Source organism: Sarcophilus harrisii, chromosome 6 (genome assembly GCF_902635505.1).
Source record: "Sarcophilus harrisii chromosome 6, mSarHar1.11, whole genome shotgun sequence".
Lineage (NCBI taxonomy): Eukaryota > Metazoa > Chordata > Mammalia > Dasyuromorphia > Dasyuridae > Sarcophilus > Sarcophilus harrisii.
In genome coordinates this window covers 201,898,115-202,042,293 of record NC_045431.1, presented here as the reverse complement: position 1 = coordinate 202,042,293, position 144,179 = coordinate 201,898,115, and the positions used below count along the sequence as shown (strand labels likewise).

The following is a 144,179-nucleotide window of genomic DNA, read 5'->3' as shown; positions in this document are numbered from 1 at the left end:
ATGGAAATTAAATAAATAAATAAGGAATGTCCATTGGAAAAAAAATAAGTCACTTACCCTCTTTCAGACTCAGTTTCCCTTTTCTTATTATTTATTTTTTGTTACATTTTGAGTTCCAAACCGTCTCCCTGCCTACCTCCCAAATCTTCAGTAGAAAACATCAATATTTGACACATATATATGTGAAACTATAAGATATCAGTTCTGTTTCTGGAGGGGGATAGGATAGCATCTTCTTTCTTAGGTCTTTCCTGATTGATTTGAATATTCGTATTATTTAGAATAGCTTAGTCATTCACAATTACTCTTAGAATAATATTGGGGCTACCAAATGGGAGGTTCTCTTGGTTTTTTTTTCATTTCATTTTTTATTGTTTCAAACAAGTCTTTCCACGGTTTTCTTGTGTTTTTTTTTCCATTTCATTCTTTATTATTTCAAGCAAGTTTTCCATGGTTTTCTTGTTTGTTTGTTTTCCATTTCATTCTTTATTGTTTCAAGCAGGTGTTTCCATGGTTTCCTAGAATCAACTTGCTCATCATTTCTTACAGCATGAGTAGTATTCCATCACAACCATATACCACAATTTAGTCATGTTCAGCCTCAGTTTCCTCATCTGTAAAATGAGGAATAATAATAGTACCTACCTCCCAGGATTATTGTGAGAATCACAAGATAATATTTGCAAAATCCATACCTTACAAACCTCAAAGCACAATGGAAATGCTCACCATTATTATTATGTCTTATTAATATTATTTTGTCAGTCTTTTGAAGGATGACTGCAGGTAGAGATGCTGGTTCCGAGGCTATTTCAGTAGTCCAGAGAAATAGGCCTGAATTAGGGTCAATATCAAGAAGGGAATGGATCGATCAGATGCCACTGTGAAGATCTGACAATGATCCATTGGATATGAAGGAAAAGGAAGAGCCAAAAGTAACTCCCAAGTTCTGCATCTGGGTAATAGCTGGATGTCATTAACAGAAATAGGAAGGTTGGGAGAGCATCAGGCAAAATGATAAATCTAGATTTGGGTATGTTGAGTTTGAAGGACTGGCAGGCTACTCAAACTAAGTTGCACTGTAGGCATTTGAAGATCCATGATTGGAGTCCTGATAGGAGTTCAGATTGGCTAGCTAGATTTGGAAATCATCTGCATTGAGTTGAAAGCTGAACCTCACTGCAAACAAATGAGATCATCAAAGCACAGAGCCTTAGGAGAAATCTAGACTTTAGAGGCAAGAGGAAGATAGTTGAATTAGTAAGGAATTCTAAGAAACAGGCAGCTAGAAGAACAATGTCTTGTAAGCCAGAGGTTCATAAAATGTATTTATTTATTTTAAACTGTTGATAATAGCTTTTTATTTTCACAATACATGGAAAGATAGTTTTCAACATTCACCCTTGCAAAACCTTGTGTTCCAAGTTTTTCTCCCTTCCTTCCTCCCTGCCCCCTCCCTAGACAGCAAGTCATCCAATATAGATTAAACATGTGCAATTCTTCTATACATAATTCCACATTTATCATCCTGCACAAGAAAAATCAGATCAAAAAGGGAAAAAATTAGAAAAAAAAAGCAAAACAACAAAAAAAGGTGAAAATCTATGTTGTGAGAATCACAAAATTTAAAGCAGAAAGAAAGGAAGCTTTAAGATCATCTCTTCCAAACCCCTTGTTTTATGTAGATTAACGGTAGACTAGAAAGTTTAAGTACTTTGCTCAAAGTCACACTGGTAGCGAGTCCCAGAGCTAAGATTATGAACTGGCTCCTTTTTGAATCTGCCTGAACTGGCTCCTTAGAACACTATACTACCTTAGGATCTGATTCAGTGACAGAGTTCAGTTTTGCTGGGGTGGGGAAAGTCCAGAGCACTGGACAATAGCAGAAGCAAACTTGAGAATTATAAAAAATGAAGTACTAGGAGGGTTTCTGCAAATCAACATTCATTTCTGTCATTTTAAAAATAATCAGCCATGCATATGAAATTATTTGGAGAACCTGGGGAATTTCCTTCTTAAAACCCAACAGTGTAATAAGCAGTTGTCTATTTAAATCAGGTTTGTTCAGTTTATCTTAGTACAAAAAGTCCTGATGACTCCTCTTCAATGAGTCAAAATGCTGTAAAGGCCCCAGGAGAGGAGAGGGGGAAGGGAAAGGGGTTAATCAGTCATCCATCTCAAGCTGGCCTTTTGTGTTTCAGCCAGGCTAAGTTTTGATGACTCAGGCTAAGCCAGTTTAAAAGTACTGTAAACAGCAGACTTGTTGTTTAGGGGTGATCTCATCCTGGGACAGGCTGGGGGAGGGGAGAAAGCCTGGTGTCTGGGATGTAGAACAGGGCTGTCTGTCTCTACCCTTGGAAAGAGTGAGAAACAGACCGAAGTAGCAGAGATAGAGGCAGATAGAAACAGACAGAAACAGAGACTGAGAGACAGGCAAAAAACAGAGATAAAGACAGACAAATAGGAACAGAAAGACTGAGAAAGGAAGATGCAGAGATAAACAGAAACAGACAAAAACAGAGTGACAGACAGACAGACAGACAGAGAGAAAGAGACAGAGAAAGAGAGAGAGACAGAGAGAGAGAAAGAGAGAGAGAGAGAGAGAGAGAGAGAGACAGACTGAGACAGAGGTAGAAGCAGAGATCGAGAAACAGACATAAACTTCAAGACTGAGAGAGACAGACAGAGAGACTTGAAAAAGATAAACAGAAGCAGGGATAAAGACAGACAAACAGGAACAGAGAGACAGAACGACAGGAAGATGCAGAGATAGACAGAGAACAGACAAAAACAGAGAGACAGAGACAGACAGACAGAGAGAAAGAGAAAGAGAGAAAAGAGAAAGGAGAGAGGAGAAAGAGAGAGAAAGAGAGAGAGAGAGAGAGAGAGAGAGAGAGAGAGAAGCAGAGAGAGAGAGAGAAACAGACATAAACTTAAAGACTGAGAGAGACAGACAGAAAAACTTGAAAAAGATAAACAGAAGCAGGGATAAAGACAGACAAATAGAAACAGAAAGAGACAGAAAGAAAGACAAAAACAGAGACTGAGAAAGAGGCAGAAGCAGAAATAGAGACAGGGAGACAGACTGAGCTAGCTTGCAAATTCAGTAGCAAACTCAGATTTGTGTGAGTGAAGAGGGAAGGGGGTTGGGACAGCCACAGGCACCAACTGGAAGGGCAGAGCAGCCTGTTGGGGATTCAAAGCACAATTCTATTAAATCTTTTTTTGTTTTGTTTTAAGAAAGAAGGGGAGGGGTGGGAAAAGAGCTGCTACCAGCTCTGCCACTTATAGGGTAACATTAGAAAGATCTCTTTCTTGCCTAAGGTATTTATTTTTTCATTGCTAACATCTTAATCCTAGGGAGAAGGCTCTTTGGACAGGGAAGGTGTAAAGGAAATATTTGGAAAAAAGATCATGTAAAACAAAAGAAACTAAGTTTTTCAAACAGAAGAGTAATAACTCAAAGCTGCACAATCCCAAGAACTCAGCATGAGGAGGAAGATTTCCCCAGCGCAGAATTTATTACTTGCCCCTCCCTAACTCTTTCTTAAGAAAGCCTGAAGCTTCAAGGAAATAATAACGCCCCTCAGGTGGGTGCTCTCCTTTGAGAAAGTGCTTTCTCATCATTATCTCTTTAGATGCTCTCTCTAGCCCGGGAGGAGAGACGAGGCAAGATTGCTGACCCTTACTTTACAGGTGAGGAAACTTACCTGCGAGGGGAAGCAAAAGCAAACCCAGGAATGTGTTGTCAGCAGTCCCGGGAGGATTACCAGTCACTCCCGGAGGCAGCCCTACAGTGGGGTGGGGTGGGGTGTGGGGGGTGAAGGGAGCCATTTAATCCGGCCAGTCTATACCTGAGTTAGGATGTATTACCAAGGAGTGGGCATCCAGCTTACAGCTGAATCAGCAGCTCGAATCCCCAAAGCTCTGGCGCTCTGGAAGCCTAAAACTGCCCCCTCCTTGCTAGTTCCTCTGGAGCTGGGCAGCTCACCAGCAATCTCCCTCTCATAGGAGACAGTTCTTCACATTCTCCAAGAGAACTTCTGTGTCCAAGGGGGGAATTTCACAGAATCACAACATTCGAGAGTTGGACGGGGCTTATAGCAGCCGTGAAATTTCAGTCCAGATACAAAAGAAATCCCCACTGCAAAATAGCAAACAAATTTGCAGCATCTCATCTTCCCGCTGGGCATCCCTCCTTCCAGTGGCTCCCATTTTGTCATGATCTCATGTCCCTTCAGCATTCTGTGTCCCCTTCCTCTGCTCACTCTCTAGTTTGTCAAGGGACTGTTTTAAAATGTGGCTTAGCAAATGCCCATCAAGTTCTGCTTTTAAAGTCCACCCCCCACGATGATCAACTATGACAGACTTTACTCTTCTTAGCAATTCAGCGATCCAAAACAATTCCAATAAACTTTGAACAGAAAACACCATCCGCATCCAGGGGGAGAACTATGGAGACTGAATGGGGGTTGAAATATACCATTTTCACTTCTCTCTCTCTCTCTCTCTCTCTCTCTCTCTCTCTCTCTCTCTCTCTCTCTCTTTCTCTGTCTCTTTCTCTCTGTCTGTCTGTCACTCTGTTTTTGTCTGTTTCTCAACTACCTCTGTCTCACTCTCTCTCTCTCTCTCTTTCTCTGTCTCTTTCTCTCTGTCTGTCTGTCTGTCACTCTGTTTTTGTCTGTTTCTCAACTACCTCTGTCTCTCTGTCTCTGTCTCTGTCTCTGTCTCTGTCTCTGTCTCTGTCTCTCTCTCTCTCTCTGTGTGTGTGTGTGTCTCTTTCTCTGTCTCTTTCTCTCTGTCTGTCTGTCACTCTGTTTTTGTCTGTTTCTCAACTACCTCTGTCTCTCTGTCTCTGTCTCTGTCTCTGTCTCTCTCTCTCTCTGTGTGTGTGTGTGTGTGTGTCTCTTTCTCTGTCTCTTTCTCTCTGTCTGTCTGTCACTCTGTTTTTGTCTGTTTCTCAACTACCTCTCTCTCTCTCTCTCTCTCTCTCTCTCTCTCTCTCTCTCTCTCTCTCCCAAATGGAAATATGGGGGGGGGGGAGAAGAGAAAGTATATGTGTAACCTAATTTTTTTTTAAATAATAAAAAAATGAAGACCATTCCTGACCTTCTGCTGTTCCAATTTCCAGACCCAACACCAGGAATTAGGTTATGATAGATGATCTTTTATAAATGGAATGTTCACTACCATGCATCCTCTCCTAGTAAGGTTAGACCATCTCTCCTCTCATTCCAAACTTCATCAGAAAGAAGTAGAAAGAGTCCAGGAAGGGAACTGGAGAGAAAGTTTAGGGTTAATAGGAAAAAGCTATGTTCAAGGTCTTGCAGGACTCTTATTAAGAGCTAACTGGCCAAGAATACAAAAGACCGCAAGGCCAGACCTAGCCATGGACAGTTCAAAGATCAGCCTCCTTAAATTTGGAAAGGTTCACTTACAGATCGGCTCTGAATATTTCAGCCCCAGAAACTACTTTATCATAGAAAAGTTGTAATCTGTATGTATGTATGAAGGGATCAGCAGTCCTTAAAGCCTGGGGGAGGGAGGGTAGGAGGAGAGTTTGGGGAGCACAAATGTAGAAACGCTTCAGTTCTCCAATGACTCTAAACTTGAGTCAAGAAGTTCGGATAACAGTAAGAAAAATGATCTCTCTGGAATTTTCGTATCTATCAACTGCTGGATTCTGACAAAAGCCCTGTGAGGGAGGCAGAGCAGGAATGATTGTGCTCATTTTATAGAGGAGGAAATTGGGCCCCATCCAGATGAAATGACTTCCTTAATTAATCACACAGCTAGAAAGCAAGAGGAGCTACAGTTGGTCTCTTGATTTCTAGACAAGTAAGCTTTCCATCACAGCAGAATTGTTTGGCCAAAGTTAAACTCAACTGGTAAATTTCTATCTTCCAATATCAGTGGCAAATATAATGTTAATTATCAGTCAGCTCTTAGTAAATAGCAATTAAATAATTCTGGATTGAGCTGTGATGATAACCTTGGACATGTCCCTTCACTATGGAACTGTTTTCTGTGAAACAGAGTAGAATGAGACTGGACGGTTTCTGAGAGTTTCCAGCTCCATAATTCAACAGGTCTACAATTTGGACTTGATTGTAATTCATCCAACTGAGTTAATACCATCTCAGATAAGTTATTTTCTGCTGAAATTGTACTAATGTCTCCCATAAACATAATGGTTTACAAATTACAAACTTCTATTACAACGATTATTGTCTCTGTTTCGAAGCTCAGGAAACTGGACTTTGGGTAGCCTTCCTATGCTCCCCATTTTTACAGTGTTGTCTGGATAGTTGGGTTGTGAACAAAGATGGGGTATAAGAATATTAGTGCTGAGTGAGATGCTTACTCCTGTTTGTCTTTGTTTCTTTTAAATTAAATTTTCTTACCATCCCAATCCGGAGAGAGAGCTGTGGAGGCTGAAAGTGGATCAAAGCTTTTTTTCCTTTTTGTTTGTTTATTTTTTCTTATGGTTTTTTTTTTTCCTCTATTGATCTGATTTTTCTTGCACAATATGACAAATATGAAAATACATTTAAAGGAATTTCACATATATAACCTATATCACATTGCTTGCTGTTTAGGGGAGGGGAGAGGTAAGGAAAAAAGGGAGGGAGAAAAATCTGAAACACAAAGTCTTACAAAAATGAATGTTGAAAACTATCTTTACATGTATTTGGAAAAATACTATTGGAAAAAAATAAAATTTTCTTGTTTTTCTTTTAATTCTTATAAACACTTATGTTCTGTTACTCGCACCCTAAAAATAATAAAGAGAAATAAAAAACACTCATAAGAAATATGCACAGTTTAGCCAAAAAGATAGACATCTTGGCCATGTCCAGAAGTGTGTTTCATTCTAATTCTTGAGCCTGTTATCTCTCTAGCAGGATGCTTCATCTTTGGTTCTCTGAAATAAATTATCGTTGGTCATTGAATTGATCCCAGTTCTTAAGTCTTTCGAAGTTGTTTGTTTCACAATGTTGTTTGCATATATTAATAATTTTAATAAAATTTTCTCCTGGTTCTGTTTCTGTTACTTTATTTCTGGGCTTCTAGTTGTGTCTGGAACCCCACAGGCAGTCTGGTGCAGCATTATGGACCCCTTCTCAGAATAATGTTCTTTAAAAAAAATAGAATATAGGATTATAGGAAACCAATTATATTGGAATATAACTGACAAGATTTTTTTCAAAACAAGTTCCCGACCCTAGAGTAAGAACTTCCTGCTCTGTATTACTTCTTACACATCTGGAATGCCAGAGTATTGAAAAGATCTATAGCTATGACCTTTGTATAATTGTGCAGAAGAAAGTTGCCCAGAGTAAATATCTCAAATGTGGGGCAAATGTCCCTAATCTCTAAAGAAGGAAAAGGAAAATTTGCATATTGTAGACCAATGGCTTTGAGCCCCTTTTGCTAGGAAAGCTCTAAAACAGATTTGGTTAGTAAGCATTTAAAATAGAAAGCTAAAGATGACAGGAAAAGATAATGATAAATGTTGGAGGGGATGTGGGAAAACTGGGACACTGATGCATTGTTGGTGGAATTGGAAACTGATTCAAACATTCTGAAGAGCAATTTGAAATTATGCCCAAAGGGTTATCAAAATGTGCATACCCGTGGCAGTTAGTTGGTGCAGTAGATAGAGCACCAGCCCAGAAGTCAGGAGGATCTAAGTTCAAATATGGTCTCAGACACTTAACACTTCCTGCTGTGTGACCCTGGGCAAGTCATTTAACCCTAATTGCCTCAGGGGAAAAAAGTGCACACTCTTTGATCTAACAGCTCTATGGGGTCTGTATCCCAAAGAGATCATAAAAGGAGGAAAAGGGACCCACATGTACAAAAGTGTTTGTGGCAGCCCTCTTTGTAGTGGCAAGAAACTGGAAAGTGAGTGGATGCCCATCAGCTGGGAAATGGTTGAATAATTAGTTATGGTATATGAATAATAATAATAACTGAATAAATTATGGTATATGAATGTTATGGAATATTATTGTTCTATAAGAAATGACCAGGAGGATGATTCAGAGAGTCCTGAAGAGACTTACAGGAACTGATGTTGAATGAAATGAGCAGAACCAGATTATTGGACACAGCAAGATTATGTGATGATCAATTCTGATGGACGTGATTCTTTTTAACAATGAGATGATTCAGGCAGTTCCAATGGTCTTGTGATGAAGAGAGCCGTCTGCACCCAGAGAAAGGACTAAATGTGGATCATTTTTTAAAGTAGCTTTTTATTTACAAATTATGTGCTTGGGTAATTTTACAGCATTGACAATTGCCAAACCTTTTGTTCCAATTTTCCCCCTCCTTCCCCCCCTCCCCTCCCCTAGATGGCAGGATGACCAATACATGTTAAATATATTAAAGTATAAATTAAATACAAAATAAGTATACATGTCCAAACCATTATTTTGCTGTACAAAAAGAATCAGACTTTGAAATATTGTACAATTAGCCTGTGAAGGAAATCAAAAATGCAGGTGGGCAAAAATATAGGGATTGGGAATTCTATGTAATGGTTCTTGGTCATCTCCCAGAGTTCTTTCGCTGGGTGTAGATGGTTCAGTTCATTCCTGCTCCATTGTGACTGATTTGGTTCATCTCGTTGCTGGAGATGGCCACGTCCATCAGAATTGATCCTCATATAGTATTGTTGTTGAAGTGTATAACGATCTCCTGGTCCTGCTCATTTCACTCAGCATCAGTTCATGTAAGTCTCTCCAGGCCTTTCTGAAATCATCCTGTTGGTCATTTCTTACAGAACAATAATATTCCATAATATTCATATATCACAGTTTATTCAACCATTCTCCAGTTGATGGGCATCCACGCAGTTTCCAGTTTCTGGCCACTACAAAGAGGGCTGAGTGTGGATCATTTTTACTGTTATTTGCTTGCATTTTGTTTTCTTTCTCATTGTTTCCCTTTTTGACCTGATTTTTCTTGTGCAGCATAATTATGGAAATATGTACAGAAGAATTACACATGTTTAACATAGATTACTTGCTGTCTAAGAGAGGAGGTGAGGGAAAGGAGGGAGAAAAAAATTGAAACACAAGGTTTTGCAAAGGTGAATGTTGAAAACTATGCATATGCATATATTTTGAAAATAAAAAGCTAAAAAATTTTAAATATAAAAGTAACTTATATGTAAAAAAAATTAAAATAAAATAAAATGGGAAATCATAATCATAAAGATCCAGTATGGATTCAGTGAGGAGTCATACCTGAGTATGAGCTCTTAACACTTTGTTCAGCCATCTCTGACTCTTTGGGACCCCATTTGGAGTTTTCTTGGCAAAGATAATGGAATAGTTAGCCATTTCCACTCATTTTGAATATAAAGAAACTGAGGCAAGCTGGGTTGAATGACTTGCTTGTCCAGGGCCACACAGTAAGTTTTTGAGGCTGGATTTGAACTTATGAAGATGAGTCTTCCTGATTTCAAAACCAGTGCTTTAACCACTGTACAACTTAGTTGCTCCACCTTGTACATAGGAAGTCTTTAATAAACATTTGTTGAATTGAACTAAGCAACCTCATTTTTTTGTTCCAGATAAGGATCCCAGAGTGTTAATTTTTCCACACCGGACCAAGTGAAAAAAAGCCTGTCAGGGAGCTTTGGGGAGAGAGTAAGGGTGGAAGTCTATCTCACTCCAATAAACATAGCCTGGTGTTTTCTTGAAATCAGTCCCACAGAGGTGTGAAAAACACTCAGGCCTCTATCCCAGCATCAAAGGTGTAAACCAAGTGTGAACAAAGGAAATGCATTGGGATTGTTTGAAGAAAGTCAATCATGCCCTGTAGGCTTTAGATAAAAAAAAAAAAAAAAAAAAAAAAAAAGCTGCTGAGCGAAATGAGCAGGACCAGGAGATCACTATATACTTCAACAACAATACTATATGATGATCAATTCTGATGGACGTGGCCCTCTTCAACAATGAGATGAACCAAATCATTTTCAATGGAGCAGTAATGAACTGAACCAGCTACGCCCAGAGAAAGAACTCTGGGAGATGACTAAGAACCATTACATAGAATTCCCAATCCCTCTATTTTTCCCCTCCTGCATTTTGGATTTCCTTCACAGGCTAATAGTACAATATTTCAGAGTCCGATTCTTTTTGAACAGCAAAATAACGGTTAGGACATGTATACTTATGTTGTATTTAATTTCTGCTTTAACATATTTAACGTGTATTGGTCAACCTATCTGGGGGAAGGGGTTGGGGGAAGGAAGGGAAAAACTGGACAAAAGGTTTGGCAATTGTCAATGCTGTAAAATTACCCATACATATAACTTGTAAATAAAAAGCTATTAGAAAAAAAAAAAAAAAAGCCCCTGGTTCAGAATACAGCTTTCTAGTGGGGGGTCAACATAGAGTTGGAGTTGGTTCATCTTCCATTAGGTCCCTGAAAGGAAATCACTATTGAGAGAGGTGGGTAGAGGAAAAAGAGCCTCATTGATCAGAGCAATGGTTCTCAAAATTGTTCATCTTAGAATCCTTTTATACTCTTGAAAATTATTAAGGACACCAAAGTCTTCTGCACATGTGGGTTGGATCTATCTGTTAATATTCACCATATTAAAAATTAATGCATATTTTGGAAAATAGTTTCAACTTCATGTATCCCCTGAAAGAATCTTTGGGATCCTCAGGAGTTTCCAGATCACACTTTGAGAAAACTTAAATCAGAAGAAGATTTGGGACTTCCCACTTTGACAGAGAGAGCCACCTTTTGGGGAAAGGTGGTACAAAAGAGAATGCAATTGCTTTCTATTCAGTTCAAATCGATTCCATTAAAGGTAGGATTTAGCTTTTATTCAGATATTCCAATGGATCTATATCTCATCAATGTAGGGTATATCCTCCAATGCTTCAGGTCACACCCTGAAGTTGCACAACAACTCTTGTTCAAACATCCTTCCATAAATTTTCCAGAGCAATGGCAACACTGATGAGACTGCACTGCCTAAGTAAAAGTCAGGCTCTACACTCAGGTGAATATTTCTATTTTAATATTGTCTTTTTGTAGTGGCAAGGATTTGGAAATTGAATAGATGGCCACCAACTGGGGGAATGGCTAAATAAGTAAATATGAAGCATTTTGGAAAGATTTAAATGAACTGACTGAAGTGACTGACTGACTGAAGCTGACTGAAGTGAGCAGAACCAAAAGTATCAGCAATACTGTGTGATGGCCATCTGTGATGGACTTAGTATTTCTCAGCAATGCTGTGAGCTAAGGCAATTCCAATACTTGGGATGGAAAATCTCATTCACATCCAGAGAGAGAACTATGGAGACTGAATGTAGATCAAAGCATAGTATTTTCAGCTTTTTGTTTGTTTTTTCCTTCCTTTTGTTTTTTCCCTTTTCATCTGATTTTTCTTGCACAGCAAAACAAATATGGAAATAGGTTTAAAAGGATTGCACATGTTTAACCTATATGAAATTGCTTGCTGTCTTGGTGAGGGGAAAGGTAAGAAAAGAAAGGAGAAAAAAATTGGAACACAAGCTCTTACAGAAATGAATGTTGAAAACTCTACATGTATTTGAAAAGATTTATATGTATTTGGAAAGATAGAATACTATCGAGAAAACAAACAAACAAATAAATAAATAGTAATATATCATGAAAGAAGCAATAAAAAAATTTAAGGTTGTATTTCTAAAACTAATTGTAGATAGATAAAATTGTTATCTAGATTCTTTATGTGGCCTTGCCTCTTTTCTTTTCTTTTTTTTTTTTTTTTTTTTTTTTAATTTAATAGCCTTTTATTTACAGGTTATATGCATGAGTAACTTTACATCATTAACACTTGCCAAACCTCTTGTTCCAATTTTTCACCTCTTACTCCCCACCCCCTCCCCCAGATGGCAGGATGACCAGTAGATGTTAAGTACATTAAAATATAAATTAGATACACAATAAGTATACATGACCAAAACGTTATTTTGTTGTACAAAAAGAATCAGACTCTGAAATATTGTACAATAGGCTTGTGAAGGAAATCAAAAATGCAGGTGGGCATAAATATAGGGATTGGGAATTCAATGTAATGGTTTTTAGTCATCTCCCAGAGTTCTTTCTCTGGTTTGCCTCTTTTCCAAGAAGAGACTCCTCACTTGTTCTTAGCTTAGTGTCTTCAGTGTTCATTGCTGACCTAAAAAAATCATAGGGAAGACTTCTCAACTTTCCTTGTGATATGGACCTCTTTGGCTGACTGTTAAAGTCCTGTTGTTAAGTGAGATGATTGGGCCATTTCCAATAGACTTATGATGGAGAGAGCCAGCTGCATCCAGAAAGAGACTATGGGGACTGAATGTGGATCACAACATAGTATTTTCACTTTTTTGTTGTTGTTGTTGCTTGTTTTTCTTTTGCTTTTTTTCCCTTTTTGATCTGATTTTTCTTGTGCAGCATGCTAAATGTGGAAATATGTTAAGAAGAATTGCATATGTCTAACATATATTGGATTATTTGCCGTCTAGGGGAGAGGGTGGGAGAAAGGGAGGGAGAAAAATTTGGAATACAAGGTTTCACAAGAGTGAATGTTGAAAGCTATCTATGTGTGTGTTTTGAAAATAAAAAACTATTGTCAAAATTTTAAAAAGTCTTGCTGTTGCTGTTTTTGCTGCTGTTGTTAATCCTTTGTTCTTGAAGAAGACCAATGGACCCCTTCTCAGAATTTGTTGTAAATAAAATACAGGTTATCTCAAAAGTCCTAGTGCAGTTTTAAGTCTTAAATAACTTAAAACACTATAGAGCTACTATAATTATCTATCTATCTATCTATATCTATTTATCTAGCTCCTTTTCCTATTTCTGTGATCGCTTGGGGATAATAGACTTAGTAATAGTATCACTGGGTCAAAAATACGAACAATTTAGTGACTTTGGGGGCATAGTTCCAAACAGCTTTCCAGACTGATAGGACCCAATTCTATGTGTGAATGCATGGAGATAAGTTTCTCCCTCTCTCCTTGTTTCTGTCAAGTCGTCTGAGACATTTTCTTCCTCCCTTTCTCTCTCTGCTTCTTTCCCCCTCCCTCCCTCCCCCCTCTCCCCTTTTCTCTCTTTCCCCTCTCTCTCCTTCTCTTTCTTTCTCTCTCTGTCTCTCCTCTCTCCCCCCCCTCCCCCATCTCTGTCTCTTCTCTCTCCTCTCCCTCTCGGTGTCTCTCTATCTCTGTCTCTGTCTCTGTCTCTCTCTCTTTTTTCTTCCTCTTTCTTTTCTCTCCTCCCTCCTCTCTCTAAGTCTCTTTCTCTGTCCGTCTCTCTCTGTCTCTCTCTGTCTTTGTCCTTGTCCCTATTTCTCTCTCTGTCTCTCTTTGTCTTTGTCCTTGTCCCTGTTTCTCTCTCTGTCTCTTTCTCTCTGTCTCTCTATCTCTCTCTATCTATCTCTCTGTCTATCTCTTGCTTCTCCTGTCCCTTCTCCCTTAGGGAGCATATGATTGGCGAGGAGCCTGTTACTAAAGTGACATCTTTCTTTGTTTAGCTCATAAAAGAGAAACCTTCACAGGAAGCAAGTGTTGTTGGAACGAGGTGGCAGACAGTCTGCTCTGGGGGAAGAAGGAGGAAAAGAAGATTGGAGCTGGTGAGAGGAGCTCCATTCTGAGACTGTTGACTGCCTGCTTCCACCTGAGCAGCTCCCTTCTGCCCCCTCCCATTTGGGATTATGCACTGACGTGGGCCTGGCCCCACCTTCCCTCTGCCCCCAAATTGCTTCTCCCCAGAAATAATGCCCTCTCCTCTGGACCACGGAACCTGGGTGACCCCGAGGTTCCACCTCACACCCTACGATTGGCAGAGAGATCAAAAAAGAAAAACGAGAAATGTTGGGGGAGCTAAAGGAAAATGGGCTTTGGCCATCTGCACCCAGAGGGAGGACTGTGGGGACTGAATGGGGGTCACAACAGAGCATTTTCCCCTTTTTGTTGTTTGATTTTTTTTGTTCTTATTTTTTTCCTTTTTGATCTGATTTTTCTTGGGCAGTGCCACAATTATGGAAATACATATAGAAGAACTGCACATGTTTAACATCTATTGGATTACTTGCCATCTAGGAGAGGAAGTGGGGGGAAGGGAGAGAAAAAAATTTGGAACATAAGGTTTTGCAAGAGTGAATGTTGAAAACTATCTTTGCATATGTTTAGAAAATTAAAAAGCTTTATTAAAAAAAAAAAAAGAAAGCAATGGGCTTTGGGAAAACTGGTATGTTTGTCTCCCTTTGGTGGAGCAGGGAGCTGGAGAGTAATCTGGTACTATACCCAAAATGTGTTGTTCTACATATGTCGAGCCTAAAATGTGTCTGGGATATTCAGTCCAGTGGGCAGTGGGTGATGTAGGACTGAAATTCAGAGAGGTTGGGGGATGTATATATAGTTCTCTGAGTCATCTTCCTAGAGGTTATAATTAAACCCATGTGAGCTGATGAGGTCATCGAGAGAGAATGTGTAGAAAGAGAAAGGAAAAAGGGTCAGAACAGACCTTCAAGGAACACCTACAATTAAGGGCATGAGAGGGAGAACAGGCAGATGGAAGCAGGAGGAGAGCAGGAAACAGTCGTGTCACAAAAACCCAAAGAGGAGCCATCTCCCTTTAATTTCCAGAATAAAATACACAAAGAGCCCCTCAAATGGAATTTCATAAATGTCATAATTCTCTTCATTGTCATTCTCAACACGTAGTTCCCCAAAATTGTCATTCCATTGACCATCGACAGGTCTTTGCTCTGAACCATCTTATACCTTTCTTTGTATGCTCTGTGCTGTCAATTAAAACAATTAAACTCAGTGTTCTGGAGGGCTGATGTCTGAGGCCCTTCCATCTATCTCCACAGGCTGTGAATGCTATGACAAAGTAAGAAGATATCCCTTTAATGTGATACCTCTGTGTGTGTTTTCTGTCTCTGTGTGTGTGTCTTTCTCCATCTCTGTAATTGTTTCTGTCTCTCGGTGTCTCTCACTGGATACCCTCATCTATCTGTCCTTGATTTGTCCCGGATCATCTTCGATTCCCCCAGCTCCATCATTCTCTGTCTCTTAAATCAGAAATTTAGAAGACAGAAAATCACAAAAGAAATCACAAAATCAAAAAAAAAAAAAAAAAAAGAAATAGTATTCCCCTGGGAATAATAGTTTTTTTTTTTAATTTAATAGCCTTTTATTTACAGGATATATACATGGGTAACTTTACAGCATTAACAATTGCCAAACCTCTTGTTCCAATTTTTCACCTCTTACCCCCCACCCTCCCTAAATGGCAGGATGACCAGTAGATGTTAAATATATTAAAATATAACTTAGATACATAATAAGTATACATGACCAAAAGCGTTATTTTGCTGTATAAAAAGAATCAGACTCTGAAATATTGTACAATTAGCTTGTGAAGGAAATCAAAATGCAGGTGTGCATAAATATAGGGATTGGGAATTCAATGTAATGGTTTTTAGTCATCTCCCAGAGTTCTTTCTCTGGGCGCAGCTGGTTCAGTTCATTACTGCTCCATTAGAAATGATTTGGTTGATCTTGTTGCTGAGGATGGCCTGATCCATCAGAACTGGTCATCATCTAGTATTGTTGTTGAAGTATATAATGATCTCCTGGTCCTGCTCATTTCACTCAGCATCAGTTCTGTAAGTCTCTCCAGGCCTTTCTGAAATCATCCTGTTGGTCATTTCTTACAGAACAGTAATATTCCATAATTTTCATATACCACAATTTATTCAGCCATTCTCCAACTGATGGACATCCATTCAGTTTCCAGTTTCTAGCCACTACAAAAGGGCTGCCACAAACATTCGTGCACATACAGGTCCCTTTCCTTCTTTATAATCTCTTTGGGATATAATCCCAGTAGTAACACTGCTGGATCAAAGGGTATGCACAGTTTGATAACTTTTTGAGCATAGTTCCAAACTACTCTCCAAAATGGTTGGATTCGTTCACAACTCCACCAACAATGAATCAATGTCCCCTGGGAATAATAGTGATAAATCACATAAGCCTTTATCTCGGATCTGCCCATTAAAAGTCAATAAAAATTAATTTTTATAAATTGATTTTTTTTCCTATTACCTTCCTTTAAGATTATAAGTTGTAGGGAGGTTGCTTTGACAAAGGGAGCTTCTTCATTCTGGAGTTCTCAAAACCAGTCCTTATCTTTATCACTTTTATTTCCCAATATTCCAAAAGAATGAAAGTTTCCTTAATACAAAACAAACAATGTTTTTTTTTCTTTTAATCACAGTTTTACATGCTAATATGTCTGCAATATAATAGGTCTTCAATAAATGCTTGTTATATGATTGATTGAGTTGACTCAGAGCTAAACTGTGCAACTTCTCATCAGCTTCTAGCCCTTGGCTACCTACAATTCAAACTTCAAAATGGTGGAAAATATTCTATCATTCTTCAGCACTGACTTTAAGCAACATACTGTTTTAATTTTTTTTCCTCACGAACAATTCTACCCAAGATGTCTCTTTTTCCTAATACTGCCCAAGCTCCAGTCCTTATCTGCCCACTTTGATCTTGGAGGATTACAGTCTCAGAGGGACAGCTGCAAGAAACTTAATAGCAAATTGTAGCTCATTGTAAAACTTAAGTTTATCCAGCTGTCTAGTGGGCCACCATTCAAAATGCTATACAATCTTTAGTTCCCATAATTTATGCCATATCCCTTCCCCCCCCCAAAATCCTTAATTACAGCATGTTTTCCCGTCTACACAGTAAGCATAAGTCACTTGTCATTTATTTTCAATTTGGGAATTTCTAGGATTATGGAAGAGAAAGAGAAAGAAACGCACCAAGTCATCCCTATTTGTCCAGCTCTTAGGACTGACCTCCAAGCTCAGTTGGACCTTGCTCAAACTTGCAATTATGCAATAACTGGGAGGCAGAACCACAGATATCCGAAAATACAGGGCCAGTGAGGGGTGGCAATTTGTATAATTAAAGCACCTCTTAATAGGAAAGCAGAATGGAAAACATCTGGTTTTGATTTGCTAGGCTGACTAAAGGTTGAGTCTGGAGGTAATGAAAACTAAAGTCAAATATAACAGGTGTGAAATGAAAACTCAGTTTAGACTCTGAACAGAATCTTGGAAGTATCTATTTGTGACCTAAGAGTTCCTGAAGTCCAGAACAATGCACTGCTTACAAAAGCAAATTCCTCCTGCGAGTGTAAAAACCTCAGTTTTGATGCACATGGAATCCCCAGAGTCCTAGTACAGTTTTTAAGCTACTAACATTTTAATAACTTAAAGCTGTACTAAGAGTTTTGGGACAGTTTATGTCATTTTAGGCCCATTTTTTGCCATGTGTAGAGTGACCTTCTCACTGTTCCTCATGCATGACATTCTGTCTTCTGTTTACCTGGATGATGCCCTAAGTGCAGCTTCCTTTCCTCATCCCCCATCCCCACCTCTAATTGCTTGTGTCCTTCCTCCCTGACTACTTTTGTAGTCATTCTACCTGGAAAGGAAAAAGAAAGGAAGGAAGGGAGGAATGTGTGTATTTATACACACACATTCTCTCTCCCCCAATAGAATATAAGTTTCTTGAGGGCAAGAACAATTTGAAGATTTTTTTTTATCTTTATATTCCTTGTGTCCAGAAGGAGAGTATAGACACACATATAACAGGCAATTCACAAATGATTGATGAATGACAGGAAAAGATAATGATGAATGTTGGAGGAGATGTGGGAAAACTGGGACACTAATACATTGTTAATGGAGTTGTGACCTGATCCAACCATTCTGGAAAGCAATTCTGGAGAGACACTGGAGAGCCGTCTCTACTGCTCTGTATCCCAAAGAAATCTTAAAGAGAGGAAAGGATTATTTAAGGCAGCCCTTTTTGTGGTGACAAAGAACTGGAAACTGAGGGGCTGCCCATCAATTGGAGAATGACTGAATAAATTGTGGTATTTGGATGTAATGGAGTATTCTTGTTCTATAAGAACAAAAATCTTGGAAAGACTTACATGAACTGATGCTGAGTAAAATGAGTAGAACCAGGAGAACATTGTACACAGTCACAGCAAGATTATATGATGGCCAACTATGATAGACTTAGGTCTTCTCAGCAGCACAGTGAACCAAGACCATTCCAATACGACAGATATGGAACCATGTTTAAAAGGACTGCACATGTTTAACCTATATGACATTGTTTGCTGTCTTGGGGAGGGTGGAGCAAAGGGAAAGAGAGAGAAAAAAAGTTGGAACTCGAAACCTTACAAAAATGAATGGTGAAAACCATCTTTATATGTAATTGCAAAAATAAAATACTATTACTTGGGGAAATTCTTATTGATTGATTATTGATAGAATGCATGGAAAAGCTAGTCTGTGTCGGTGGAAGCAGTGGGCAAAACATATGGATACTTAATCTGTTGAACTAAACATTATTTAACTAATTCCTATTTACTGAAGCTTATGTGTTAAGCTTTGGATTTGGGTTATTAGCTTTGAAAATAGTGCTTATCCTATAGGCAGCAGGAAGCATTTAAATGTTCCGGGAAAGGATTGGACCTGTGTCCCAAGATTATTTCTAAAGGACAGATTGGAGAAGGAAGATATTAAGGTCGAGAAAAGCAGCAAAGAGCTATTAAAGTAATATAATGAAGAGGGAACGAGAATCTGCACTGAGGTGGTGGTCTTGTGAATGAAGAATGATAGCTTTAGGGGATGGCAAGGTCCTGTGAAAGATTCTTCAGAATGGAGTGTGCAGACCCTGAGCAAGTCACTTAACCCCAGTTGCCTCAGGAAAAAAAAAAGATGGAATATGCATAAACATGTTTTTTATGATGTAGAAAGGAATTAGGGATAAGGAGAGATTAAATCTGTCTCTAATAAATAGGATAAGCTTTAAAAAATAGAATAGAGTGGTTGGGATCATGGGTACAAAAGGGACTACCTTTGGCAAAAGGAAAAAGAAAAGAAGGAAGGGAGGGAAGGAGGAAGGGGAGAAGGAAGGAAAAAAGGAAAGAAGGAGGGGGAAGAGAGAGAAGACAGAAGAGAAAAGAGAAAAAAGAAGAAAGGAGGGAAAAGAAGAGGAACGAAGGCAGGAAGAAAGGAAGAAAGAAGGAAAGAAAGAAAGAAAGAGAGGAAAGGAGGGAGGAGAGAGGAAGAAAGGGAAAGAAGAAAGAAGGAAGGGAGCGAGGGAGGGAGGAAGGAGGGAAGAGACAGAGAAATAAAGGAAAGAAAAGAAAGGAAGGGAGGTAGAAAAAGAAGAAAAAAGGAAAGGAAAAAAAAGAAAAAAGAGAAGAAGGAAGGAAAAATAAAAGAAGAAAGGAAGAAAAGGAGGGAAGAAAGAAAGGAGAAAAAGAGGAAGTGTAAAAGGAAGGAAGGGGAAGAAAAGAGGATAATTTTTGAGGTGTTTTTAAAATAACATGTAGAGAGCAGCTAAGTGGCACCCTGAAGTCAAGAGGACTTGAGTTCAAATGTGACCTAGATATTTACCACCTGTGTGACCCTGGGCAAGTAATTTAACCCTAATTACCTCTTTAAAAATGCAAAGAGAACAGAAGGTCAGAAAGAACAGATAAACAGAACTGTTTTGAAAGCATTTTACTATATGTTTAAAAAGGAAAAACAAGTTGTATATCAGAGGGACCTGCAGCTTTGTTAATGAATGACCACAAACAAATGTCCATTTCATTTACTGTTAAGTTAAAAATAAAAAAATAGAAACAAAACAGAAAGAGCTGTTGTGAAGAATGTGTGGAGATAGTATAATATGGAAACAGCATGGTTTTTTTTTTTTAATTTGGTTTTTAGTAATATTTCATTTTTCCAAATACATACAAAGATAATTTTCAACATTCACCTCTGCAAAACCTTGTGTTCCAAATTTTTCTCCTTCTCTCCTTTCTTCCCCATCCCCAAGATAGCAAGCAATCCGATATAGGTTTAAAATGTATAATTCTTCTAAACATATTTCCATATATATATCATAGTACACAAGAAAAATCATATCAAAAGGGAAAAAACAAAAGAAAGGAAAAAAAACAACTAAGTAATCAATAACCATAAAGAAAAGATGAAAATACTGTGCTTTGATCCATATTCAGTCTCCATAGTTCTCTCTCTGGGTGCAAACAGAACCCTTCATCACAAGTCAGTTGGAATTGCCTTGAATCACCCCTTTGCTGAGAAGAGCCAAGTCCATCAGAATTGATCATCTCACAGTGTCGCTTTTACTGTGTTCAATGATCTCCTGGTCCTGCTCATTTCACTTAGCGTCAGTTCGTGTAAGTCTCTCCAGGCCCCTCTAAAATCATCCTGCTGCTCATTTCTTACAGAACAATAATATTCCATAACATTCATATACCATCACTTATTTAGTCATTCTCCAACTGATGGGCATCCATTTAGTTTCCAGTTCCTTCCCACTACAAAAAGGGCTGCCACAAACATTTTTGTACAAGTGGGTCCTTTCCCCTCTTTTATAATAAGAACATGTTTTTTAGTCAGAAAAACTGGGTTCAAATTCCACCTCTGATATTTATTATCTGCATGGTTTAGGGCAACATCCCTGGTCTTATTTACCTCATATAAAGAATGAGGGGGTTGGACTAGAAAATCCCTGGGACCCTTTCAACTCCAGGCCTATGTTCCTCTGGTAGGAGTTAATCAGAAATTAATAAAAGTATTACTGTGCAACAATGAGAGCCCAGTTAAAACTAATATGAATTTAAATGTATTCAGGCCAAAGGCTTTCATGATTTCTTCCAGCAGCTTTGGAGGAGCACCAGAGAAGGCAAAGAATGAGGGTATTTCAGGGTAGAAAATCACCAGGACTACGGACAATTCTTCCCTGAACTGGTCAACCATTGGATAAGGACTAGAAAGGGAGGAAAAATGAATCCTTGCTAATGAGGGACTGAGAAATAAGAGGTCAGTCAGGATGAAGAGCTTCTTTAGGAGGAAAACAAGTAGAAGGAATAATTGATTGGGGCGAGAAAGAAGGATTTCAAACTCAAAATCTTGGAGGTTGGATTATAATCCTTGTTTCCAATCAGGGGTTTATCTAATCTCCTTGTAGAGTTGCCTGCTCAGGATGGGCTTGAAGCAAATAAGACTTTTGAAAAAATTATGCAAAGAATTTTTCCTAAGAATTTCTCTTCTAGATGTATTGATGCTGTGTGAAAGGTTTTTAGAGTTCTGTAACTGAAATTTTCTATTTTATCCATGTACTATGATTATCTATATCCCTTGTTTTTTTTGGTTAAGAATACTTCTCTTTGATTGTTCTCTGAGAGGGAGAATGGAAATGATATGGGGTAAAGTTAGGCTACATAAAAACAAAATATATTAATAACATATTAATATATTTTATTTTATATTATATATTTTAACACATTTTATTTTAATATATAATAAAAATTTATAAATATGTTATATTGGTATTATATTATTATTAACACCACATTAAATATCAGTGTATTAATAGATTATATTATATTAGTATATTAGCAAAATATATTAATAAACACATTGATTATATTTATATTAATATATTAATAAAATTTACTTTTAAAAAAAAGATTGAGTTAATTAGTACTCAGAGGCAGATATTGTTTCTATATAAGGAAGAGCTTCCCAACAAGCAGAATTATCTAAGAATTGAATACCTTCTAAAGTAGTGATCTTCCTGTCATTGGAGGAATTTAAGCAAATAATAGTCATTGGAATAGTTTTTAGTTTTCAAGACACTTAGGATATATTTGCTCTATGTGAGCCCCTGAGCCTCATTACAATCAGTGAGGCAGGCACAATAGGTATTATTTCCTCCATTTTACAGATGAGGAAACTGAGACCCAGGGAGAGTAAGTCATGGAGAGACAGGATTTGAATCCAGGTCCAAGTCCAGGACAATCTACCATAACACACTCTATAAGCTAAAGCTCAATGGTCACCTCCCAAGGATTTGTTCATTGGCCAAGAAGTTGGTTTAAATGATTTTTGATCATCTTCTCCCCTCTCTATTGGTGTCTTTAGGCTATGAGCTTCATAAGGGTAAGGGCCATTATCTTATCTGAACTTTGCATCCTGCTTTAGTGCCCCCCCCCCAAATAAAACCAAAACCCACCTATGTATTGAATGAAAGATGGAACAAATAAATGATCTGTCATCCTACTGATAGTTTATCATACATTTTTTTTCCCTTTCTTTCTAAAGGTTAATGGTTATGGGAGGAGTGGGGAGCCAGAGGAGAGGAGGAGTTAGCTAATAGTAATGCCAAAAATAAAGGGGACCACTGAAATGTTCTTTAAATGCATGTAACAGAGCATGATAATTGTGGAAACATCTTCAGAGGAACTGTATATGTTTAATTGTACTTATTGTCTAGGGAAGGGGAAAGATGAGGAGGGAGAAAGAAAAATATGGAACACAAAGTTTTACAAGGGTGAATGTTGAAAATTATCTATGCATATGTTTTAAAAATAAAAAGCTTTAATAAAAAAATACATGCAAAGATAATTATTTTTGTTAAAGTTTTTAATAAACAAATTTTAAAAAAGTTTTAATAAAAATAAAAAATACATGCAAAGATAATTATTTTTGTCAACATTTTTATTTTTAAATTTTATTTTTATTTTTTTATTTTGATCTATGCATATGTTTTAAAAATAAGTCAATTACCCCGTAGGCAGACACCACATTGGCCTGGGTCCCTGAGCTGCACCTGCACTCGTGCACGATTGAAACAACCTTTTCTGAAGTTCTTCCAACATATCTTCTGCTGGAAATTAGTTACACTCCAAATCACTGTGAGTTCTGTCATCCCCACACCCGTCCAGAGGCTGATCTGAGGGAAGCCAGGAAGAGCTCGGACATAGACCCGTCTGCTCTCCGCCACCTTGGCTCTGCCCCTCAGGACGCTGGGGTCCAATGGTGAAGCTTGTCGCCCTCCTTGATAAAGAATGTCAATAAAATCTCGTCCAAGCTCCCCTTTAAAGACACAAAAACGTTCTAAAGCCTGAAGGCCAGATTCCAAGGATCTCCTTCCCACCTGTGTGATCTTAGGTGGATCACTTCACTTCCTTTCTCTGGGACTCAAATTGCTTTCTCTGTATCATAAGGGGTTTGGAGCAAATGATTTCTATGGGGCTCCTTTCCCATCTGAATCTACAAGATGAAGATCCCGGGTCTGGGAAGGAAAATTTCCAGCGTTTGGACACCTGCTGGGGCTTTGATGTGCAGATGGAACACGCCACATTACCCAATTAGCATGTGAATTCCCACCTGTTTTTCCAGGCTTTACAAGAGACTTTGGTCCTGTTCTCCTGCCTTCAGCAAAAGGAGAGAAACTCCTGGTCCCAAACACACAGCACCTGAGACACCATGCTTAGCCAATCAATCAATCAGCATGCATTGATTAACTGGGTGCCAGGCATTAGGGAAATAAAGAAAAAAAAACAAAAACAGTTCCTATCCTAAGGGAGTTGATATTCTAATGCAAGGGACTATGTGTCTCTAAATAGGCACATGGAAGCTACATGGATCATGAAGGGGAAGAGTGAAAGGGAGGGGGAGATAGGGAAAGGTCTCTTGGAAAAGACAGGATTTAGCTGAGTCTTGAAATAAGCCACTGATAAAAAAAAAAGAAGAAGGAAAAAAAGAAGCTACTGGCTTATTATTATAATTATCATTATTATTATATTATAAGAGGCAAGGTTGAGGAGGTGTGGAATTCTAGGTACAGGTGACAGGTACAGGGAGATGTCACCTTGCAGGATTTTACAGGATTTTCCAAAAAGCCCAAATGCACTAAGGCTTTCGGAAGCCCTGTATAGAAGGGGGGAAGTACCCATCTCAGAGCTTTTGTGGAAGAATCTTCAGATGGATGGTCTCTCAAGATTGATCTGTCGGAGTAAGGAGTCTCCTATTCAGGGATATGTCCACTTCAGAACAGGTGGGAGACAGAACAGGGAAGAGAAAAGAGTGATGAATTTGGAAGCAGAGGCCCTTCTTTCCAAAGCTGGCTACGAGGTGTGATTATGGGCAGGATGCTTCATGTCTCTGGGCATCAATTCCCTCATCTATAAAACCACAGTAATAGCCAACATTAACATAATGCTTTGGCATTTACAAATTACTTTATGGATATTATCTCAGAACCACATTTTATACTTTAATTATCCCCATTTTACAGCTAAATGTCTGGGGTAGGATTTGAAGTCGTTTTCTTGATTCCACGTGGGGCACAAGGAAGAGGTGGACTAAGGGTCCTCTAAGATTCCCTCCAGCTCTAAATTTAAGCTTCTATGACCACTGGATGGGGAGGGGAGTTTGGGGAAAACATGTCCTTTAAGACTGATAATGTTGTTGGTGTTGAACTGATCCGACCATTCTGGAGAGCATTTTGGAACTCTGCATACCCTTTGATCCAGCAGTGTCACTACTGGGCTTATACCCCAAGGAGATACTAAAGAAGGGAAAGGGACCTGTATGTGCCAAAATGTTTGTGGCAGCCCTTTTTGTAGTGGCCAGAAACTGGAAACTGAGTGGAGGCCCATCAATTGGAGAATGGCTGAATAAATTGTGGTATATGGATGTTATGGAATATTATTGTTCTGTAAGAAATGAGGAGCAGGATGATTTCAGAAAGGCCTGGAGAGACTTACATGAACTGATGCAGTGTGAAGTGAGCAAAACCAGGAGAACACTGTATACGGCAACTGCAAGGCTGCATGATGGTCAGCTATGATGGACTTAGCACTTCTTAGCAATGCAGTGATTTTAAAGCAATCCCAATAGAGTTTGGATAGAAAATGCCATCTGCATCTAGAAAAAGAACTAAGGAGACTGAATGTAAACCAACATATGCTGTGTTTACTTCTTTTTTCTGTTTTGTTTTTTTCTCCTGTGGTTTTCCCTTTTTATTCTGATTTTTCCCTCCCAGCATAATTCATAAAGAAAAAATTAATTAAAAAAAGAAGAAAATGCTATCCACATCCAGAGATGGAATGATGGAGACTGAATGTGGATCAGTCTACTTTCACTTTTTTCTTTCTCGTGTATTTTCCCTTTTTCTTCCCACAAAATGACTAATATGGAAATGATTAAAATAATTGTACATGTATAATCAGGTATATCAGATTGCTTGCTATCTTGAGGAGGTGAGGAGGTAAGGGAGGGAGCAGAAATAAATTTGGAACACAAAATCTTATAAAAATGAATGTTGAAAACAATCTTTACATGTAATTGGAAAAATAAAAATACTAAATACTAATAAAAAAATGCTATCCTAAAACCCCCCTCAAAACAACAAAAAACTGATAATGGAACTTAGATACTTCTGAGTTGTGCATTCCTGACTCAGTTGCTGTGACTCTCTGATCTTCATCTGCAAAATGGGAATATTAACCCACTTCATAAGGTTTTTGTGATGGGAATTACACTTCCTGGTGAGCACTCACTGACATACTAGTTTACAATCACTTAGCTGGGCTTTCTTCACAACTATTTCTGCATGCTAAGCTTGCGAGGGAGGACATCAAAATACCATTTAATCCCTTGGCAGTGAGGTGACACCTATGATGCTGTGATCCATTCCTGCCTCACAGCCCTTTCCAAAAAGTCAACTGGATCCAGTCCTTCATGGAGTATCCATGGGTAGTACCCACTGTGGCTTCCTTTTCTCTTGAACTGGGAAGTTTCTTCAATCTCTCTGGGTTTCATTTTCCTTAGTGGGCACTTAATAAATGCTATATGACCCACTGACTCATTTATCTCAGTGACATTCTGGGATACCATTTCTTTCCTTACTGCTCCCTAATCCAGTTGAGTTCAATTGCAGACAGAAATCATGCTTCCAAGAAAGAACAATGGAGAACATAGTTCAAACACATACAAATACAAGTGGCCCAAGGAGACTAGCCTCCGAGGAGCCCCACCATGACGAGAGAGGGCTGACATCTATGTGAAATTGGAGTGACTAATTCCCAAGGGATTGCTAAGGGGAAAAAATCAGCTGCTGCTTTCAAGAAACCTAGTTTCCCTTAGGGGTAGAACATAAGTCTTAGGACAAAGGTACCATAGTTCACCCGAGCTTTAGAGATGGAAGGAACCTCCCAAGATTATCCAGTTCATTTTACAGATGGGGAAACTGAGCCACAAAGTGGCAGAGCCTCTGATCCACTAGACTTAACCATATCATGCACAACACCTTCACTATAGTAATATTTTTAGTCCCACAGCTGACGTTGATGAGAGCCATGCAATACTGAGGTTGTATGGGCTTTCCAGGAACATTATCCCTTCATTTTAAGGCTAATGAAAGTGGATTTTGGAAAAACTAGGAAAAAATGCTGGATTTGGAGCCTGAGTGAGGTCCTGGATTTAAAATCCCAGCTCTGACATTTTTCTGGGTTGAGCAGGATATATTTGACACTCCCCATGGAGAAAAATAGGGACTCAAGGACAACTCTTAGCTGTTCCCTATGGGGTTTGGGGGGTGGTAATTTGTAGGGGAAGAACTGGAAAGGTAAAAGAGAAAGACAAAAGGAGATGGAGATAATGAAGGCATAAAAAGGAAAGGGCTGAGTAGAGATGATTTTCTTGAACTGAAAGGGTGTCTTTGACCAAAGCTAGTGTAAGTTTTGAGTCTGGTTTTATTCTTGAACAGAACCCATGATATCAGGTCCTCTCGGGTCCCAGTTCAGCTATATTCCACCTTCTTCCTGAGAAGGAATTGGGAAGTTATTGCTTTAACAGCTGCCAGGAATGTCAGACCAGTACTGGCAAGTCATATTTCTCTTTCCCTGGGGATAAGTCACAAGTCCAAAGGCAAGGGGAAAGAAAACAAGCTATTAAGTCCCTGAATACATTACAGGGCACTTACTACTCAAGGCAAGGCTTGCAAGCCCCCTCCTTTCCTTTCCTTTCTGCTTTAAACTGCTACTTCCCCAATTTGTGGCTTCCCTCCCCCTGCCCACAATCTAAGGGCAAGAATTGCTCTTTGGGGTTACCCATTGGGAAGGCAGGTCCACGGGCCTGAGCTGGTACAGAAACAAAAGCTTCTTTGAAAAGGAAGATAGGTGGTTGGAGGTCTCCTCTAACTTAGCACCCCTCTTTCCTTCATGGAGAGTCTACTCTTGAGCCTCAGTGTCTGAGAAAGGGGTTTGTGAATCCTAATGTTCCCATTAGAGTGACGCGCTTAAGGAATGGGGGGGGGTCCTGATTTTGGTGGGAATTTGGCTACCCAGGCCTAAAATGCTATTTTATCTTAAATGTTTCTTTTTGGTAGAGACTTCAAGGAAAAACAGATAAGAGACAGCATTTATATTCAATAATAATAATAATAAAAAAAACAATAAAGTTTTCTTTTAAACTGTACAAATTGAAATGAAACATTCCCACCATTGGGTTTTTTAACTGTACAAAGAACAGTATAATGCTGGAATAAAGGAGTGAGGAAGGAGGAAATGCCTTTTTGGCCTGAAATTCTACTGAAGCAGAATCTGAACCATTGATCTGTAAAAAAAATCTTCCCGAGGCTGAGCTTCATTCTGTTGCAAGAGGCTTCCAAACAGTCCTGGTGGTTGTCTCCATTATGTTTCTGAGCTGTTTTTCCTCAGCAATTTATTCATCCAATTTAATAAAAGTAAATTATCATTTATTGAACTACTAGATTCAATTAAAAAATGAGCTACAGGATAAATAAACTTTGGAACAAGGATATAACACATGTTAAACAAAAATAAATAGGCTACGCTGAACTCATCCCAGAGTTAATTCACTTCGGATCATGGCCCTGCCTTTTTCCCTGGACATTGTGGTCACATTTTACTTGATCATAATTGGAATTATTAAAAACAAAACCAAACCAAAAACAAACTCATAAGGTAAAACCTTTAAGGAAACCAAAGTATCGAATTTAACCTTTTAATTCTGAACAACCAAAGCATTTCAGTTTTTACATAATCTAATGTAAAGCTAATGGAATTGGCTGAATAGGCTGTATTTAACAAAGACGGGGAAGACAACAGTCACCCAGCTACCTGGGACAGAAATCAAAGTGGAGAAATGTAGAACCAAAATTGCCAAGTTCCTACTAATTGAGGAACATTCTTAAAGGCTTTGCATCCTTTTGTCATTTGAAATGGCTTCTGGAATTATGATTGTAAGGACCTTTCAGACATCTGAAGGTATCTGAATAGCCTTGATCATGTACTTAAAAGTTAAAATTCATCCTGGGGCAGAATTCTACAGCTGCACTGGCCATGCAGGTAGACTTTAGTAGTCTGAGAGTCGATAAAAGAGTAACAACAGGAAAATCTACCATCTAGTCCTAATTTCATATTTCTGCATACACATGGGGTCAGGTTGGAAATCAAGAGTTGCCGATTTGAGAGTTGGAAGGGACCTTGGTGGTCACCGAGCCCAACCGATCTATTTCAAGGGTCAAGCGTGAGACGTTGTCCACTTGTGCATAAAAATGTGTGCAGAGGATCAAGGAATGGGAAACTTCCAAGTGTTCTCGGACTCTGGCTGCAAGGGTCTCTGTTGTGTGAAAAGAAAATATTCTCCGCCGGATGGTCCCAAGATCCAGGTTAATCATCCAAGCCTGGCGTCTCTCCTTGCTGGATTCTGGAGGCTATTCTGATGGCTTCTTCCAAAGACTGCTGTTCTCCAAGCTGCAGCATGAATATGTGAGAAAGATAAACAGTTTCATCCAACAATACAAATATCACAGCACAGGAGCCAAACTGTTCCAATTTTCCCCTGGAAAACTTGGCTTCCTGGAATCTAAGATGCTCTTCCTCTTGCAATACTTTGTATATACTTTGTACTTAATTTTAAAATGATGATTTCTATCAAGTTAAAGAGTTCCGCAGCATTCCCAATTATAAGACAAGAGGCCGGTACCTCTCTTGGGGGGCACTGCCACATTCTGCCTTGTAGTACAGTTCTACTGTCCATCTCTGCCTTATCTCCCCACTAAGGTATTTATCACTTCTGAGCAGGGTGACCTTTGCCCTAATCCCAATTTCAGCATCGACCACAGGGACTCCTGCAGAAATCCTAGTCTTCAACAAAACATCTGCTGAATTGGCTGGAAATGTGAAGTGGGACTGAAGATTGACTAATCGGCCGCCTCTGCTGAAAGACATTCTTCCCAGAAGTGACCATAGCCTCAGTCACCTGGGGCACGTTCATTCTCTCTTCTGAAACTTACTTCCCTCCTCTATAAAATGGAAATAGTGCTAATTTCGTTATCTGCCTTATAGGGCTGTTGTGGAATAAGTTCAAGATATTCTGTGACCCTAAAATGCCCATAAATGGGCCATTACAAAATATCTTATTACAAAATGGCAGTATTGTTAAGCTTTTGTTTTGAGAGTGGTGATGACTAGCTGAAGACATGCAGTGGGATGTGTATCTGTAAAAGTGTTTAGCGATGGTGAATGGCAAAGCAAAGGCTTATGGGATGGAGAAAAGGTAAGGGTACCAAACCTACAAGTTACTTTAGATCTGACTATTTAAAAATGATGGCCTAAACTTCCCATATTCCCCATCTTTTGCAAGAATACACCTCCACAGCCCTGATTTCTGTCACCGAGGGGCTGATTCAACTTTTGAAATGAAAAGCCAATTCCTGTACATTCTGCCTCAAGAAGAAAATCCCAGTTCAGGAGGCAAATACCCAGAGGATTCTGCCATTGAACAGATAAAAAGAAAAAACAGACATGAAGCGTGATTACTGTCTGGATAAAGGTGGGAGAAACACCATTTCATGACCCAATGAACCTGGTTTTCAGATTTTGGCTTTTGTTTCTGTAATGAGATGACACAGTGTACCCATCGCGGGTCAGACTGCTCATCTCCCTCATCAGCCATTTGCTCACATCATTTTTAAATGGTCAGATACACTCCTACTGATGAATGTTAAGTTTCTAACATGCCTATGTGTGCAGTCTCAGTCATGTCTGCCTGCTTCTCTCTCAGGTCCACTACTTCCTTCCTTTAATTTAAGTCTCATCTGGTGGATAGTGATTGATTCACACCTGCTGTGGGTTACTCCCGGGAGTCACCTGACACTTCCAGCTTGACAGCTGAAAGGTCCCTGTGGTTATTTACCATCCCCTCATTCTGACAGAGGAGGAAGTTCAAGACCTTTGGGCCCAAGACACAATCGCTGCCTGCTTGCTGGGAGGCCCAGAAACAGGCCCTTGGGCACAAGTGGGGGGTGGGCAGCCGAGGGGCTTACCTGCACGGCGATCTGTGTTCCGTTGGACGTGGCCACCAACGTCAGCGGCCGGGCTTCTGTGGCCACCAAATGGTGCCCGTGTGGCTGGTGCGCCATTTCTGAGGAGGCCGTGTGGAAGGCTGCCAAGTCCTGGGCCACAATCGCCACCTGCCACACAGAAGGCAGACACTCCGGCTCAGGCCGGCCTGACAGACTAGAGTTCACTCCCCCCACCTGACTTTGGGGCCTTCTCAGCCAGTCGGGGGCACCTGGGTTGGCCCACTCTGCACTAAATATCAATATTCCCCAACATCTCTTTATTCCTGAGTCTAGCTAAGTGCTGGGCAATAGCTTTTCTCCTATTCAGACCCATAATTACTTAAAATCACATTTTAGTATGATTAGTGTACATACAGTATAATCTTTACTGGAGCAACATAGCACAGTGTGATATCCAAGATGAGGCTCAGATTTAGAGACCATACGTTCCCTTTGCTCCCCCCGGGGCAAATGTCAAGGAATGTGCTTGTCTAAGAACCACCAGACTACCTTTCCCGCAGAGCGGGCAGAGGGCACCAACCCACGAGCTCCTGCACGTCAGGGCAGAGCCAGCTGCCACTGTTGGTACCTGGGCCTCATCCCACTAACTAGCCCTTATGGGCTATTCACAGGTTCTGTTCCCAAAGTAGAATTCCAGCCTCCTGGAACTGCTAGAGACGTGTCAAACCAGGCTGCCTCGGTCTCTCTAAAAGGCGGGGACCCCCTGCCCCTGCCATCCACAGCAGAGCTCAGCCCTGGGGGACAGGGGCTCCAGGAAGCTCTCAGCCCAGATAAGATCAGACACCTCAGGGGAGATTTTGACATTTTCCCAGTGGATACTTGCATCTGTGCTTAGGATTCTGCCAAGAGTTTGCTGAGACTATTTCAGGCCATATAATGAGGGGATCAATCCAGGACGTCTGAATTTCTGAATATGGAAGTAGGCATGTAGCAGTGGCGGGGGAGGAAGGCAGCCAGCAAACCCCGGGTGACATTCCCAGTGATGTCACTAACCAGGAAAGCACACTGGATTGGGAGCTAGAATACATGGCTGAAGTCCAGGCTCTGCCACTAACTATCCTGTGATTGTGGGTAAATCATGTCAATCTCTGAATCTCAATTCTCTTATCTATAAAGTGAGAAGATTGGAGTAAATGGCCAAAGGTTCCCAAAACTATGCACCCAGATTCTGGGGTCCAAGCTTCCGGAAGATTCTGGATAGTGAGTAGTGTGGGCTGTCAGTTAGTGTCACAAGGCCTGCAGGAATTTCTGTTTCTCTGCCTCCCACAGGTGCCCGTGGAAAAAGCATCCCGGGACCAGGGAAAGATGAGAGATGGGGCAAGTGGGGCCGCTCTGAAGCTAGCCAGGGGGAAGAGATGATAGCCTTGTTCCCTCTGGATCGACCTCACCATTAACGGGGCTACAGCACACACTCCCTGGGTGAGTTGGGAGAGCTGCTAGCTGAATCTGCTACTGTCGGATGACTGCTTGGGGAGAGCGCTGCACAGCCCTAGTGCCTTGGGAACCAGCAGCTTGGACCCCAGGAGGGCAGGGCCACACAGGGCCTTGGAAGGCCCAGCACAGAGGAGGAAACAGACCCAGAGCAGGCCCTAGCCTAAAGTCATCACCCAGCAAGGAAGGGACAGGCCCGGGATTAGAACTGGCATCACTGATTCCCAATGTGGCATTTTCCACAATGCCAGACTTTCTTCCAAGCTGGCTCTGGACATTGTTTTCAATGTCACATGTATGCATACAAGGGCATCTACCTGCTGTCCTTCCGTACCCTCTGCAGTCACCATGGCTACAGAGTGTGTTCCTGCTGAAGAGATAACTGCATCATGAGCGGGGACTGTGATTGGGGTGCCATCTTGCGTCACCATTGTGATGGTATTGCCAATGGCTTGCATGTCTGCCTGAGATATGTTGACCTGAAATGGAATATTAAAAAAACAAACAAACAAAACCCCAAATCAGCAATGTTCCAAGTGCATCTGATCTTTTGAGCCCAACTCTTCCGTGAATAAATTGACAATGAATGAATTTAATTTTTCTCTGGAGGCTAAGAAATTCTTTTAGCCATCAAGAAACCCACCCTGAATGACAGCCTACAGGCAGTGAGTTCAAACACTTTGCTTAGACACTATATCTAAGTGAAGTTTCTTAACCACCATGTCTAGTCCCGAAAGCTGTCATAAATATTTCAGGCTCATGAAAGACACTTAATGATCCCTGCTGCGAGCACACACAGTAAGGGAAACACAAGCTATCACCAGGGACAGCAACAGCATGATCGTGAATAGAACAGAATCATGATAAGCTGGTGAAGCCCCCAATCAACTGTAAGTAAACACTAGCTCAAGCCACTATTTGGAGATGGAGTGACCTAAGAGATCCTGGCGTCCAAGACGGAAAGTGACCTGCTGGAAGGTCACAGGATGGAGCCAGACTCAGAGACCTTTCTTTTGAGAACTGCCCCGATCTGCTGCTTCTTCACCCTGCTGCCCTGCTCTCTCACACACATCAAGGGAGAAAGAAAGGAAGTCAGGGAGAGAGGGAGAAAGATGGACTGCACAAGCCAAATGATACCTCATCTCTTTCCACATTTCTGCGCTAACTGTGCACCAAGATGAGTGATGATTTTTGTCACCAAAAATGTTGAAACAGTGTTTCTTTGACTACTTGTCAGTGACACTGTAGAGAACTAATAATTTGGGTAGGAGATGGATTAAATGAACTAATTCCAAATTCTTTTCCAACTTGGAAATTTCAATGCAATCACCAATTAGTGAACAATGTAAAATAGATGAGAAAACACTCCAGGGTTAGATGCATTATAAACTAGGAATCCCAAAGTTCCTATAGGCACCTTCCTACCACTCTTTTGATCAGACAAAGATATAAAACAGATCATTAAGTCTTTATGAGTAAACATAAGCTTAAATATATAAGCTATTAATAGATATTTATAATATAATTTTTATAGTTTAATATGGCATAAAAATATATAAACAAAGGTACAGCAGTAATACAAAAACAGGAGTGCTATGAATATATGCTAATATTATGTTCCACTCTGAAAGAGTATATTGATTATAGAAGATATAGGTGCTTTGGAGAAGGAAATCTAGATATTCAGAGGTTTCCTGGAGGACATAGAAATTGAATCAGACTTGGAAGAAAAGCAGTATTAGTCCAGTATAAGCAGAAAATACAAGGGTGAGCCCCTTTCTCTGATTTTTCCTTTTATTTCCATGGAAATCTCTGGGCCTAGAGGTATAGTCTTCAATCATACCTTTCAGGTTATAATGTACACATGATCAAATTGGCTTCAGCAATTTGTTGCGAGTCCTATTATGAAATCTGCTTTGGGTGCTTTTCAAGCCAAATGTAAGGGGTTTGGATAAAAATGTTAATTCTCATGTGAGAGAGCTCTCTGTTCTAAATGCACTTCTGGGTATTGTCTCAGGAGATGAGTTTTCTCCATGGAAAGAGGTATTTGTGGAGTGCTAAAAAGTTATCATACTCAGCTTAAATCTGGAGGAAAGGGTAGAGAGAGCAATTTGAAGTAAAAGGAGCAAAGCTTTTGTATTTAGGTGTCTGAGTACATCTTTTGTACAGTTTACAGGATCAATTGTCCAAACTTTTGGCTGGGTCTACAACTTAAGAGAATTATACTATTAAAATCAGCTGGGATAATGAAATACAGAGAATGATATAACAACTTTTATTATTTCCTGGTATTCCTGATTGGGTCAGATATTTGATACATTTGTAGCTCTGAATAAAATGAGGGAGTAATAAAGAACAATGAGGATAAATTGTGGATAAGCTCTTTCTTAAAAAAAAAAAAAAAGTTTCTTAGTAGGACAAATACCAGCATTATTAGTAATAACAATTATTGAGCATTTACTACTTAAACCAGAACTCTAGTATCCCTGGGATGATTCTAAATTTTTCTGGTTATGATGAATTTATTGAGATGGGAGGGAGGAGGGGAAGCATCAGTTCAAACTTCTAAGGATAGCTTTTTGAAACAGACTTGGGTCATTCAAATAATCATTTTTTAAAATTCATTTTAAATTTTAAGAAAGCAAACACAATTATTGTTTATTTAATGTAATGAGAAGACTAGCTTTATATCAATTACATGATACTACGGTTCGTTAATGCTTTCGCAGATAGGTAGAATAATGGACAGAGCACTGAATCTGGAGTCAGGAATATGAGTTCAACTCTGGTCACAGACAATGACATGCTGTATGATCCTGTCTCATACTCCTTGAGAGGATCAGATGAGATAACCTATGTAAAGCACTTGCAGACCATAAAATGCTAAATAAATGCGAACTATTATTATTACTATTTATATTCTGTATTATACTTTTAAGTACTATTTGTATCACTAAAATATATTTATATTCATTTTAGAGAAGTTGTAACACACTTTTATTCTTTCTTTAAGTAACTGTAAATATTTATAAACGTTAAATGTTTGGGGTTAATGTCTAATGGTATTAATATATAAATTATATAATATATATTATGTTGATAATATAAAGAACCTGCTTTATGATCAACTTCAGAGGCATGTAACTAAAAGTACACCTGCACAGGACTCAGAATCTTAGAACCATCTTTAACTTCTCCTTCTTTCCATAACCTGTTCTCCAACTTCTCTGTAGCTTAGTGCTGTTAGCCCTTTGTAGTTTGTGGTACCTCTCCCTTTGTTTCTCCTCCCTATTCCATTACACCATCTCAGCTCCTGATTATTCTCTACTTGTACTGTTTGCCAAAAGTCTCTCTACTTTGTAGATCATTTCCATATTAACGTTTCCAAAACTCTGTTTTAATCTTGTCACTCAACAGTTCAAAAATGTTAAGTTTCCCTACTGTTCATGGGATAAATTTCAAATTTCCTTAGCCTGATAATCAGGGATCTGACCCAGATCTGCAAATCTAGCTTCATCTCCCAGCATTCTCAGATAGAACATGCTCCAGGATTTTTAGCTGACTTTTCTATGGTGAATACTTACATGTTGGGTTCCATCCTGGGATATGAGTGTTACTTGCTGGCTCAATCCACTCTGAGTTACTGTAGCTACTTGTGCAGATACAACATCTTCCCCTTCTACACCAGTAACATATGTTATCTGAGGACCTTTGAGCACATCCTCGCCTTGACCTGTTAAAGAAAAATACATACAAATTAAAATCAAAGGGAAAAAAGGCAAAGATCTTAGTGTTATGAAATTACTAACCATAAAGAGTGATTCTTTATAATCTCCTCCTCTTCCCTAAATTTAACATCATCAAATCCAACAAGTTATTCCAGATTCTTTGGTCTGTTTTCTCCTCTTTGTTAAAGAGTGTGTGTTTTGGGGGAGGTGAAGAAGACATATGTAAATAAAGCTTCCAAAAATAACCAAAAGTAAATATGAGTTTAGTTATATACTCATATTACTTAGTCTACTGGTTTAGAAGAGTGAAAAAAAAATAATGCCCAGAGATAACGATTCATTGTGTTACAATACTTACCAGAAAATCTAAATGGTTGGTAAATACAATAAAGTGGTACTAATAAGTATTCATTAACACAGGTGACCTCTGGCTCTCAGGAAAGGACACCCACCCACCATTGTGTAAAGATATACTATCTGAGTTCAAGTTAATCATTTCATAAGCCAAAGAAGTTCTTTTCTTAAATAACTATAGGGCACTCCAGTGTCCCTGCTATAGTTATACCAATCAGTAGGAGCCAAACCTAGCAATCATATCAGATCCTTCTGTCTATTCTGTTCTCCATTCTCTATCTCTCATGAGATGCAGATCTTTATTTCAATTTAAAAAGGAAATTGAAGGTAAACTACAATGTTATAAGCTGTTGCCTGAAGTCTGTGCTTACTTCATCTTCCATCAATAATTAAGATAAATACATCTTTCTATTCATTTCCTTCTTTTTAAAAGGTTAAAAAAAATTTAAGTCTACCATCTGGTAGAATCTGGAAATCACTGAGAAATATGGTGTGAAATTGGAGGGGGAGAGGGAAGTTGTATAAGGATTCCCACATTTTCCCACTGTGTTCAAAAATGCAAAGTCTGAGTAGTTGTTATCCCACTAATCCACCGCTTCTCTCATCTCCCCAATTCCATCTCTTCTCATCTTGACCCAGAGGCGTTTTGTAAACTTCGCTAGTCACAGCTGCCACTTGCACAACTCTCATAGGTCACCAGGTACTTTTAACAATCCTGTGAAGTACGTAATGCAAGTGTTCTTCTCCCATTTATAAATGAGGATTCTGACCCTCAGAGTGCCCAAGGTGACAGAAGGAGGCAGTGAGGCAGGCAAGCTGCTAGGCCAGGTCTGCTGAGCGCCCCCTCCGCTCTACAATGCTGCCCTGCCCCTTCCCCAAAGTCAAGCTCTCCCTTAAACCTCGGTGCCATCCATGCTGATTCCCCACTACAGAGGACCAGGGAATATCCTTTTCAGAAGGTTAACCAAGGCAGTGCTTTGCTCACTGGCAAGAACACTCTACTCAAGATAAAGGAGACCTCCATGAGTCCTGGTCTGGCTCTGACTCTTGGGCCCTCTGGGAAGTTGGAGCTCTGTGAATTTCAGTTTTCTCATCTGTACAATGGGGCTAACAATACAGGTTTCTATATGAAGACAGTGCTTTGTAAGCTTTAAACATTATAAATGTGTGTTATTAGTCAAGAGTTTCCTTGTATTTCTCTCCCCCACCCCCAGGCAACTGGAGTTAAGTGACTTGCCCAAGGTTACACAGCTAGGAAGTATCACATATATGTCTGAGACCAGATTTGAACTCGGGTCCTCCTGACCTCAGGGCCTATGCTCAATCCCCTGCACCACCTAGCTGCCCCTTCTTGTGTTTCTATCCCAACAGTTTATTCCCACGGAAGGTACCATCTCTGAGTCTCCAAGCGGCAGACCTGTGCAGCTAGTCCCAGGTACAGTCAGAAAGGAAACTCATTCCCAAGAGAGCGCTCATCCCCCAGAGCTCCCAGAGAACCACAGCCTTCTCCAGCTGGTCCCGGCGAATTAGCCCCAAACCAGACTGTGGGAAAGACTTCCAAGACGGCTCCAAACAAGCCCCTCCTGCCCCTCAGGGGTACAGTCACTCACCCGGTGGGGGCTCAAAAAAGGCTTCTTGCTCCTCCTCGATGGGCTCTGTGTCGTTGTGAGCTGTTCGCTTGTGCATCGCGAGGGTGGAGATCTGCTTATACGTTTTCCCACAGTGATTGCAATTGTATGGTTTGGAGTGAGTGTGAACCACATGGTGTTTGTACAAACTGGAATATTCTGTGAATCGTTTATCACACCCAGGGACTGTACAAACATATGGCTTCTCACCTATGGAAAAAACAGCCACACAAACACAAAGCCAACACGTCACACATTAGCTGCAAAAGCTAAAAGCTCTACAACAGTTTTCCCAGGAAAGGATGGGTAAGGACAGCAATAACTTTCCCACCAGAGACAACACTCCTATTCCAGATGGTTCCAGCCGAGGACCCTGGCTTTCCAGCGAGGATTCCTAGGATTCTACCTCCCTTGGCACCTTGCCCATAGCTCCAAAAATAAATATTTAACCTTTTTTTTTTAAATTAAAAAAAAAAAAATCCCAGCAAAACATTTCAGTCTCAGCTTTCTGAAATCCTAATTCTGTTTTCTGCAACTAGACAATCTATTCACACCTGAATGATATATATTTAAAAATTTTTTTATTATAGCTTTTTATTTTCAAAACATATGCCAGATAATTTTTCAACATTAATCCTTGCATAGACTTGTGTTCCAAATTTTCCTTTCTCTCCACCTCCTCCCCTAGATGGCAAGTAATCCAATATGTCATACATATTAAAATATATACTGAACAGTATCTACTGTCATAAAAAAAAATAGCCACCATTATTGTTAATACTGTACCCTGGCAGGCAGAGCCGCTTAGTGGTTAAGAAGTTGGTCTTAAGAGTCTAAAACAGTCTGGGTTCAAATTCCACACCTAACACATACTGGTTATGTGACACTGGCCAAGTCATTGGGTCTTCTCAGGGCCCTGGGAAAACTTAAACCTGAACTAGATTAAAATGCAATCTGGAAATATTTAACAAAAGAAATAATATACATTCTGTGTGCATATATTATAATGCATATAACATATGTGTGTGATATGTGTATGTATATATTATATATGTATACAAAATATGTGTATGAATCTCGAAGTTCAGTAAACATGATGTTTATTTGAAGTTTTCTTCTAAAATTTTTTCAAAAATTTTTTTCATTTACATGTAAATGGAAATTTTCAACTTTTTTTAAAGTTCCATATTCACTCCCACTTTCTTTGAAAAGGAAAGCAATTTGATTATAGATCATACATGTGCAAATTTGTAGTTTTCTAGGTCAATAAACAGCCTGCAGAGATTCTTATGCATGGTTTAGAGTCCCCCATTTCTACCCGAGTTTGACACTGCTGCCCTGTGCATATCTATCACAGATTTGGACCACCCTCCCCCCCCCCCAAAAAAAAAATAAGTTAACTGAAATGTAGGAAAGGAAAATCAAATATATTTTAACAGAGTTGACTACATCAGGGAAAGGAACCATAGAAGTCTTTTAGTGACTTCACCTGATCTTCTGTGACCAACATAAAACCGACCACTCATACACTGTGTACCCAGACCTGTAAGGGGCAGGTACAAAAGAAGCCTAATACATCGCCTGTGCCCTCTGGCTGGGGGCTAAGACTCATACACACAAAGCCAGGGGCACTGTGGGATGGGATGGAGTAGGCAAGGTGGCTTCCTGGGAGACAAAAGCTGATAAACGGAGCAGGAGAAGCCATGAAGATCCCAACCACAAAGACTGATTACCTGTGTGTATCCTCACGTGATTCTTATAATTCGTTGCACTGGCGAATGCTCTCCCACATCCTGGCTCTGTACAGTAATAGGGTCTTTCTCCTGTGTGTGTCCTAATGTGAACTTTTCTGATGTTTGATGTAGTAAAAGACCTGCCGCATCCTTCGTGGGGACACTTAAAGGGGCGTTCACCTGGAAACAGAGAAGGGTAAATCAAACAGTTAGGAAATGCCATTGATAAGGTGCTGTCAGATGTACAACTGCATCTGTAGGTTTTGCTCAAACTACTTTTTTCTTTTCTCCAAGGGAAAGTTCACTGGGTGGGAGGGAAGACATAAAACTGAAAATGACTGATAGAAAAGGCATCAATAAGATCTTTTTAATAAATAAAAAGCACAATCAAAATTCATGATTTGCAGCTTTGCTACTTGGATTTCTCTTGAGCAAAACTTTCTATGTAAAGTTTATTTTCCTCTCCCAAGTTTAAAGGGATATAGGAAACTTTCTGAATGGAAATAAGAACTCATGTCACTAATCACATGAAAGTCTCAGGAGGAATTATCAAATCTGTGCATTTTACTAAGACTGAAAATTATGGAGGAATAATTGTGTAAAATTTGGCCGATTAGGAAAATGAGTCTTTCCCTTTTGTGGTAATTTTTTTTTTTTTTGCTTTAAAAAAATTATTTTTAATCTACATTGCTTTATGAATCCTGTTGGGAGAGAAAAATCAGAAGAAAAGGGAAAAACTACGAGAGAGAAAAAACAACAGAAAAAAGAGAAGTGAATATAGCACATGTAGTTTACATTCAATCTCCATAGTTCTTTTTCTGGATACAGATGGCATTTTCTATCTAAAGTCTATTGGCATTGCCTTGGATGTGGTAATATCATATAGAAAAGGAAATGATCCTTTCTTCATCAGCTTGACATTAACTACAGTAAAAACTGCTCAGTCTGCAGGCCTCTAAGTATTCCCCAGTACCAGGCATAGGCAAAAGGAATATATCAATTGTCTTCCAAAAATGAAAAGGAAACTAGACTTCCCTTTTAATTTTCCAATAAATGCAGATGCAGTTCCAGAAAAGATGTCATTTTAAACATCACAAGAAATTATAGAAAATTCACACACTATTCTATCAAAATAAAGAACACATGAAGTAGAAATTTGCAACTATTGCTCCATGTTCCCACAAGTCCTGCATATATAACTTCTCCCTCATGCTTTTTATTTTGGTGGAATAGTATTTGAAAATTTTTCAAAGCTCAAGTTTAATATCTTCCCCTCTTTTCAAGTATCTTAAGCTCTGATTTTCAAAATTAGGAAAATGTCACCAGATTAAACAGAAATCTTTTCTTTGAACTCAATCTGGTTCAAATATTCTTCCTGACTCAAGTCTTCATCTGGAAACTAAAATTGTTAAGTCTAAAAATGTGGTGGTTTTATTTATATCAGTGACGAAAAGAGATCCCAGGTAGACTGGGAAATCTGTTCCATTTTTTTCCTATTTCAACTAGAGGATAGATGCTCTTGGGATGATCCAGCTTAATAACGTCTCTCAGCAAGGATTTTGCAGACTCATTCCCTGTCTACAACACTATTCATATTCATTGTTTGTTGGTGTTTTTCCTGGTTCCAAGAGATCTTGCAGCTTTGTCCTTGGCTCCTGCCTCTGCTTTCTTCAGCCTCCAGCTCAACTCCGTCTCATGGCTTCTCAATCTCCAGTCTGTGGCGAGTAGTCTTTTCTTCCAGAGTGTTCTTTCTCAGAGCCCTGTTGATGTTCTGGAGAAATTCCCCTCCGGTCCAAGAGCTTCCTTCATTTATATGATCTCCCAAAGGTTAACTCCACCTTCTCAAGGCAGGGATTATAAGTTATCTCCCAGAGTGCTCTCTGGTCCTAAGGGAGGTGTGAATTCAGCTTTCATACTAGCCCTGAACTCTCATGTGAACTCCATTGAGTACTTAGATACTTGAGCTCTCTAAAGATGTGAACACAAGCATTGTTCAATCAGTTCCACTTAGTATCTTGTTTCAAGTTCTGGCCCAAAATCAATCAAATCAACTCCAATGTCTTCACACTTTGTAAAGAAATGTCTTAACACTTTAGTAAAGATTCCAACAATTGTTATATGAAGGAATGTCATTCATAATTTTCTACCATTCTCTTCCATGGTATATTGTAAACGAATTTATATTCTAAATCAGTATCAGTGTTGTTGGCTAATGAGGTTTCTGGGTTCTTTTGGGGTGCTCCTTATTGTGAAGACTGTTTTATATCACTTAAGCTTCTTTAAGAAATGGTGATAATAATCAATATATTTTTCTTTATCTTTTTAATAGTTTCAACAGCTTTTTTGAAAAGGTTAAGTTGAAGTCAATGTAATACACACCATAGCTTCTCATCTTTCTCTTTTCTTACAATTTGTATTGATTTTGATTTTTGTTTGAACTACTCAGTGGTCTAATTATATATAGACAATTGATTTAGAAATTACTCCCCAATCAACTAATCATTTCCTGTTTATTAAGGCACAATCCATTCTTTTTTGCAGATCTCTGTATCTACTCCATCTCTGTCCTCGGGCTTCTCAGCAATCTACACACCTTTTCCTTTTTCATTTTAAAATTTTGAATTATTTTTCCAAGAGATTTCTCCCTGTTCTCCCTGGTGTTCATTCTTGCATTGAAGAAACCAAGTTGCCATATAACATATATACAAATATGCACAGATACAGATCTTATCAAGCTCTTCATTTAATTTTTTTTCTTTCCTCTTGTACAACAGAAATGGGTGCATACTCTATAGCCATGGTGGTCATTTTGCCTGAGTTCATTACGAACACTGCAAGTCAAGACTACAAATGCCATTTTCTGACCTTTCCCTGGGTGTGGAGGTGATATTGGGTTGTTGAAAGTCTCACCAGTGGAGCACAAATTCTAATGGAGTCTATCAAGATGGAAAGACTGAGTGTGGTCCAGGTGGTTATGAAATATTTAAGAGTTCTTATTTTAAATCAAGGGGCTAGCTAGAGAACCTGGTTTTTAGAAAAATATTCTGATAATTTTATTTCAATATAATTTGTTTACTTGGTAATATTATGTATTTTGTTTTATGCATTTAAAAATATTACTCTGGGAAGAAACAGATTTCCCCAGATTGCCAATAGGATCTATGACCCCAAAAAAGGTTAAGAACCAGTACTAAATGAAACCAGAAGATAAAAGCAAATTATACTAGGTGTTAGCATGGTTCACATGTTCTCTCTGAAGAGCCTGGATTATGTTGAGGATAAATATTCTATTTTTAATAGCCAGGGGGGAAAATGGCCAGTGAGTTCTCTATTGGGTTATTTTAGAAAATTCTTTAGGTGCAACAAAAATCTCACTACCTGTGGTTAGAAATGTCCCGTGGTGTTTAAAATACCCTCGCTTACATGCTCAGTACAAATGAAATCATGGCTTGTGCTGAGTGACTGCCCGATCTGACTTCTAGCTCCACAAAGTTGATAGAGGATAAACCAAGAGCAAAGAGAATAAGAAGGGGGAGAGTCCAGGCCCCTATGGGAGAGGGAAAGGAAGGCAAAGCAGAGATAACCCAAGGGAACTGTGCCAGTTCAGTGCCATCTGTGCCTTGCAGCAGGGTACAGATCAAAGAGTGCCAGGCTTGAGATCTGAGGGGGTTTGGGCTGTCATTCTGGCCCTGGCATATATCGAGCTGTCTGACCTGAGTCTGTGTGCCCATGCATAAGATCAAGGGCCTGGATGCTAGCATCCCTGAGAGCTAATGTCTCATGAGCTTATCCACAACGCCAGTACCTGTGTGAGTGCGAATGTGTTTCTGAAGGTCACCCGATGTTTTAAAAGACTTCGTACAATTATCTTCTGAACACCGATATGGCTTTTCTCCTGTGTGGGTTCTAAAATGACTTTTCAATCCGTAACCTTAAAAGAAAAGAAAATTTAAACACAAACCCTCAGCATTCAATCATTGAATCAAACAGATGAAAGCCATTTAATTCTTATTAGAATGAGAATAGCACAGTAGACAACTGAAATGCATATTGGAATGGGACAGGGTCACAGGGATAACCTTCTCATAGAAAACTGTAAAATTTTTAAAGTAGCATTCCTAATGGGTTAGATTCTACTTGTGACAGTATAAGGTGACCTTTCTCATTCAAAGAGCTTACATCAGAGAGAAAAAAGAGACGTTAATGCATGCATACAGGAAGAGGATTTGGGTAAAAAAATTTTTTTCCAATTTTTCATTTTCTCTTCTTGTCTAAAAGGAGGCAAGGAAAGCCTCATTCCTGGGGGAACAAAGGAGAGCAGAAAATGGAACCAAGGGAAGGGGCTAAAGAGAACAGGGGACAGAGAAAGGGGACAGGGCAGAGGGGTCAACAAGCCACTTAGGAGGAGGATCTTCACCCCTCATTAATGTATGAGAAATCAAAAGCACCACAGCTTGCTGCCCCACGGCCTGCCTCTGCCAACACAAGTGGGTGAAGGACAGAGAATATTGTGTTTTCACCTGTGGCAAAGGCCTTCCCACAGCCAAGATGCTCACACTGGTACGGCCGGTCCCCTGTGTGTGACCTTTCATGGACCTGTTAAAATAGGGCTGTCAGTCTGTCTCCCTTTGGATATTCCCACCATGAAAACAGTAGCATTCACAACTGGCCCACTTCCCCTCACTTCAGATCTGGGGTTTTCTAAAATCAGAAACCATATTCAACCCCTTCCCCTAAACAGCTCAACATACCCTTCATAGTTCATCTAGTGAAAAATAAAGCCCCTCTTAAGATTCCCAGCATGAGTTTTCACCTGTGTTTGTCATTTGTGCAAATCAATACTGACTGTGTGTACTGAGGCTCAAAGTACTATGGGGGGTGGGGATATAGTTTGCCTTCAGGTTCAGTCCCTGCCCTTAAAAACTAGTGGAGATAAAACACAAGGATGACCGAATGTGAAAGAACAATGAAAAAGACATGGAACCAAGCCTGGAGGGAAGAGATGGGTTCTTTCATTTAAGCCCTGCAGGGCCTCTCAGGAACCCTGGGGGAAGGGCAAATACAGATAAGATGCAGTCGTGGAGCTCACAGACAAATAATACAAGGTAGAATGTGGCAGATGCACAATAGGAGCAACTGTGGTGAACAGTGGAGGCAGAGATCACTGCTGCCTGTGGAATCTCAAAGCCGCCCACCTTGGGCCTTCAAGGACAGGTGATGTTTCTACAGGTGGAAAACCTGGGGAGAAGAAGGAAGGGCCTAGGGCGTGCTAGATACAGAGAACAGCATCAAGTCTAGGAGCTGGGAAAGGGTCTGGTTTGGCTGGAGCATTCAAGGATTGGGGCGACACAGGCACCACATTGGGTTTGGTCTTTCCTGGCTGGGTGACAGGGTGCAAATGAAGGTTTCTGAGTAAGAACATAGCTTAAATAGTCAAATTATAATCACAATAACTAGCTTTTACCTAGTGCCTACTATGTGCCCAGCCCTGTGCTAAATGTTCTATAATCACCATCTCATTTGATCCTCACAACAACCCCAAGAGGGAGGTGTTATTATCGTCCCCATTTTAGCAATGAGGAGGCTGAGGTGAACTGAGATTAAATGACCTGGCCAGAGTCCCACAGCTAGTGTCTGGGGCGGGGATCCTGCCTCCAGGTCAGGGCCCTCTACCTCCTCTGCCACCAAGCTAGCTCTGCTTCTCTTCACGGATCCCCAGCAAGCCCACTCCCCCTCTGCAGGTCACTGAGGTGGACAGACTCCGCCGTGGGGGGCCCACTCATGTCCGCTCCATAGGAGGCCCAAGCCTCCCACAGCAGAAGTGACCACCTGTCCGCAGGAGCATCTGCATGGCACCAATGCCCGTCTGTGCCTTACTGTGGGCACTGGCTATGCAGAAAACAGGCAGAGCGGCAGCACTTCTGTGAGAGACAAGACTGGGGAACCTGCCAAGGAGGGAGGGCCTGCCTTTAACCACAAATAGGGAGGATCCAGGGCAGCTGGTCCCAGACCACCGGGAGGGGAATGTCTGCGAGCCGGGAGCCGCCCCAGGACCAGGGGGCTCGGAGCCTGGCTGCTCATCGTTACTAGGGGGTGGCCTGGGAGGTGACACTCACTAATGCTAAGGGTTTCAGAGCAAGACTTCGAGAGCCCAGGGCAAGGTCACCTTGAGATGGTGAGCTGTTGTGTAGAGTTTTCCACACCCATCGTAGTCGCACCGAAAGGTCTTTTCTCCGCTTTGCTGTGATTTTGCAGTGACTCTCGTCCCATGTCCATGTAACACAATCTGAAAAAATGATTGAAGTGACAATTTTCAAAGTAAAAAAATTAAAAACGACCTCAGATTCCGTCCCAATCTCATGAGAAAGGAGGTTAGTGCCAATATTGGGGGAGTCTGAACATAGGATTTCCTCAGTTTAGGGCATGTCTCCCCCACATCCAGAGGGGGGCCTTTGACTGATGCTCTTCAAGCTGCCTGCACCCTGAGAGAGTGAGCATTTTACTTGGATCAGCAGCTAATATATATATCAGAGACAGAAGCTGAACCCAGGTCTTCCAAGCCAGGTCTTCCAAGCCAGGTCTTCACCCTCCAGCTCAGCTGGATAAAACACCACATGAAGAAGGCAACGGATTTGCTCCCCCTACTGCCTGAGATTGGGATGGTGTTCAGGCCAATGATTCCACAAGGTCCCGGGGGTAATGGGCAAAGTGTGGTCAGATAAGTGGCTGGTGAGATTCCCTTCCTTTCCCTTCTCATTCTCTCCCAGAATAAAACTCCTTTCCTTAGTCACACCTGCCTTATGTGTACTGTCTTTCTCTATTAAAAAATAATAAGCAACTTGAGGACTGAGACCAGTTCTTTATAAATTTTTGTATCAGGTAGAACTTATCATGGTACCTGGTAGCAGTAAGTATCTAACAAATGTTATCTTCTCCTTTTATTCTTTCTTTTCTTTTGTCTCTTTCCTTCCTGTCTTCTTTCTTCCTTTTCTAAATATAAAGCTGGAAGAAGACTTAGAGGCTATGTACTCCAATTCCAATCCTAAATACTGACTTCTCCTTTATTGAAGAAAGTCAAGGTCCTCATTCACAGAACCATATCCCTATTCCAAGGTTGATGAATCAAATTAGGCAAACCCAACTTTCAGATAAACATGAACAAAAAGAGCCAATCTCATTAAGGAAAATTCCTGTGGCAAACTCCTCCTATGCTCCCAAGATGCTGATGTCACAGATTTCAGTTACATTTTACTATATTATGGACTCCCCACTTTAAGAGAAATTTTAAATGAAAAAATAATTTTAGAGATTTCTCCCCTGAGACCTATAACCAACTCTTTGTGCATATGGATATATTTAAGTGGATGACTTTAGGATGGCTACATCTCAAGGGGTTGAGATAAACAGAGTTTTGTAATACCAGTTCTCTCTTACCAAGTCTAAAAACACAAACAGTTGTATATTCTGCACATGTCAGAAGAATGAAAAAAATTCCAGGCCTTGAAACCAAAGATTCCAGGGTAATACAGCATATCTGCAACATCTTAGTTGGAAGAGCCGTATTCCCAAAGCCAATCCATTTACTCCAGCCCATCTCTGGACAACCATTTCCTGTCCATCACTTGCTGCAGCAGACATCAAATGGCCTTCGCTAGAAGCCCCCCAGGGAGAAGTACTGGCTGCCTCTTGAGGAAGCCCAATTCATTTTTAACAGTTCTAACAGCTAGTCAGCTTTTTGCCTTCAGTGAAACACAAATTTGCTTCTCTGCAGCTGCTATTGGTTATTCCTGATTCTCCTCTTTGGGTCAAAGGAGAACAAATCTGAACAACTCTTTTACCTTAGAGCAGGGGTCCTCAAACTACAGCCCGTAGGCCAGATGCAGCAGCTGAGGACATTTATCCCCCTCACCAAGGGCTATGAAGTTTCTTTAGTTAAAGGCCCACAAAACAAAGTTTTTGTTTTTACTATAGTCCGGCCCTCCAACAGTCTGAGGGACAGTGAACTGGCCCCCTATTTAAAAAGTTTGAGGACCCCTGCCTTAGAGGGCCCTTGAATTACCAGAAGACAGGTAATTCATTACATGGGCCTGTATTCTTTTCTTTTCTGAATAAATGATATTCCCAGCTCCTTTGACTGACCTCCATATTGCATGACATTGAGGCCTTTCATCATAATGATTGCCTTCTTCTGGAGAATATCTGACTCATCAATGTTGTTTTAAAAATGTAGCATCCAGAACTGAGAATAATGTTTGAAATGTGGTCTGATTAGGGAGAGGAGATATCTCCTACCATAGTTCTGTATCCCAAGCCTCTCTAGTGGCAGTCTAAGATTGCACTAATATTCTTAGCTCTTAGATCACAGAGTCTGTAGCCTACTGAAATTCCCAGAATAAATTGCTTTCCAGCTGTGCTTCCCTCATCTAGTACTTGTGAAGTTGATATTTTTAAATCCAAGCATAAGATTTTATATTTGTATCTATTAAATTTTTCTGAATTTGATCTGTCCCAGTGTACTAGAGAACCTGTCTAAATGTTTTAAAATCCTGATTCAGTCTTATGTTTTAGCTGTCCTTTCCAACTTTGGATCATGTGTAAATTTGTTAAGTGTGACATTCCTCCTAGTTTGTATCTCCAGTAAGTAGTGCTAAGAAAAAGGACAATTGCAGCAGTCATGAATAGAGAACCCATTCTAAAAACAGCAATTCTTTTGGAGGAAGTTCCAAGAAATTAAGAGTTTCTTCATGAGATTCCTGGGCCCAGACACAGAATAGCTCCTATAAGGTATTAGGACAGTCCAAAAATGTATGATCAATGCACAATCAAAAGTTATAGGCTCTGCTATTTCACTAGGGACATTTGCCTCAGAGTCCTGAAGGAACAAAGAAATGATGTTTATACAGTTGAATACCCATTGGCAAGGGTCAAATGAACTCAAGTCAAGATCTTTGTAAATTTCCATACCTGCATTTTCTTGTCCTGCTCATTTTCACCTATTATCCCAGCACCAGTTACAGTGTCGCTTCCATCAATAGACACCTGGAAATAAAGATCAGAAAATAGTTAATTTTTAAATTAAGAAAACAATGGAACGTCTAAGATGCACATTTTCTAAGTTCTGGAAATATACTCTAAATACAAATATGCTCTTTGTTATGCTTCATAATCCATAACAGGGTTCTCCTCACATTCTTTCTTTCTTTTTTATTTTAATAGTATTTTATTTTTCCAATTACATCTATAGATACTTTTCCACATCCATTTTTCTAAGATTTTGAGTTCCAAATTTTTTTCTCCCTCCCTTCAGTTCTTTCCCTCTCTGCAAGACAACAAGAAATCTTGTTATATATGTACAATTCTTTTAAATGTATTTCCATATTAATCATATTATGAAAGAAAAATCAGAACAAAATGGAAAAACCACAAGAAAAAAACAAGCAAAAAAGGTAAAAAATATGTGCTTTGATTCACAGTCTCCAAAGTTTTCTTTCTGGATGTGGATAACATTTTCCCCATCCTAAGTCTACTGGATTCATGTTGGATCACTATATTGCTGAGAAGAGCTTAGTCTATCAAAGTTAAAATCTCACACAATCTTACTGTTACTGTGTACAGTGTTCTTCTGGTTCTGCTCATTCTACTTATCATCAGTTCATGTAAATCTTTCTAGGCTTTTCTGAAATCAGCCTGCTCATTATTTCTTATAGAACAATAATATTCCATCACATCCATATACCATAACTTACTCAGCCATTCTCCAACTTAGGCAACCATTCAATTTCAAATTCCTTGCCACTAAAGAAAGAGGTGCTACAAAAATGTTTGTACATGTGGGTCCTTTTCCCTCTTCTTTCATCTCTTTGGGATACAGACCCAGCCTACTCACATTATAAGTATTTGCTAAATTCCTACATGTAGGGGCCCTATTCTGGGAGGTATGTTAAATTCTAAGACAAAAATAAAATACCCCCTTTTCTTATAAAGCTTATGCTATATAGAAATGGGACAAAAATGTACCTATCATAAAGTATTAAAATATATAAAATGCTTAAGAGGAAGTGCCACCTGAGTGTAGCTATAAATTTGTGCTATTTTTCATGCTCTTATTTATTTATTTTTCTTTCAAAGAAATATCATTTTAAGGGTGCAGGGATTACTCAAAGGTACTAATTTGGGCTAACATGATGAAGTTGATGGCCTTCCCATTTCAAACTAATCCCTTACCTTTGCGGCATATTGTTCCAAAGCACTTATGGTATCAGGGTCAATAGTGGCATCCCCTGTGTGCAAGCCTGCCACGGTGCCATCTGACTGAATAGCCAAGATGGTATCAGACTGGGGAACTTGTACAGTATGGTGAATGTAGGCAGTGGTGCCATCCTCCAACTGGACGGCCTGCAGTGCACTCTGGTCATAACTATCTGAGATATAAGGTTAAAAAACTGTGAGAAAGATGACAAGAATCTGGCACGCAATCAACAACTGCATCCTAGAGAGACCCAGAGAGGCAGGACAGTGACAGAATATGAACATGCAGGTCACAATAACAACACATAGAAGACTTAGTAAACACCCTCCTTCCCATTATCTATTGACCTTCTTCTACCTATGAGTAACCAAATCTCATTAATATTATTTAATTCTTCTAATATAGGCATAAATAATTTCAGCTATGCTTTTGGGTTACATGATTCCTAAGTGACCTTTCAGAATTAACATTTTATAATTTAATTCATTTCAAATGAAAGGAGAACACAATGCAAGTTACAAAGATAGAGGAAAAAATGATAAACAGGAAAAAGCAATAGTTATTTCTCAAATCACAATTTCTATCTTTAAAAAGGTACACATGATGACTTTAATTCTGATCCATTCATTAATTTATTCAATAAGCAAGGAAGAGACCCCTGTATTCTGCCCCAGTCAGGATATATATATATAGATATATAGATATATATATAGATATATATATATATATCATTTTGATTAGGAATTGGGGGCTACAGTTTAGGAAAGACACTGATAACCTGGAAAATGTCTAGGGCAACCACAATGGTGAAAGGCCTCCACTCTATGTCATCTAAGAAGTGGATGAAAAAGCTGGGGATGGTTGCTCTGGGGAAGACGTAGGGACAAGATAGTGTGTCCTCTAGTATTTGAAGTCTGATCAGTCTTGTTCTTCTTGGTTCTAGAGGCCACAATGAGGAATGGATGAGATAAATTTAAGTTTGATATAAAAAAAAATATTTCCCACCAATTACAGCTATCCAAAAGTTGAATGGTCTGCCTCAACTAGATAGCTAGTTCCTCCCCTTAGAAGGTCTTCAAGCAAAAGGGAGATAACCTTATGGGCTGTGTTATAGTGAAGTGGAAAAACACCCCAAAAGGGACCGTGAGAAAGATAATCTTGAATCTTTGTAGTTAGAAGTTTATTACTAGTTCTTCACTCCCTAATGCAGATGATATTTTTAACAACCAGATGTGCTGTCCTAAAAAACTGAGACCTTGACAACCTGATAAGCTTAAAGAAATACTGTTTATTGCTGTCTGGGAATGACACCATTAGAGTGATAACTTTTTGCCTCCTGTTTAGAATAGAAATTCCTTTTATTATGACAAATGTATCAAGAAACATTTTGATGTCTCTCTCTTCTTTCTATAAATATGTGACCATTCAATCGCTGACTCCCTTGTTCTGGTGGGGTTTAGCTGCTAGCTAGCAATAAACGTTCTTAAATTTTCATTATCTTGGCTGCCCTGTGTTTTCTCTCGCCTGGGCACTTCAGTAGTAGGGATTGTTTTTTGGTTCTGAGGAGGATTATATAGTCACTAAGGGTCCTCTAACTCTGAAATCCCTCTGTTGAGCACCTACTATGTGTATAGTACTGGCTTAAGTGTTTTGGAATATATAATGATAAGCACATTGTGTGTCTGTATGTTGCTTACATGCGAATGGAGAGTCCCATATGAATACAAATAATTATAATACAAACCAGAATGTTACCAGATTGCAATCTATTTAATGGCCAAAGCTTTTCCCTTTTGTACTGCCAGTACCAAGCATGTCCCCTGCACAATGTAGGTAATCACCATTTCTTAAGTTTAACTGACAAATAATTGCTTTAAAAGCAGTATAAAGCTGATCCCTCTACCTTTCTCAAGTAGCTCAGTGTCTGGCCTGATTCAATCTTACTCTTTAACTCCAATGCCCGCACACATAGTCAGAGGCATTAATTTCCACCCAGATGGTGCCTCAAAGACTGTTCATTAACCTTCTCAGTTTCCATGAACTTCTTCACTCTGCTTCCCACACAGCCATGCAGTCACCTTACCCTCTTCCTCTCCATTGACTCTCTCCATTTCCACTTGCAGTCAATGATCATGAGTGGATTTCTACAATGTCTCTCCTGTCTGTCTCCCACTCACAAGCACTATTACAAGAGCCTCCTCCAACTGGTCTCCCTTCTTTAATCTATTCTCCACACTGATGCCAAAATAACCTTGGCAAGTCACAGGCCTGCCATGTTCTATTGTGCTCAAAAGCTTCCCCATCCCATCAAGGTTCTAGGACAGGGGTCCTCAAACTTTTTAAATAGGGGGCCAGTTCACTGTCCCTCAGACTGTTGGAGGGCTGGACTATAGTAAAAACAAAAACTTTGTTTTGTGGGCCTTTAAATAAAGAGGCTTCATAGCCCTGGGTGAGAGGGATAATCGTCCTCAGTTGCCACATCTGGCCCCTGGCCTTAGTTTGAGGACCCCTGTTCTAGGACAAATGCTTCAGGTTGGCATTTCAAGTCTTTCCCAATCTCCGGGGGAGCTCACAGTGCAGGGTGACCTTTCTTACATTCTGACAGTCAGATCTGCCACAGACCATCAACTCTTCTCTCAGTTCAGTATTTTGTCTCCTCCCATTTTATCTAAGAGCCCACTTTGGGGCAAGCTGTGCCCCCATGCCTGAAATGTTCTTCCATACCATGCCTTTCAGAATTCTTAGCTTTCTTCAAAAAGTAACTCAGGTGCCCCAAACTGTGGGAAGCATTCCTGAGCCTCCTCCTTGTCACTGCCCTTCTTCTCTTTGTAAGCTTCTTGAGGGCAGGAGCCAGGTTCTTGCCTGGGATGAGAATGCCCACATCCTATTACTTATAAAGATAAAATACAAATTCCTTTGAGTTGCTATCTTTTCAAACTTTTTTCACAATCAGCCCATTCTTGACCACTTCTAGGGATCATGAGCTCATCAGTCCATTCCAAAGCTGGATGGCTCTGATTATTTAAAAAAAAACAAACAAAAAAAACTGCCCCTTTCTAAGGCCCATTCTCTGCAGCTTCTTCAACATGGGACAGCTCTTAAATAACTGATTCAAATATTAAGTCTATCCCAAATCTCTTCTCCTTTATTTGTATCCCACATGTTCCCCAAACTATTTTACCTTTGGAGGTGTGATGAATAAAAGCAGTAGTTCCATCTTCCAACTGAACTGCCTGTCCATCTTCTAGACGCAAACTATCCCCTGCTCCAGAAGAAATACTTAAAGTTAGGTCTCAATTTTCCCATTCTGACAATTTTTTTGAGAAAAGAATACCACTGAGGAGGCATTAAAAACTTGAACAAACAACATACTCTACTTGTAAGTCCTTTAACATTTAGATTATGTTAGTAAATGTCAGGGTGAATTAATTAAAACTAAGAGGCATCATGACGCAAGTACAAAATAGCCATCTGCCCCACTGGTAGGGGATGTTATGAGAACCCTCCAAAAGAGACGATTCCCACAGCCTTTATTTTGGACAAAACGTGTTCAGGCCAGCTGTTCGCTTTCTCTCCAGAGCCACGAAGCACTACCTCGATCCAGGGCTGCCCAATGCAATGTTATCTCACACCCACTCCTTTTGTTAACAAGGACAAGGGGGCCTTGATTCCTACATGCACGTAGGAGAGAGAAGCGATCCTCAGGAGAGCCCTGTTATTGTTTTTTAAACACTTACTACTCTTAGGTATGGGGAAATGCTGGACATAGGCAGCAGAACCATCTTCAAGTTGAATAACCTGGCCATCCATAAGTTTTCCATCTGAAACAGAAGATTCAGGTACTGATAAACAAATGCACACTAAATTTATATGACCACACATAATTCTTCTCCCTAGAATACTGAGGAAGTCCACAATGTATTTGGTGGGGATGCAGAACAAGGGATCTAACCTATATTATTTGTTAACAAGAGTTTTCTTTTTCTTTTTTTTTAAATTCAGTGGATGTTTATGTGGAGGGAGTATTTGGGGAGAAAAGGATTTTTGTTTATTGAAATAAATGAAATTAAAAAAAAACAAACGATACATTCTATGTGCAAAACTGTTTGTGGCAGCCCTTTTTGTAATGGCTAGAACCTGAAAACTGACTGGATGCCCATCAGTTGGAGAATGGCTGAATAAGTTGTGGTATATGAATGTTACGGATTATTACTGTTCTGTAAGAAATGACCAGCAGGATGATTTCAGAAAGGCCTGGAGAGACTTATATGAAATGAGGCTGAGTGAAATGAGCAGGACCAGGAGATCATTATATACTTCAACAACAATACTATATGATGATCAATTCTGATGGACATGGCTCTCTTCAACAATGAGAGGAACCGAATCAGTTCCATTTGTTCAATAATGAGGAGAACCAGCCCAGCAAAAGAACTATGGGAAATGAGTATGAACCACAACATAGCATTTCCACTCCTGCTGTTTTTGTCCGCTTGCATTTTTGATTTCTTTCTCAGGTTATTTTTACCTTATTTCTAAGTCCGATTTTTCTTGTGCAGCAAAATAATTGTATGGATATATACACATATTTTGTATTTAACATATTCTTTAACATATTTAACAAGTATTGGTCTACCTGCCATCTAGGGGAAGGGGCGGGTGGAAGGAAGGGAAACGTTGGGACAGGATTTGCAAGAGTCAATGCTGAAAAATTACCCATGTATATACCTTGTAAATAAAAAGCTACAAAAAAAAAAAAAAAAAAATGATACATTCTATGCAAATTTTTCCTCTATTAATTCCTTCTCCAATTTTTAGCTCCAAGAGGCCTTCAGAGATGAGAAGTACTATACTTGTGAGTAAACCCTACGCTAGCAGGGGACTAACTGTGACCCAGCTGGGGCTATTGGGACAGCTGGGACTTTTCTATTGACTCATTTACAAAAAGAGGGAAAACTCTTCCCTTTTTATGAATAATCACTTAGATCTAAAGGATTTTCAGGGAGCTGTATTCTCATTAAACAGAAAGCACAAAACAGACATTGCCTTAAGTTTTAAGTACCACAAACAATAATTGCACACACTTTTATACTCGTTTGCCTATCTTATTTTTAGGGATAATATTAAAAAAAAAAAAATCCTACAATTTGAGCTATGAGAGATACCCTAAGAGAAGACCTTCAGGGTAGGAAGGGCTCTTAAAAATTACCCTGCCTTGCCTCCTCATAAATATCTGGTTAGCAAAGAGTTGCTGAAACTAAGTTTTATGATTTCAAATGGTAACATTTTTCAAAACAAAATTTATTTTAATCCAATTCAGTTTAAAATAGAATCATATGCCATTTGATACCACAAAGAAGCAAAAGATGTGTATATGAAAATATTAATATCAATGGCAATGATAATAAGCTAACATTTATATAATAATTTAAGATGTATATAGTACTTTACATATTATTTCATTTGATCTAGAAAAAAATCTCCCTTTGAGGTAAGTGCTATTATTGTATACATTTTTCAGATGTAGAAACTGAGGCAGATAGATGTTTAAGTGACTTGTCTGGAGTCATGTAGCAATTGAATGTCTTCAGAATTTTTTCCTGACTACAAGTACAACACTCTTGGCCACTGTGCCATGTAGCTGCCTCTGGGAAATTAAGCTCCCACCAAAAGGGCAATGAAACTTAAGACCACTAGCACTCCCAGACAGAGGTCAACAAGCAAATGGTTGTGACTTGGTCACAGAGGCTGTTCCTACCTTTGGAATTGTGTTGTATGTAAGCTGTGGATCCATCTGCAAGGGTCACTGCTTGTAAACTGACACCTTCCATGTTTTCCAGATTGTCACCATCTATGAAAAGCAATATCCATATCAAACTGCTTGCCTTCTTAAGAAGGGGTAAGGGAGAGAATTTGGAACTCAAAAATCATGAAATAATGAATGTTAAAAATTGTTTTCATATGTAACTGAGAAAAATAAAAAAACAAAGAAAGAAAACAAACTCCAACACATTCCTTTCATTTTGGAGGATGGATTTGAGTCTACAGATCTTAGCAAGGATGGCTCAAGCCATAAGCTCTCAAGTACAGTGGGCAGAGCTCTAGGAAGCTTCTTAGGATATTCCCATCCAGAATCATGAAAAATGGCTTTAAAAGGCTTAAGCATGCTCCAAAACTTGAGCATAAATTGACTTTTACACCTCTGAGTAAACAATGATGGCTCCCATTTGAAGGACTAGCCAAAAATCATGACTTTGGAGGGATGCCCTTGGAGAAGTATCTCTTAACAGGATCAGAGAAGAGTTCCCCTAAACAGCTTGCAATAGCATGATTAAAAACATCCCAATGACTAGAGGACCTCATAGAATCTATTGCAGCTTGCAGATGCTGAGGACATTTTATTTTTTTAAAATTTTAATAAAATTTATTTAATATTTCCCCCAGTTACATGTAAAACAAAATTTTAACATGTTTTTAAAACTTTGAGTTCTAAATTCTCTCTTCCTCCCCCTGCAAAAATTGGTGTATGACATTTTAAACAATTATTTGAGAATAAGTAATATCTTCCCTCCTACTCCCCTCCTCCAAAAAAAAAAATATCAAAACAAAACACACACACAATACGTCTGGAAATGTGTTCTGCACTTACTAATCAAACTGCCAATCTCTTTGCTCCAGGTCTATGTGTCAGTTCAGTAGTAACTGTGTAACGGAGCTGCACTAGAGGTTACATAGCACAATTACTCACCTGCCACAGTTACGGCCTCTGTCAGGCAAAGAGTGACATGCTGAGCCTCCATTCCCCCGCCAGGAAACTCAGTCATTCCCTGAGAATCTCGATTTATCTGGGCTAATAACATGGTTTACCTTGAAATAAAAAGAGTTGCTTCAGAACCAAAAGGAGAGTACATGAGAGAAAAGTCCATAAATAACAAATATTTCATTTATAAAAACTGGCAAGGAAAGTCTAAAAAGATTCTTACCTGGCCCACAATTTTGCTTAATATGCAAAGCTAAAAGGATGACCCCCACAAATCCCAGGTCATATTCCTTTGGAGAAGTCAAACAAAACCCAGTGATGTAGTTAATAAAATTCCAAACACAATAGGTTCATAGAGATTTTCATCATCCCTTTCACAATCACTAGATTAGCAAGTCAGGGCTAAGTTTTTAGAAGCCTCTTCTATAGTATGACTTGGAGAGGTTCTAAGAACCTTCCCCCCAAACCTCCATCACCAGCCTGCTGCTATGGCTGAGATTCACCCTGGCAGAATTAGAGTTCTCCCCACCCTTGCAAGCTCCCTTGTCTCTGACTTGGAGAGTTGGCGAGCCTGGCTAGCTTAGGGTCTAAGGAGAGACAGAGCTGCTTGAATATAAAAGAGAGCGAGAACTGGTCAGCTCTGGCCACCTTTTCCACTGCTCCTTACCCCCACCACAGCTCCACAACTGGAGAAGAAAACTCGGAAGGAAAAAATATTACATGATAATGACAGTAGCAATGATGATGATCACAGTGGCCAAGACCAGAACTCCCCCCCCCCCCCCCCCCCCCCCCCCCCCCCCCCCCCCCCCAAGCCTCCAAACATCTGTCTCTGCTAACAGCCCCTAGCAGTCTGGCTTTGCTTCCTTTATTAGGACTTGTGGGCTCAGCCTCCACACCTTTCCCCATCATCCAGTCCCGCTCCACTCCAATACAGCCCCCAGTGGCTCCTGCCTCACCCAGGGTCATGTTTAGCACTCAAAGCTCCTCAGAATCTGGTCCCAGTTTACACTTCCAATGTTTTACAGACACTCCCTTTTGTGGCTTCTCTGGTCCTCCCATGCTGGTTTTCTTACACTTCCCCATTGGTGACATTCTCCATCTTCCACCTGTTTGTTGGCTTTGATGCTTAAAATGCATTCCTTCCCTCACCTCTGCCCCTTAAAACCAGCTTTCTTTCATAATCACCTCAAGTTCTAGGTCTGCTTGAAGCCTTCCCTGAGCCTCCTTCCCTCATGTTGACTTGCATTTATTTTTACGAACTTATGATACATGGTGTCTTCATGATGTGATAAAACCTTCCTGAGGGCAGGAATGGTGTCATTTGTGTTTCTGCGGCCATAATCCCTAACACAGCTTGACTACAGGCATCCAACAATGCTTGTTTGATTAATTGTAAGGAATGACAACTAAGAGGAACTCAAATATGAGGAGACCTGTATGTGAGGTCCCTTCCAGCTCCACACCAATGAGTATATGAATTAATGCAGTGACATCAGCCAGAAAACTAGCATAGTGATTACAATAATATAAATGGAGGGGAAAACCCTCAAAACAGAATTCTAAGTAATTTTAATGACCTCATTTGATCTCAAAGGACAGCTAACAAATCACACCTTCGCTCTCTTAGGAGAAAAGAGGGGGACTACAGGTACAGAGTGCTGACTGCAAACACTTAGATATGTTATTGTGCTGGCAGGTTTTAGTTTAACTAGTTTTCCTTGTTACTGGAAGAGCTCTAAGCCAGAGAAGTGGAGACCTATGTCTGAAAATGTGTTTTGTTTTGTTTAAGGATATATATATATATTTTTTTTTGAAAAAGAATTTTTTTTAAGTTATTTCCCAAGTACAAGTTACTTATTTTAATAAAATTGTTGTTTAGTCATATTTTCAGTCCTAACGCCATGATTTCATTTGGGGTTTTCTTGACTGAGTATACTGGAAAAATTTGCCATTTTCTTCTCCAGCTCCTTTTGCAGATAAGGAAATAGAGATAACAGGTAAATGATTCGTCAAAGGTCCCATGGTTAGTTCTAGGCCATACTCGAACTCAGGTCTTTCCAATTCCAGGCAGGTCCACTGTACCACCTAGCTAACCCTTTCTACCCTCCATCTGCAGTTCCACCCACAATGCTTCATTTCCTACCTCTGCGCCTTTGCCCTGGTTCTACCCCGCACCTGGAATGCCTTCCCTTCTCAGATCGCTGGTATTCTTCATGACTCAGCTCAAGTTTTTTCCTGCTCCCCAGGGTGCTGGTGCCTACCAACTAAGGTTTCTTAGTATCTCAAGGTACATTCCAATTTAATGTATTCACATCTTCCTCTTGCCTTGAGGGATAAGGTCTATTGATGCTTGTTTCTTCCTTACTCTCCAGCTTTAGCCAAGTATCAGGAAGGGCTTAGTAAAGAATTTTTAATTGACAGATTGGAGGATCACAAATTTAAAGATAAAAATGGATCTGAGAGGCCATCTCTCTGACCTTGTCAGACCAAGCTGAAGGCAGGCTCAGGCAAATTACATCACCTCCTGCCAAAACTAGGCAAGAAAGGAGAAGCAAAGGCAGTACTAGAAAGCAGCTCCTAACTCAGCAAATGTTTTTAAAATAGATGACTGAAATGATGGAGATATTTTACAATTGCCTAATACTTTGTCAGCCAACACCTTAACTGTCTGTATCAATGTACTCTCTAAACATACCTCAAAGACTGTATACTGTCAGATCTAAGCAATCCCAACACTCCTAAATGGTGAGGATAATGAAGGGCAGGAAGGAGCCATCTTGTGACTGCTTGTAATTTTCTTCTGCTAAAAGAGCTTTGTGTTGTTTTGCAGGAAGAGTGGCAGAAATGAGATAAAGATAAAACGGGGCTGGGGTATTTACCAGCAAGTAATTTCCTATATAAACCTTCATTTATACCAAATCTGAACACTAAGTTATAGGTAAAAATTGCTCTTCTGCAGTGAGATTTGATGCATTACAATTTTAAATACATTTTCCAACATTTTTAGAAACACACCTCACAAAAAAGTAGCCATTTGGTGGCCAGGATGACTATTAGGGCTCAATTCAAAATTATTAAACTTTTAGAAATGTTGTTTACAATGCTGGTTTTAAAATCCATTTCAAATTTATTTGCAATTATTTTCTGCTAATTGTCCAAAAGCTACTGGCCTACAGGCATACCAATCAAATATTTGGTTTATATCCCTAGTAACAGAGCCATAGTAAAATTGGTTAACAGTCTTCACTTAGTTTAAAAAATGAAACATCTATCTGTAACCACAGCCCAATAATAAGCTACATTGTTATCAAAATACAGTTTGGAGTGGTGTGAAATACAGTATGAAGTGGTATGATGAGAAAGTCAGAGAACAATGAAGTTAACTGGGTTTGTACCAGATGATTTATAATTTGCACCAACAATTCATTTCAAGTGAACTAAAAACCCTACTGTCTCTAAAATAGAAGAGTAGGAAATAAAATAGGAGGACTTCTATTTTTAACTTGAGAACATAAAATTGCACTGGTCTTGGAGTCCAGACGACTTGAGTTCAAATCCAGACGTGCATACTTGACATTTACTAGCCTTGTGACCCTAGGCAAGTCAATTTAACCCCAATTGTCTACCCAAAAAACAAAGAAAAGCAAGCAAACAAAAACCCAAACCAATCCTCAAACACACACAACTGGGAATGAAGGCATGGAATCATAGGATGGTGTAGATGGACAAGCTAAGGACTGTACTTTACTCCTGAAGCAGAAATAGAAGTTCCTCCCTCTCCCACAATATGGATGATTTCCCTAAGGAGAATTTATGCAAAGACAGACAAAAATCAAACATGATGAAAAGACAAGGACCAAAGTTTTGATCTGTACTACTGGAGATAAAGAAATCATGAATCTAAGTATCTAAGGAATGAAAGCATTAATTTGCAGAAGGAGAGCAAACCCAGATTTCCTCACTTCTCCCTGGGGGTTCTCACACTCAAGCTGACACATCTAGAAAGACCATTCTGGGTTGAAAACCCACTTGGTGCTGACTAGGCAAACCTCCAGTGCTCCAGCAGCAAAGCCTCTAATGCAGGGGTCCTCAAACTTTTTAAATAGGGGGCCAATTCACTGTCTCTCAGACTGGTGTTGGGCCGGACTATAACTAAAACAAAAACTTTGTTTTGTGGGCCTTTAAATAAAGAAACTTCATAGCCCTGGGGGAGGGGGATAATCGTCCTCAGCTGCTGCATCTAGCCTGTGGACATGAAACCAAACAAGAGGAAGGCCACAAACCCTTATAAACCAATGGAAAACTATATACTCCCAGATGCAGAGGACAGCAGAGGGAAAGGGGAGAATGGAGGGGGGTTCCTCCCCAAGGGTCCTTCAACAGAGCTGGCGGGCTTCTGTGATCACTGCCAGGCTCGGCCTCAGCAGGGATACTGCTCCAGGGCTGCCCTGGTCAGCTCAAGCTCCAGGGTACCTGTGGGGCTCAGCCCGAGGAAGAGTTCAGGAGCCCTTACTCCCATCCCAGTTAGGATAAAGGACTTCATTCTTTCCCTGCCTCCTTAAGAGAACTCATGGTGTGGTTTTCTGGGGTTTAGAATGAACACACACAAGTGCCTTCCTGAGTCTGCAGTCACACGTTATCTCGAAGTTCCGACAAATCTCCGGATGGAGCTGAAACACTGCCCATAGGCACAACCAAGCCATCTCCGCAGGCATCCCTGCCATTCAGCAGGGCCTCCGCCCCCCTACATTCCTATTAGTGACACTATTTACAAACAGAGACCACTTACAAAGGGCTTTCCTCACAACAGCTCCCCCTACATTCAGAGGAGGATCCAATCTGGATGGGCAGTTCTCTGTACCACCTCTCCTGCCATCCCATCCTAGGGATTTCCTCAAACTGAGATCCCAACCATCAGCATCTCATACTGGGTCCTTCTTGTGGGTGTCCAGTTTTTAACCCAAAGGACTAGAAAAAATATAGACTTGAGGAGTTGTGTGCAGATCTACGACACCAGGCAGGTCCAACAACTTTTTAAACAGTGATCTAAAAATTCTAATAATTATATTTTAACTCTAAGAAAATTCTAACAATTGTTTTCAATGAACATCTATTTTCTCTCTGTCTCATTTCCAACCCTTTCTCCCAATGAAAACGGGAAAAAGCAAAACCTTTTACTAATACACATTCTAAGCAAAACAAATTCCTGCATTGATCACAGCCAAAAAAAATCTCATCTCCCTCTACAGCTGAATCCCGCACTCCCGTGTGCCTCAGTCATCACTGGTCCTCATTAGAGCCATCTACCTCACAATCTTGCCCTAGTGCATCTTTCCATTAATTAAGCAGTAACCTGATGCTTACTCACTTTGGTGTTTTATAGCTTTTATTACTGGCAAATTCTCTCTAATTTAATCATGAGAATTTAATTATGCGCATAGTACTGCAGATGTCTTTCCTTACCCAGGAAGTGAGGAATCAGTTTCTTAATATGGTGAAACTAAGACAAATTCGTTTTTTTGGGAGCAACTACTTGATGCCATGATAGCATTAGGAAGAACCTCTAAGTACACTGAAACATAGGCAGGTAGAACTTCTTCCATGACCCTGATGAAACTTAATACAGAGCAGCAAGAGAGAATATATTAGCAGAAGTAGGAGAAAGTTTCCTTAGTCTTTACTAAATTCTGACATAAGTAGAATTGAGTATCTAATTTTCAGGTAGGGAGCAGATTATTAATTTATTTCTTTGGGGCAGGGTCCTTTAACTGGAAGATGAAATACTAGAAGCAGGTTATGTAAGATTTTAGGTTTTTAGGATTTAAGATTTAGAAACGGGATGCATGCAATGGGCTGACAGAAAGAAGCTGGAACCTGTTTCCTGAAGGCAGTTGGGAGCTATACAGAGCCTGATAGGAGCAGGGGTTGGGGCTGAGACCTGTGGGACTGGACTCCTCATTCTCATCACAAAAATGACAACTTTGGATCAGAGCCTGAAGAGACATTCTGATGGACAAGGGCTTTGAGCAGCTTGGAAAGCTGAACCAGAATTGGGAAAGATGAAGAGGACAAAAAAAGTGCTGTATTCTGGCTTTCTTTCCCTGAGATGAGGAGCAAAAGGATGCTTCTGGAATGGCATCTGATGCCATCCACTTCTGAAAATGCTTCCTTTTCTTATCAATTTAAATATATATTTCATGTCTTAATAAAAATCCAGAGCTTGGATATTACTTTGTCCAAACGACATTTCATTTCATGGATTATGTGCCAATGTTGGTTTAAAAAACCCAAACAAACAAAAACAAACATCCCAACGGTCCAGGAGACACTCTAGCTCCCCCTAATCTTGCCACTGTTAACTGAAGATGAACATTTCTAATGGTATTCAGATAGGACCTTAAATAGGGAGGCTTGGGTGCTAAAACAGAAGAAGCTTAAGACAGTTTAAGATGTTGGGTGTGGTAGAATATGCCTATAATCTCCACTACCTGGGAGAGGGCAGATGGAATTTGGAGCTGTAATAGATTATCATGATCAGCTGTCTGCACTAACTCCGGCACCAAAATGAGTGGGTGGGTGGGGAATACATCAGTCAAGCTCTGGAGGAACTGATAAAATATAAATAACAAAAAAGGTCTAGTATTCAAAAAAAGGAGGGAGGCAAAGAGGGAGAGGAGGAATTTCTAAATGAAAGTAGATAATAGGATCTAACTGCCTGAGACAAGCTGGTAATTGGTTTAGTTTTTTTTAAATGTAAAATTGGTTTCAATGACCCTTATTTCCATTATGCTTTAATAATTACAATACAATTCCTCAGGCCAATCTTGTAAATTAGGTAATATTGAAAACATTTCTATTATTTCTATTTTCCGATAAGGAAACTAGCTCTTTCCCTCCCAGACTCAGCTCAAGTGTCATCATCAAGGTCCAGCTAGAATCCTGTCTTCTAGGAAGTCTTTTCCAATTCTTCTTGGTTTCTGGTGATTATTTCCTTCTTATCTTGTATATAGCTTTTCTATACATGTTTGTTTGAATGTTATATCCATCGGATTGTGATCTTGAAGGCAGAGGTGACTCTTTTGACTTTGCATCCCTGTGCCTGGCAGATGGGAGGTAACTTAATGCCAGTGACTGAGTGATTATCTCCCTAAGACTTTTCCCTAACCTATTCTCCCAACTGTCCTACTAGTTACTTTGGATGTCCCCTTTGTCCTTTTATCAGCATCAGCATATACCACTATACATGGTAGCTAATATCAACTGAACATCATTACCACTTACATCACATAACTCATTAGAATTAGCCCATCAATCTGTAAGAACTTAGTATGCACTTATGTGCCAGGTGCTGGGGATATAAGGACAAAGAGTGCAATAATCCTTACTCATGCATAAAAATATATGCAACATAAATATGTGGCGATTTAACAAATATATACCACTTGGTTAAACAGAAGGGGGTTGGAAGCGAAGACATAATAGCAATTGAGGAATCAGGAAAATCTTGTGAAAGACTGCTGGAGTGTCTCTTTAAGAAAACAGTTCTCTCCGAGATGAATGTAAGATACAAGTCCACTGCAGGTACCAGGTTTGGCCAGGAGATGGACGGAGCGCTTGACAGAGCTTCAGCCTCCACCCCTCTGGGGAGGGCATTTGGAGTCCTCCTCCCCTGGAGTCTGCTGCCATCTGTAGAGGGAGCACTTTATTACCCTTGAGTGGCATTAGGTTGTTCCATCTGGAAGTGGACCCTAATCTGCCTTCATCTACTGTCAAAGGGATGTTAAGGGAAAGAGGAAGGGCCAGAATAGGAGCCTTGAGATCATCAGCAGTGTCTTCTCTGGGGCTCTGCAAGTTTACTAGGCATCAATAAGAATGCTAATGAGATATTGAGCTTTAATAAAAAGCACATACCACAAAGTAAGGAATGACTCTTGCTTGGGCTTGATTTCTATTTCTGTGCTTGATTATAGATATTTCACTTTAGGAAAGTCACTGACAACCTGAAGAGCATCAGGACAGCTAAGATGATTAGAGGGCCTGGATAACATATCATAAAGGGAGCAGTTAAAGGATCTAGGGTTGTTTAGCCTGAAGAGAAATCTCAGGGAGGACATAATAATCACCAGTTATATGAAGAATTGTCATAAGGAGTTTAGATTTTTCTATTTTGACTCTAGAGAATAAGAGAAGGACCAATGGACAAGTTTCAGAGACAGCCATAGGTTAAACTGGGAGGGTTGGGGGGGGGGGGGTGGAGTTTGTGATCAGTATGAGCTATCAAAAGTGGAATAGGCTATTTTAGGAGTGAGTACCCTCTTCTCTTCATTTGAGGTCTTCAAGATTAAGTCCAATGTCCACTTTTACAGGAATATTGTAGAGAGAAAGTTAGATTCAGGTGGTAGTGGATGGCCTCTTAAGTTCCTTGTGACCCTGAGTAACTTGGTTACTAAGCTAGGGATTCCATTAGAGACACATTAAAAAAAAAAAAAAAAAGACTCCATTAAAATAATTTTAATTTTACCCTTGTTGTTCCAACAAGAATTTTTAAAAACATGTTGGTTTAAATGACATTAACATTTCCCGTCTTGTGAATCACTATGGAACAGAAAGATAATGTAATCCAACCTTATTTTTTTTTTCTATAGGCAAGGAAGCAGGAAAGTAGAGAATGGAAGTTAACTGTTCAAAATTCCCAGCAAGGTGGTAGCAGAGCCTGGATGGGAGGTTAGTCCCCAACTTCTTAGTCCAGGGATTTGTTACTCTTATCAAGGCAAAACACCTTCGAGAATGTGGCCCCCTTGTGAATTAATTCAGCATGTACTGCCCTTTAATATGACCACAACCCAAGTCACAGATATATGGAGCTGAAAGTGAAGAGGGGACCCCCAAACTCTGAAAATCCTTGAAGAAGAAAATCTTCAACTCTGCCTCAATAAGGAACTCATGAGTTTCAGGACTGATCCGACCCCACCCAGATAACAGGGGTGAAACTGTTTGTCCCTTGGGGCAGGGTCCCTTATTGAAGCAGAGTTGAAGATTTTCTCTTTCAAGGATTTTCAGAGTTTTGGGGTCCCCTCTTCAACCTCAGACATTTAACACTTGCTGGCTGTGTGACTCTGGGCAAGCCATTTAACCCCAATTGCCTCAGCAAAAAATAAATAAATGAATGAATGAATAAATAAATAAAGCACACTCCTGGCTAACAGTTCACTACTTTGTTTCCTAGTAAGTAACACAATGTCTAACCCATCACCCCGTACTAGTTCTTCACCCTATAGTTCTAAGAAAAGAAAGATTCCCATTCTTTCTACATAGTAGATGTTTTTACTGGCTAAACGACGTTTTAACCTAGTCTTTCCGTAAAGAGCCAAGAGCAAGAGAGATTCAAAAGGAAATTTATAACACCACACCCTCCGTTCATTAACAAAACAAAAAAGCAACCACTCACCTTCATTTACATTTACTGAGGAGTGGTCAACAAAGATAAACATGTGAAAGCAAAAAACTCATGCACAACAAAAATAAATTAGAGGTAATTGAGAGAATCAATAAAGGCCTTTTGAGATACTGGGACTAAGTCTTAAATCTTTAGTAGGCTTGCAATTTGGTCCCTTAATTTACTCTTCCTTCATTCCAATCACAAGTAACTTTTTATTTGATTTGCTTTGATTTACACTGTGCTTCGAGCCAATTATGAATAACCTTTCTCCTTTACATTTCTGTCCTACTTTTTTTGTTCACAATCTAATCCTTTGATCAGTGTAAGCTCTTAAGCCAAATTTTCTACATTATCATTTTGCACTTTGAATGCCTCAGCACCTGACATTTACTAGGTACTCCGTATAAACATTAAAGAATCACCACGTAACAGAAAATATCTCACATTTAAAGTTTTACAGAAGGATACTGTGGCGTCGTGTTTTTGAAAATGCAAGGCTTGAGTCACGTCCCACTGGTTTAATTACTAGCTTCGACCTTTAGTCACTTCTAACCATCTGAGGCTACCCTCGTCTGTACAACAGGGACGGGCTCGGGGACTAGCAGCAGCCTCCCAGGACTGCACTAAGGATCCGCGCTCGCAGACGCTCAGTGCGGACCAGAACTCCACGCACGGACGCCGGCCACTGCCGCGGAGCGGATAGCTCGCACCGCTCTCCTCGTTAGTTGGCCTGCGGCGGGGACGGCACCGTGAGGGGGAGCTGGCCGCTGCGGCCCCGCCGGGCGGGCCAGCGCGCCGGGCCGGGCACGCACAAGGTAGGCAGCGAGCCCAGGCCCCGCCGCCGCCGCCGCTCTCCCGCAGAGGCTTCCGACTCCCGGCCCACGTGTACCCATTTGTCACAAAGTCCCCACTAAGCGACAGGAACACAGTTTCCGCCATCCTCCACGCTGCAAGTCGAACGCCGAACCCTCCGGCAGCCCTCTCTCAAGGTGTAAAAAGTCTCCAAATCACAGTGGGCAGCAATTCCAAGCCGGCGGACATGGAGAGGCCAGCGTGGGCAGAGGCGGAGTGGGAGGACCCCGGCCCACTCCCGTCTTCCCCCAAACGCTGCTTTTGTTAAGGACTCGGGGGGGGCCAGGGACCGGGCAGCCCCCGGGCCTCTCGGACCTCCGACAGCCGGACTCCGGAAAGTCACAGCCTAACCCACAAATGCGGAGACTTTATTTGGAAAGGACCCGCCGGGCAGAGCCTAACGAGGGGTGACTGAGCCGCGAGTCCCCTCCGCCGGCCCAAGTCCCCAGGGCACCCGCCCGGTCCCGAGAATCGCGATTACCGCGATTACCAACAGCCCCGCGGGGCGCGAGCGGGGCGCCTCCGCTCCCCCTCCCACCTCCCGCCGGACCCGATCCGCGGCGTCCCGCCGGAACCGGACCCCGGCTCCGGAGGCCAGCACCCTGGGGTCACGGCACGCATGGGCCGCCGCAGTCGCCGCGGGCGGGAAGCGCGGCCCCAAGGCCTCGGGGCGGCGTTCGGGCTCCCGCGGCGGCTGCGGCTGCGGCTCCGGCTCCCCCCGGGGCTCGCGCCAGCCCGCTCGCTCGCCCGCTCGCTCTCGCGCCCTCCCCGGTGGGCGGGCGGCCGTCCCTCGGGGCCGAGGGGGAGGGGCGGTCGGGAGGGCGCGAGAGCAGCCCGCGGACGATGAGGGAGTCCCACGGAGCTGCACCCGCCGCCGCGAGTTATTAATAAACTCCGCTTCTGCCCCAGGCCGCCGCCCAGCGCCCGGCCCCCAGGGCCCAGCTCCGGAGCCGGGGGGCCGGGGCCGGAGCCCTAGCCGGCGCCGCTGCGCTGAGGGCGGCGGCCGGGTGGAGAATAATGCACACTGGGTAAAAACACATTTATATACGAACCTCCGAGAAAATTTTCCAACAATTCCTTCGTCCGACCACCATGCACCAGGACAGGAAACAGCCGCCCCGGCCCCAGGGCCCCGCAACACGCATAGAGTCCCCGAGGCCCGCCCCCGGACTCCATTGGATCACCGCCCTGTCATTCATGGAGCCATTCGTGATTGCCATTGGTCAAAACCCCCAAGACCGGGAAGAAGGCGGTCTCTTCTGTGCCCTTCCCCGTGACGTAGACACTTCGAGGCTTAGAAGCTTGCTGACGATTGGCTATCCAAAGGTGCGGAACACAAACTCCACAGACTGACTGGCTGAGAGCTCCGTCTGTTCCCGTCGGACTACACCACTACGGCGTGTGAATTATGCCGGTTCTGGGGCCTCAGCGGGAGGCGCCATTTTGTAGTGAGGGAGAGAGGCTGGCACTTGAGATTAGCGGGGAAGGGAGAAGCGTCGGTGGACGCCATTTTCCCCGTGGACTTGCCGGCGGCGGCGGCTTCTCCGTCTCCCCGGGGCCAAGCCCTCGGGGTTCGCGCTCTCGCGAAGATGGCGCCGGGCCGAGTGGAGCATGAAGAGCAGCGAGGAACTGAGCTGACCGCTCCCCGGGGCTCCCAGGGGACTCTGGCCCGAGACGCGCCCGGTGGAGCGAAGGCCGCTCCTTCTCCTACGGTCCGTCTCCGCTCTTCTCGGAGCGCGAGCCCTTGTTCGGGACCGCCTGCCTCTGGAGACGAGCGGTGGGTGACCCGCGGCGGCGGCGACCCGGAGGGAGGAGGTCCGGGCCGGCGCTCGCCTTCCCGAGGGGGGCCTGGCACGGTGGGGGAGGCGGCTGGGCCGTGTTTGCTTCTCAGAACCCGGGAGCGGCCCTAGAAGTCGGGCTGGTCTCTGACCTGCGGCCGGGGTGCGACGCGGGGCAATAACGATCCTAGTAACACTTAACGCGTTAGCGCTGTGGCTTTACCTGAATTGGTTCGCTCACATACTCCGTGAGGTCGGCCGGGGAACGGACGGACGGACGGACGGATGCATGAATGCATGCATGTATTAAAGCGCGCACTCGGTGCAAAGCACCGTCCCGAGCACCGCGAATTGTCCCCTTCGCTTAGAAGGGGAGATCCCGCTTCAGGCAAGCGGAGTCAGCCCAGTAGGTCCCTTGGGGAGGCCTCTTCGTTAATGTCATTTACACCGATAGTCGCGTCAGTTTTTTGATGTTGACATCAGCCCGTGGCCAGAGCTGTTGCTCTGGCTGAGCCTCCGTTTGCTGTGATGCAAAAACAAACAAAACCGGGAACGCTTGGCCCGCTTCCTTGGGGTGATTTTTAGGAAAGGACTCGGGGAAGTTGGAAGAGGTGATAGGAGAGGAAGCCAAGGCGGCTCTCCGAATTGTGTGGGAAATTTTAATGGGGTATAGAAAGTGGAATGGGGAGGAGGGCTACAGAAAGTGAACGGTGAAGAGAATTCAAAAAGAAAACAAAAGGGTATGGAGTTCTTTGGGAACTTTTCATGCCCATTAAAAGTGGATTATTATGAAACTGGAGAAGGCAAAGCTCCGAGTTTTAGGATTTTTAAGGATGTGTATTAGAAAGTGGACTATTATGGAAAGTCACTAGAAGCAAAGGTCTGAGTTTGGGGGAAAATTTTAAGGATGTGTGGGTGATAAATTATTTAGCTGTTAAGGAAACAAAGCTCAATGGTTACGTAACTTCCTTCAAGTCACAACATAATCACTGTGTATAGCCAGAACTAGAACCTCAAAAAGGATCTTAAACTTCAGAAGCTCAGTTAGAAGTGTCATCTGGCCAGAACTAGCCTTTAATTGTGGATGGCTGGCGCCAAGCAGAGCAAGCTAGAAAAAAGAGAGTCTGGAATCAAAAACTTTCATTTCCGAGGGAAGGAAATGACTTGCAAGCAAGGAGGCAGTTTAAATATATGTGCCGGGGACCTGAGGCAGTGTAGGAGAAAAGGTTGATCCATAACAGGATTTTGTGGCTGAAGCTTGGGTACTTGCCCTGGTGCTTCTCCAAGCTCAGAGAACACTTTATCAAAACAACACAGTAATTAAGTGATTTCGCCAAAGGGAGGAGCCCTAAGGACTGTTGCTTGCTGGGCCTTGGCTCTGGAATACAGGGGGTTGCCTAATATCTTGACATTAGACACAGTAGAAGCCATCAACTCCTACCAGAACATGAATCAGTCTTGTGTCAGCTTCCCTCTGCAACTGCCATCCAAAGCAGAACAAGTCTAATCCTTTCTTCCACTTGACAGCCTTTCACATTTTAAACAATTTCTGAATCTAGAAGCATTTCAGCTGCTTGTGCTAGGCACAGTGTGAAGAGGTGAAAGGCAAAAGATAGTCCCCCCTCCCCCCTCAAGGAGCCCAGTCTGACAAATGGCAGTTACTTAATTTTCAGGTAGAACTACTCAGTTTCTTCTGGGATCACTTGATTCAGAGATTGAAAGGATCAATACCTTAATCTTTTCTCTTTGAAATTGAGGCTGGGTAGGTCACAGGTAAATCCCTTAACTGGACTAGTAGTATTCTTTATTCAAAGTTTGGTTTCCATTTCTAATCCAGGTTTCTAGGTCTTTAGAGAAAAAGATATGTTAATATTAACAATTTAGCAAAAACAGGAGATTTTTAGTATGCCTCCACATTGATTAGTATAGTTTATACAATGTGGATTTGTCAGCTGAAAAAAAATGATTAATTTTATGCTCTTTTCTAGCATTGTTTTTTGTAAGCTAGACTCCTGTAGAGGTCAAAGTTGCAAGGGATTGTATAAGGTAAACAAAGCTAGAAGAGGGCTGGTAAACATGATCAAGGAAGAGAGTGAATCAGTGTGACTGGTGAAAAGTAATGCCATTATGGTTAAATGGGAAAGAAAGTTCCAGGACATGGGATTGTTTGAATAATAACATGCCAGAATATTTAAAGGAATGCCACTTTGCAGTGACTTTAAGTAAGCCACAAGCTTTCAAGTATTAAGTGCTGACTGTCCCAGAAGAAAAGTTATGCAAGATATGTCCTGCCTGCCTGGTTAGCATTCAGATTGCAGTATACTGACAAGAAAAGACCATTTTCTTAAATGAGGAGCTCACCTTGCCTTCAGTGAGACAAAGTATAAAGTTACCTGGCTTTTATAAGAAGCACAAAGATGTGGAAATAAAATCTAATTCTTTGATACTGGACCTTTTTTTTTTTTTTTTTTTTTTTTTTTAAAGGCAAGTCGAGCTTGCCTTTGTGTTTGCTTCATTATGTCTTAATCCTCTGCTGCATGTTCTGTGAAATATATGAGAATCCAGAGTTTATTGGACTAAGTTCTTATTAGAATGTCAGCTGCTAGAGGGCAAAGATGAGGTCTTGTTTCTCTTTGTATTCTCACACACCAGCTTGATTGGAATAGCTTATAGCCTTGTTGAAAGTACTTTCAGTGACAAAGGAATTAAAACAAGGTAAATTACTTTGTGCCTATAAAAGTTTAGAAGCATGTATGGCAGGAACATCATGGCTATTTATCCCCCTCTTACTAGTAGTAAGGGATAAGATATCCAGGACAAGAATTCCTCAAAGAATTGAATATTTCAAACTATAAATAGAGACTTAGTAAATGCCTATTGAGAGCCCTTCACGTTCCTGTAAGATCTAAGTATTACAAGTGTCTTCAGCAGATACTTTAAAATCATGATGTAGTCCCACAGCTCCTCTTCATTGTCACTGTCTTTCCTGTATGATGTGGCTCTGTGAACTAATACTTCTGCAGATAGTGCCTCCTACATTTTTGTTAATACAGGCTGCAGTATATTATTTTTGAGCATATTGGGTATACATGCATGCATATAAAAAAAGTATGGATTATGTGCACTTAGCACTATATTACTATGTGCATTATTAAAAAAGTTGTGTATTTAAATCTTTTCACTCACTATTACTATAAAGATATTTTAATGAGAACAAGCATCAGTATTTTAGAAATCTTGTTTTAATATATATTCAGAGGTGTTATTCAAAGATTTTAATGCCTGTCATAGCTGAAAGATAACACCAAAATAGGCTCGTAAAGTCTAACATCAATCATCTTGCTTATCTCTGATCTTCATAATCTACTTTTAAGTTCCTTTCCCACTACTACTTTTTAACATGCCCATCTCCTTCATCCTTAGAAAAACTCACTAGACTTCACCATCTCTTATAGCCATTGTCCTATACTTCTGTTAGCCAAAATCCTAGAAAAAATTCCTCTCTTGCCTATCCTTTTTCAGTCTGCTTTAAGAATTATCATTTAACCAAAACTACTCTCTTCAATGTTATAGATGATCTCTTAATTGCCGAATCTTAATTCGTTTTTCCATTCTTCATCCTCTGTGCTGTATATTAATAGTTTATGATCTTCTCATGAAAACTATTCTCTGGTGACACTACTTCCTTCTGGTTCTTTTTATACCTGCCTATTCTTGGATGGTCTCCATCATCCTTACAATCTATCTATACCCAGGATGTTTTCCAAGACTCTAACCTAGACCTTTTCTAGTTTTGTTGGTGACCTAATCAACACAAATAGTGGGGTTTAATTAGCATTTTTATACCCATGAGTCTTGGATTTATGTATCCAGACTTTAGTAGTCTTCTTCCTGAGTTTCAGTTGCATATCACCAGTTGCCTTCAGCCATTCAAAATGGGCACCTCAGAGACATGGACAATGGTCAGAATAGAACTTATCATTCTCAATCTTCTTCCAAATGAAAATGTTTTTTTCAGAGGTACCTCCATTCTTCCATAGTATCCTTGGAATTTTTCTGGACTCTTTTACTTTCTTCTTATTCACACATATCCAATAAGTTGCAAAATCTCTACTTCGCCATTTTTATTGTTCTCTATCCCTTCTTTTTGTTCACAAAATGTATCATTCAGTCTTTATCAGTTTTAGTAAAGATTATTGCAATAGCTTTCTAATTGATCTGCTTTTCTTCACATTTAATCCATCCTTCCTTTGCTACATCTGCCAAAATTATTTTCTTTCAACAGATTTAGTCAAGTCACTTCTAGGGTCAAATATAAATTCTAGCCTTTAACATCACTCACAGGCTAACAATACATCTTCGAAGCTTCACTGTATATTGAAACTTCAATTGAAGATTTTTTTTTTAAACAAGTTAGAAAAGTGTTTTTTCTGACTGGATGCCCATCATTTGGAGAGTGGCTGAATAAATTATGGTATATGAATGTTATGGAATATTATTGTTCTATAAGAAACAACCAGCAGGATGATTTCAGAGTCCTGGAGAGACTTGCATGAATGCTAAGTGAAGTCATAATTGGACAAGGCAACAAGATTGTATGAGGATCAATTCTTATGGATATGGCTCTTTCTGACAATGAGATGATTCAGGTCAGTTCCAATGATATGGTGATTAAGAAAGCCATCTACACCCAGAGGGGGATGTGGGAACCACGAAGGGAGTGTGGATCATAATATAACATTCTCACTTTTTATTGTTGATTTGCTTGCATTTTGCTTTCTTATTTTCTTTCCTTTGCAGCAGCAAGATAATTAATTGTACAAATGTTTAAGTATATTGGAATTGACATATAATTTATAATGTATAGCATATATATAACAATGTTGAAAAATTATCCTTGCATGTTTTTGAAAGAAAAAGCTTTAATAAAGAAATTGTTTCTCAAGTTTTAAAGCAATAAAAAGCTGCATTTTTAAAATGTCTTGTGAATTGTTTTGCCTCATTCTTTCAGTTAATATCACTAGTGGAGAACAAGATCCATTTAGGCCGAGTTTTATCATTAGTTACAAGTCCATATTAAAATACGCTACTTGACAATGGGGGGAGGGGTGAGAAACTTTTTATACCCAATTCCAAGGTTGAAATAAATGTGACAAATTCATAAGACCCATTCTCTTTGCCAAAAGGTAGGTTTATTTAGAAGAGGTTGCAGACATAATGAAAGGCAAAGTGGGCACAAGGAGTGGTAAATATGAACTATATTTCTGAGCAATAGAGTTACAAAGGAGTTTGGAAGAATCCAGTAAAGGAACATGTCCCAAGGCTTGAAGACATTAAATCTATAGAGGAGTTTGGTAGACTAGGCAGTCAGCTCCAGTAAAGACAAAGACACCATTAAAAAGGAAGATAACTATATTGGACTTAGTCCTGAAAAGGACTTGTAGGGGAGTTTCTTGGGGGTTTTCAGGGGAGAAAGGGAAGTACCAAAGAACAATTTGGTAGTATGGAGGGAGGGATAAAGAAGGTTGATGGAATGTTCTTTGCAGACCCAGTCTAAAGATATGCTAATCAATATCTCAATACACCTTGTTATTCCCTAGGTGCTGCCCCCCCCCCCCAATCCTGTGTTGCCTGAAATTTTAAGTTACCTAGCAACAAAATTATATGATAATCAATTCCAATGGTTGTGCCTCTTAAACAAGGAGGCGATTCAGACCAGTTCCAATAGAATTGTGATGGAGAGAGCCATCTACAGTCAGTTTGGGGACCGAGTGTGGATCACAAAAAAAGCATTTTCACTTTTTGTTACCGTTTCCTTGCTTTTTTCCCACATAGCAACATAGTTGCTAACAACTATGCTCCCCCAAATCATGTCACTTCTGGTGCCTTTATAATCATTTCACAAGGGTCACTTTGGCAGCTGTGTAGATTGGAGGGACTAGAGGAGGGACAAGTGAAGCAGACAAACTAATAAACCGGTTTAGGTAACAAAGGGTGAGGTCCTGATGTTAGGAGGATGGTTAAGAGAATCAGACAAAAGTTAACAGGTACTAGCTCTAGAACCATGCTGGACAAACAATAAGAAACGTGGATTTCATTGGGGGAAAGGGAGAAGAAAGGGAGCTTTTATTGGCCTATCAGTGGGAACCAGAGTGATTTGGATTTTGAGCATAGCCCTTAAGAAATGAGTCTGAACCAAAAGACACCTGTGTGTTGTCTCACTGGAGCAGCTCCTACAGGGAATGTCCTTTGTTCAAGATTACCATTCAAGTATGAATTGGCTTTGAGTTACAGAGGGCAACAGAACGTCAGGAAGGAGGGGGGTGAAAAAACAGACAGGTTTTGACTGTGAGTGGGAGTGCCATGGATGAAACTGAAGTTAAGAACTGTTTTTGGGAGGAAAATGTTCACATCTGGCATTAGAAGATACCACTAGCACATAAAGAAACTATCCAGGAATCAAGTTTAGACTTTGTTGACCCTATTTGGGACTTTCTTGACAAAAAGATCCTATAATGGTTTGCCATTTCATTATCTCATTTTACAGATGAGAAATAAGCAAACGGCATTAATTGACTTGTCTGGCCTCATACAGCTAATGTCCAAGGCTACATTTGAACTCAGGGTCAAATTTATAAAAAAGTAAGAGCCATACCCCAGTTGATAATCAAAAAATCATCTATCCCCAAAGGGATATACATTAATACATATCCTTTGATCAACAATACCACTATTAGGCATGAATACCAAGATTTTTTTTTAAAAGGCCTTGTATGTACAGAAATATAGCAGCTCTCAAAACAAAAAATTGGAATACTAAGGGGATGCCTATCAATTGGGAAATAACTGTTTGTGATAGAATATTATTGTTCTGTGGAAAATTAGCAGAATGCTCAGAATTCTCGATGAAACTCAAATAAACTGAAATATACTATATATACAAAGTGGTAACAACATGAATGACTGCTATTCTCAGCAGTACAATGATCCATGACTAAAGAATGTAGGATTTTTCTATATGTCCAGAGAAGTGTCTGAATACAGATTAAAGTATACTTTCTCTACCCGTCTTCCTCTTTTATAACTATTTTTCTTGAGGAATTTTTTTTTTCCCATTAAGGTGGGAGATGTTTTTTTCACATGACTTTTATGGATATATTTTGTTTAATTTCACATATGGTTTCTTAATAAGGGTTGGAGGGTAAAGATAAAGGAAAATCTGAACAAGTTTAAAAATAAATGTAAAAGAAAATTATTTTAAATGTAAATGGGAAAAAAATTTAGATTTAGACTTACTCAGAAAGATGAACTCATCCTTCTACCTGCCTTCCCTGAAAAAGCAGTTACAAGTATGAGTTTGAAATTTGCAAGACAGGTCAGGGCTGAAAAGATCTATTATTAAGTAAGGGGGTAGATGACATACATGGAGGGCTAAGGATGTGTTGCTTTGGAAAATAAGGAGTTAGGAATTATTAGGCAGGAGAAATAGGACAATTATTTTATAAGCTAAATGAAAAATGAGGTGGTGGACTGAGCAGATGATTAATAGCATAAAACAAAATCCACAAAAGCATTTCTAATACAATACTTTAAAAATGTGAGATATCTGGGAATTGCTCTAAGAACATATAAAACATTCCTTAACAGAAAGAAGTGGAAAGGTAGAGTTTATGTTTGGACCTTGCTAATAAAAATGTACAGATGTTTATTATAAAAATCAGATTACCATGAGGATATTAGAAAATAGACCAAACATTGGAAGCAATAAAAAAGAACATTTCAAAAAATCTAAAATAAAAGAACAAAAAGAGACCTGAAAATATATTAGATAAGGCTACTGGCTTTTTTCCTTTTTAAAGATTCAATCAATGGAACAGGTTAATAATCAGAAAACAAAAGCAAAACCAGTAGTCTAGTATTCAAGAAACCCAACAAAAATTTATTCTCCTAAATATGTGACCATCTCAATCTTCTCATTCTATTACTTTAAAAAAATATAATTGCTCCCTGTTATCTCCAGAACGAATATACAATCCCATTTGGCATTCGAAGATTCCTTATTCAGGGCGTCACCTACCTTTCCAGGCTTTTTAAGTACCTTATACCTCCAAACTTGGCCCTCAAGTGATGCTGACCTAAATGACCGCTTATAATGATGCTTTTTTTCACCCCTACTCCTAATCCTGTGAATTTCCATTTACCACTCAAGCCAGGAATTCCCTTTTCATTTCACCTTTCCTGATTCTCTAAACACAACTATCTTCTCTTGATTACCCCGAATTTAACTTCCATACAGTTTGCATGGTATCTCCACCTCTCTTTTAGATTGAGGTAGTCCTACCCTTAAAATGGACCCTGCATATAATGTAATTAAAGAAAGAATGACCATTTGAAAACGGATCATTTTCCCCAAAATTAAGTTGGAATAACTTAGCCTAAAGACACAGACCCAGATAGGTCAAATAGCTCAGACTAGATTTGCCCCTCAACAGAAACTGTAGATTAAAGCAACTTTGAAGAAAACAAGTTGAGACTCACTCTCCAAAATTCATAATACTAGAAAATCCAAATGAAGGGGATGCATTAATTGTATAAGTGCCAGCAGAAAATACAAAAATTATCTCAAGTAACCAAATCTCAAGTAGAAAGAGGTGGTGGGCCAAAATGATAGAAGAGGAAAGCAATGAATGTAGCTAGAGAAGTGGAAAAATTGGGACCATAATTCATTGCTTGTGGGTCTGTGAGCTGATCCAAGCAATCTGGAATTATGCCCCAACAATTACTAAATTGCTTGTGCCCTTTGACCTAGTAATGTTATTCGGTCTGTGTTCCAGGAAAAAGGAAAAGGGACTTGTATGTTCTAAAATATTTATAGCAGCTCTCTGTTGGCAAAGAAATTAAATTTCAGGGATGCCTGTCAATTGGGGAATGGTTGAATAAGAATTTATAAATAAATGCCATATTGTCAATACATTAAGATTTGATCACACTTCTGCAAGGATTCCCAAATATTCATCCAACAGTTTATTTTTAAGGTTTCAGGAGTAGTAGGCATACTAATGTACCACTGGTCCAGCTGTTTTAAAAAACCATTTGGAATCCTATTGGAAAAGTCACTATTAGATCAAGTCATACAATTAAGAGGCATTTACTCCAATTAAGTCATATACAGAGGGAAATTTCATACAAGTCCTGAAGCATTGATAGTACCACTTTTGTGGGAGAAAAAAATTTTAGAGGTGTGGGAAAAAGAAACTAGCATAAGAAGGAATAAAACAAAAAATAGGTGTTTATTAGATATGTGGGAAATGAGCTAAAACAGAACAATTTACATTGATAACTTGAAAAGAAAAAAACTAACAAGACACACCTTTAACTGATGACTGACTTCAGGGTACCAATGTGCCCATAACCTCCCTTGCAGCTCAGCAGAAAGATCACAGATGTGGAATGAGGAATAGGTTGTTTAGATGTTGGCAATGGGTTTATTTTTCAAATTCAATTTCATTTTTAGTTCCAAGTTATCTGTCCTATCCCTGCCCATTAAGAAAAATAAAATCCATTACAAGTATGCATAGACAATGTAAAACAAACTGCTGTATTAGCCATTTTCAAAGAAAAACGGAAAATATGCTTCAATTTGCACTCATGAGTTCATCAGTTCTTTCTGAAGATCGATAGCATGTTTCCTGTTTTGTTTTGTTTCTTTGGTATGTGTTGTTTGTATGGGGTAATGCTTTAAGGTTTGCAAAGAACTATATGCTGTTATTTGAACCTTAAAACACTGTGAGGTATCTATTACCTGAGAGATTGAACAGACTGTCACACAGCTAATTATAAGTCTAGACAGAGAATTTGAAGTTGAGTCTGATGCTTTCTATTATGCTACTAGCCACCTCATATACAATAACTCTGAAACCATTCTCGACTGAAATGGCACTCCACAGGAAAAAATGTCTATTCCATTCAATCACCATCAGTTATTCCTCCATTTTGCATAGTATCATAGATTTCATGGTTTCAATAAAAAGCTGCATTTTCAGAAGAGAGAATTTGAGCATTGGTATTCCATGAATGCTTTTTCAATAAAAGAGCCATTGATTCAATGATGACTTATTCTACTCTGATAAAAGAACTTATCATGATTGGCTAAGAAAACAATTGGAACAATCTGATCTGGTTGGTCTTCCCTTTTGCTGAAACCGGTCAGAATTTGTATCCTGTCAGCTGGAGGTCATGAGTGCCTCCACCATAGAATGAGGCCCTTGGGCTTGTGTCCTGGTGCAAGTTAATTTGATTTCAAATCAAACCTACCACTATCACTGTCTTGATGGAAGAAACAAAATGTTAACTTCAGACAAAATCTAAATATGGATAGATATACAAGTGTAAGTTCAAAGGGGACATTATAGGAACTGTACTTTGGTTCATTTAAATTTCTCTTTAAGGATGATAAAGGGAGTAGCCTTAATAAATGTCAGCCTTTGTGGAGTGAGAAAGGAACAGCTTAACCTGGCACTCAAGACTCCTTTACCAACAGGTGAAGCTCCATGGCAAGGTGCTATGTAGCAGCCAGATTTCACCAGGTTCATCAACAAAGAGGCATAGGAATTTTTTTTCTCCAAACTTTTAATATCTAATTAAGTGAACAGACCAACAAAAGTTTACATAATTCATTTTTCCGTATCTTCCTGAGAACATGATTATTTCTTTTACCCTCAATATTAAATACAATTGCCAATGCCTTTTCTTCATGCTTGCTCCAATGGGTGGCCAGCACATGAAGCGCCAAAGAGCCATGCCTAGGCCTACAGTTGGCCACCATTGCTCTAGAGTTCTGGTCTTCATGAGGTGAGCAAAGAAGCCACCATCTTGATAACTTGTGGAGATTAGCAGCCAACATTTTATATATAACCTGTAGAGAAACAAATTTATTTCTTTTATTTAGTACTAGGAATATACATTTCTACAAAATGGATGACTTTTGCTCCCAAAGATGTATGAGTAGTATTTTCGCCTGAACATTTAATACCATCCAAGATAAAAATGTCAAGCCTCTACATTTTTAGTACATCCATTAAAAAAAAAAAACCCAAAAAAGGAAATAACAATAAAACTGTTATTCCACCTATTTGTAGTTAAAATTTTAAGAAACAAGATCAAACTTTTAAAAATATGGCAAAATGGATATAAGGTATATAAACTAGTGATAATTAGTTATACTTAAGAATGAAGTTTTCCTTGAAGTTAATAAGTATGTCACTTAGTAAGATAATAGAGGTCATCACTATTTTACAATAAATAAAGTCTTAGTAAATATGCCAAATGAGGTCTCTTCCTATTTACTTCCTAAACAACCCCATTGAAGAGGATTCCATTTTATTTTAAGTTCAATGTTGAAAAACTATCCTGAATTTAACAATAAGCCTCAACTTTGCTTCCCAACATCTTAAACACCAACCATTTATTTCTTCAAGTTAAGTACCTTAGTAAAAGAGAACTTTAATACTATGACATGAAAATAATAAACCTTTATTAGAGATGGACTTTTCCAATGACAGATTAGTAATGTGAAAATTAATCTTATCAATTTATTTAATAATGAAGTCTAAAACAGGTAGCCAAAAATAGATTATTTGGAATTGAGAGGAGGAACCTAGAGGGATGGGAAAAAGAGGTGGCAATAGGTGGCTTTTCTACAACCCCATTCAAGTATTTCCACTCCTATATGTAACACCAAAAACATATAACTGTTTCAGGTTTTATTTTTTTTTAAACTATTAATAGGTTCATGACAGATTCAAGCACCTGGATGATGCTATCAGATTCACATGAGGATAACTAACTATACAAATTGATAAGAAATAAAGGCTGTGGCATAGTGACACACTTGATCTCAACATTAAGAGAAACATATAAGTCAGTATCAACTATACTGATATTCAAATGGCCAGCTGAGTCTTATACCCAGGGCACAGAATGAGAAGGTCAAATGGTCAAATGTAAGCAATGCAACTTGCTTAGGGATGCCTTCTGATAAGGTAGGTATGGGGATAAACGTTTTAACTGCTTGTCCTTCAAGAAAACCACACATTTCAAAAAGCAGACTTAATTATTAACATACAAGAAACACACAAAGACAAACCATTTTTCTGAAGTTTTGCATTTTGAGTTTCAATATGTGCAGGTTTCATTTTTACAGATGTAATCAATTCTCTAGCCTGTTTGAGACCCAACAGCATTTAAATTAAAATAGCTTAGAATTCAATAACACAACACTTTGATACATGTTAATATGTGTGTGTATATATAATATATAAAACCAACCCAAATCAACAATGACTAACTAGACAAATATTGAAGATCAATGATCAATGCAAGATAAGAAACTAAGGATTTCTTTTAGAGGTGTCAATAGGTTGAGGGATGGCAAAGCAACCTCTATGCACCATCTTGCTGCTGGCTTGTTTTGGGAGTGGTATCAATAGTGGTCCCAGAGAGAGCTGTGCCTACTGACTGATTTAAAAGATATCGATACTGTGATAGGCACAGAGACACGTGTGGTAGTTTAAATGCAAAATCAAAAGGAAATCTAGCACTTAGCACTATAAGCAGGTGCAGGGGGAAAAGTAAGTCATTCTAACAGAAGTTTAAAAAAAAAATAGGAAAAAACCGCATCAGATCAAGCCATTATCAGCCGAATTAAGTTCTTTTAATAGATTGCATATATAGATGTTCATCCACACACTTCAATCAACTCTTTAAGAGCAGAACTTAGGTCCAATTTACATGCTTCAGAGAAGATAACCTTTCTCATTTTTACATTAAGGTCTTATACCCAAATTTCCACTTGTACATTGAGAGCCTTAAGAAAAAACAAAGGACACAGAGGGTGTTGCCATTTTTTTTTAGCAGCAATGAAGTATCCACTAACCCCTTTTTACATACCGAATTCAAGTCACTGTCAGAGGTGAGTGCACCACAGTCACCAGGTACAAAACTGCTAGTTCATTTTTAAATTAATAACTTGAAAGTACCCCAGCCCCCCTCCCCATTACATCCCTTCTTTTTATAAACAGCAAACATTTTGCTATTTTATACATAGGCTAGCAGGCTTGTTTCAATATGAAAGTGCTAATTCATTTACAGATTTGTATCAGTTATGTAGTGCTACAATAAGTGTCCAATAATCTATATAGGAACAATCTTTGATAAATGGAAATGATGAAGATTAAGTAAGGCTATCAGATTACCTTATTTACATTAAAAGAATAAAGACCCAATGGGAGAGGGGATGGGAAAGGGAAGGAAACTGGGCAAAATATTCATAAGTGTAAAAATTACATCTACCTTTGAGCTTGTACTGTAAATGAGACATTTTAAATAGTCCTGCAGCCCATGCCTATTTTTTCCTCAGAAAAAGAAAAGCTGCCTTATGACATCCCCTCGTTTGTTTGCAGATCTCCACAGTGTGTCATTTGAAGCTCCAAAGTCAGGTTCTTCTTTTCTTCCAAAAAAAAAAATGAAAACAACCCTCCCACCCCCAAACAAAACAAAAACCGCCCCACCCTCCCCCCACCCTGCCCAAGACCCCTCTGGTTTACTTTCCAGTGCCAGGTTGCATGATCAGGTCCCACTTCCTGGGGTTTCTGTCCAATCTATTGATCAATTAGTTTAGAGTGAGCTGTAGAGAACACAAACCAGTTCTGGAACCACTACTGGGAGGAACACAAGCTCTTTACTACAATCACACGGTAGCAGGAAAGAAAGGGATAATTCAATTCATCCCAGGGGCTGGACCTCCAAAATTGAATGAACTTGGCACAACTGGAGCGTTGAATTTGTATCCTCCATGTTTCTCAATCATTTTGGATTCTGGAAGACAAAACATTTATTTTTATTAAACTTTTTGAAAGAATTCATTACTATGTAAAAATGAAAAATGATAAGCATTATCTTTTAGTGAGTGAGAGAGTGTGTGTGTGTGTGTGTGTGTGTGTATGTATGTATGTGTTTGGCAGTAGACTTCTCTCTGTGGCCTTAATGATCCTCTTAGCTCATAACATGTTTCTACTCTAACAAAAAATGAATTTTTTTAAGTCACTGTGGCATAAGGATGCTTACTTACACCTGTACTAGATAGAACATGGCATTACATTCTCTGGGACTCGTTTCCTCACCTACAGATATTGATAATAAGCTTTAAATTTTAAATTTTCAGGCTGTCTTGTATGGACTCTACTGTCTAAACTCTTAAATCTTTCCTACTGTGAAAAAGGGTAACACTTTATACATTTTAATACAAGTCTACAATAGCAAATGTCAAGTAGAGTAAATGGTATGAAGGACAAAAAGATCAAGGTTTTTTTCCATCAGTAGAAGCACATTTCTGATTAAAATGTGGGCCAACATCATTGTATGATTTGGGATCACTAACGATCAAAAGACCTAGTTCATTATCCACAAGAAACTACTCATAGTCTTTCCTTCCCTTATGGGATGGGCCAAACCTCCTCCCCTTTTTTAGTTCTCTTCCAGAAAGAGGCTAATATGTTCCTATTGGCATGATTCAGTGATGTCACTGTTGTGAGGAAACTCGCTTTCTGAATGAAAGGTGAGACAAGTTAACTCGCTTATGGTAAAATTCTACAGGCAGCACTGGTAATAGCCTTCCTGATTCTGAGCCAGATCATGACTGGTATTCATTCACCCTAAATCTAACAAAGAAAGCAGAAGAAAAACTCATCTTGTACATGACACGCACACCTCTAGAGAGGTCACTGATCATATCCAACTCTTTATGACTTCTTTTGGGGTTTTCTTGGCAAAGTAGTTTGTCTTTTCTTTGTCAGGTCATTTTACAGACAACTGAGGCAAACAGAATTAAGTGACCTGTCCAGGATATACAGCAACCAAGCTCAGTTTTGAAGGGAGACAAGGATTCTGAGGAAACGGGGCAGAAGTTGGGGAAAGCTAATGTTGCTATTTGGTTAGAAACTACTAAGACTGCAACAAGAGGAATAAAATGAAATAAGGTTAGAAAAATAAATGGGAATACACATGGAAAGCCATGTATATCAGGCTGAGCAGACCTGGGATGACAGCAGTATGAGCAAAAATGCTACAGACAGAAGAGATGTGGAGGCAGAAGCAGTACAATTCTAGATACTGAAGGGTGACGAGCAGTTTGAGATTCAAAGATGACTCCAAGGCTTTCTTAACAAGAAAACACAAACTAAGGATGGGCATAAGTTTAAGGAAGAAGGAAACCATTTATGTTTGAGGGTTAATGGTTTTGATTTTCTTATCTCACTAAGGAAGTGACAGAAGAGACAATGACTAGAACACACTAGAGAGAGAGGATGGGGAAATACAAATGTGGGATTTAACACTATTTCAATCTATGAAAGCAGAAGAAATGTTTTACACTGGGAGATCACAGGAGCCCTTGGAAAAAGTTGACTGTCAAATAAGTCAGCAGCCCTATGTGGACGTCTTAAGAAAAGATGGTGGTAGGATGAGTGTACAGATTTTCTGAATTAGGAAAATCAGTCAAGATTGAAGATGAAAGGGAATAACCAATAATAGGGCCAAGTGAGGAAGTGAAGGGGTTGAACTTAATACTAAGAATAGGCAATGCCTTTTTCACATGTAAGAAGGAGAGAGTGAATGAAGAGAAAAGGCTTCTATTAGAAGGGCTTTTATTGTTTCAAATGAACAGGAAGCAAAGGCAATCTTGAGAGAGGAAAAGATAATGAGAAAGATTCTCAACAGTACAAATGGACATTTTTCTACCAAGGTATTCTGTGAACAAAATACTTCCTGAAACTTGAAAGATCAATGTGCATTTAAGTTGTTGTTATTATTATAGGATCAGGTTTACATGTTAATATTATGATTCTAATAGATTTTCCAAAGATATCACCTATCCACTTATGCCTGTGATTGATAATTCTTTGCTTCCATATGATGGAACTTGGTTCCCCTTACAATTATGAACAGAAAACAATTTGGTGACTGTGTATTCAATGAATTCAACTATGATTAATGAAATGATAAGGACAATTAAAAATCTATTACCAATAATAAATCACATTAACCATGTAGTCTGTAAGAAACAACATAAATTTATATTTGCCACAGAAGGCTTGTTTTTAACTTCAAAAATATGCAAAATTATCCAGGGCAGTCAAAAGATAATAAAGCATATGAAAGTACCGTGGGCTGCTCGTCTCTGGTCTGCCAGAGTTGCTATGTCTTGTAACTGTTTTCTTTGTTCTTCATTAAGACCATGAGTCAGAGCTTGGTACCACACAGGATTACGACTCTGAATAGCTTTGAAAAGGAAAACAAAATAAAAAATTATGCCATCAATCATATTAAAAGAGGTTTCAAGAATTACTGAAATTGGAGTCATAGTGTTTGAAGCATTCTTCTTGTTTTCTAGGAACCCATACTATAATTCAAAAGAACTGATCTATGCTACTTTATAGTTATACCAAGTGCTTAGTATGTGGTAAAGACTGAATAATAAATCCTCACAACCACTCTAGATATACTTATCTTGATGAAGCTTTCACTTTTGAATTGTTCAATAGAGCAATGTGGAAAAGTACCATTTTGTTCCTCCCATATAAATTCTTATTCCTTGTTCTAAATAACCTCAGAATATTTATATACACAATGAAATATACTTACAGATTCAGCTTCCATAGTAACATGGAATGCTCAATATATATATATATATATTTTATTTAATAGCCTTTTATTTACAGGATATATACATGGGTAACTTTACAGCATTAACAATTGCCAAACCTCTTGTTCCAATTTTTCACCTCTCCCCCCCCCACCCCCTCCCCTAGATGGCAGGATGACCAGTAGATGTTAAATATATTAAAATATAAATTAGATACACAATAAGTATACATGACCAAAACGTTATTTTGCTGTACAAAAAGAATCAGACTCTGAAATATTGTACAATTAGCTTGTGAAGGAAATCAAAAATGCATCACCTTTTATATATAAATTACTACCTCAGAGAAGAAATATAAAGAAAACTACACTGGCCTATTTCCTAAAATAACAAGGCATACTGATTTTTTTGGACACTATTTAAACCTTCAGCACAACTGGCATTATGTATAAAACAAAGTGATTTATATTTTAGTGAAATAGTTCTGATTCAGCTGCTTTAGCTCAACAAAAATGTTTACCATCTCCAGCGATGATATACATTACACCTCCTTGAATCAGCCAATTATGTTCATACAGGTTGTTAAAGTATGCCAAAAATTATCTAAGCATTAAATACATATTCTGAATAGTGAAATTTATTTAAAATTTGAAAATAATTCACTAATGTCCATTTAGATCAAGAAATTTTAGGTTACTTACCTATCTATTTTTAGGAACTAGTACAGAAAATATGATCACTGGAATTACTTACTCTGAAATATAGCTTTAAATATCTGATACTCGTCAACAGGGTTCTCTTCATCATCAATGATTGTGGAATAGCCTTCCAGGGCAGTTTCTTCTGCATCATCTTCTTCCCACTCTTCATCGTCTCCATCTTCTCCTGCCTGCTTAGCTAGAATCTCTAAATATTCTTGCCCATCCTCATCAATATCATCTTCATCACTTCCAAGCTCTTCTGTCAAAGAACAGGAATGGTTTTAAACTTGGGAAGATCATTAACATTGTTAAGTCCACAACTCAATAAATCCCAAGAAGTATTATCCTGAAGGCCCATTATAAAAGCACACTTATAAACAGGTTATTAATGACCTGTGTCAAATTATGACCTAATGTCAAAAGACAATTTAAATACTATTGCAGTTATCAAACAAAACACCCCAAACCCACAAACCAAGTGTTTAATAGTTTTTACACAAGCTTGCAGGTGATTTATCATTACTAGAAGGAACCTTTAGAGGTGCTTGTTAATTTTTTATTAACTGCTTGTTAATTCTTCCTTCATTTTACATTAAAACAAAAAAGGTGCAAAATTCTACACATTCTGAAATAATAAGTTCTCAACTTCAAATTCAATTCTCTTTTCCCCATGATATTGTATATTATCTAATATCCTCCTGGAACTTAATGTATTATTAGAAACTAAAAATAACTATGACTAAAATTGACATTCAGATCAGCTATAGCATGTTGAAGTGTTATATAAAATCTAGTGTAAAGACATCTTTACAGATAAGGAAATTAGGGGTCAGAAATTAAGTGGCAAACTCAAGGTCACACAGATGTTAATAACAAGAGTTTAGGAAGCAGTGTTTTCCAAGTACAAATATACAAAGTAACAGAATCAACCTGCAGTACATTTTTATTCCTAAGCCAAAAAATTCCCCCACTAACCAAAACATCCATCTTCTGAAAACATTTAAATGTTCAAGAATGATTTCTCCATAACTTTTTTCTTTGTTTCCCCAAACTATCACCTAACAGATTATTTCATTTCTGAAATTCCTAAAGTAACACAAAGGATGCAGAAAACAACTAACATGCTTACCCCATCCACTGCATCAAAAAGATTGAGTTTATGTTGACAAAAACTAGACTAGAGTTTATTTAATAATTCTTATAGGAAAGTCAGCTCTAAGTCAACCCCCTCATCTTATTAAATTTGAATCAGGTTTCTTACTGCCTCTCCTCCCTCAAAGTGGCATTTGGTCTTTTCCAAAAAGTCATCAATCAGGTCCCTACTACCAGCACATTAGATTAGTGTACCCATGGTCCACTTGATTTACCTCTGCACAGTAGCTGGGCTGGAATGTTAGTATGGAGGAGGGTGCTGAGAGAGGTTGTTACAACTAATCCAACCTGAAGTGCAATGCATTTAGTAAACACTCTGTTATCTGATACTTGATAAATCAGAAATCTCAACTAGTGCTTCTGGCGTTGTTCAGGACAAGGATTCTGTAAGTGCTTCCTTAATGCCCAAGAAGAGTCTTTCCCATGCATGTGAAGAAATCTACACTAACCAGACTTATCTGAGAAATGAGAAAAAAAAACAAATCCCAAAATCCCCTAGCCGAATAAAAGTTTTCTGTACATTTCGTTTTTTAAAAACTAACTACTTGTAACAATTTGTTTAATTCCCAAATGCATAATTTTTATGGCAAAAATATATTCTTGGGCCTAGATCAAGAAAATATTTAATTGATCCAAATACAAGTGTCATTTTCTGCAAAATACAAAGTTGTACAAACATTCCAAGTCCTATTTCTTCCTATCAGAGTGATTAACCACAAACTATTAAAGCTGGAAGTGATCTGGGGGAACATTTTGATGAGGGTGGGGTGTCAGATAGGACACAGATCTTGCCCAGAGGTTCCTGATCTGTAACAGTGTCCTTACTACCAAACACGAGAATAGAATATAGTCGGGGACTCCATCATTTTAATCCCCTTACCTGTTTCTTCATCATCATCAGCTTCATCATCTTCATCACTATCATTTTCATGCTCTGCATGACAAGCATATGCTCTTTTTAACCCATTAAATAAAAGGATAAAAGCTGGAAGAATTTGTCCCGAAACCTGATTTAAAACTTGCGGTATCTGTTCCAAGTCAATAAGAGCACACAAGCCTAGAACACACATCTTTCTATCGTGAAGCCTAAAAACAAAAACAGAAGTTTAGTGGGAAAAGGGTTTTCACAAAATTGATAACATGAAATTCTCCTTATTAAGTCACTTACCCCAAGAAACAATCAACATCATTAAGCCACTGTGTAATAAAGTGATTTGTGACTGGTTCAACATTGTTAGGGAACCGAAGGTTTTCTAAAGTGTTGAGGAGCAGATGAGGATTGTAATACAGAGCTGCAATGGCCACCTGAAGACACATTGTTCGGAGCTCACTTGTTTTGACCTCTCTGGTGAGTCTCTCCAGTGCAGCTTCCACAAACAAGGGAATACACTGCAAAGTATTAAAAAGCAATGCCAGTAAGGACCATATTAAAAACCATTTCCATATAATGCTATATTGACCAAATCAATTTTAAAAACAGTATTAATATAATAGTAATAGTAATATGAGCAAATCCTAGTAGCTGCCTGAAGCCTTTAGTATTGTATTAAAAACAAGAAACAATTCTTACCAGGGGAAAAAACAGCTCAAAATACTTATAATAATAATAATTATTATTATATAATTATAATATTATATAATTATATAATAATAATTATTATTATATAATTATATTATAATATATAATTATATTATTATTTTTCCAAAAGATAAATGAATGATACACAAAATTTCCTAACTTTAAATATGTCTGGAATTTCCTAATTGCTCAAAAGTCAACTGTAGTTATAATATTACTAACCTGATCAATGCCACGGCCTTTGCATTGTAGAATGATCACTTCCAACAATTTGGCTGCATGACATTCTGCGTCTTCTCCTGCTACTCCTGTCAAGACCTAACAAGTACAAAAGTAGAATGAAGCTTCTCAAGATGAGGTCAAAGTAGGGTGGACACTCCATAGCCTATTCTCTCTAGTGAGCTCAAATGTCCTCATTGTGCCTGCTCCTTCCTAAGTAAAAGCTTGGGGCAACCAAGGAGAACAGCAAGAGATTCATAAAGAAGGCTAGTGCTAATTAGTTATGAGATGCTATTCACATGATACCAATAAATAACAAGATTTAGCAAATGTCACCAAATTCCCCCCACCCCCGCATATACATGGAGAGGATATTTTTAGCCTAGCACAATGAATGATGAACAATATGCTTAGAATGTTTAAAATCTCCACTACATATTTATTGCTCTTTCCACAAAAGGACAATGCTTCTCAAAAAGTCACAATTAAGCTGATCTACAGGTTTTTAAGTTCCTTGAAAAATTTAAAAGGCATTTTCCTAAACAATACTGTGATGGATAGTAAAAATATTTTTCTCCTTTAATGATTAAAAAACCTGGTAGAGGAACTAGTGTTAAATAGCATGCTTTCTTCTAGTATTTCTTCATATTATAGCTATGTTTTTGGTACATATCCCTTTTAACTAGAAAAATTCAAAGAAAATGAGTTAAAGGACTGGAAGCAGTCTCTATATATGTGCCACAAAATCGTGAGAGTAAAATGTAGAATATCAAATAGGGAGAAGATGAGCCCATTATAAAGTGGGCAGATACTAGTTAAGGACCAGAACAGGAACAGGTCCCCCGATTCTGTGGGAGCTGGTATGGGTACTTACCTTTTTGCACATGCTGTATATCATTTCAAGATATTTGGTGTCTGACAAAAGTGTATCTGTGTCCACAGTTACATAATTATGAAGAAGAGGCATCATATCTGTTAAATTAAAATCATCATAAATAAATACAGATTTACAAAACAATCCTGTGCACTATATATATACTACTTGAACTCAGATTTACTGAATTAGTACTTTTTAATTAACTATTCTCTACTTCACTATATACTCACTAGAATCAAGGCATGCAAAGGCAAAGAAATTCATTTTCCTAGATTGCTATATCTGAGTGGAAAGTATGTTTTTCCATCTTATTCACTTTCTCTCTCTCTCTCTCTCTCTCTCTCTCTCTCTCTCTCTCTTTTGGGCTGAGGCAATTGAGTTATGTGACTTGCCCAGGATCATACAGGAAGGACATGTTAGGATGTTAGGTGTTGTCTGAGGCCAGATTTGAACTCAAGTCCTCCTGACTTCCAGGCTGCTTCTCTATCCAACTACACCAACTAGCAGTCCTGTCCAGTTTTCTTTAATTAAAAAAAAAAAAAAAAAAAAAAAAACCCAACTTTTATCTGTAGTCTAAAACAATTGGTATTATCAAAAACAAAACAAAACAAAAAACCAAAGGAAGCCAGAATATTTCAAAGTTGCCTTCTAACCTGTAAAGTAATCAAATCCATCCTGCTGAAAGACTTCAAATACAAGAGGCAAAAGCTGCCACATTTGTGGAGAGACTTGCTGACAGGTCAAACTGTGAGCTAAAGAAAAGATTTCCTCATAGAACTCTGAAACAAAATGAATTTTGAAGGAATTATTCCTTGCCGACATAAAATTGGAATTATTTGACACCAAATAACTTATTCCATATAAAGGCATATACATTCACATACCTAAAACATGCTGTTGCAAAACAGTACCAATGACCTGCAAACAAATGCCTTCTAGCTGTTGTGTTATCTGAAAAAGAAAGAGAAATAAAATTATAACATTAGACTGCATGGAATGATTTAAGTTTCTGCCTCCAAAACACCTAGAATATCACAATTTTAAAACAAACAGAATCAGAGATTTAAGGAGCCTGGCCCAAACTCAAATACACTAAAATAGCCAGAGAAGTCAAAAGAACTGCCCATAATCTTCTCATAATAAACCAAGAAAGAGTAGAGAAATACACATGAGCAATAGTTTTCTCACCTCTTTATGATCTTCCACCACACTAAGAAGTGTATCGATTGTATTTAAGATTCCCATGGCTGTTACTGCTTTATCATCACTTCCTTCTTCATCTGGCCCAGTCTGGATTACCTGGTTAAATGTCATGGCCTAGAATAATAAAATGTCTTATTAATTTAACCAACACAAAGCATTACCTCTCTCAAATACGTGTCCATAATGACTCAAAATCTTCAATCATGGAAGGCCATTAAAACAAAATGCCTTTTTGAAATGAGCCTCAATTTCTCCAAGTAGAGGTAAATTTAAGATGGATAATTCATTTTAAAAGAAACAACTCTAAGTCAGTCATTAACTAAAATAGTACATAGTCACTTCTAGTTTAAGAAATAAGATTTCCCCTCCTAATGTCAAAAAACAGTTATTAGGCCTAAAATATTTGAAAGACTGATGTTTCAACAGTGACAGCAAGACTTTGCTGATAGGAGTGAAAGATCTTAGCATGTTGGTGTTTTTGCTTTTAATTTAATTTTATGAAGTATAGGATTTACTTAGGTTATAAAATTATTATTTCCTGCACATAGTTGGGAAAACCTACAATACACCCATGGAAAATGTGACATTTCTGTATAAATGCCCAAATTAGATGTAACCACCATGTAAAAATCAGAGAATTTTCACAAAGATTCCTAGGAATCAATGATCTGAGCTGGAACACAGTTTAACAGCTACGGTGTGCAAGAATGAAATGCTTACCAAATGTTGTGTCATTTCAACAGCAATAGGAGTAACCTCTTCACTATATTCGCAAATCATTTTCTGAATCACATTGGTAAGATCGTCATTTTCTGTTTCTCTTATGATATGAAGAAGAGCCTGCATGACAGGTCTAATGAATGGTGTAATATATTCCTTTGCTGCAAAACAAAAAAAGAGCTCTCGTTACTCATATTACTTCTTGACTTATCACAATGGCAAGCAGAAAAGGCCTGTAGAGGTGAAGTATTTTAACCTCAACTTTAAAGAGGGACACTGAGAAGAGGCCACCCAACTCAAAATTGGGGAAACCGAAAATCAAACACTCCATCTTCTGGCTCAAAAGACTGTCAGTGGCTCTTACCTTCCCACTACTACACTCTGCCTTCAAATAGCTTTAAAGTGAAAATGATACCCCTGGTGATAATTTCTTTCTGGGTTTCTATGCCCCATGGCCCAGAGTCACAGCTTTAGAATGTATAAGAGGGCGGCACTAAAAGACTTCCATTTAAAGATTCTCTATGTATAATTTCCTACACACACACACAATTATGGTAAGATTTATATATGTAGGTACGAGATAAATGGAAAGAACAACTAAAACCCTTAAAATAATGGTGTACAATTATGAACAAATTTTTTTCCCTAAGAAAGAGATGAGAAAATGTACTCATCATTGGAACATTTCTGAGACTATCAGTTGTCAGTGAATGTATTGGTTAGTTTCACAGAATTTCAAAATTCTTTTTTTCCTTTGGTTCTAGATCAGGATGCCATTCCGGGAGAGAGAAGGATATAGTTGGAAAGAAAGGAGATATGTAAATCATAGTAATAAGTTCACATTTAAAGGCATCAAAAAATAAGTTAATATAGAAATTCAACTTTGAAGTTTGAGTTTTTCAACAAAATTACTTTCTAATATTTTACCTTTTTCCTGATTGCTAATCAGAACTTGAAGGGCAATAGCAGCTTCTACTTTCACAGGCATCTCTCTATCATCAATTAGACAGCGTCTTGTCAGTTCCAAGGCTGTCTGCAGGTTCTGGTCACTCTTAAACTTCACTTCACAGAAATAATGAAGCACCCAGCAAGCCTTTAAAAGATGTGGTTAACAAGTAAAAATGCCTTATTTCAACCATATAGAATGAAGCTGTTTCTATAAATAAATTTAAAAAGATGAAAAAAAGAAGTCCTATTATAACCATGTGTTATTTGTAGCTCAAAATTTTTAATGTCTGGGAGTTTGGAGGCTGACCAGTGGTAGGTTTGTCCAAAAAGACGTCACTAGGCCAGTACTATGATCCCAAGTTTCTCTTTGGCTGCAGGATTATGTGTGAGCAGCAGCATCTGAATGCAAAACACAAACAGACAATGCTACCAGACACAGATGGAAACTGTGCACACAAGGCTGCAGCCATTTAGGAAATCTATGTAGAACAGACAAGCCAAAAGAACCATATACACATTATGAAGGACCAAAAGTAAACATTTTGAGGAAAAACAATCTTTAAAACATACTTACCCTTGCTCTCATGTAGCCTAGTTCACTGCTGAAAAGAGGGAACACATGATTCTGCAACATGTACTCCATCTGATCTTTGTAGATCTTTTTCTGTTGAAAAAAAAGAATCATTACATCTTTCTGACCAAATTATTAATCTTTTCCAAAATACAACCAACAGCAAAAATTAAAGTTGTGCCCATACTACCCTCTTTGTCGTCATCTATCAGGTTTGATGCTAAAATCTAACTCCCCATGGTTAATATATCACTTAGAAGTTTCTAAAACTGTTTGTATATGCACATATGTACAAAATCCACCCTCAGCTTATTAAAGCAAATCAGTTACAAAAAGGTGTTTACCAAACCTTTGATTTCACCTGTGAAAATAACTATGTGTGCATTTGCAGGAGGAGGGAATCTTAAGGAACAGCTCTCAAACCACAAAGAGCACTGAGAACCTTAAAGCCACAGAGCTCAAAGCTAAGAGGGTTCAAGATTAGGACCAGAACTCCAATCTTTTTATCCTTATCATTGTAAAATGAACCTAACAAATAAAAGTTGACCATGAAAATGTGTTCTCCCAAATTAGGTTGCAATTTTTTAAAAGGCCTTTTTTAAATATACAAGAATTTAAAATTTAATGAATTCTTTTCCAAGGCAAACAGTTCTTTTGTAATTCAAATATTCTCTCTGGAATTTCTTTCTGTTTTGTAAGCTCACAACTATTCCGTGTTTGAATTAGAAGCAAGGCCTACCCATCACAAAGGTCTGATTTTCCTTGAATGTCAATGGTATATGCATAAATCCATGATGCATCAATTAACAAAAACCAGCTGAGTGTTCAGGATATCATTCAAATAACTAGACACAAAAAGAGCTGCAGTGCCCCCACATTCTCCATCCCTCCCTACCCATCCCCCAGTCTCTATACCTTTAGCAGGATTTCAGCCAAAGAACCGATCATATGCAGAGCACCATCTTTTTTCCGAGGATCAGCATTTGGCTCTGTAAGAATCTGATAGCAAAATCCCATTGTCTTCTGTAAGACCTAGATTAAAGACAAAGAACATGCTGAGTACTCAAAAATAAGATTATTTTCTCCCAGAAATTTTTTAAAAAGAACATTCATAAAAGACATACAATGGGCAACAAAAATGTAAGGAAAAAGAAAATCATATGAAAATTATCAATTTGTTTCTTGTCTTTGGACATATTTTAGACCAATCAATCAATCAATGGCTCCACATGGGTGTGTTTTGCCTCTTACCTCTTTTCTCTTACTACAGGCTGTAAATAAGAGGGTCTGGGCAGCAGTAGTTGGAGAAATGAAGTCCTCAAACACATCTACAGGACAAATTGTACTGTAAGACTAAGAACATCTTAAATCATAACAATTCTCAGCATTTACCACAATTTATGAAAAAATTTGAGTTCATAACCTAGTTTTCCTAGTTTCTACACATAAAGTGGAGAGATAGATGTTCCCTCAAGTTCTTCCAACTTTCTCAGGCTCCTTCAGTCAAACCCATGAGTTACTGCTTTACTCTACTTCCACTCACACTGAACTCATCATGACCCAAAATGTTCAACTTCCCTAATTAGGTCATTCCCTTATCTGAGCATGATATATGCTATTAATAATGCTATTAATGATCATTCTTCCAAAAAATATTCTTCACCCTCAACAAAACCTTCTCTCAGACCATTTTCTCTGTTCTTACTTTACTCTCCAAATCAACCCAATATTGAAGGCTTCTCAATATTATACAACTCTCTATTTGAAAGTACTCTCAAATTTCTTGCCCTTTTGTCTTGTTGTCCAATATAAGTTCTAGTTATTCTGACAAGGGCCACCTTTACTGCTACCCACTGTTGAAGAACACAGATGGAAGCAATCTCACTGACTGGGTACATTATGAATTTCTTTTATCAAACTTCAATGAAGGCATCCTTTTACTTCCCTCTAATTGATTCTGTATTTCACTCCCCACAGAGTATATTCCAATTTTCTTTTCTCTCTCCAATTTTCCTGTAATTCCTCTTCCTTCCCCACCCTTTCCAATACGGATTCTGACGCTTAATTTCCATTCAAAGTGAGCTTTTTCTAGGGTATATTACCATCATACCCTAGGATTTTAAAATTTTATTTCTTCTTTTAACACTATCATTGATCTGACAGCCCAGTTTTACTTTTTTCTTCTGAATTCTCTCTCACATATCTGACATGTCATTTCTGGACTACTTTAAAATGTAGACATTGAATTTTCCATACAGTTCAATGGGAAGCCAACTACTTATGCTATATCATGTACCAGAAAAGCAGTATGAAGGTAGCAGAACAATCCTCATACAATGCTAATTTTACAAGAAGAATATATATATACATATTTAATATTTTGTAATATTTAAGACTAATTTTGTATTCATGCTTTCATGTATTCAAAATAAAATATTGCAATTAATAAGACTAGAGAGGCAAACCCGCGGAAAAATAAAGCACACTTAAAATATAACATGGCACTCCACTGACCAAAAGCTGGGATGCAATTTATGTTTTTTAAATATCCAAGTCCTTACCAAACTTCATGCGTATATATTCATAAGGATCTTCTTGCCAGAGCTCCTCATCAGCATCTGTATAGCACATCAATGGAAAAATAACATCTTGGATAATGCCCTGAAATTTAAAAGTTAAAAGTGACCTTTTTGGACTTGAAAGGCTACTATTATTTAAACTATATAATATACAAATCTTATTAAAAAGAATTCATTTGTCTCAATGAGTTATCTGCCTAATGAGTTATTTAACCCGGTCCTTTCTTCAACTTCTAATAAATTTATGAGGATTTGTAAGCACATATTAGATATTTCAACAACTAACTTAGTACTTTTATTATGTAATTTTAGGTCAAACTCATCAAATGTCAGAGTTCTATTGTATAAAATCAAACTGATTGTTTATAAAAATATTGCCAAATTACAATGAGAAATGAATCTGATGTGAAGTTTTGCCTGCAGGTTGTTTCCTATCATTTTAATTAAATAATGGGTTACCATCATAGATCTAAAGCTGTCAAAAACACTTTGGGTACCATGCAGTTCAATCATCTGATTTTACTGATAAGAAAAGTAAGGCTGAGCAAAATTAATGGGACTTTCTCAACATTGTACAAGCAGGAATCATCAGAGGCAAGTCTTAAATTCAGGTTCTCTGATCCCAAAGTCACTATGTTTTTCACAATTCCAAGCTGCCTGATTTTAAATGAGAAAAATGTATTCAGAGTATAAAGATTAAATCTCATGTTGAGTGGGGCACTCTCAGAAAAACCCAGAAAGCCTTCCATGAACTCAAAGCAAGAGCAATGTTATGGGATGATCAGCTGGAAATGATGTTGCTATTCTCAGAAATACAATAATTTAAGGCCACTATGAAGGACTTATGATGAAAAATGCTATCCATAACCAAAGAAACTGAATCTGAATACAGATTGAAACATACTTTTTTGGGGAGGGGATTTATGTTATATTTTCACAATATGACTTTTAAGAAAATATTTTGCATAATTTCCCACCATGTGCCTTCTCATTGGCGAGGAGGAAGGGAGAGAATCTGGAACTCAAAGTTTAAAAAGCAAATGTAAAAAAAATAAGATAGCAGATTAATGTTATATTGAAGAGGGAACACCAAACCTTCTTCCACTCTGCCTCAGAGGGGACTCCACCCCAAGCACAGTTTCATCTTTGTTGTGTAGGTGGGGTCAGCTCATTGAATTCAATTCAAATTCTAGTCCTAGCTAAAACCCAGGGAGGAGCCAATCTGGAACTCCACCTAGGAGCCCCCCTCAACTTGTACCCAAAACCCCTATTATAAAAAAGCCAAACTAAAAGCCTCTTTTCGAAGAGGTTCCAAACATGTCAGCCCTACGTTTGGCATGCCAAGGGTCTCTGCCCACTAGAATACTGTTTCTAGTGCCCTCTTCTCTTTACCCTTACCGATTTCCTTAACCAGAACCTTACTTCCAATCCCCCTAATAAACCTCTAGGTTTATTAATCAATCTAGGTTTTCGGGTCTGTAAATTCCTTTACAGAGGATCTTCCTAGACCTCATTTAATTTCTTCACCACTAGTAACCCTAATTTCGTTTGGTTACCCCAAATCTAAATCTCATCAATATGTTATCTTCATCATATGAGGATCAAGTAAACCGAATCATATCATTGAGTAAATAAAAACCATATTCGGGTGATTGTAAAGTTTCTCTCTATTCTATTTCTAAACACACACACACACACACTTCTTTAACAGCCCATCTTTAAAAGAGAGTCTTTACTTGTATATGAGGTTTCAGGTTCTTCCATGTGACAGCATGGGACACTCCTTGATTGATATAGTTCAGTGTCTGCTGTAGAACTCGAGGAGCCATATATTGTTTTTCTTTGTATTGATACAGCACCTTTAACAATACCTATAGAATGCAAATTTAACAGCTCAATTGATATGAATAACAAGACAGAAATGATTATTTACCAATAAATGTAATTCCCAAATCACACACCAAAATACTAATATTTCTTGTATCATAAATCATGACAACTTTCAGAAGAAAGATTTTTGTATATGGCCAAACGAATTAGTTTAACTTGATTATGCATATTTTCAGGAATGATTGTTTTTCTTTTTCTCAATAGGGAGTGTAAAAGGGATAAGGAAAGAAAATAAATTTGTTTAAAATTAAAAATAAAAAAGTTATAGGAGGAAGAGTGAATTTAGTTGGGGCTTAAAGAACTAATTTTTAGTTAATTTTTAAACTGGATCACCTTTATTTTAAAACAGCATGATGTCAGAATGTATGAATAAATTTTAAATCTACTATAAAGTTTCAATTTGTTCACTACAATGTTAACAGAATGTGGTATGCAAAAGGTAAATAAAAGGGGGCAGCTAGGTGGCAGTGGATAGATCACCAGTCCTGAAGTCAGGAGTACCTGAATGTAAATCTGATCTCAGACACTTAACTCTGCCTAGATATGTGTGACCCTGGGTAAGTCACTTAACCCCAGTTGCCTGGGGGGGAGGAAATAAAAAATATATATAGTAATTATATAAGTTAAAGAAATGTAAAGTTAAGAACAGATTGTCAAGGTAATTAAGCAAAGAAAATAAGAAAACTAAGAGGAACGTATTATAAATAAATCTTCCAAAATTGCTGAATTTCCTACTGTATTTCTAACTTTCATTTCCATAGTATGAATAATCCCTTCACCAATGATAATCCTTCAAATGTTTATTGGATGATTTCCATGAACTGCTGTGGTCAAAAAAATTTATGTTAAGAATTAGTCATTAATTACCTATTCTGTGCCAGGTACTGTGCAAACTCCTGGGATACAAAGAAAGACAAAGATAGTCCTTGCTCTCAAGGAGCACACACTATAATGGTAATGACAACATGTAAACAACTATGTACAAGCAAACTAGGTAGGTAGTTTGAATAGGTAGACTGAAATAATCAACAGACTGAGGAACTGGGGGAAATTTCTTTAAAAAGGTGGGGTTACTTCTAGGACTTCAAGGAAGACAAGAGGAAGAAATGAAGAGAAAGTTCTCTACATAGGGAAAGCCAGGGAAAAACAAAACAGAATCAAGAACTGGATTGTCTCATGTGAGGAATAGTCACTGGATTGCAGGACATGATTGTAATTGAAATCGAGACTGGAAAGGCAGGAAGGGACAGGGTTGCAAAAAGCTCTGCATGCCAGAGAGCATTTTGGATTTGATTCAATGTGATAAAGAGGCTCTGAATAGAGAACTGCCATAGACAGACTTGGTAACTACTACCTAGTAAACTAGGTAGGTAGGTAAACTAGTAGTAAACTAGTGTTTAGGTGAGAGACTAATTTCAGAGTCCAAACATAAAGCCTTCTCATGTCTGCAAATTAACACAAGAACTGAATTTCAGTCAAATCCAGAAATGCTATCAGGGAAGTATCACTCAGCTTATATCTAAGATAAGGGCTTTTTACCTGCTGGACACCAACTGCAAATGCTTTTAGGAAGACTTCAGCAAATTCATTATACTCCTTGGAAACATTGCCAGGACTTCCATACCTAAAACAAAGTTAAGATTCTCTAATAACATTTTGCTGTGCTGTAAAATAATTCCATCTTAAGGTGTGTTGGGGGAAAACATTTTTAATTACTGGTTATAAGGCAACAAACTTACCTTTCAAAAAGCCTTGCCAAGATATGTAAAGCCCACTTCTTGCATTTCCACCATGGTAATTCTGGCCGATCATCCTCTTCAACTTGAAGGGTTTCCTTTTGGAAGAGATTTTATTTAAAATTACATTAAGAAGAAGCTCTATTATGCTACGAGCATTACACCTGGAGAATCCAAAATTATTTCCCAATGCATAAATCTTCCATTAAAAAAAAAAAAAAGCTAGGAGTGATTAATAGTACCTCCACCAGTATTATGATGGTGTACGATAAAACTTCCAGATAAGGTGATGGCCATTTGAGTCTTTAGAACACATCCCAGAACCCATCCTAAGAAAAACATGCCTATTATTACTAATGAGAACTTTGAAATTTGAAATTCCACAAGGAACTCTGATTCAGTCAATAAATTATTTAAATAATACTTGGAATTCTTCCTTCATTTAAAATATCCAAAGTGCTTAAGGCTTGCAAATATCAGAACCAAAAGAATAAAGCAATAACTGTAGAACCATGCCAGCTAAAAATTTATTTTGGGCCCTTTCACTGAGAAAGGTAGATGGCTAGACAGGTTCAAAGTCAGAAAACCTTGATCAAGTCCTGCTTGCAACACATAACTAGCTCAATAACTGGACACAATCAATCTTCTTAGTGTCCCAGACTAATAAATGTCTCATTCTAAAGAACTCCAAATGGCGTTCTTTACACTAATAGAAAGTTAAAGCCAAATTCTCAATAAGTAGGCTTTTTACTAAGCCACCTCAAGAACTAATTCTGTAAATAAGCTCTGCAATGTGTACCACAAGCTGAAGACAACTGTGACTGAAATTTGCTCATGCACGAAATAAGACCTGGGGCAAGTCAAGACTCAATCTAGAGCCACTTATTCCTATGATTCAGGCAACAATTAGAGCTAGAAAGCTGGACCAGCTCTGGCTTCTCCTGACAGTAACAAAGTGACAAAGGCCTGACATGTAACTTATCCCACTACAGAACACACCTCATCAGGCTCTCCTAAGACAGCTTCCCCCAAATGTCACTTTGTAGCTGGTGACAAACTGATGAGGGGGAGGGATAAATAATACAGTTATAGCAGTTATAGACCACAAAAATTTTTAACTCGGAGCATAAAATCTTTAATCAAGATCAAGCCATCAATAGAAAGGGAACCTATTTCCACATTCTTTTCCCACATAAAAGACCATCCTTTCCAAATTATCTGAACCAGATTCCTTTCCTCTAATTGCCTTAAATTGGCTCCCCATCAACAAGGAAGGAAACTCAGATTTTTATCTCAGGATCAAACCAGCCTAAAATGTAGCAGCAGAAAGACATCATTGATATGGACAGCACCTAGTTCCAAAATTTTCTAAAGCACCTAGCCCCTTTGACACACATTCAAATGGAAGCATTTTTTTTGGAAAAAGACTGAAAATATTTAAGCCCCAACAAAAGCCAAAAATGACAACTCCCCACCTTAACCACCCAGAGAGTTCATACTTACAGGTGGCACATCCCTGTTTACAACTGTCTTTAGAATTTCTATCCATTCAGTCAAATTCGCTTGATTTATCAGCTCCAGTGGAAGAGTATACTTTAAAAGAAAAAGAAAAAAAAAACCTGCTTTAGACTGCACCAAACTGTTCATTTAGCATTCAAAATAATTTTTTTCCCTGTCTTTTCTGCTTAAATCTCAATACCCATTGTCAAGAACAACCATTGTACTTGCTCCATTCAAAGATATATTTCTGATTTATTTTAAGTAAACAGTCATATCCTAAAAGGACATCCAGAGTACCTGAACAAGGGCATAGAAGATCTTGAATATCTGTTTTTGAATGAGGACTGATTGATCAGACTGATCAGGAAGAAGTTGAATAAAACGATCCTTCAAAACTGGGAGGAAATGCTGCATTGCTGCTACCAATGGACTCCGTTCCTCTGGCTTCTTGTACCTTTGAGTTCAAATACAAAATATAAATATAAAAAAAATTCATAAAACAAATGCAACAAAGACAATTTCAATGTGATAAAGACATCTGACTTTTTCTTACTACCTCCTATAGAAAAAGCAAAGCAAAATGGACAAAAATAAAGGAACACTGGGCAGTACCAAATAGATTAAAAAACTTATTTTTACAATCAAGGTGACCAATAACCTAGAGCCATGACTAACAGCAAAGGAGACTATTTTAATTATATAAACTGAATTAACTATTATGTATGTCCCATTACATTCTTTTTTCTCTCTTTTTTTTAAATTTATTTTTTATTTAATAGCCTTTTATTTACAGGTTATATGCATGGGTAACTTTACAGCATTAACAACTGCCAAACCTCTTGTTCCAATTTTTCACCTCTTACTCCCCCACCCCCTCCCCCAGATGACAGGATGACCAGTAGATGTTAAATACATTAAAATATAAATTAGATACACAATAAGTATACATGACCAAAACGTTATTTTGCTATACAAAAAGAATCAGTATGTCCCATTACATTCAATAAAATTGATCTTTGAGACAATATAATTCAGAAAAATACTTTGAATCACCTCTTAGAAGGCTTGGTCAACTCAGTAGCCACTTTCTGGATGAAACCTTATACTCACTCCCAAGTTGCTAAGACTGTTCCCTCTCAGTATTTTTTCTATGTATATTCACTTATATGCCTCCCCATAGAATGATTGATTTTTTTGTCTTCTAATCAATTTATACTTTTTGCAATGTACACTTGGCATACTAAAGATATGTAAAAAAAACTAGTAAAAGATTTAGTTTTACCACTCTTCAAACTAAGTAAAACTTGAAATTAAGGACTGAAATTTCCTTTGAGCAACATAATCCTCTGCCCTATAAAATGAAGCCATTTCCATTTCTGGGTGACAATACTTTTAATACGATAAGAATGCAAATTTTTGGCTATTTAATTCTTAAACTGATTAAGTTATTGAGCTGACCATTACATCTAGTCAAAGAAGATGTATTCTATGCTATTAAGATGACTTGTGTATACTTATGTTATTTAAATATAATTACCCTTTCTACTTAGGGACTTTCCCCTTTGAGGTTTTGATTGGGTAGGTTTAAGAAATTAAACAGGAACTTTTTTTGCAAAATTTTCAGAAGCTGGAAGACACTTAAAAGCCAGGAAAAGACATAGAGATTACAACCAGACACTTAAACCAACTTTGTTTATACTAAGGTGCTATAAATACCCCATAAAAGAAAAAATGAATGAATGAACCACCAGATTTTCCTCTAGTACAAAAGATGAGCTGAAAGATTGTGAATTTTTTTCGATTGTGGAGATGCCATACTGCACCATTAACTCAGGACATGGAGAAGGGGATTACTGTAATGGTCACATTTTAATATTCTTAGTAAAATTTCAGTTTTCAAGATGCTATGCTGTAATTGCAGAAAAATTTTATAAAGTTCTAAGTTTTATGAGAGCTCATTAATTTACGAAAAAATTATTTGGAAGCAATTCAGAGGATAGAGTACTGGTTCTGAAGTCAGGAGCATCTTATTTCAAATCTGGCCTCAGATCCATAATACTTCCTAGCTGTGTGATTCTGGGCAAGTCAACCCCAATTGCTTCACACAAACAAAGGAAGAAAAATAAAAAATTGTTTGAACAATTTGACTCTCATGATTGAAATTAAACTATGGGATTTCATAATCTGATTCCCATTTCCCTAATATAAATACCTACTCTATATAGCTTATAATGGTCATTCCTATAGCCATCCAACCATAATTTCTCCATCCTGGTAGTGTACATTGTTCTTATTCATTAAAAAAATCAAATCAAAGGTCTTCAGTCAACCAAGAATTCACTGAGCATCTATCCTCACAAGCTATTTATTTTTCTTTCGTCTTTCATCCAACACTAGCATATGTCTTCTCTCAACTTTTATCCCACTTAGGAGCTGAACTTTAAACCAAGAAGCGAAACATTTATTACAGACTTTCTATGTGCTAGACAGTGGAAATACAAAATCAAAAAGGAACATTCTATGGGAAGACATATTAATGAATGTAGGCAGAAAAAAATACTCAGAGGGAACACCCTTAGCATCTTAGGAGGAAGGGTGGGGTTTCATCCAGAAAGTTGCTACTGAATTGACCAAATCAAGGATTCTAAGAAGATATGCTGAGGAGGGAGGGCATAGCAAGGCCAAGGTGGAGTAACAGCAGATATGGGAAAGTAACCTAGGAAAAGGAAACAAGATTATGTCATACTTTAAAAGTATGACAAGTAACACCAGCAATATGGTTCTAGGTTCAAATTTAGTTACTAAGGAAGGAGTAAGAATCATGAGCTATATATGAATCACAGGATTACAAGAGGAAAATACCAAATCACATTCAACAGTTAATTCAGCAATTCAAAAGTATGTGTCCTAATGTGTTATGTAAAGAAATGCTAGAGAAATGCTAGACACTCAGATTTTCCCCAAGTATATATAAACCACAGCTTATGAATGACATACGTACTCATAGTTTTTCACCAGCTGATAAAGGCAAAGAAGGATTCCAAGCCAGCAAGCACTGTTATCAGATTGGAGATAAAAACCAATCTTGTCCACAACTGCAGTCCAGCGACTTGGGTAATCATGTTTGATTATGTGATGAATGCACGTAGTAAGCTGTACCCTGAAAGTAAAGATATATAAATGCTATGAAGACAATTATTATACATTTTATTAACCTGAATTATATGCAATTTCAATTCATGATTTAGTCTTGAAGGATGCATAAGTAACTGAATATCACCAAAAGCTCCATTGACTTATATGGCAATAGACAGAGCTGGAGCCAGTATAACCTTGGGCCATCAAGCACTAGCTATTTGATTTAAAGTCATTTCTATTCTTGCAATATTTTTCCTCACCTATAAAACAGTCCTCCCTCTTTCTTAGAAGTATAGGAAAGAAACAAGTAGAATATGATTAACAACAAAGTAAGGAGCTGCATTACGATCCTTAAATGGAATGTACAAAGAAAAAAACAATCATTATAATAATGCAAGGTGTTATAATTATCTAACAGGTTTCCTCATTGTGCTCAAGTCTTAATGTCTGAAGAGGATCATTCCAGGATAAAACAGACTTCCTCTGTACTTTTATAATAAAGGAAGTTGCCACTACAATTAAGTGACAGAAGAATTTGTCTGGTTTGACCTTACCAGGTTTTGAAAGTTTTTAGTTTTGAGGAAGGCAGTGAAGAGAAAATTGCTAACTTTCAAAATAATTCCTTAGAATGATCCTCCCCAAACACACTGACTGCCAAACATTATAGATCTTAAAAAAGACCATCCGCAATATAAATCATAGAATTGCTTAGTAAAAATGACTCAACACATATTATTTGTGAAAAGTACAAGAACTTTTTAGATTATAACCATAAACTAGACATACTACATTGTTTTCTTTGGTCTCTGCTACTTAAATTTCAAAATGAGTTAATGAATTGAGCTTTGTTTTTAAAGACAGAACAAATATGATATTTTTGTACCAATGAATAACATTTAAAAAATACCTGATAAGTTCAGGAGAGTGAATAATAGCTTCAACAATATTTTCACGGATACAATGTCGATCTTCCTCAGGAATTGTATAAGGAGGTATTTCCCCTGGTGTGGTGTCCCTATCAGGCCAATACTGAGTTATCATATTTTTCAAATAGATAACACCTGAAAGATATTGGGACAGTTGGACAAAAGAATAGTTATGTGCCACAAATAGCCTCGTTTTGTCACTGAAGAAAACTTTCATTAAAGAAATACTTTCAGACTATCTGATTTTTCTAAGAACAAAATAGTCTCAACATTATATTAGAAGTTGACTGAGTCCTATTTAGTAATTCAGTACAGACTAAATAAAATGCAATGATGCACAGTTCCTTTTTTTATGCATAAAATTTTTTTTTCAAATAATAATAATAGGAAAAAAAATTAGGAAAAAATAAAAAATAAAAAAAATAATAGGGGCAGCTAGGTGGCATAGTTGTAGAGCACCAGCCCTGAAGTCAGAAGTTCCAATTTGGTCTCAGACACATCCTAGCTATGTGTCTCTGGGCAAGTCACTTAGATTGCCTCAGGGAAAAAAATAGCTTTTTTATTTTTCAACATTTGTGGAAAGATAGCTTTCAACATTCACCTTTGCAAAACCTAGTGTTCCAAATTGTTCTATCTTCCTTTCCCTCTTCCCCTGTTCTATCTTCCTTTCCCTCTTCCCCTAACAAGTAATCCAACATAGGTTAAACATGTGCAATTTTTCTAAACATATTTTCACGTTATCATGATCCATAATTCTTAAAGAAATTTAATTCTTAAAGATTTCAAGGTACTAGATTTGAAAAAATAAATTATTTCTCCTTGCCTAGGAAAATAGCAATTTGCAATACTGCTCTAAATTATTGGTAATTTGTTAAATAAGGTGTTCTTCTATGCTTTCAACACTGTACCAAATTTAGAAATGACTTAATGTGCCACATGGCTTTGATAATCAACAATATTTCGCTCAATGTGAACCACAACATAGCATTTGCATTCTTTCTGTTGTTATTTGCTTGCTTTGTTTCTCTTTCCAGGTTATTTTTACCTTCTTTCTAAATCCGATTTTTCTTGTGCAACAAGATAACTATATAAATATGTGTGAGTCTGTGTGTATTGTATTTAACATATTTAACATGCATGGGACTGCCTGCCATCTAGGGGAGGGGCAAAGGGAAGGAGTGGAAAAGTTTTAACAGAAGTTTTTGCAAAGGTCAATGTTGTAAAATTACCCATGTAGGTTTGCAATAAAAAAATTTAAATTCAAAAGTTTTACCTTTAAAAAAAATAATTCATTCAAACTATTAAGAAAATAGTTTATACCACAATGCATAATTACCGCAAGTGCAATTTTGTTTCAAAACATCATTTAGAATAACAATAGATTCAAGGGTAATTTTTACTACATTCAGTAGTCAGCACTCAGAATGCTGAGATTGTCTAACTGCTAGAAGAAGAACATATAGATTTATGGGTGAGCTTTAGACATGTATAAATGCAAGTTATCCTAAATGAATCAAATACTGATTACGAAAAGCGCTGGTTCTGTGATTTGTAATTTATTAATGTGTTTGTAAAGGGGCTGACCCATTTCAAAATAAAGCTCAACCATTTCCTGACTAATAAGTGATACAACTGGAGCTAATTATTGCCATTTTTCCTTCTATTTGCAACTCAAATACTTTGCACTTGTTTTTTGTGTTTGTCTTGGGGGAGACAATTGGGGTTAACTGACGTGCCTAGGGTCACACAGCTAGTAAATGTTAAGTGTCTGAGTCAGGATTTGAATTCAAGTCCAAAGCCAGTACTCTATCTACTGAGCTGCCCCTACTATATACATTTTAATAAATCATCAAAAAGAACAGGCAGTGTTCTGGTATTCTTCATCAAAGACTAATTTTCTTAACATAACTAAACTCTGAAATTTGCTGAAAGTATAATCTCAAGTCATCTTGAACTAAGGAGATTCCAAACTCATCATAAATGTGACCTACATTCTACTGCTTAGAATTTGAAATGACTTGAAATGAGTAATAACTCATCCAAAAGAATAAACCAAGTGACAAAGTCCACAGACAGCACCAAAAATCAGCTGAGAATGCTCTCAATTCTTTCTAAGAAAACGTACAGAAGCAAATTCATTTTTCCCATTCTAAAATGTTCTGATCTGTAAAATAAGGTTTAGAATAAAAATTGATAAAATGCATAGTTTCACAAACAAGTTGTCCTTGAATTTTCAAATTAACCATTAAAAAAACACTACAAAAAAATACATAAAGGAAGATTCCTTGGACACATCTTTCTAAGCTTTATTAATACTCACAAGCTCACATTTACTAAGGAGAAATGTTTTGTGTTTCTAGCATAAACTGAGGCATTTAAGCTGAAGTGACGTTCTTCCAACTGGCCCCCTAATAAATAGGCAATCGTGACCTAGGATGCTGGCCCTTAGCCCAATGGGCAGAAAAACCACTAAATTGACATGTCATTGGGTAAGTCAGTTCAATTGTGAACATTTAAAATAACATTTGCACATTCAAAAGAAAAATATCTCTGCAAACTTGCCTGCCTGTCTCACTGGTAAATCCAGCTGCTCGGACATGGTAATTTGTAGCAGAGTTGAAACAAAGTTCACGGACTTGTGGGCCTGCAAAGCAAAGGAGATGACTTTTAAAAGCTTCTACAATTGAATAAGAACTACCTATGATAGTTCAAACAAACAAATGTTAAGGACTTCTTAGCCTCCAATAATCTGTACCACTAATCCCACCCAACCCCTATTTTTCCAGATTGCACAAGCAGGAACTTCCAGTATTCATGCTACTATACCCAAATGGGTCTCCTGTGCTCAGTGGCTCCTTCCACACTATTCTCACTATCAAAAATGGATCTCACTACGCTGCCTGCTTGTTTCAAGGCCTAACTACAAAGTACAAACTCCTTAGAATCTTCCCTAATGAATCCACCCAGGAATGAGCTCTTCAATTCTCTGAAAAAATTAGTTCCTTTGACATTTATTTACTACTTACATGTATACAGTTTTAAGTTTCTGAGTAGGATTGCAAAACAAAACTGCCCACATGCCATTTTACATTATTTAATATACAGTTTAAACTTGGTTTGAACAAACATGAAGTTTGAACAAACTACTTCATGAAAGTAGTTACACAAGCAATCATCCTCTAGATATTAAACTGGCACATTTAATAGCCATTAAAAAGAACATGAAAAATATGAGGAATGGTCTGAAAGTTATTATACAAACCCTTCGATTAGAACATCACTTAACTAGGCAAAAAGCCCAAGTGGATAGAAAGAATGAGTATGTATGTAATTAATACGTATGCTAACACTTTTTTAGTGACAAAAGGACTGGAAGGAAACTAAGCAGATGCCCTTCACTTGAGGAAGAGTGAAACAAACTGGCACATGAAGGTGACAAAACATGACACTGCTATAAAAAAAACCAGTTAAGACCAACAGAGAGATGCATAGGAAGACAAACTGATAAGCAGAGCAATGAAAAATGCATAATGTATTTTCATTGTAATCAATGTAAATATAAAGTACAAAAAACAAAAACCCAAGACTGAAATGAAATCACACTAAGTTGATAAAGAGAGATAAGGAGGCTACTTCCTCCTTTCTAAGTAAGGTGCTAAGATTATGGGGGTATTATCAGAATCATTAAATTTGATTTTCCTGAACTCATTTTTCTTCATCTTTTGTTATATAGATGGTTCTTTAGGAAGAAAAAGGAAATTGGGAAATGAAGGTAATGTAAAATACTACCAATACCAGCTAAAATCTAAATAGCTCTTAAGATTTGACAAGTCCTCTGCTTAGTGCTTTGACAAGTATTATTTCATGATGAGGGGAATTTTAGAAAACCAGGGCAAAGTTATATGAACCAATACAAAGAGAAGTAAATAGAATCAAAAGAACATTGTAAATGGGTAACAACAATACTGTAGAATGATCAACTATTAAAGATGTTACCTTGATCAAGAAAATGATAATTCTAAGGGACCCATGATGAAAAAGGCTATCTACTTCCAGGGAGCAAATTGAAAATGAGTGAAAAGGTTTTTTTTTTTTTTAACATGGCTGATCCAGCCCAGCTTTTTCCATGATTTCAATCAATAAACAGTTAATCAAGCATTTTCCCCATTTAATAGTTTTTATTTTTCCCAATTACAAATTTTTTCTTCCTTCTTCCCTTCCCTCTCCCATCCCCAAAACAGCAATCTGTATAGATATACACATGAAATCATTTTAAACATTTCCATTAGTCATATTGCAAAAGAAAAATCAGAACAAAAGGGAAAAAACCCAGAGAAAGAAAAAGCAAACAAAAAGGGTGAAAATAATATGCTTTGACCAAAATTCAGTCTCCATAATTCTCTTTTTCAAATGCAAATGGCATTTTTCATCTCTAGTCTATTTAGAATTATCACTACATTACAGAGAAGAGCTAAAAATCTATCTTGGTTATCACACAATCTGTTACTTTGTATAGTGTTCTCCTGGTTCTGGCTCACTTCACTGGGCATTAGTTCATCTAAGTCTCTTCAGGCTTCTCTTAAATCATCCTCCTGAGCATTTTCTGATAGAACAATAATATTCCATAACATTCATATACTATAACTTATTCAACCATTCTTGAATTGATGAGCATTCACTTACTTTCTAATTGCTTGCCTGTACAAGAAGAGCTATCAAACATTTTTTCACATGTGGGTCCTTTTCCTTCTTTTATGATCTCTTTGGAATACAGACCCAACACCAATGTGAGAGGTGTAAAGTGGTACATCAGAGTCGTCTCAATTTGCATTTCTCTAATGACTAGTGATTTGGACCAATTTTTTCGTATGACTATAAATGGTATATAAAACATTTCAAAATTGTCCGTATCTTTTTACCATTTATCAAGTACAGAATGACGCAAATTGCTATATTGTATCTGAAACTAAATTTGAATTCAGTTCTTCAGGCCAGGCCCTCTACACACTGCATGAACTACCTGCATCAACAATATATATCAAGAATTTTGGGTACAAATTATGTTGTGTTGATTTCTTGGCAGTTGTGATCGGGATTGTGATCTCATTGGTATAAGTAACTAGATGAGTAGCCTTCCTCTATCAAAGCAAGTTACTAGGCAAAAAGCCCAAGTGGATAGAAAGAATGAGTATGTATGTAACTAATACATATGCTAACTTTTTTTTAGTGACAAGAGGACTGGAAACAAAGTATTTCTCTGCAATTTATAGTCTTAAGGGAGACCCAGTTAATGTTGGTCCATTTTCTACCTAACAACTAAGATGCCACTTCTATTTTATTGCTAGAACTACACATTCTTCAAATATATGGAGGAAATCAAAATGGAATAATCACCACAAATATGAACTGGAGGAGCTTGTACTCTAAATAACAGCAGGGTCTTTATCTACCTAAGCAAAAAAGGATGATCCATGATCCATCTAGACAGTAAAATATGTAAAGCAGGAGTGCTGAGCTTCAGAACCCCCAGGTTTTCAGGGGCTCCTCACCTTGAAAAATTATCAGCACCTTTTCCTCCTGTGGAGGTCCAGAGCCTCTATTTGAGGAAAGGAGTCCAGGTGAACCATCTTTCTCTCCCCCATCACAGGTTTGCTTCTGACTCGGAGATAATTGTCTCCATGAAGGTATCCTCCAACTCCATCTCTCCTCCTTTCTACTTTTCAGCTTCCATGGGCATTGTTTACCTCTGTTAGAATACTAATTGTTTGAGAAAAGGGATCTTTTTTTTTCTAAGCCAGCCGCAAGCAACAAATATAAGTCTCTTCTCTCAAGGAATTCACATTCTAATTGGGGAGACAGTACAAATATATGTGAAAAATTACAGCTGCAAGTCAAGATGGATAAGTCCTATGGTTCTTAGGGGTACCTTGAGTTTATCCAGTGTGTAGCTAGTGGGGATGGCTTAAAGGCTGAACTGGAAGCATAGAAGTTTATTGACTTTCCTTGCCTTCAGTTTCCTCCTTTACAAAACGAGTATATTTACCAGCTACTGCTGATACCTGAAAATGCTGCAACATACTATATAAATCAAAAAGATTTGAAAAAAATAAGCATTCCCCACACACATCCTCCTCTCCCCCATATTCCAACAGTAATGAAAGGCATAACAGTTTAAGAAAAGAACATGAGACTTAAGACCAGAAAGGCACTTATTAAGTGCCAGACACTTAATAAATGACTATTGACTGACTTAAGTGAGTCCTGGCTCTGAAACTAACTTTATAATCACAGGAAAATCAAATACAAATACACTGCTCCTGGAAACGTGAACTGGTTCAAATCTTCTGGAAAGTAGTCTGAACTGTCCTACAAAGTATGAGAGTGAGCACACAGAGCTATAAAGCATAAGAGGTCAAAGATATAGGAAAAAGGTCTTATGCAAGTATTTGTTTATAAAAAAGGTCAGGTGCCCATCAATTAGGGAATGAATGAACAACTTATAAAATACAAATCAATACATAGAGAATTGACTTAAATTTATAGGAATACAAGCCTTTCTCCAAATGATAAATGGTCAAATATAAACAATTTTGAGATGGAGAAATTAAACCATTTCTAGTCATGTGAAAAAATGTTCTAAATCACTATGAGCAGAGAAAAGTAAATTAATAAAATTCTTAGTACCACTACACACCTCTCAGATTGGCTAAGATGACAGGAAAAGGTAATGCTGAAGGAGATGTGGGGAAACTGGGACATTAATACATTCTTGTTGGAGCTGTAGACTGATAAAACCGTTCTGGACAGCAACCAGGCCAATTCCAAATAAACTTGTGATGGAGAGCCATCTGCATCAAGAGGATTTTGGAGACTGAATGTGGATTGCAACAGTACTTTTTTTTTTTTAATTATATATTTTATTATGTAAATTATTAAATTATTATCAATTATCAAAATTACGGGACAGCAAATTAGTGCAGCTATCAGACAGAGTACCAGTCCTGAAGTCAAGGTGATCTGAAATCAAATCTACTATCAGACACTTAACAAGATTTTTTAAAAAAACAAGCATTAAGTTGAGACTCAGAAATTAAATCACTGTGCTCATTACTCAGTGATAAGTGAGAGCTAGACAGCACTGAATTCAAATTATTTAACTTGAGAAAAAAGTTTGTGCTTTTCTCCTTATAAGGAATTATTTTAAATACACGCAAGGATGAGATAAGATACTTGCTCAATCCTCCTATATCAGTAGGATTATTAAGAGTAGGGCTCACTAGAAAAATAAATGATTAAGTGCCTTTAAAAAAATGAATAGAATTAGAAAAATTTGTGCATGAAAATATCTACATTTTACCTACATATTTTATTGTATCTTACACAATCCACTATTTGGAACAGTAGGGTTTAAGATATACAAATTTAGACAAAAGGCCTCTGGCAATCTAAAAATTTATCTTTCAAATTCGTCCCTGACCCTTGAAATCTTTGTAACAGAAAGCAATTAGAAAGATGACTTAAAATGTAAATGCTGTGGGTAAATAGGTGCCTAAACAATTCATATAAAATGGACAGATTCTTTCCTAAATAATGTTTTGAAGTAAATAAAATACATATTGAAATAAGACTGATAACACTAACTTTTAAAGTTGCCCAAGAATTCAATCCCATTGAAATGAATATGGACCATGACATAGCATTTCCACTCATATCTGTTATTTGCTTTCATTTTTAGTTTCCTTCTCAGGTTATTTTTACCATATTTCTAAATCCGATTTTTCTCATGCAGCAAGATAATTATATAAATATGTATACATATATTGCATTTAACATATAATTTAACATATTTAATATGTGTACCGGACTGCCTGCCATCTAGGGGAAGAGGTGGGAGGAAGGAGGGGAAAAAATGAACAGAAAGTTTTGCAATGGTGAAAAATTACCCATGCATTTTTTGTAAATAAAAAGCTATTTTAAAAAAATTAAATCCCATTACATCCAAAAAGAATCAACTTCTTTTTTAAAAAGATAAATCATTAAGTTGAATCCTAATTGTTGATTCCAATGAATCAACTGTGCACACCAGTCTTGTGCCTCACTGTGGAATGTCATAAATTTGAATAAAATGGCAAACAACAATGAAAAACTAAGAAAATCTCAAAAAGTTTTGATATATTTCTAAAACCAGTATGCAGACTCTTATTTTAAACAAAAGCATTTTTAGTTAACTATTCCATGATTATTGTGGCTTTTATGAAAATACCAATTACCTAGAGTTTTTTCAACAGCTAACTGGGACAAATTAAAGCCCACTGGCAAATGCCAGTTTTACTTAAGGTTGGACTCTTGGTTTAGGGATGATTCTGTATTAAAGTTACAGTCTTCGTTGGCATAGTTCTTAGTTGGATCTGTCTGACCTGAATACTACTTTTAGGGAAATTGTTGGTCTTTCTATAGCCTACTGATAAATTTCAATCTATATATAAAGGTAATTGAAGCATCCATATATCCAATGGAACTGCCGATTTAAAAATAAAAAACATTATAATAAATGTTTTCAGAGAGCATTGTGTTTATAAATAATCCACATAAATGTAATCTTTAGATATTTAGAGGAATGAAATCAAATGAAATGAAAATTGTTAATGGTTCAATTCCCTAAGGTTCAGTGAGAGCATTAAAATAATCTGGCAAACTTTTCTTGTTTAACTTCCCTATTAAAATTTCATTATAAATTATCAATATCAAGATCCCTTTGTGGAAAATGTGAAAATATGGAAGTAAATACAACTTGTCTAGACAACTCAATCCAATAAGGGTATTGGTCTTATTAACATCTAAATCATCAGTCATACCGAGTTCTCTTTAAGGTCACTATTTTAACGATTCAAACAAAAATAAGCCCATGTGGCATATTAAAAAAAAATAAACAAACAGCAATGCTTATAGATTAATAAACTCAACTTCCTTTATTAGGCAAATTTTTGGATATGTTCCTTTAAATAGGCAAATTTCACATGGATATGTTCAGTATCCTCAAGAAGTTATTCAGCGCTAGACATCATGGTAGCTTATAAGGATGGTCATAATGGCAGACTACCATAGCAGCTAGCTGGTCTAAGTCTAGAGTCTTTAAGTCTAAGTCTCTAGTCTAGCTGGTCTAAGTCGCTCCCACTTCAAACTGACCAGAGAGGAAAGCAAAGGTAATACATACTTTAGCAAAGTACTTTAAAGAACATGGATTTTAGAATTGAAATCATCCCAGTTGAACTTTTTTATTTAAGACAAGACAAATAAGGCCCAGAGGTCTCCTCTGGGATTTATAAGTGGCAGCTAAGTGAAGTATGAACTAAAATCTTCTGACTTGCATTCCATTATAACCACTGTCAATAAACCAGTAATCTCTGCCTATCAGCATTTAGTGAAGTGAAAATTGGAATAAATATGCATTTATTTGCCTGTCAGTTCCAGTCCTCAGCCAACGGGACTCAACAATTAAGTCAGCAGACTTTTATCTCCAATTTACACAGGCTTCCATAATCATTCAGAACTATTCAATTCCATTTAAAAGCTGAGCTCCAGTTCTGTGACTACAGCTATCTTAGCCTCCACTTCTTATTCAAAAGACAACTTACCATTCAAACATAATCAGCTTCTGGTATCCCTTAGCTTTAACCTGACTCACCTAATTCTATGTCAGTCATTTCAATACTTTGGACCTTTAGCTCCACCAATTCCTGGGTCAGTTTTCACCAATTCTGCTCCCAAGTCTCTGAGAACTGCTGCAATGTCACAAATTCATGGTAAATTTAAGTAGCCATTCACTATTCTGCTCAAAAAAAAAAAAAAAAAAAAGAAAAAAAAAAAAAAAGAGTCATTCACTCTTATATCCATTCCATATAGGCTATTCCAAATCATTTCCACAATCAAGGTCCCAAATTCTCTACCTGCCACTTAAAAAAACACCTTATCCCTTTTTAATCATCTTGAAATGTCTATCCTTTCCAAGGCTAAACCCTACAAATGTACTCATGCCTATTCTCATATTTACATGGCTTTCTTCTTGTTAAGTTTCCATAATAAGAGCATAATGTGAAATTGGCAAAAATTTTTTTGTTTAACTTCCCATGCTCCTATTAAAATCTTATTATAGATCATCAATATCAAGATTCCTTTGTGGAAAATATAAAAACTACGTAAACACAATTTGTTCTAGACAACTCATTCAATCCAATAAGGTTACTGGTCTTATGTCTTACCGTCCAAATCATCAGTTATGCTAAATTCTCTTTAAGATCACTATTTTAACCATTCTTTTCTTCTATCCAACAAAGATATTAGGACTTCATTTAAGCTAGTCTAAAGTGATTAATATTAACTATTAATACCTTCTGACTCAGAGTTCCCGATACATGTTGGGATATATCACAAGGAAAAAATTGACAAAAAGTGCCTATCCATACTTAAATATTTAGTGCAGCTTTTTGTAGTAGCAAATAATTAGAAACAAAGTAGATGCCTACTAAATGGAAAATGGCTAAATAAGTTGTGGTACATGAATGTAACAAATTACTGTACTTTATGTAACAAATGATGAATATGTTGACTATAGAAAAGCATGGGAAAGAGTTATATTAACTTATGCAAATAAATCAGAACCAGAAAAATAATATATACTATAAATATAGCAAGTAAACAGAAATGGAAATATTAAAAAAAACCTACACTTAAAGCTGTTAAATTATAATAACCAAACTAGACCCCAAAGAAAAGACATGAGAAAATACTTAAATGCTCTCCAAGTCTTATTTCAATCCAACATGTTGGTTAGTTTTGCTCAACTACTCTTTCCTCTTTATTTTTTGTTATAAAGGAAATATATAAATATCAGGGTAAAATTAAGGATTACAAAAGATCTAGCAACTACTCTAGGTCTTAGAATATTTGTAGTGCAAAAGAGCTAGCGTTAAATTGTAATCCTGGCTCTAAAAAAAAAAAAAAAAAAGGCCCAAACCCCCAGAATATACAGGAAAATTCGATATATATATATATATCTCATTCAGGAGAAATATAAAGCAAACATTAAAAGATCAATTATAAGGAACTCAAGTTCAAATTGTTTACTTCATAGATGTGGAAATATTAGTAGTACTTTTATGATTGTCATCGTGATTATTTTGAAAGAAAGGTGTATGATGGGGTGATTCTAAAAAAATAAAACTCTAGGGAGAGATTAAAAAGGAATAATTATCTCAAACAAAATGAGGCATAAAAGGAAAAACTTATACAGAAGCTAGTAAAAAGTAGTTGGGATCCTACTCTCTGGATGAGAGGGAACAAATATACATACATGCATGCATAAGTGTATAAAAGTCTTTTAACTTCAGAAATAAGAGGAAAAGGGAATAGGTGATGAGAGGAGATAAATGGCAGGTAGATTAAGAGCAAGGTAGTGAGTAGAAATGAAGCAGAATGAAGAGGGATAGGGTAAATAGGGCAAGGATAGTGAGGCTATGTTAAAAAAAAAACTTACATGCACATAAAGTCAATTTAAATAAATTTAAATAATTCATTGTTCATGGATAAAATCAATATAGTTTTAAACACAACAATTTTACCAAATTAATCTATTCAATGTCAACCCAATTAAATTACTAAAAAATTATTTTACCAAGTTAGAAAAAATAAGTTCACTTGGAAGAAAAGGGCAAGGAAAAAGATGTAAGGGAAGTATAATGAGCAGTATCAGATCTTAAACTTCATTTTAAGGTGAGAGTACTGTTAAAGCATAAAGAGGATATTTTTACTTTTTTTTATTATTAACATTTTTGATACATAAAACCTATATAAACCAAGATTACATAAATTGGGGAAAAACTTTCATAGACAATCTCAGATAGAATGTGATTGGGTTAGAAAATTACTATTTGTATTAAGAATTGATGAGCTAATTGATTTACAAAACTTGGACTTACAAAAAATGCTATTCACTCACAGTAATAGGAGTTGAAATAAGCATAATAGGATCTTACATGTAGGAGTATATATTTATAAATCAATATATATATATATATATCCACACAATTGTAGTTTTCTTCAGGGTGGGAGTGGGAGAGACAAAAAGAGCAAGAAGTATACAGCACAGCAAAGAACAAAAGAAAACCAACAAGGAAGCAAAGAAAACCTGGGCAGTTTTGAAAACTGTAGTATTTATTATATAGTTCTCTTGAAATAGAAATTTGTTATTTTATATTGAATCTTTTTACAATCTGCTGTGTACGTAGCAATGTTTTCTTTCTTTTCTCATTTTTGTATTTGTTTTAAAAAATTTACTGAAAAAGTGAACTAAGACATAACTTCAGGTTATGACAGGGTCTAAGGAGAGTTTATTCGGGATGGGAGAGAGTGGGACCTTTTTTGTAGATATCAAGGGAAAAAACCAGTCTATATAAAATCAAATGGGTTAAAAAGTGTACTGATCAAAAAAAGGAAAATCTGCTGGAGTAGTCAAGAGCAGAGAGGGGAGAGGATCAAAGACCTTGGCAATGAGGGCTACTTCCTTATCAGAGCCTGGAGTAAAGGAAGGGAAAATCAGAGAATATGCACAAAGAGTTAAATGGGTGGAATAAAAGCAAATAGTCTGTTTCTCAGTGAAGAAGGTGGGGTGAGGAGGGGCTAGTTGGGGGGAAGGGGAACTGTGATGTGAGACATTTCATGAAAGAAAAGATTTGAAATAGCCAGAATGGGAAGTTGAATCAAAAAGTAGTAAAAGGATTGGTACACTGCAGTGTAGTTGACAAATAACATGGCCTTCATTTCCAGTTTTGTTCAATATCACTTTAGATTTCATCAGAGGAAAGGAAGGTGGGAAGGCAGTAAATTCAGAGGAGTGGTCAGAACTTTAGATAAATGGCTCAAATGAAGCAGCACAGTAAATAGGGCACTGAACATGGGAATGAAGAAAACCTGGGTTCCTAGGCGACCTTCAAATACTATCATTGTGACATTGGGAAATCACTAAAACAATCTGATTCTATTTTCTCATCTGTAAAATGGGAGTTGGGTCTGATGGAATCTAAGGTTCTTTCCAGCTCTAAATCTGATTCTATGAAGCACAGAAGAGAAGAAACTGACTTGGCTATCTTGAAATTGGTTAAACGCTCATTTTAAATTGCAGGATTTTTCCCTCCTCAAAAGTTGAGAAAGGTGGGAGAACTCCAAAAACTCAGCAGGACATTTTCTTTGGGGAAATGACAAAATCCTGGATGTACAAAATGAACCAGGGGTGCTACAAGTGTCCGAAGAGAAAAACGTTTTAACAGAATTTCTGTTTCATGGTATTATCCTATTAAGCCATTTGAAGTTGGAGTTATCCATATTAGTCCTGAAGGGACTACAAAGTTAGAGTGGAGAATATAATACCTCTTAGTACCATTCTTTTCACCCAACCCAGCTGCCTTTCATTCAGTCACCTCTTCCTATTGTTGTCAAGGAGGAAAAAATAATTTCCCAGTTTTCAATTTTTCATTTGGGTTCTTTTACAATGACTGAACAACAGAATAGCCACTACATGTAAATATTTAATAGCTTTACTCTGCCATTATGCAGGGTAAGGAAGGACCAGAAAAAGCTGGGAATACCTTCTATTCCAAAGCATATTAATCTGGTATTTGAGCAAAGGTTTCTCCTAAACATGCTGTGTCACTGGATGACCTTTTTGTTTTAACAGCCAAAGAACCCAAGGACTTTCCCTTTCTACCAAATTCAGTACTATCCTCGATACTATATATTCCAACATTAGGAATATTTTCCTCTAAGAATTTAAACAATTATAGCTTATAAAATATACTTTACTTTCAAAAAACTTTTGTACGCATGATATGCTTATTATTCTCTTTACTGAACATTAGCTTTTCTAATACAAAATGGATCTATTTCAGAAGAAACCACACCATTTGGTAAATATTTAGCAGAATACCATAAAATGAAATCACTGAAATGTTGGGGTAAGGAGTTAAAAAGTTTAATTCAAAATTCTGCTAAGGAGTTTAAAAGACAATTTTCATAAAAGGTCATAATTATATCCATGAATTCCACTTTAAAAATCACTTTTATCTTCTTTTATTCTCTTTGGTTTACTTTGGGAGAAAGGGAAAGAGTTTTATCCTCTTTAATATATTAATTTACTTAATAGCAAGAGTGTTTTTATATAGGTTCCTAGGTTTTTAATTACAGCATATTTTTCAGTGGGTAATAATACTTCAGTTATTGGATCCTGGAGTTCAAATTATAGTTTTGCTAGTAACTAGCTAATTTCATTCAAGTCCCTGCTCCTTTTGGTCCTAGTTTCCTTCCTTTAAATGTGGGAAATGAAAAAAAAATGTTCCAAGGATCCTAAAAAATTCACACTAGCTTTGTGCTAAAGAAACTAGATGATAAATTGAGCATAAGTTAGATCACCTCAAGTTTTAAGACAATGGAATCAATCAATAAGCACTCAAATTAAATTAAGCACTTAGACATTCTGCAAACTTCACTGAAAATTGAACCTGCCTTATCAATTTTATTCAATTTTTTGACAATATTTTAGCCTGGGTTTTTCTGACCAGGGATTAAATGCTATGGTCTGTATTAAGACATTCTTAACATAAATTTCTTCCTCATTTGTTCTGTGCCCAGTGAGATCATTATTCCCATTTTACCATGGGGAAACGGAAAGATTAGTTGACCAGCCACTACTAAATCTGGGATAGGATTTAAATCTTCCTAAATCCGGAGCTCTTTTCACTATAACACCTAGCTGCTTCTAGGATTGAGGGTAAATTACATGAACCAGGAACCAGATTAAAAACTCCAAAAATCATCCTGAGATCATAAATTTTGAACTATAAGGAAACTCAGATCATCTGCTACAAACCCTCTAACTTTACAAATGAGAAAACTTGAGACTCAGAATTTGTTTCAACTTGGACTATTTTGAATGGAATGCCAGGAATCTCTGATCCTGTCCTTATTAATCTATTTATTAATTACATACAAGTACAGGTGGCATGCTTGAAAATGTACAGATAATATATAGAGCTGGAAGAAAAAGCAGGCTAATGGCATACAGAGATCACCAAGGTAAACCACTGGGCTAAGTTTAATAACATTAAATTAGCAAGGAATTGAACTCAGAAGTACATTAATAGCAAGAGTAATAATAACAAAAACAACCAGAAATACTCAGAACAACACAAATTGTCTCATAAGGTGAAGAGTTCCCCTTTTAGGGAATTCAAGTGATTCATTCAATAACAGTGGATAATGAAGAGAACAGGGTAAAAACCTTGAATGTCAAGCTAAGTTATGAGGTACCTAGTACAATGAATTTAACATGAACCACACCAAATCACGATTGTATTCCTAATCTTTCTTATCAGATGAGTCTCTAACATGGAGATACCCCATATATTTCTTTATAAAACATTTCAGAACGCAATAGCATTTGAAATCTGGTTTTCTTTTTCTTAATAATATATGTTCTCTTTCTACTCTGAACTTCAAATGTCTATAGATAATGGTGTTGAGTTTTCCCCTACTCTCCTATCCTCTTCCCAACACATATACCTTTGGTCTAATTCCCTTTGTGACCAACATCACCCTTTCTCTGGCTTGGGTTAAAAATGCAGTCTGTTGCAATTGAAATGTTCTGTGCCATGAAAAATCAGTCCTTCCAAAGATCAAACTCATAACTTTAACCTTGCCTGAATATTAGTCATTATTAAACATAATAGTTGCCTAAAAATCTCTCAATCTAAATAAATATTTTACACGAAATTAAAAAACCTAGACTTATGGCATATACTGGGGAAAATGATGTTTAAAAAAAAAAAAATCAAATGCATCTCAACCCCTGAATATTTATTTGTGGAAGTAGGCAACATGATATCATGGGTGTAGAATAATACATATAATCAAATTTTTGCCATTACTTTTGCTGAACTTTTTTTTTCATACTTTATTATAAGAAATGGAGGGGAGAGAACTACAGTGGAAAATTAGGTGATGCTTTCCAAATTTCCTTTTCAAACTTTTTTCTACTATTATGAAAAAAGCTCGCTAAACCAAATATTTATTGGTGAAAAGTAACTGAAACTATTTCTTCTTGGCAGATTCAATGATCTTGCCAAACTAATTCCCAGAACTTTTCCTCTTTCTTATAAAGCATCTGCTTAAGCCAAGCTGCGCTCTATGCCTTTGTATTCCCATCACCTAACCTAGCTGAAATCCAAACCATCAAAGTCTAGCTCCAATACTATTTTTTCTACAAAGTTTTCCTTTACCTACCGGCTAAGGCTGAGATCTCTTAAAACACTATGTTAGTACCTTAATCAACACTTGGGTACTTGTATATATTTTATATTCAATTTCATTACATTAATCAATCAAAAAGCAATTCTTTAGTCAAATTTTATATGAAAATCTGCAACATCTTAAGATCTCCTATTAGATTGTAAACATTTACACAGTGGTTTAAGATATTTAACATGTATAAGTCTGCTTGCCATCTAGGAGAGGGGGTGGAGAAAGGGAAGTGTAAAGTTGGAACAGAAGTGAGTGCAAGGGATAATGTAAAAAATTACCCAGGCATATGTTCTGTTAAAAAGTTATAATAAAAAGTAGTTTGAGAGTCAAAATACCTGTACTCAAGTGTTACTTCTGATATCAGCTATGTTACTGAGCCTCAGTTTCTTCCTCTGTAGAGATAAATAATACCAATAGTATCTACTTCACAAGATTGTTCTAAGATGTAAATGAGATTAAAGAATGTTTTTTAAAAGTCATTCTTTTTTTATATACCCCCTGCAGACAGCTCCTTGCTTTTAACAAGTATGCTTAATAACAGTCGATGTTTAAAGACCTCCCCACCTAAGAGCCCAGTGAGATAGGTATAATGCAATTACTGGCTCATTTTATTTTTTTAATCTGTGATTTCAGAGTGAGAAAGTAAGGAAAATGAAGTGCAAAAAAGTTAAATGACTTGTGCCATTACAGAGATGATAAATGCAGCCTAGAAGATCTTTCCTTGAGTCCAGTATTTACTACAATATAACCGTATTTGTTTCTCATAATATTACCATTAAAGGAAAAAAAGCATTGTACAAGGGACGCTGGCCAGCAGGTTATTCTTAATCTGCTTTTCAGTATCTCCAAGCAAGAATCTGCAGGAATAAAATTCCTGAGGTGCTCACCTATTTTCTAAATCTGTTAAGTAGTGATTTCATCCACACATGAGTTAACAATAAGTTGCAAAATATTATCACTTCACAGATTAACCCTCCTTGTCTTTTTAGAGTAATTAGACCTGTCACTACTTCAAGGGCAAGAAATATTTTCTTTTTGTCTTTATAATCTCCCATGCTTGGCTGAATTAAAAGGTTGTCAGTAAATCTTTTCTTCCCAACTTTTTTTAAATCACTCCCAACCTAAAGAAAACTATTCTTTGTGTTGCGTTTATTCATAGGAACTTAAATACCATACATAATACACAAATACCAAGATGGGCAGCTAGATGTTCTTCAGATAGACACTAGCTATGTGATCTTGGGCCAATCACTTAACTTCTGTTTGGCTTGATCCACTAGAGAAGGAAATGGGAAAACACTCCAGCATCTTTGCCAAAAAAAAAAAAAAAAATCCTATAAATAGTATGGTCCACAGGGTCACAAAGAGTCAGATACAAATGAATGACCAAACAACAGAAAATACATATGCATAGAGAAAATCATTCCATTAAGTTACCATTTGATCCTTATAAAGGAAAACTATAAGCATATTCATAATGACGTCAAGATGATGAACCAGCCCTCTGGAAGTTAGCCTTTCAAAGGATCATAGAATCTAACTAGAAGGAATTTCTGATCAACTAGGCCAAACCTCTTCTTTCTTGTACAACTAAGCAAACAGAAGGCAGAGATTTAAGTGCCTAGCCCAAGATCACAAAGGTCCTAAGTATCAAAGCCAAAATTTAAGCTCAAGTTCTGGGAAACCAAATCCAGCACTTCCTACTCGACCATCCTAGCACAGTGCAGGTACCATTCCACTGTCACTATGATATATGGATACAAAAAGAAAAGTTGTTATCTTTTAAGAAACTTACAAAATCAATGGGCCTGGTGTCAGGAAGACCAGAATTCCAATCTAACCTCAGACACTTGCTGCTAACTGTGATCCTTAGCAAGTCACCTCACCCCATTTGCCTCAGTTTCCTTCGCTGGAAAAAAAAATGGCAGTCTACTCCAAGGCCCACAAGAAGCTTACATTTTATCATACAACGTACATGTATATAAATTATAAACAATTTTTATATATTATATAAATATATATTAAAAAAGATAAAAGATATTTTGGGAGGAGGTAATTGAGGGAGTAGATTAAGACAATCTCCATGTAGTAAGTGTCCCAACTGAATTTTGAAGGAAAAAGAATTTTATAAGGGAAGGGCAAGGAGAAAGTGCATTCTAGACTTGGAAGAAAGCTGGTCAAAGCATGAAGATGGGAGATAAGTTACCAGAAGACAGGCAGTTTGGGGTTAGATTTTAAAGACTACAGAGTTAAGAATTCAATACAAAAAGATATTAAGTGCTTACTAGGTGCAAGGTACTAGGCAAGGTTAAGGTTAGATACCTATGTGTACCAGCTTGCTATTCGGCGTTCTTTCCAAACCACCCCTGCCCTGCAGTTTCATTATCTCCAATCACCAATATATATGATTGTAAAAGTGGTGGTAAAAATATTTTTTAGTAGAAGTATAGACAATGACAGAAATTATCCTTTAGAGGAAATGCCAAATAACAAATGTATTTTTCTTTTAACAGAATTAATGAAAAAATGACATGAATGGAACTTAATACTATACTACAGTTGACAGTTTCTATCCTTTCCCAAAACAGGATTTGTCTAAAACAAATCATCACTTCCTCATTCTTACTTACATTCTTACCAAGTCTCAAGTCTACAATGAAGATTTATCTAAGTGCTTCCTAAATCATTATCTTTTCAGTTGATGAGCTAATTAACCAAAATTGTGGAAGCTGCCCAAAAAGGTTAAAAAGCAGAAGGGTAGGACTAGTTGCAAGGAGGCCCTGACAGATCTACCAGTTTTCCAGGTGAAGGGAAAAAAAAAAGAGTAAATTGGCATAAATTCTCAAAAAGATGCAAAACTTAAATGTCAACTAGGTCACAAAATCCAGGCAGGTTGCCAAAAATTCTTTAACAAAGATGAAGATTCAGCAGTGTTCAAAATATTCAAAAGTCACTGAGAGGCAGAGTTATAATGGAAAGCTGACTAGACTTAAAAAGGGACTAGGATCTCAGTTCTATGATCCTGGTCAAATCCCTTCCCTTCTCTGAGCTTCAGTTTTCCTCATTTTACAGCTCATTTTATACTCAAACCTGCCCTACCCCCAATTAAAGGATTATTTAAAGAAAATCTTTATAAATTGCAAAAATCAAATATCAAAAACTATCATTACAGATTTGGGCTCAAATTGTCTTTGGCCAGTAGTTTTTAGTTTTGTGTAAACTAAAACAGAATATTTATGAGTTCAATAGAATGTTAGCTATAGAAGCTTAAGAGAATTTCCATTTGTTTCACAATATCCCTAACCCTAAATTCAGTGCCAGGCCCTTAGGAGGCACTTTGTTTAAAAAAAAAAAAAAAAAAAATTAGCAAGAATGACTAAACTGTAAAAAGCTTTCCCACAGATAATATACCTCAAATCTTCCAAGTAGACTGTGAGCATCTACTCTGGCTTATGAATTAGAGCTGGAAGAGATCTCAAAGGTAATCTAGGTCACCTCTTTTATTGTAAACATAAGGAAACTGAGGACAGCCAAGTGAACTGATATAGGATCTGAACTGCATCACCTTTTTTCAAATCTAGCCCTCTAGTTCAGTGTCTCACAGGCTGACCCTAACCCACCTTTTCAGCCCCACTCATTCTTGAGATAGTACATTCCATTAGCTATCTCCTTAAATCTGCAAACTAATTGTCCCTCAGGCCTGCAAGGTTTTCTTTTATGATCTTTCTCTTCAAATCTCTGGTTTCCTTCAAAACTTGCTCAAGTGCTACCTTCTACATGTTGCCTTTCCTTTTTCTTCCCCAACTGCTTAGTCCCTTCCCCAACAAGGTTACTCTGTATCTACTTTGGGTTTTATATATCTCCATATGATATATATATATTTATGCTCCTTTCCTTATCCTATTGTGCCCAGTACATAGGTCAGAGTCTGACAATGAGGGGGCTTAATGTTTGCTGGCTGATTAAGCAACTCAATATTTCTATGTTAAGTAAATTAAATTTGACATACTGTGTTATCTATCTAGTCTACCCTCCTCAACCCCATCTTTCTTGTTAAATTATTAGACCAACACGATTGGATTTTAAACCACTATAGCATATTAACACTTGAGCCAAAGCTTTTTTTTTAAAAGAACAAAAATCGGTTCTTTAAACTTTCATACTACTCCAAAGTAATGTAGAAAAAATTTATTAAACTCCAGCATTTATAAAGCACAAAATAAAAACCAATTAATAATGTTATTCACAGTAGAAATTTCTTCCATCTGACAGCTTTGCTTGCCCAAGGTGACTTTGAGGGACTCAGAATATGAAGAAGCAATCCTGAACCTTTGCATGACAGCATTCAGTCTAACTCAAACTTAACATATACAATCTAGAATTAACAAGGTTGGAAAAAGGACATTAGGATTTAATATTAAAATAGAAACTATTTCACTGCAAACTAAATGTTTTGACTTTTCTTGAAGTCAAGAATCTATACTGTTCTCTATGCTATCTAGTATATCACAAATGCAAGGAGTCTCTCAGCCTTCTCTAGAATTGGCAGGTGCACTGCCTTGGAAAAACATGGTTCTGAAGGAAGAAAATGTGAAGTGCGGTTGTCTTACTTCTTCAGAGTACAACAGGAGATTCAAAGATCCTGTGACTCCCATCACTGACAGATACTGAAAATGTTATCATTATGTGAGGATATTTGTGTCACCTACCTTCTAGGTTGATTGTCAACTGACTATTGGATGTCTACAACTGGATGTCCTACAGTCATCTCCAACTCTACATCCAGCCTCACTGATGAGTCAGTACAAATGATTCACCGAAGACCACACAATCACTGAAATAAAGAATCTACCTAACAGAGAATTCCTCTGAAATACAAACAGTAAAGGGGAATAAGATGAGTACACAGGCATCACCGGCAGCCCGGGTTCAAGGAATCCTGCTTTTGGAACGTTCACAAGTTTAGTGGCAGGAGTACCATTTAAGAGCAGTTGCGCCAAGACTCACAAGATTGGCCACACTACTACATAAAGACATCACTGAATGTCACCAACACGATTCCCAGGTGCCGGTTCGTTTAAAGAGGTAAGTGCCCGACTCTGAGGCAAAAAGCCCCAACGCGTATCTGTGCACGCGTTCGAAACCCGGCAAGCCCGTAGATGAGGGAAAGCAGGGACACCCCCATTGCACTGACAGGGGAAACGACAAAATCATTGCCCAAGGTCACGAAGCCCGCCGGCGCCGGAGCTAAGGGCCAGAATCGGGTCTCCCGGGACCGGCGCCCCGCGGTGCCGACCTGGGGCGGCTGGCGGGGGAGGGCCGGCCAGAGGTCATCGGGTCTGTCCAGAAGCAACAGAACGCACACCTGTAGAGTTGCAGCCCGCTGCCTGTGCCCAGCCCCGCTCGCCCTCCTTCTCGAGCATCCCGGGCGGGGATGCTGCCCCGCGGGCTCTCCGGGGCCCCCGCCATCCGGTAAGGGCAGGGCGGAGCGCGTCCCTGCTCATCCCTGACCCCTTCCCGGGAGACGTTGCTGGAGCAGTAGCCCAACGTGGTGCGGGCCTCGCCGGCAGGCGGGAGGCGAGGACGGCAAGCGGCGAGGCGCGGGCCGGGCCGACCTCCCAGCGTCCGGGCCATGTGTCCGGGCGGCCAGGGCGGCCCCGCCTCAGGGGGAGTTCTCCCCGCCGGCGCCGCCGCCGCCGCCGCCTCAGGCCCCAGGCCCGGCCCGGCTCGGGCCCAGGCGCCGCCTCTCGGGTCCGCGCCGGCCCCGGCCCTCCTGCGGCCGCCGCCGCGGGCCGCCGGCGCCCCCTCAGTCCTCCCCGGAGGGGCCTCGGCCGCAGCCCGCAGTCTGCTTCCCCGCCAGGCCCCGCGGGGCCGCTCGCTCCGTACCTCATTGAGCTGGCGCTCGGCGGCCTCCCGAAGGGCTGGGTCCATGGTGCCCCGCAGGGCCTCGATGATCGTGTTGGGGTCCATGGCCGGCGAGCCGGGGGTAGGGGGAGCGCTCGGGGTCGTGCTGGGCCGCGAGTAGCGCCGCTCGCTGCGCACATGGACCCGCCGCGCTCCGCAGCGGCAACCGGCGCGAAAGGAAAGAGAAGCGCCAAGGCCCCGGATAGAGCCTCTTCTCCGAGGCGGGGAGGCGGGAGGCACGCGGGCCACTTCCGCTCGGCGCGCTAGCGCGGAGCTCCCTGGGAGTTGTAGTCTCTCAGCCTCCTCAAGCGACGACCCACGTGGCTCGGGAGCGCCTCTCTCTCCCCCTTTCCCTCCTGCCCCTCCCTCCCCCCACGCCTGCTCCTGTGTAGACTGGCACACAGCCTCCGAGAAGGAAAAGCTGTTATCCAGGATGTTAGGAGAAGATGCTCTTTCTATGAGCTATACTAGGGCATTCTGAGATAGCGTGATTCTCCTCTTAATTACGTGACTGAGTGGTGAGAGCACTGCACCTAGACTTAGACTGAGTTCTAATGTCACTCAGATTGGAAAAGTCTCTTAGGTTTGGCAATTGTCAGTGCTGTAAAGTTACCCATACATATAACCTGTAAATAAAAGGCTATTACATAAAAAATTAAAAAAATTAAAAAAAGAAAAGTCTCTTAACCTTTGTCTGCCTCCGTTTCCTCAGTGTAATTTGGAAATAACAACAGCACCCACCTCCCAAGGATGCAAGGATCAGGTGAAACTATATTTGTAAAGCGGCTTGCAAATATTAAACCTCTCCCATCCATCCCATTATCCTTATCTTTACATTGACACAGACAGATAATATTACATCAATGCGCAGTTTTTTGTTTGCTTTTCATTATTTCCGGCTGAAAGTCCCGTAGACATCTCACACTCAAGGTTTCCAAAATATCGAATTTTTCCTCCCCTCTTCCTATCTTTATTTCTTGTGGGAACCCATATTATCTTGCTCTCCATCACCCAAGCTCAACTTCATCCCCTTCCCTTTCTCGCCCCTCACATCCAATCAGGTGCCAAGGTCTACTTACATAATTACTATCCTAGTTCAAGACACAAATATGGACAACAAAATGAAAATTTTGCCATTATTTCTCCAGTTTCACAGAAGAGCCTACATCAGAAGTAAACTTGAAACAGCTAAAAAAATAAGTTTGACTTTTTTTCCTCTTAAAACAAGTCCTCTAATCCTTGGTATAGTTTGAAATTCCAGACAGTCAAGCAAAAAAATGAAAAATTAAGAAACATTAAATTTTATTCATGTAGAGAAAAACACATAACACAGAAATTCACCTCTAGGTAAAAGGAGACAGCAGTTGCCATTGATGGGCTCCCTGTAATATTCCATTTTTAAAGAACAGCTCAATAGTAATAAGGCTTTTAAGTTCCGTATGTGCATTCTCTGTAGAAGATGTATGGAGAAAATATAGATGAAAACAGGCAAAATGAAAAAAGGGGAAAATTGTTAATCTGCTCAGGGGAAAGAAATAATAACTAGGATCACATATCCATTAATTCTTGTTAATTTGACATTGAAATATCTGAATGAAGAGATTTTAAAGAAAAGTAAGGGACCTGTATGTGCATAATGTTTGTGGCAGCCCTCTTTGTAGTGGCCAGAAACTGGAAACTGAGTGGATGCCCATCAATTGGAGAATGGTTGAAAAAGTTGTGGTATATGAATATTATGGAATAATATGGAACAATTATGTTGGTGATATCTTTTTTATCAAACTGTGTATACCTTTTGATCCAGCAGTGTTTCTACTGGGCCTGTCTCCCAAAGACATCTTAAAGGGAAAGGGACCCACATATGCAAGAATGTTTGTAGCAGTCCTTTTTGTAGTCGTCAGGAACTGGAAACTGAGTGGATGTCCATCAGTTGGAGAATGGTTGGGTAAATTGTGGTATATGAATATTATGGAATATTATTGCTCTGTAAGAAATGACCAGCAGGATGATTTCAGAAAGGCCTGGAGAGACTGACACAAACTGATGCTGAGTGAAATGAGCAGGACCAGGAGATCATTATATACTTCAACAACAATACTATATGATGATCAATTCTGATGGACATGGCCCTCTTCAGCAATGAGATGAGCCAAATCATTTCCAATGAATTGAACCAGCTACATCTGGCGAAAGAACTCTGGGAGATGACTATGAACCATTACATAGAATTCCCAATCCCTCTATTTTTGTCCACCTGCATTTTTGATTTCTTTCACAGGCTAATGGTCCACTATTTCAAACTCCGATTCTTTTTGTACAGCAAAATACCTGTTTGGACATGTATACTTATATTGTATTTAATTTATACTTTTACATATTTAACATGTATTGGTCAACCTGCCATCTGGGGGAGGGAGTGGGAGGGAAGGAGGGGAAAAACTGGAACAAAAGGTTTTGCAATTGTCAATGCTGAAAAATTACCCATGCATATATCTTGTAAATGAAAAGCTATAATTAAAAAAAAAAAGAAAAGAAAAGAAAAAAGTAATATCTGAATGACAAGCCAATTCCAAAGGTCTTGAGCTGGAGAGAGCCATCTGCACCCAGAGAGAGGATTGTGGAAAAAGAGAATGGATCACAATATAGTATCTTCACTTTTGCTGTTGTCGTTTGCTTGCATTTTGTTTCTTTCTCATTTTTTTCTTTTTGAGCTGATTTTTCTTGTGCAGCAAGATAATTTTACAAATATGTGCAGAAGAATTGCACATGTTTAACTTATATTGAGGGAGGGGGTGAAAGGAAGGGAGGAAAAAATTGTGGAATACGGGGTTTTGGAAGGATGAATGTTGAAAATTATCTATGCATGTGTTTTGAAAATAAAAAGTTTTAATAAAAGATTAGATTTTAAAATCTGAATGAAACATCATGATGATAGCTTCCACAATTTATTAAGATTATTTCTCTGTCTCTTTCTGCTAGGGGCTGAGATACAAAGACAAAGCAAAACTTTCCCAGAACCTTGGGAGAAACAAGATGTAAATATAGAAAATTCAACACAAAAATACATACAAAGGAATGTCTAATGCTGAATGTATTACTGAAGTGACTTGTGGGGAATCCTGATAGTTTTCCAGAAGGAGCTTGGGACTTGAGCTGAGCTTTGTAAGAAGATAAGAATTCTAAGAGATAGAGATCAAATGGAAAGGCTGGGGAGTGGCTTGATGAAGGACACTAGAATGTGTATGGGGTGGGCTGACTAGTCAGACTACAACATAGAATATTTAAAGAAGATTAAAGAAGACTAATAAGCCTGGAAATGTAAATAGGATTAGATGGTGAAGGAAGGGCTTTAAAAATATCTTAAGAGTTAGCCACTGGAGCAGTAGTGACTTGTGGTTTAGGGATTCAGTTTGGCAGCAGTGTGGGGGATGGATTGGAGAAGGAAAAGACTGGGATCAAGAAAAGTTAGAATGCTATTGCAAAAGATGAGGAAGGCCTGAGCTAGCATAGTGCCTTTGTAAATGAAAATTAGGAAGGTAGGGGTGATTTAATGGAAAGGTAGAATTGAAATAAAGAAGATAGATAAGGACAAATAGTGGGATAATGTGTTCTATCTCAAATGCCTTGAGTTTGAGATGTTTCAGTGGATATCTGGACATGTCCAATAGGCAGGTTTGCAACAAAAAACCTAGAAACACAATTATTACTTTCTACATAATATGACTATATCCAAAGAAAGAAATCAATCATGTGAAAAGTAAAAATTACCTGCCAGTAGTTGACATTACTAGTGTCAGACAAGAGACTAACTAATACTAATTATAGCAAATCTGCTATACCATTACCTGCCAGTAGTTAACATTACTAGTAAGTGTCAGACAAGAGACCAACTATAGCAAATCTGCTATATCATATTTGTTTAAGAAAAAAAACTATTTTCTTTGAATTTCTCAAAGATCTAAAACTCTAAGAAAAAATAATTGAAAATTGAAGGTATTTGTTCCCTTTATTTCTGACTCTCCCTCTGAGCTTTTCTGCAAATTCCTTGTCTTTCTGATCTACCAGTAGTTACTATCTTCCTCCTCAAATTGCATCCCTTTAATGTAACAGACCCACTGCTGGGCCTCTGGGGTCTGTAGAATATTTACCTTCTCCCTCTAAAAGGGCCTCAGCTCTAAATTCCTTCAGGAGTACCCAGTCCAGTCCTCCAAGAGTTTGTCCCACAAAAAGAAGGATAAAGCTTTTTTTTTCCCCCTCAAATTTTCGAGGTCTTTAAACTCCCACTTTGGACCCCCTGGAGAAAAATCACTTAAAGCTCAATTTGGGCTCCTGTCTCAGATTTTCACTGAAAACAGAGTAGAAAAGTACTCAGTGTACAGCGTCAAACAGGTATTTCAGAACAGCTACTTATTTCTTCCACACGAAAGAAATGTTTAAAGCATAAAAGACAAGCACCTGTTCACAAAGGCTTAAATATGAATCAGTAATTTATAACTCCTATTATATGCTCCCAGGAGGTTGACCCTTAAAATATTAAAACATGAAGTACTTAGTGGGGTTCTTTCATAAGCATTTCTCCACATCAGCATTTGCCCTGGCAAAAAGATTCCCCAAAAGTCCACATGCTCTGGCAAACCAGGGCAGAGGCTGTGCTTCTCCTCCTATCATTCAGGAATAGGCAAGAAGTCCAGCTCCACTCTGGCCCTGATACAATCCAGTCCCTGCCAAAGACCTTTGATGTACAGTATCTTCCCTCTGGAAATTACAAACTCTTTGTTTCAGCTTCTTGTTCTTGTATCCTGGGCACTTAGAATAGTCCTAAGAACTTATCAAGTACATAAAAATGCATGTTGATTTATGGACTGATTAACAGGAAACCATCTGTGTCTTGCAGGCAAATGAATAACTTAACTTCTCTGAGACTATTTCTTCGTCTATCAAAGGGAATTGGGTTATGTGACTTCTGAGACTCTCTTTCTAGCTCAGTTCTAGCTAAATGTCATTGTGAAGTCTGGAAATCCTGGGTCCAAATCTGGTTCATAGACATTTGGGAGCTGTGTGATCTTGGGTAAATCATTTAATGTCTATTTTCCACAGTTTCTGCATTTACAAAATGGGAATAATAACAGCAATTACCTTCCAGGGTTGTTGTAAAATAATATTTGCAAAGTGCTAAGTACAGTGCCTGACACATAGTAGGTCCTATATAAATGATATGTATTCTGATTTTCCCCCTTACCTTCCCCCTTCCTTCTTCCTTCTTTTCTTCTCTTGTTCTCTCTTTTCCTCTTTCCTTCCCTTCTTTCCTTCTTCCCTTCCTCCTTCTCTCCCTCCATTCTTTCTTTTCTTCCTTCCTTCCTTCTTTCTTTCCTTCCTTTCTTCCTTCCTTTCTTTCCCTTCCTCTGTCCACACAGGGTATCATACCCTTATCTGCTCTTTAAAAATGATGGCACTGGGGACAGCTAGGTGGCTCAGTGGATAGAGCACCAGCCCTGAAGTTAGGATCTCATAGGATCCTAGAATCTTAGAGCCAGCAGGACCTTATACATCAAATAGTCTCTGTGCATACCTTTTGATCCAGTAGTACTGCTCTTGGTCTTGTATCCCAAAGAGATCATAAAAGAGAGAAAAAGGATTAACATGTGCAAAAATGTTTGTAGCCCTGTTTTTTGTAGTAGCAAGCAATTGGAAATTGAGGGGATGCTCATCAATTGGGGAATGGCTGAATAAGTTATATTATTTAAATGTTCTGTAAGATATGATGGACAGGTTGATTTCAGAAAAGCCTGCAAGGCTTACATGAACTGATGCTGAGTGAAGTGAGCAGAACCAGGAGAACATTGTACACACTAATAGCAAGATTATGTGAAGATCAACTATGGTAGACTTAGTTCTTCTCAAGAATTCAGTGATCCAAGATAATTGCAAAAGACTTGGTTTGAAAAATGCCATCTACATCGAGTGAGAGAAGTATGGAGAATGAATGTGGATCAAAGCATATTATGTTTTTTGGTTTTCCCCTTTTGTTCTAATTTTTCTTTTACAATATGACTAATATTAAAATATGTTTAAAATGATTTTACATGTATAGCTTATATCAGATTGCTTGTCTTGGGGAGGAAAGAGATGGGGGGGGGGGAAATTGAACTCAAAATCTTATAAAAATGAAAGTTTAAAACTATCTTTACATGTAATTGGAAAAACAAAATACTATTATTAGTAATAATAAAACTTTTAAAATAAATTAATAATTAATAATAAAATACTATTTTTATTAAAAAGATCAAATAGTCTAACCTCCTATCCAGAACAGTTTCTCATAGGTGACTAGCCATTTAAGACTTCCTTCAGTCACAACTAAATCATACAAAGGAGTGTCCTTAAGCTTAAACTAGGAATCTCTTTGCCCTTCTGAAATCTGGACTCTATTCCTGTCCTAATGCTCCAAACATGGAGGAAATAGCCCCAAGACACATAAATTAAAACTATCCAATGTGTAAGGGTATATTTGCATTGATTCATTGCCCAGGAAGAATTGGGGGGAGGCCTCCCATTGTCTTTATTGCATGCCTAAATTTGTGGGACCTGCTTACTGCCTACAACAGAGAAATAGACTTAAAAGTAGATTTTCACCTGGGCCTTCAATGAGTGATGAGAAAAGACATTTTCCATAAAAAAATGAATGCTTCATTTTCCATATGAAATAGAATGACAATGGTGGACTCTGGCATCAAATTAAATCTCTCTCCTCTAGTACTTTTCAACCCCTTCAGTCCAGTCTCCTCCAGGAATTTGCCCTATCAGTTGTCCCTTTCTTTTAAGAAAGTTTCAATCTCTCCCTCCCCTCAGGCTCCTTAAACTTTGATTTCTAAGGTATTCAAATTTCCCTTATCCTAAAACAAACACAAACCCTTATCTGGATCTCTCCCTTGCTCTCCAAGCTACTTGCCCATCTCTCTTTTCCTCTTCACTGCCAACTTTGAGAAAGAATAATCTGTACTTGATGCATCTACTTTTCATAACCAACTTTCTTCTCATTCTCTTTCATTCCCCTTTTTTTTTTTTAAATTTCTTTTATAGCTTTTTATTTACAATAAACATGCATGGGTGATTTTTCAGCATTGATAGTTGCAAAGTCTTTTGTTCCAACTTTTTCCTTCCTTCTCCCCATCCCTTCCCCCAGATGACAAGTTGACCAATACATGTTCAATATGTTAAAGTATAAGTATAATATATGTATATATGTCCATACAGTTATTTTAAGTTTGCCCTCTCCTTAACCAATCTCTACCCTCAAAGAACTTACTTTATAATGAAGAGAGGCAACTTATTAGCTTCCAGGAACAAAAAAAGGGGCAGAACAATTTTCTAAGTGTCAGGAAAATTGAAAAAAGGTTGGAGCGGTAGGGTTAGGGGTAAAGATACCAAGTCTGGGAAGTCTTATAGAGCAAGTCAAGCCAAGAAAGAAGGTCTTGAGATTGGGAAGGGGACCCCAAAAGTTTGGAGTCACAGACAGTGTTTCAAGGAATCTCAAAAGAATTTGCAGGCTTGAATCCATTTCCTAATCAAGGGACAAAGTTTTATTGTAATTGTAATGCCATTACAAGCAAGCTAAGTCTGAAAAAATTAACTCAGTGCTAAGAGAGAGGAGACCCCTTTATGCAGCTTTCTGCCATTGACATGCTATTTCTGTGGCCCATAGGTAGGGCCAAGGAATAGTTTCAGGAATTTGGCTCTCACTGACCAGATTATCAATCAACAATGAATCAAGGAATGGTCTATTCAGAATTAGATTGGGAGTATGGAAAGTCCCCGAGGAAGACTCCAAAGTCAGAAGATTTAGGATTACCGACTTATTGTTAGAAAAGAAGCACCCCTAAATTAAGGGGACCACAAAATTATTGTTGTCTCCTCTAGAATCAAAGGGATCATGATTAGGACCTTTCATGGTGCTCAAGGGTAAGGACTATTCTTCAGTAGAGTAAACCTCAAGGTGGAAGCTTCTCCAAGGTGAGAATACAGTTAGTGAGGAAGAAGAAAAGTCCATGATTAAGTCATTTTTAACTTTTCTATCTCTCTTTCTCCACATCAAAATCAGTTTAAAAAACACCATTCACCAGGACCTGTTCATTCCATAGCCACAAAGCCTCTTATTCCTATACCCTCTTTATATTTCCACTTTTACCACTGTAGTTCAAACCTTCATTGATTCACAGCCTCCATCTGAACTCTTGAAAGCACCATCTGACCACTCTCCCTGACTTCCATCTCCCTTCCAAGTCATTACTTTAAAAACTCATTTGTTTAACATTTCACTTTCCCCAATTACGTATCAAACAAATTTTTTTTTGTTTTTTAATTTGGAGTTCCAAGTTCTCTTCCTCCTTTCCTGTTCTCTTCCCTCTCTTTCAATTTGTTATACATCATGACACATCTTGCAGACCTTACCAAACTGATCTTAATGCATAACTGTGATATTGTCAATCCAGATGAAAACAATGTGATGAATATAGAAATATATTTTGCATGATTACAATATATAACTTATATCAAATTGCTTACAATCTATATGAGACAAAAGAGGAGGGAGGGGAGAATTTGGAACCCAAATTTTTAAAACTGTTAATATTTTTTATGTTTTTATATGTGATTGGGGGAGAAATTTATATAAAAAAGAAAGAAAACAAGCAATGATTTTCTTTGTTTATAAGATAAAATATAAATGTGTTAGTCTAATATCAAGAACCAAGTGGTATAGTACATAGAGGGCCAGGCTTAAAGTCAGGATTAAAAACCCCAGTTCAAATATGGCCCCAGACACTTAGCTATGTGAAGCTAGTCAAATCATTTAACTTCTTTGCCTCAGTTTCTTCATCTGTAAAATGAGCCAGGGAAGTTAACTTTTGCCACCACCACCCCTGCAACCCCCCAAAACCCAAAAGGAGTCATGAAGAGTTGGACATAATGCAAAACAACATTCAAAGTTTTCTATAGTCTGGCTCCAGCCTAATTTTCTGATATTATCTCCCAAGACTCCCTTTCATAACTCCAAAATCCAAGCCAAATCACCCAACCCTTAACCATGGCCTGCCTTTCAGTTTATCACTGTCTTTACCTACTGATTCTCATCTATCCTTCAAGGCTCAGCTAAGATATCACTTCCTCTGTGGAACCTCCCTTAATCCTCAGAGCAGAAAATAATTCCTCCCTGCTCTGATTTCTAATAGTTTTTGTTGTTTTTCTTCCTATATTTGGAATGGGATGAGTCATTTGCTGTCTTGAATTGCTGATGAATTGGATTTAAGTTAGGCAGAGACCCACAAAGTTGTCAGCCTGGCCATGGTCCAGGATGCACTGGATGACCTTGACATCTGGCCAAGCTCTAAGTGCTCTCTAGGGCCTGCTTCATCCACCTTGGAACCCTTGGAACAAATTGCTCTCATCTGCCCATTCTGTCTGGGGAGCTCTCCACATGCTTGACACAGACATCTCCCTACCTCTTGGACGGATCAGAGACCTATTGCTTCCCTTCAACCTGGTTTAAGCCTCTGCCGTAAAGTTTTAACCAAGATATGGCTGCTGGGCTCTAGCTGATTGATGGTTCTTCATCTGAGAAGAGGACCATGATATCAAAGAGGTAATGCTATGACATCCAGGTGAGTTGGATTTAAGCGAGAGAGGGTTCTACACAGTCCCTGGCTTTTCTCTCTCCTCCAGAGCCATCTGGTCCAGTGACAAGATCAGGACAACTGGAGTAGGCATCTAATGTAGTACCTGGACCTTGAGCTTTATTTAGCTAAGGTTTTTCCCAGGTCTCAGTTTGAAAGGCAACACCCATTCAGCAATTAAGGCTAGGTAAAGAATGAGGCAAAGAATGGCCTCTTTTACCTAGTCAAAAATAAAACAAAACTCAAAAAAATCTGTTCTGAGGTGGGAAGACCCTCAAAAAGTTTCTGGCCAAAATGGAAACAATTGCTATTTACATTCACTATTTACATTCAACTAGGGCTCAAACAATGACCAACTGGGACTTGGCCTAAGACTTGTAGTTGGTCAGTCAATGAGAGCCTAAGTGATTTGGTTTTAAGGAATAGTTCTTAAGAAAGAAATCTAGTCTGCAAATCCCAAGATATCTTTCAAGCTTTCAGAGATCAAAATAATAATAATAATAATTACATTTCTTTGGGCAGAGTACCTATCATAGAAGTATGATAACTTAAATGGACCAAAGGAAGGGAAAGGAAGGAAGGAAAGAAAGAAGGAAGAATGGAAGGAAGGAAGGAAGAAGAAAGAAAGGAAGGAAGGAAAGAGGAAGAGGAGGGAGGAAAGGAGGGAGTAAGGAAGGAAGGAAAGAGGAAGGAAAGGAGGAAAGGAGGGGGGAAGGGAAGGAGAGAGGGAGAAAAGGAATGAAAAAAAGAGAGAGAAAGAAAGGACATGATACAGCTTCTTGGAGTCATAGATGACAGCTGGGTAAGAGATAGACAACAAAAATAGATGAGCAATCCAAAGGTAAAAGTTCTCCTTGGATACCCTATATACATAATCACATAACCTCTATTTGTCTTAACCCACTGGAGAAAGAAATGGTAAAAAACACTCCAGTATCTTTGCCAAGAAAATACCAAATGGAGACATGAAGAGTTGGACATGGCTGGAAGATGAGTGAACAACAGAAGGAATCTCAAAAGGATGTTGGAAGAAAAATGCTGCAGAGATAAAGGTCATTACTATTCATCATCTTTGTAGTCCTCCCAATCCTGGTTAAATCTGTTACACAATCTAAGTTATATTTTAATATATTTAACATCTACTGGTCATCCTGCCATTTAGGGGAGGGGGTGGGGGGGTAAGAGGTGAAAAATTGGAACAAGAGGTTTGGCAATTGTTAATGCTGTAAAGTTACCCATGTATATATCCTGTAAATAAAAGGCTATTAAATTAAAAAAAAAAAAAATCTGTTACACAAAACTCTGCTCAAAAAGTTATCAAACTGTGCATACCCTTTGATCCAGCAGTGTTTCTACTGGGCTTATACCCCAAAGAGATTTTAAAGAAGGGAAAGGGACCAGTATGTGCACGAATGTTTGTGGCAGCCCTCTTTGTAGTGGCCAGAAACTGGAAACTGAGTGGATGCCCATCAATGGAGAATGGCTGAGTAAATTGTGGTATATGAATATTATGGAATATTATTTTCTGTAAGAAATGACCAGCAGGATGATTTCAGAAAGGCCTGGAGAGACTTACATAAACTGATGCTGAGTGAAAAGAGCAGGACCAGGAGACCATTATGTACTTCAACAACAATACTATATGATGATCAATGCTGATGGACCTGGCCATCTCCAGCAATGAGATGAACCAAATCAGTTCCAATGGAGCAGTAATGAACTGAACCAGCTATACCAAGTGAAAGAATTGTACACTATTTCAGAGTCCAATTCTTTTTGTACAGCAAAATAACAGTTTGGACATGTATACTTATTTTGGATTTAATTTATATTTTAACATATTTAACATGTATTGGTCATCCTGCCATCTAGGGGAGGGGATGTGGGGAAGGAGGGGAAAACTGGAACAAAAGGTTTGGCAATTGTCAATGTTGTAAAATTACCCATGCATATATCTTATAAATAAAATGCTATAATTAAAAAAAAAAAAAGAAAGAAAAGAAAAAAAGAAAGGCCTGGAGAGACTTACAGGAACTGATGCTGAGTGAAATGAGCAGGACCAGCAGATCATTATATACTTCAACAACAATACTATATGAGGATCAATTCTAATAGAGTCTGATAAGCTCTCTTCAACAATGAGAGGATCCAAATCAATTCCATTTGTTCAATAATGAATAGAACCAGCTACACCCAGCAAAAGAACTCTGGGAAATGAGTGTGGACCACAATATATCATTTCTATTCTTTCTGTTTTTGTCTGCTTACATTCTTGTTTTCCTTCTCAGGTTATTTTTACCTTCTTTCTAAATCCGATTTTTTGTGTGCAGCAAAATAACTATATGGATATGTATACACATATTGTATTTAACATATACATTAACATTTAACATGTATGGGAGGGGGTGGAGGGAAGAAGGGGAAAAGTTGGAACAGAAGGTTTTGCAAGGGTCAATGTTGAAAAATTACCCATGCTTTGTAAATAAAAAGCTATAATAATTTTTAAAAATCTATTACACAAAGCTACCTCTTAATAAATAATGAATTAAAGCCATGTCCCTTTCTGCAAGGTAAAGCAACCCAATTTAGCTAATTCTCAAGTTTCTCTTAGTACCCAGAAGGTTTAGCTCCCATAGTCTCAACTATTATTATCCCTATACAAATAATTCTCAGATGTTTTTATTCAGCCCTAACTTCTTATGACCTATATCACCCGATATCTATTGGACATTTCAAATCTCTCTAACAGATTCCCAGAAAAATCTCTACATTTGCAACATACAATGGAACACCTTCTGCCTCTGATTTGTAAATGTAGCTGCTGGGTATCTACCAGGTGGATGTTAGCAAAGAAAGCCAGAAGCACTGATAGGATTATAATACTCCCTGAGGCAAGCAGGAAAAACACTGATAGGATATTCTCAGCCTATTGTGGGTTTTTTATTCTTAAGTGGACTTCTGATTACAATCACACCCCAGGTAGAAGTCTTTAGACTTATTTTTTTATATTATTACAAATTCAATATTATATCCTTTATTATATCCAATAAGAAAGTCTAGTCATGATGTCAAACCCTGAAGTTTTATTTCCCCTATAAAAGATCTGCTCACACTATGAATCCTGGCAAAACTTCTTTAGGAATTTATCCCAGCAGTCAATGGTGGACTCTTCCTCTTGGTTAATGGTGAGTTCTACCAGAGAACTTGTCTTCCTCATTATTAATTGCTAAAACCTTTATGCTTAATAAAAACTAAACAGAAACAAAATCTTATGGATTTGGCCCACTTTTAACATCATAATAAAATCTTTGCCTCTTGATTTGGAAAATGTCTAAGCTTATAAATTCTTTTGAGATGATTCCCAATGCTGACCTGTAACCCCAATATATTTTTGAAAAGGAGACAGCACAATCTCCTTCTTACTTCACTCCTTTATACTTTTCAGCTTTCTTTAATGTGTTACAGTCATTAGATTGTAAACTCTTTAAGGGAAGAGTCTGTCTTTCTTTTTCATATTGGAGACCCACAGTCTCCAATGCCTAGCACTTAACAGGAGCTTAATAATTGTTTATTGACCATTATTGACAAGTTATGTTTTGTGCTAGAAAAGATCTGGAAACCAAGTCAGTACTTAACTGAGGAATATTTTAAAACACTAGTGAAAGAAGGTAGCTAGTGGCTCATGGGTAGAGAGCATTGGGTCTGGAGTCAGGAAGATCTCATTTAAAATCCAACCTTAGACACTTGGTGATTGTGTGACTCTGGGCAAGTCACCAGTTGCCTCAATTTCTTCCAACTATAAAGTGAGGCTAATAGAACAACTAACTGTCTTCCAGGGTTGTGGAAGGATGAAATGAGATAATATTTGTAAAGTGCTTAGGACAGTGTCTGGCACATAATTAGCAATCAATCAATGGTTTATTCCCTTCCCCTTTTCTTCTATACAACCTCTTCTAGCCAGACTGCATCCAGACTCATGTTAACTTTGGGGGATCACATTTTAGGAAGGATGTTGACAAACTGGAGCCTGTCCAAGTAAGAAACAGATAAAAGAGAGGAATACCTTTCAGGGATGGGGAGAGTGCATAAACAGAAAGAAGCATGTAGGCAGATGTAATGATGAGTTAGGTGAGATGCTGGAAGATAACATTCGTAAGGAGGTGGCAAGGAAATACACCTGGAGAAAGGAACATCTAACCAGACTTTTGAAGAGCTTTCATTTCCACAATTCAGTTCATTTTGATGAGTATTCTATATAAAAGGCATTATGTACACCAGGAGCTGAGGTTACAAAAGTCAATGGAAAAGCTGTCACAGTCCCTGCCCTCACAGAATGTAAATGTCACAGATGGGGAGAGGGACCAGAAGATTTGTCTAAACTGAAAAAGGTGGGAGGGGAGGAACTAGGTCACATGTGTGGGTCTCATGGTGTGTTTGCTTGAGAAAACAGCATGGGCGAGAAGAAGGATAAAGTTAATTCATTTCATTGAACTTCAGTTTCCTCACCTGTAAAATGGGGGAGAGGGGCAGGGAGGGTGTTGGACTAAATCACCTCTTGGTCTGTTCTAACATCAGATGGGTGATATTATGAAATTCCCAAAGAACAATAGAGTTGCAGAGAAAAGCCTGCATCAGCAAACATCCAACAATAAGAGTCTGGAAAAGGTAAGACTCAAGCTGGTACCACAGATAATGTGACTATTTATTGTTCAGAGGACGTTGCTGGTCTGGAACAGGTTCCAGCTTGGTCCCTTCTAGTACTGAGATACAGACTTGGGGAGCTATGACCAAAGGTCATAGAGATCAAGCTGTGTGAGTGAATCACATCACTGAGGGAGAAATTATGGAAAGAGGAAATAAGGCAACCTTACCGAACCCCAATAGTTAAGGGTTAAGATGAAGGAGAGGGTGAGAACCAAAGGAGACAAAAAAAAGAATATTAAAGGGAGTAGGAGGAAATTAAAGAGAGCATAGCATTCCTGAAACTAGATTCCTGTTTTTTTTTCCCTTACTTCTGGCCTTCCACAGCCTGGGAGAGGAGGAAGCAACTTACTTCTTGTTTCCCCACTTCTTCCAGACCCTTCCTCTGTATCCCAAAATCACCCCGTCCCACAAACCCGGGCTGAGCTCTTAATATAGCTAGGGAGCTAAATGAGCACTGATTCATGTGCTGCAGGACTTGGCTCCAAATCCCTGCTCTGATGCTTACTACTTCTCCTAAGCCTTAGTTTTATCATTGATAAATAGAGAGGATTTGACAACTTGGCTTTTGAAGTCTCTTTCAGCTTTAAATAAAGCTTTACATTTTCCAGATCTCTGACTGAATCCTTGTTTATGGATGAATAAACTGAGGTATATAAAGATAAAGTGAATTTACAGGCTTTGAATCAGTCTCCTTCCTTTCTTTTTCTTCTTCTTCTTCTTCTTTTTTTTGACAACTTTTTATTGACAGAACCCATGCCTGGGTAATTTTTTACAACATTATCCCTTGCACTCACTTCTGTTCTGACTTTTCCTTTCCCTCTCTCCACCTCCTCCCCTAGATGGTAGGCAGTTTTTTATATGTTAAATATGTAATAGTATATCCTAGATACAATATATGTGTGCAGAACCAAACAGTTCTTTTGTTGCACAGGAAGAATTGGATTCAGAAGGTAAAAATAACCCGGGAAGAAAAACAAAAATGCAAACAGTTTACATTCATTTCCCAGTGTTCTTTCTTTGGGTGTAGCTGCTTCTGTCCATCATTGATCAATCGGAACTGAGTTAGATCTTCTCTTTGTGAAGAAATGCACTTCCATCAGAATACATCTTCATACAGTATCGTTGTTGATGTATATAATGATCTCCTGGTTCTGCTCATTTCACTCAGCATCAGTTCATGTAATTCTCTCCAAGCTTCTCTGTATTCATCCTGCTGGTCATTTCTTTTTTTTATTTTATTTTATTTTTTTATTTAATAGCCTTTTATTTACAGGATATATACATGGTAACTTTACAGCATTAACAATTGCCAAACCTCTTGTTCCAATTTTTCACCTCTTACCCCCCCACCCCTCCCTAGATGGCAGGATGACCAGTAGATGTTAAATATATTAAAATATAATAAATTAGATACACAATAAGTATACCTGACCAAAACGTTATTTTGCTGTAGAAAAGAATCAGACTCTGAAATATTGTACAATTAAGCTTATGAAGGAAATCAAAAATGCAGGTGTGCATAAATATAGGGATTAGAATTCAATGTAATGGTTTTTAGTCATCTCCCAGAGTTCTTTTCTGGGCATAGCTAGTTCAGTTCATTACTGCTCCATTGGAAATGATTTGGTTGATCTCGTTGCTGAGGAGGGCCTGATCCATCAGAACTGGTCATCATATAGTATTGTTGTTGAAGTATATAATGATCTCCTGGTCCTGCTCATTTCACTCAGCATCAGTTCATGTAAGTCTCTCAGGCCTTTCTGAAATTATCCTGTTGGTCATTTCTTACAGAACAGTAATATTCCATAATTTTCATATACCACAATTTATTCAACCATTCTCCAACTGATGGACATGCATTCAGTTTCCAGTTTTTAGCCACTACAAAAGGGCTGCCACAAACATTCGTGCACATACAGGTCCCTTTCCCTTCTTTATAATCTCTTTGGGATATAATCCCAGTAGTAACACTGCTGGATCAAAGGGTATGCACAGTTTGATAACTTTTTGAGCATAGTTCCAAACTACTCTCCAAAATGGTTGGATTCGTTCACAACTCCACCAACAATGCATCAATGTCCCAGTTTTCCCTGCTGGTCATTTCTTACAGAACAATAATATTCCATAACATTCCTATACCACAATTTACCCAACCATTCTCCAATGGATAGGCATCCATTCAGTTTCCAGTTTCTAGCCACTACAAACAGGGCTGCCACAAACATTTTGGCATATACAGGTCCCTTTCCCTTCTTTAGTATCTCTTTGGGGTATAAGCCCAATGTTAGCACTGCTGGGTCAAAGGGTATGCACAGTTTGATAACTTTTTGGCCATAGTTCCAGATTGCTCTCCAGAATGGTTGGATGTATTCACAACTCCACCAACAATGCATCAGTGTCCCAGTTTTCCCACATCCCCTCCAACATGCATCATTATTTTTTCCTGTCATCTTAGCTAATCTGACATGTGTGTAGTGGTATCTCAGAGTTGTCTTAATTTGAATTTCTCTGATCAATAGTGATTTGGAACACTTTTTCATATGAGTGGAAATAGTTTCAATTTCATCATCTGAAAATTGTCTGTTCATATCCTTTGACCATTTATCAATTGGAGAATGGCTTGATTTCTTATAAATTAGACTCAATTCTCTATATATTTTGGAAATGAGGCCTTTATCAGAACCTTTAACTGAAAAAATGTTTTCCCAGTTTGTTGCTTCCCTTCTAATCTTGTTTGCATTAGTTTTGTTTGTACAAAGACTTTTTAATTTGATATAATCAAAATTTTCTATTTTGTGATCAATAATGATCTCTAGTTCGTCTTTGGTCACAAATTCCTTCCTCCTCCACAGGTCTGA

The 144,179-nt window shown here is 38.2% G+C and overlaps 3 protein-coding genes and 1 non-coding gene across 8 annotated transcripts; all 4 read right to left on the bottom strand.

Annotated features, from left to right (window-relative positions):
- Positions 1–27,896: 27,896 nt before the first annotated feature.
- Positions 27,897–67,637, bottom strand: ZNF143 (zinc finger protein 143). Of its 4 annotated transcripts, XM_031943156.1 has the most exons (17): positions 67,535–67,625; positions 63,631–63,877; positions 56,177–56,295; positions 55,187–55,279; positions 53,166–53,249; positions 52,610–52,693; positions 49,404–49,600; positions 48,144–48,218; positions 45,346–45,465; positions 43,700–43,775; positions 42,985–43,110; positions 39,180–39,359; positions 37,429–37,656; positions 35,321–35,469; positions 32,054–32,215; positions 30,267–30,413; positions 27,897–28,692 (listed from the first exon to the last, which is right to left on the bottom strand). In XM_031943156.1, exons 3-17 carry the CDS (start codon positions 56,286–56,288, stop codon positions 28,609–28,611), a joined length of 1,917 nt encoding a protein of 638 aa, XP_031799016.1. In that variant the 5' UTR covers positions 56,289–56,295; positions 63,631–63,877; positions 67,535–67,625; the 3' UTR covers positions 27,897–28,608. The 4 variants fall into 4 exon arrangements, with proteins under 4 accessions (XP_031799016.1, XP_031799015.1, XP_031799018.1 ...); XM_031943155.1 differs by lacking the exon at positions 63,631–63,877 and having other exon boundaries at positions 67,535–67,637; XM_031943158.1 differs by lacking the exon at positions 63,631–63,877 and having other exon boundaries at positions 52,610–52,690; positions 67,535–67,637.
- LOC116420066 (proline-rich protein HaeIII subfamily 1-like) lies at positions 66,638–67,576 on the bottom strand. The gene is made up of 3 exons (XM_031943557.1): positions 67,571–67,576; positions 66,964–67,506; positions 66,638–66,811 (listed from the first exon to the last, which is right to left on the bottom strand). Exons 1-3 carry the CDS (start codon positions 67,574–67,576, stop codon positions 66,638–66,640), a joined length of 723 nt encoding a protein of 240 aa, XP_031799417.1.
- An 11,234-nt stretch (positions 67,638–78,871) lies between the features above and the next one.
- On the bottom strand, positions 78,872–127,185 carry IPO7 (importin 7). 2 transcript variants are annotated; one of them, XR_004230338.1, is made up of 26 exons: positions 126,932–127,185; positions 107,261–107,342; positions 104,680–104,833; positions 103,636–103,794; positions 100,932–101,088; positions 100,638–100,727; positions 99,138–99,232; positions 98,938–99,022; positions 97,245–97,379; positions 95,491–95,590; positions 94,181–94,257; positions 93,845–93,961; positions 92,933–93,022; positions 92,338–92,503; positions 91,411–91,571; positions 90,676–90,804; positions 90,372–90,438; positions 90,141–90,266; positions 89,485–89,582; positions 88,614–88,709; positions 87,981–88,201; positions 87,693–87,898; positions 85,713–85,919; positions 84,479–84,595; positions 81,611–82,135; positions 78,872–79,175 (listed from the first exon to the last, which is right to left on the bottom strand). XR_004230338.1 is itself a non-coding variant. In XM_031943142.1 (25 exons), exons 1-25 carry the CDS (start codon positions 127,013–127,015, stop codon positions 82,038–82,040), a joined length of 3,117 nt encoding a protein of 1,038 aa, XP_031799002.1. In that variant the 5' UTR covers positions 127,016–127,185; the 3' UTR covers positions 78,872–82,037. The 2 variants fall into 2 exon arrangements, 1 of the variants encoding a protein (XP_031799002.1); XM_031943142.1 differs by having other exon boundaries at positions 78,872–82,135.
- On the bottom strand, positions 92,640–92,822 carry LOC111721438. The gene has a single exon (XR_002770634.1). It is a non-coding gene; the product is annotated as a small nucleolar RNA SNORA23 (small nucleolar RNA).
- Positions 127,186–144,179: the final 16,994 nt, after the last annotated feature.

Bases quoted from the DNA above. Each gene is read 5' to 3' on its own strand.
- ZNF143 (XM_031943155.1), bottom strand. From the start codon at position 56,288: ATGTTATTAGCCCAGATAAATCGAGATTCTCAGGGAATGACTGAGTTT. The intron at 52,694-53,165 runs GTAAGTGTTTAA...TTTCTTCTGGAG, and splicing joins TTTCCCCATACCTAAGAGTA to CAGGGGATAGTTTGCGTCTA. The intron at 39,360-42,984 runs GTACTGGCGTTG...CTCTGTTTCCAG, and splicing joins ACACATTCGCACTCACACAG to GTGAACGCCCCTTTAAGTGT.
- LOC116420066 (XM_031943557.1), bottom strand. The intron at 66,812-66,963 runs GTAATCGCGATT...GACTTTCCGGAG, and splicing joins CGGGGCTGTTGGTAATCGCG to TCCGGCTGTCGGAGGTCCGA.
- IPO7 (XM_031943142.1), bottom strand. From the start codon at position 127,015: ATGGACCCCAACACGATCATCGAGGCCCTGCGGGGCACCATGGACCCA. The intron at 93,023-93,844 runs GTATAGAGACTG...TTTTTTCAACAG, and splicing joins TGGCTGAAATCCTGCTAAAG to AAAAAGATCTACAAAGATCA. The intron at 90,439-90,675 runs GTGAGAAAACTA...TTTCTTTTTCAG, and splicing joins TGGTGGAAGATCATAAAGAG to ATAACACAACAGCTAGAAGG.